Source organism: Centroberyx affinis, unplaced genomic scaffold (genome assembly GCF_046629955.1).
Source record: "Centroberyx affinis isolate AG114_WGS23_722 - 3 ecotype Tasmania unplaced genomic scaffold, CSIRO-AGI_Caff_v1 ptg000503l_1, whole genome shotgun sequence".
NCBI classification, from domain to species: Eukaryota; Metazoa; Chordata; class Actinopteri; order Beryciformes; family Berycidae; genus Centroberyx; species Centroberyx affinis.
In genome coordinates this window covers 876426-1018759 of record NW_027279155.1, presented here as the reverse complement: position 1 = coordinate 1018759, position 142334 = coordinate 876426, and the positions used below count along the sequence as shown (strand labels likewise).

The 142334-nt window shown below is 40.9% G+C and overlaps 8 protein-coding genes across 18 annotated transcripts; 4 read left to right on the top strand and 4 right to left on the bottom strand.

Annotated features, from left to right (window-relative positions):
* Positions 1-18901: 18901 nt before the first annotated feature.
* Positions 18902-34442, bottom strand: hdlbpa (high density lipoprotein binding protein a). 2 transcript variants are annotated; one of them, XM_071517575.1, is made up of 28 exons: positions 34357-34442; positions 32723-32794; positions 30592-30706; positions 30311-30477; positions 27996-28211; positions 27673-27879; positions 26929-27144; positions 26536-26742; positions 26330-26437; positions 26138-26242; positions 25653-25731; positions 25372-25511; positions 25183-25287; positions 24878-24991; positions 24669-24755; positions 24445-24576; positions 24132-24350; positions 23505-23726; positions 23182-23400; positions 22938-23076; positions 22693-22844; positions 22499-22603; positions 22273-22407; positions 21633-21776; positions 21121-21300; positions 20762-20878; positions 20480-20620; positions 18902-20384 (listed from the first exon to the last, which is right to left on the bottom strand). In XM_071517575.1, the coding sequence occupies exons 3-28, from the start codon at positions 30665-30667 to the stop codon at positions 20295-20297; spliced, it is 3822 nt and encodes a 1273-aa protein (XP_071373676.1). In that variant the 5' UTR covers positions 30668-30706; positions 32723-32794; positions 34357-34442; the 3' UTR covers positions 18902-20294. The 2 variants fall into 2 exon arrangements, with proteins under 2 accessions (XP_071373676.1, XP_071373677.1); XM_071517576.1 differs by lacking the exons at positions 26536-26742; positions 32723-32794; positions 34357-34442 and having other exon boundaries at positions 21121-21321; positions 30598-30690.
* A 4503-nt stretch (positions 34443-38945) lies between these two features.
* farp2 (FERM, RhoGEF and pleckstrin domain protein 2) lies at positions 38946-68340 on the top strand. 3 transcript variants are annotated; one of them, XM_071517560.1, is made up of 29 exons: positions 38946-39160; positions 39897-40128; positions 47264-47368; positions 48829-48871; positions 48954-49032; positions 50178-50275; positions 50947-51061; positions 53239-53386; positions 53492-53587; positions 53724-53887; positions 54029-54097; positions 54223-54280; positions 54453-54717; positions 60768-60952; positions 61212-61301; positions 61399-61532; positions 61625-61706; positions 61827-62064; positions 62233-62363; positions 62455-62523; positions 62637-62726; positions 63268-63288; positions 64021-64103; positions 64194-64312; positions 64548-64711; positions 65318-65491; positions 65800-65907; positions 66040-66191; positions 66354-68340. In XM_071517560.1, the coding sequence occupies exons 2-29, from the start codon at positions 39928-39930 to the stop codon at positions 66442-66444; spliced, it is 3372 nt and encodes a 1123-aa protein (XP_071373661.1). In that variant the 5' UTR covers positions 38946-39160; positions 39897-39927; the 3' UTR covers positions 66445-68340. The 3 variants fall into 3 exon arrangements, with proteins under 3 accessions (XP_071373661.1, XP_071373663.1, XP_071373662.1); XM_071517562.1 differs by lacking the exons at positions 63268-63288; positions 65318-65491 and having other exon boundaries at positions 60768-60904; XM_071517561.1 differs by lacking the exons at positions 63268-63288; positions 65318-65491.
* Positions 68341-71142: 2802 nt separating this feature from the next.
* boka (BCL2 family apoptosis regulator BOK a) lies at positions 71143-79169 on the top strand. The gene is made up of 5 exons (XM_071517616.1): positions 71143-71255; positions 71540-71885; positions 72989-73117; positions 76592-76755; positions 78075-79169. Exons 2-5 carry the CDS (start codon positions 71663-71665, stop codon positions 78198-78200), a joined length of 642 nt encoding a protein of 213 aa, XP_071373717.1. The 5' UTR covers positions 71143-71255; positions 71540-71662; the 3' UTR covers positions 78201-79169.
* Positions 79170-79683: 514 nt separating this feature from the next.
* atg4b (autophagy related 4B, cysteine peptidase) lies at positions 79684-86711 on the top strand. 3 transcript variants are annotated; one of them, XM_071517564.1, is made up of 13 exons: positions 79684-79722; positions 81341-81442; positions 81665-81736; positions 81846-81944; positions 82171-82272; positions 82376-82448; positions 82704-82783; positions 84381-84577; positions 85025-85103; positions 85241-85386; positions 85612-85668; positions 85785-85878; positions 85996-86711. In XM_071517564.1, the coding sequence occupies exons 1-13, from the start codon at positions 79713-79715 to the stop codon at positions 86067-86069; spliced, it is 1185 nt and encodes a 394-aa protein (XP_071373665.1). In that variant the 5' UTR covers positions 79684-79712; the 3' UTR covers positions 86070-86711. The 3 variants fall into 3 exon arrangements, with proteins under 3 accessions (XP_071373665.1, XP_071373666.1, XP_071373664.1); XM_071517565.1 differs by having other exon boundaries at positions 85612-85682; positions 85799-85878; XM_071517563.1 differs by having other exon boundaries at positions 81831-81944.
* Positions 86712-86828: 117 nt separating this feature from the next.
* On the bottom strand, positions 86829-88243 carry dtymk (deoxythymidylate kinase (thymidylate kinase)). 4 transcript variants are annotated; one of them, XM_071517566.1, is made up of 5 exons: positions 87991-88243; positions 87755-87863; positions 87358-87448; positions 87062-87259; positions 86829-86966 (listed from the first exon to the last, which is right to left on the bottom strand). In XM_071517566.1, the coding sequence occupies exons 1-5, from the start codon at positions 88118-88120 to the stop codon at positions 86856-86858; spliced, it is 639 nt and encodes a 212-aa protein (XP_071373667.1). In that variant the 5' UTR covers positions 88121-88243; the 3' UTR covers positions 86829-86855. The 4 variants fall into 4 exon arrangements, with proteins under 4 accessions (XP_071373667.1, XP_071373669.1, XP_071373671.1 ...); XM_071517569.1 differs by having other exon boundaries at positions 86856-86966; positions 87062-87187; XM_071517568.1 differs by lacking the exon at positions 87358-87448 and having other exon boundaries at positions 87062-87284.
* A 450-nt stretch (positions 88244-88693) lies between these two features.
* On the bottom strand, positions 88694-92014 carry agxta (alanine--glyoxylate and serine--pyruvate aminotransferase a). Its single transcript, XM_071517620.1, has 11 exons — positions 91856-92014; positions 91350-91542; positions 91115-91179; positions 90929-91029; positions 90749-90819; positions 90572-90656; positions 90384-90482; positions 90176-90245; positions 89291-89386; positions 88966-89094; positions 88694-88832 (listed from the first exon to the last, which is right to left on the bottom strand). The coding sequence occupies exons 1-11, from the start codon at positions 92012-92014 to the stop codon at positions 88725-88727; spliced, it is 1176 nt and encodes a 391-aa protein (XP_071373721.1). The 3' UTR covers positions 88694-88724.
* Positions 92015-93300: 1286 nt separating this feature from the next.
* LOC139642661 (allantoinase, mitochondrial) lies at positions 93301-97163 on the bottom strand. The gene is made up of 11 exons (XM_071517605.1): positions 97017-97163; positions 96670-96821; positions 96192-96306; positions 95959-96105; positions 95789-95834; positions 95492-95585; positions 95213-95399; positions 94825-94963; positions 93867-94039; positions 93576-93608; positions 93301-93447 (listed from the first exon to the last, which is right to left on the bottom strand). Exons 1-11 carry the CDS (start codon positions 97161-97163, stop codon positions 93301-93303), a joined length of 1380 nt encoding a protein of 459 aa, XP_071373706.1.
* Positions 97164-103065: 5902 nt separating this feature from the next.
* kif1aa (kinesin family member 1Aa) lies at positions 103066-141060 on the top strand. 3 transcript variants are annotated; one of them, XM_071517599.1, is made up of 48 exons: positions 103066-103171; positions 111811-111884; positions 112142-112324; positions 112441-112509; positions 112596-112774; positions 114873-114984; positions 115252-115329; positions 115510-115575; positions 115681-115698; positions 115806-115884; positions 116002-116080; positions 116390-116532; positions 119244-119377; positions 119574-119653; positions 119799-119874; positions 120606-120685; positions 121181-121287; positions 121380-121463; positions 121649-121829; positions 122199-122271; positions 123455-123545; positions 123639-123787; positions 123890-124068; positions 124531-124668; positions 125848-126144; positions 128580-128698; positions 128812-128897; positions 128988-129123; positions 129415-129577; positions 129701-129791; positions 129891-130009; positions 130123-130178; positions 131996-132104; positions 132344-132410; positions 132513-132597; positions 132713-132818; positions 135191-135217; positions 137871-137985; positions 138119-138252; positions 138339-138400; positions 138508-138653; positions 138757-138945; positions 139356-139427; positions 139585-139706; positions 140269-140412; positions 140509-140701; positions 140785-140903; positions 141018-141060. In XM_071517599.1, the coding sequence occupies exons 1-48, from the start codon at positions 103066-103068 to the stop codon at positions 141058-141060; spliced, it is 5358 nt and encodes a 1785-aa protein (XP_071373700.1). The 3 variants fall into 3 exon arrangements, with proteins under 3 accessions (XP_071373700.1, XP_071373701.1, XP_071373702.1); XM_071517600.1 differs by lacking the exons at positions 125848-126144; positions 135191-135217 and adding an exon at positions 137413-137436; XM_071517601.1 differs by lacking the exons at positions 125848-126144; positions 135191-135217.
* The last annotated feature ends 1274 nt before the right edge of the window (positions 141061-142334 follow it).

Sequence of the window (142334 nt, the reverse complement as noted above, 5' to 3'; positions counted from 1 at the left end):
GCTGATGACCTCTCTCACAGCGGTAATTAGAGAGCCTGCCTGTCCGCTCTGAGGGCGGCGGCTCGCTTCACGACTACAGCCTCGCAGTCGTCCTGCAGAGAGAGAAGGAATCCTGCACTCCTACACATTAACAGACACTGTAACCACAAATATCAAATGCCACTGTCTAAATGCATGCTTTACATAATAACAAAACAGCCTGAGAAAATTACATTCAGAATTTTTCTATTTCCTTGCTTCAACTTTTAATCTTCAAAACAAGAACAGCATCTAAATAATGATTTCATAATGATTCCAATATATTTGCTGTTTGGGTCACAAGACATCCCCTCATTGGCAAGACGTTTCCCGTAACACTCTATTGACATTTTTCCCTTGAGAACACAAGGCCGGGAAGCATAAACATTGGCTTGCTAAGCGTGCACTTGCACTGATGTTGAGATGGGACCATTCCCCTATCAGATTTCCGTCATATTTCTCTGGCTGACTAGACTAAGCACAAGTCAGAGGTATGAGCCGATAAAGGGTGTCTTTCACACAGCAACAACACGTACCAGTGTGCTTATCACCTCAATACCTAACATGCAATCACAAGGAGGACAGGAGGAAGATTGTTACATTTGGTGATTTGTTTTTGCTTTTGGGGACTGATAAAGAATGTGGAATCTGAGCAGGAAAACCCATCTCTGCAGGCACGACATGAGGCAGTGCTGAGGCAGGCCTAGATTTGTTACCCTGTGTCTTAATGTAAATAAAAGCTTTTGTTGTGTGTTAACTGACATAAACACAAAGGTGCTATCGATAGCAGATATAGCATACAAAATTATAAAAAAAATTACAATCAAAATCAGCAAAATGCATCAAAAATGGAAACTGCCTTTTATAAGAATTTGATGTTTTTGTGCTTGTGTGACTTCATTGCACTTTCTGCTGTTAATCTCTAAAGGCAGCAGGAAAAAAAGACATGTTTTCTGGTGAAACTGACAAAGAGAGGAAAGAAGAGGAAATTGTATACTGTATCATATGGGTCTTCACCCATTACCCAAGGTTAATATAACTTATTAAAAGGCTTTTATTTCCACAAAATGTCCTGTGCGCTTTAAGTCTAAAAGGCAGTCATCCACCGAGGCTGAGGCTCCCCTTTATTCCTTCAGCTGTAATGGCAGCAATTAAAAAATATAAGGTAAACTTTCAAACAGCCTTTTCTCCAGCATGAAAAACACTGTGTTGCAAAATGGTAATAATATATTCATCCCTAGGTAAACATCCCTGCCATGTCCCTTATAAACAACGGCGGTGAACAAAATGAAAGTGATAATTTCTCTCCCTTTGAGAATTCTGTTCTTTAATTCTGACAGTAAACTCATGGCTGTTACGGGGTGTTAAGTAGGATTTAAAACTTGTCAGACAAGACATGTTTGAAATTGCTTTAAATAAGTGCACTGTGTTGCTGTCAACCAGAGGCTTAGAGGAAAATATCCCTACAATTGAGGCACTCATCTGGGCTCAGAGAGCTGTGCCCCAGCAACCGCGCCAAATTCTTCCTCCTGCTCATTGACTCTTACCACTGTGACCCAGCACCCCCTGCTGGATGAAGCTCGCCCTGCCTGCAGCCTCCTCAACACAGGAATCCGCAAGAACACATGATCCCACACTCTTTTCACCTGCATGGATTAGTTTGACTAATTAACAAGACTTACAGTAAATTACAGCATTGTGATTTAAAAAAAAAAAATCATCAATAAAAACTGTGGTCATAAGTCAAATCAGGTCAAATGCATCAGAAGCGGCTGAAGGAAGAGAAGTCCAGAGCAAGAGTGGCTGTAATAGTGGAGTGTTATGTGCAAAATTCATCACTTTGCCAATGTTCAATTCCCAGAAGTTAATAAAATAAAAGGTAGGTAGATAGATAGATAGATAGATAGATAGATAGATAGATAGATAGATAGATAGATAGATGGATGGATTCTTTATAGGATTTGTTTTCTAATTAATGTTTTGTGGTTTTCTAAAAGCGTTCATTGGACAATAGCAAAAACAATAAATAGGTGGTTCTGAAATCTTTTTGCATGATGTGCGCTGAAGTTTACATTCAAAGCTATATTTACAGCTGGATCACGTTCTTTGCAGGAAGTATAGTCCACAGTCTGAGCTACCTGAGATTCAGATGCAAGGTAGTGCCTCAGTAACACCAGATTAGGTTTCCCACTAACTGCAACCCAGGGCATCTGACTAGTATTCAACATCTTTAATATAAGTGGATGGTACTGACACCTCACTAATGAAATAGTGAATCTTAAAAGGTGTTTTTAGGTTCACTATTTTCATGAGAACTCCACATTTTTTGCCTTCAGAAAACGGCAGTTTTTCCTGCCGTGAGTGTGTGTCAAGTCTATATTCAGTTTTGGGCCTACACACCTCTGTTGGCATCTGCAGCCCGCATAATAGGTACAGATTCACCGTTTTGACATCCACCACTTTCCACCCATGGGCCTTTACTGGCATTGTGCTGTATCAGAAGAAGCCATCCTCCACCTACTCCTTGCCACATTAGAGCCAACTATGGGCCTCCAGTGGCTTTTATTATATCAGTAAACATCCATGGTTCACCTTCCCCCACTATTCAGCTACCAGTGTTTTTTAAATGTCTGGATTGCTAATCATGTCATGGCTATTGCATTATAATGATAAGCAAAAAACAAGTACTGGTTATACTAAGATGATAATGAACAGCAAATGGACAGCATTTGACTCTAGATGAGGTTTCCCGTCACTTACAGATGCACACAATTTTCACTGATAGTTTCTATTGTCTAATTTTTGTGTTGAAGTAAATGTGGATTAGAAATAAGAAATGCAATTAAAGTTCATCATCAGTATTTTCACATAGGAAGGGAGCAATAATGTATTTTTATTTGAAACCCCAGGAACTGTTCAGATTCCACATATATACTGTATGAAGCAGACTTGAGTCTTCAGCATCCATCCTACAACATAAATCTCTGCTGAGAATATTGGGGGGAACTCATATTGAGTTTGCTAGTAAGAAAAACCGAAATAAAACATTTTATTTAAAGGAAAATGTTCCAAACCACTAACTTCAATCAGTGTGTGATAACTTTTCTGAGTGAATGCTTTGAGGACTTAATTGCTGATAAGTCAGTCTTCATCCTTACTGTGTATTCATTGTGATTAAGACTATAAGAGTCTAATCTGTCACGAGAAAAGAATACTTTTGTGGTATGCAATAAAATAGAAATACACTACAAAATCTAAGATTATTTGGTACAAGCAATATTTTTATGTAAAGAACTCTATTCATCATTTAATTGCCTCAGACATTAAAGGGAAATCTCAATCTAACACAATAAAAAATAGTTTTAAACTGTTTCATCTGGTTTTCTTTTCTCTGACAGAACAGTACAATTAATCATTCAAATCACAAGGGAATACCACTCAATTTAAGAAATCATATTATGTTATTCCTATGATCAAGGACAATCCAAGCAATATTTGCAAACATGAACAACTCTCTCACAATGATAGAAAAATCCCAAACTATGACTGCAATCTGTAATGTCATCAAGATGTAAAATCTGGGATTGCTCTATAGACAATGAATGGACATTGATTTGGACACTGATTTTGCAGACCCAGGGCAAATTTGTTTAAGTGTGAGTTTTAATACTCAAATTGACATCATTTCATAGTAGTGTTCGTATTTCTAAACCAGAAAATGTACCTTTCTCCAGAAATCCTCTCACTGACCTTCACCATCTCTCTCAGTTCATTCTCTATGGGGCATGAAACAGGAACAGGCCACACAGTTTCTAGGTAAAAATTGAGATCTAAAAATTACAGTGTAAATACAATAGGAAAGGGTTCCATCTGTTGTCAAGTGCATCACGCAACTTTTTGTATTAGTGCAATAACTTTAGCTGTTGGTTCTCATATTGCTAGTTTGTCTTGTGAAAAGGGGAGGGAAGAACGAGCAAGGTTCTGATTTGAGGGACTAAACCTCTGGAGCACCTTGTCCTATGATCTGGCACACTCTCCTGCCAAGACGAGTCTTTATCATACAAAGGGATTAGATTGCCCAGTGTAAGTGCCTTCAAGTTATTAGCACCTTCTTATACAAAGTATAACAGCAAACCCAAAGACATTGATTGCAGGGAACAGTTCAAATATGATTTCCTTATAGCTATTAATATGTATGCCTTAAATAGAAGCACACCGCTAAGCAGCTTATGATATTATGAAAAGAATGTTCCCTCAGGGGCATAATATGCCAGCAGTGACAGTAAGGAGAGATTCGTATTTACCCAGATTGGCTGTACTTACGTCAAGCATTCTCAGAGCTTGTGGGAGGGAAGATGGGGCAGTGGCAACAGCTCGGTTTCGATAAGCACTTACCGTGAATAAAAGACAAGCATGAAAGTGAGGTTTAGCCTCTTTAAAGATTCCCAACCAAATGTAGAGGCAGATAGGGCAGGTGCCTTTGGTTCCGGACGTGATTAGCCGTCTGTGCAGCACTGTTCCCACAGAAATGAGACATAGCAGAGACATTGTCCAAGCTTGTCCAGGTGGGGGACCTGTCATCCCAAACCAGAGCTTAGCAGTGCAGCGCTTGGAGCGAAAGATTAGGACCCAGGAATTCAGATTCTTTTTTTCAATGAATGCTTAATTCAAAAACTGTTTTTTTTTTCTGTTCCCTCTGCTTGCCTCACATCAGCCCTCATTCTGTTTCTATTTTATTCATCTTTACCTTTATGTTATATTGACAATTTCTTCCCTTGTCTCCCATGTCTCATGAGTAGACATGGGTTTATAAGCTTCTGTGTCATGCAGACATTTTTAGGTACAAATGTTCTTGGTTAGGATTTTCTCTTTGGTCCCTGACAGATACTACCATGTGCAACAGTAAAAAATATGGGCCCATGAACTCTTTATTCTGCATTGTCGAGAGATGCAAGGTAATACCACTGAACCAAGTGAATTCTAAAATTAACATAGCTCTGCATGACAATATATACATTCTTTCTTATGAGGTAATCTGAAATGTTTTAGAGAAGAAATGACACCCAGAGGTACATCAAGTGTAGATCCCAAGACTACTGACAGATATAATAAGCAGGACTGTGCACAGACATTTTGGGGTGTCCGTAGTTAACTGCATGAATGCGAAAGGGCGTTGCTGAAAAATACTCCGAAGACTTTCCCTGGATAAATAAAGGTTAAAGAAACCAGCTATATTTTTTGCTACAGTCTTTAGATCCTTAGATATTGTTGATATGAATTCTTAAAAAGCCTTAGTAAAATGTTTTAAGAAAAAATATAAAACAACTTAATAACTTTAAAACTATATTCCTCCAACAGTATTCCTTTGTGGGGCTTATTAAAGGGGCAATGAGTAAGACTTTCTGCCCCATAGTGCAAAATTACTATATCTGTTGGGGATTGATAGGGTTATTGATCAATACCAATGATTCAACGATTACTTTGCCAGGAGCTGATATTTCTGGCTTTCAAAACATACTTTCCAGCCTGTTTTGGAATAAAAGCTCCCCACCCACTGGAATTAAAGACACTCCCTATCTCCTCCACCCTTCTTATCCCCACGCATTTTCAACTACACAGCGATGGAGGATGGTGCTACGAGCGAGCGACCATCATCACAAGACATTATAAGCTACAAAGGCTAAAAAGCTTCGTTATCAAGCTAAAAAAAAACAAATAACAAAGCAGTATTATTATTACAATAATTGTGATTTAAATGTTCACTAGACATTTCTATTGGATCTCTGCTCTAATTAGGTAGCTTACTCATCTCTATTGCAAAAATGGGACTTTATCGTTTTGTGTCTGTTACAGGCCACCGTCACGTCAAGGATGGGTGAATTGTGTAGGACGAGATAAGTTCTATCGATGTTGTTTCAATTCCTACTGGTCGGCGATAGAGTTCGATAAAGGCCATAGGGATGGCCAGGGCAATTTTGTACGTTGGCAGCATCAAGTGGCAGCAAGAGGTAACTTTGAATTCTAAGACTTCAATACCCAGACGTCATGTAATGTCATGTAACCTAAATTTCTTCTTCTTAGAGGCGGAATGGACAGAGGTGAAGAAGTTCTGCCGTCGTTGTTGAGGCCACCTTTCTCTGGACAGAGTGCTCACTCACTGCTGTTTAGGAGACAGGTTTGTATTTCACTCTTAAGTTTGATTTGTCACTGCATGGAGATTTCCTGCCGGTGACCACACCCGACACCAGAATTCAATTTAACAAATAGGGAGAATCTACAGCGTTTCAATCAGGGGGGATGGGACGCTCCTCACTGTTGCAGCCAAATGTGTGATTTAGGTTGAGAAGACAGATGTATTTTTACATTAAAATATAGCCTAACAGCTTTAAGGCCATGCTGATTTGTGATGTTTTTTATTTCAATGAGCTGCACCGGATTTGATGCTACATGGAATAAGTGTCCTTTAGATGACGTCACTCAGAGGACAAATCCAAACTCAGGTATAATTGTAATCACTAAGTAAGTTTTGAAATGAAAACATTATGTTCTTATTTTAATTATTTAGATTTATAATATCACATAAACCAAGGTTTACTGTTACAATTTCTACATTACAAATATGTTAGGCGATTTAACTGCCATAGTTAAAATCAATAAGGGCCTTTTAATTTTTGCTTATGTGGCAGCAATAACGTGGCCAAGTGGAAAAACCTCACACTCCATCAGCATATCCTATATCAGCTTATATGGTTTATATAGATTTGGGACTTTATAGGGGCCCATAGGAGGGCTTTTGGGAGCCTTGTCTTTTCGAACATTAAATAATGACGGTGGTGACATCTATATTATTATGAATCAGTAAAGATTGTAATTACTCAACAATGTGTTGGCTGCTCTTATGCCAAGTTTGAGACAGATAGAAAGAAAACAACAACTTTAGTCTGCAGGTCTATTGTGGAGAGAATGGAGGTGAACAATGCACTCATAAAAAGGATATATTAACACATCTGTGTGTAGTTTGAGCCAACACACATTTGTGATATTTTTTAGCATGTATCAAAGTCTATTTTCCATATTTACATATGGTGCATAGAAAAGATTAAGTATGTTAGCCCAAACTCGACACACAGATTTGCTGAAAATGACATGATACTTTTTAAAAGTGTGTCAAAATGAAGATTTGTCCATGCAAAAATGTAAAAAGTTGAAAATAGACGAGAAAGGTATCAGGGCAACTACAGACTCAATTTTTACTCTTTTACTTTCTTTCACACAAACAATCAAACAAAAAGTATTATTCTAACACAGACCAAATTATAAAAGCTCAGAGTTGCTCACAGTGTGCTGCTGCTCAAGACACATCAGCACCCAAAAACCAACGATGGAAGCCAGCTGTGAAGTTACTTGGACTTTGGGGTGCATGATTGTGGTGCCTGATTGCAAAAGTATCATTGTTCATAGTGAGATCTGTGGTAAAAACATGGAGCAAGAACAGCAGTATACGGCCCTGAGCTTGTTGGCTAAAATTCAGAGTTCTGTAAGCAGCAAGATGTTGGCTTGGTGTCGAATAGCATGAAAAAATGACCTTGCTGTCATTCATATAGGCTGCCGGCACTATTATAATATTGACAAATAGAAACAAATGCTGAATACAACTATACTGAGCAGAACCAAAGCACGTTGAGGCAGTGGTGCCAATGGAAAGCAGTAGAAAGTCAAACAAGCAGCAACAGCAGCAACATAAAGAACAAGTTGTTTTCAGTTGGTATGTAAACAGATCAGCAGTCAGAATAGTATGATCTAATTAAAGTGAGTCGACTAACGACTGTTCACTGATTTACTACACACATGACTTTGTGTCCTGACAGGAGTGTCCTCTCAAACAGAGACCAGTTTCTGTGTCATCAAGGTCATTCAGCTGTCCATACATCTAGACAAGCACTGGTTCCAGGAATAAATACAAGAATTCAAGAGAATACTTGACTTGTGCTTACTTTTTTCTCTTTCCTGCTTATGAAGCAATTATTAGCTCCATATAGTGCTATGTTCTCTGTAATGCAATGCGCCTCAGCAATGAATACAAATCTCAACCAAACTGCAAACATAATTAGTAAAAGATTTTGGATATTATCACAGCTTTCAGGTAGATCAGCCTACACCTTTAAAGGAACTACTTGAAACAAATCAGGAAGTCTTAGCCACTGTATGAAATATTTCAGTCCCACACTAGTTTGTACAAAATGAAATTACAAATACTCCCAACCAGACAAGAAACTAAAACTGAAAGCTGGAGCATGGTGAGCATGATAAATGAAAGAGATATTTAAATTTAGTAGAGATTTTCAGTTTGTACTTAAAGTATTTGTTCATGAACATTCACCCACCAATGGAAGCTGGCCCTGGTATCTTTACTTACATGACACAGTTCTAAAATACATTTTTTCATTATTTTTATATGTTGCGTGAAAGCATGCTTCATAATGTGACAGAAGTAGCTATCAGTATATACAAATGATGCACTATAATGTATCATGTGTGCATGCCATATGATACTGAAAATCAGGATGATAACCATTTCAACTTACAGCCCTATAAACAACATGAATGTTGTTTGCAGTCTATTTCCAAAATCCTATTTCCAGAAACTTCAAAAATTGTGGAACTGCATTAGCTTGCAGGTGACTGATTTTAAGTTTGTACAGAAATAACACATCATTGCAACCTTGTGGCATTCATATAGTGTAGTGTGTATAAATATATCATCAGAGGCTCCATAAACATAATGATTTTCATGTCGGCTGATAAAGCCTTGCCTGTGACCTTGTTTGTGAAGCCAAGGTAAAACGGGGCTAGCAGTGCCACCCAGGGCAAAACATAAGCATACAGTAAGTTAGCCCTTTTCACTGGCTGCTAAGTGCCAGTGACCAACAGCTAGAGATTCAAAAAATTTAAGCTGATGTGCATATTTGTAATGAATCACATCTGTCACAGTTGCAACATTCTCTAGGGTCAGATCATGGCACACTGATATTTCATGTGGCCTATTTCCACCAACTATGCCACAAATTATTCAAATTTTCACATCATAAATGTAGTCTCCTGTAAGAGTGGTCCTACTTCTCATATTTTACATGTCAGATATCCAAAAAAACAATTACACAATAGCTGCAAGTTGCATTATAAAATGCAGCTCAGGTACACAGCAAATGCTACAGTGGCAGGCAATCACAGTGTGACCCTAAATGTTCTGTTAACTATCCACACAATCACGTTTTTGCTTGGTAGCCCTTCCTAGGTCAATTTTCACCTTTATGGCAAATAACAAAAATATGGTAATATGCGGATTGATATTAGACCAAGTACCTCTAAACAAGCTCTAACAATGATCTCACCCTGACCCTAATGTTTATCAACTCAATTATCCTTCTATCTCCACATTTAGACCTTACACTTGGACTACTTATTTGTCCTCTGTAAAAGATGAAAGCAGGTGAAAAGTGTAGCGAGGAAAAATGAGGGATGGGGAGAGAGTCAAAGAGTTTCATTTATAAGAGGAGGGAGGTATTATGAGCACATTTATCAAAAATGGGAAAATAATGAAGAAAGATTAAAGCCCTCCCAGTATTTTAGATGTTCCAAATGGACAACCAGTCCTGTAGTTGACAATGGACCACAGAGAGTTCCAGACACCATTATGTGCCACAAATGAGAGAGTGACAATGTGAAAGCCTCTTTGCAAGATAGAGGGAAAGAAACTGGAATAAGGTCTACTTGTGCACATCTTTTTATACATTTTGTGTTGTGGTCACAAGACAAGAGAAAGCACTCTGTGTCTTGAATGCGGTAAAAGTGTAAAGAGGCTTAAAATGAAACCTTTTACATCACCCATTCCTGCTGTGATTATATTCTACCTTTGCAAGTGTTGTAGCTCCAGCCATGCCTCCTCTTGCTGACCCCCTTATTCCTCTATTCCCCTGCGATATTTGCAACATTCCAACTCCCCCAAAACACACACACACACACACACACACACACACACAAATGCATGCAGGCCTATTCAGTCTTGTTTTCCGATTGTCCGTTGCTGTCTCTAACTGACTTCTTAAAAAGGAAAAACATGGTATATTTGTTATGTTTTTATTGCCATTTACTATGAGCCAACCACTGTGAACTATTGGTTAGGTTTAGGCCACTTATGAGAACCGGTACATTTGCTCACTGAACTGGTAGATTTGTTCAGTGAACACTGAACACTGCTGCGGGCGGCAGCCTAGCATCACCTAGACCTAAGCTGAGAAAATACAGACAACCAGGTCACAGAATTTTTGTCACAAGTTATTGGGCACCTAAGAGTGTGGGAAATCCTATGGTGCAATATTATGCTCTGTAAATCTCAAACTGTGAATAACAGAAGCCAAGCAATTTAAGCAGGAAGGTCATAGCAAAGTAAAGCAGGAAAATTGCCAGGAAAAATGGGCTTTCTGAGAGAGTGAAATAGATGAGAGATGAAGGGAGATGAAAAGTTGACGGGCTACCCAGGCAGGTCTACAAAAAGTAATGAATATCCCTTGGTGTGGAGCGATTTTGAGAAACTGTCATTCTGAATGAAGTGAGATAAAAATTATATTTCACCCAGATAAAAAAACCAACCAATACAAAAGCAGAAAGGACATATGTCTGCCTGATGCTGCCCTTAATCCAAGACAAGGCCTGACAGCCTCCACCATCAAATGTCAAACCAACTGAAACATCAAAACAGTATGATTATACAACATATATGACAAAAATAAAAATGGCATAGCATTCATCCGAAATAAACAGAAAAATAGAATTCATGGCCACAATGTGAAAAATAACAACCCCAATTAGCTAGGGTTAGGGCTATTAGGTTAATTTTGGTATGATAGACAAAATCAGCTATTATGACTCAAAATTACCATTCAAAGTTATGCTACAATCATCATCAACATGTGTTAATAGCCCAGCAAATGAATGTAGATGAGTGCACAGCATGCAATCTCCTCCTCATTCTGTATTCAGAATTAATGTTTTATTTTTTGAATCAAATAAAGTCATTTAAAATCATATAAACAAAGCCTGTCTCTGAAATATCCATAAATGATATGCAAGGTTATGCCCCATGTCTCAAATGTGGGTTAGCCAAAATGCCAGGACCTTTACCCTTAATGGACTGCGTAGCTAACTTTTCCATCAGCTTTCAAATTTGCATCACTAAGGTAACCAATCAAACATGAGGACTATCTATGAATTCAAACAAACAATACTTTTTTTCTCCCCTCTCTCCCTATTATTAATTCAGTTTCTTTTGTAAACACAGAATGGATTGAGCAGCCATAGATTTTGCCTTGTGTCGTAGGAAATAACGTGTCCTTCGCAAAATAATACAGTCATGCTTCTCATTCCAAAGTCTTAATGCTTTTTCCTTGAATAAATCATCCACATCTATTGAATCCCTTTCATTTTACAACACAAGCCCCATTCAAAGCAAAGAGAAAAGAGTCTGAATTACTTCAAGCTGGAGAGTTACCTCACATAGAGAGGAATTAAGGACCAGTTGCCAATATTGTGGATCAACTATGCTCAGAATAAAAGCAGCATTCTTGTGTTACCTGGCTGGGGAATATAGTCACAATGGACTTCAAACAAGGACCATCGCACAATTCATGGATTGATTTTTACTTGAGGGACCTTGGACTTTTCACAACAGACAATTTCCAGGAAAGACAAGCATAAAGCAAATGGTTTGAATAGTCGTTGTATTACCCTCATGCCCTTTGTCGGGAAGAATATACGTGCTGTTGAGTGAACGTCAATGGGTGACCTCAATCTCATACTTTATCATTGTAATGCTGGGAAGTAAAAAGCTGGCTTTGAAAACTGTTGTTTTGCATTGTTCAGAAGCTATTTGTTATGGTCGATAACTGGAAGTTTTCTAGAATATTTGTTTACTTCTTCTGTTTACTTAGACCATGCCCTTGCCTCTCGTACAGTGGGCTCTAACAGAACAATCTGAAACAATGTTGAGAATGGAATAAGTAATATCTGCACTGTCTGTAGAGCAAGAAGAAAATTAAACTCCATTTTTTTTCCTTTTCATCCGTAAAACTTCACGGGTGAAGTTGTACGGTGGTGTGAAATAAAGACCGTCTCGCAGTTCGAAATTATCATTGCCTTCACAATGTACAATAAATTTTACAAGAATATAAATATCAGTCCAAGTGAATATGCATTTCTGATGTTTGTGCTCCATGTTTCCTTGTCAGCAGTGTAAGCCGACTATCCCTGCTGCTCTTAAAGGTGCCCACACTCCCACCTGAGTGACACTCACTTGAGCTCTGCTCCAGTCTCTAGCCCCTCTAACAGCAAGATAAGACTCTTATCACCTCCAAGAGTGAAGATTTGGCCTCAATCCAAGAGAACCAACGGAGCAGGAAAACCACTGTCTAGACACTTAAGGTGAACTAAAAGCAAGAATGCTCTGTTTGACAGGAAATACTAAAGGGCTGTCGCTGAGGCACGGCACGCCGAGGAGGCTGTAGTTCAGACAATGTCATTGTGCGAAACCGCCTCACCAAATCCCCTTTCCTGCAGTCATTTTTCATCACCATCTACCATGAACCTTCTGCAGGACAGGGGAGGAGCACACACATGCTATCCCAGCAAAGTAGGCTATGCGACGGATTGCAATGCTGCTAATTGCCAGGATACTCATAGGAAGTGATTTGATGCTGCATTATGCGAGGAGAATGTGTGATGTAGCTGCCAAAATACCACTGAATTAATTCTGTATTTTCTGTAGGTTACAGGGTGAATAAAGGATGACACTGATAACATTGATAGTCTTTCCCATAACACACGTAAATTTTCTGTATGTGAATGCTCTTGAATAAAAACCCTTTTTGACCGATAACATTGATAGTGTGTTAGTTTGGTCAGCTGTTTGCTGTATGGGTTAGAAAAATGTATATAGTCATAGTCATAAATTGTTTTCCACTGTTACTTTGTTGTTATATGATACTGCAGCGGTGAATCTACAGAACTGTGCAGAACAAGAATGGACTAGCAACAACTTCAGTCTTTGTAAAAAAAAAAAATGTTTAACTGAGGACTAATTACAGTCAAGCTGCTGACTTCAGTATGAACATAAGAAACACTGACATTATCAGATAGAAATATAATAGAGAACAGAGAGAGAACAGCAATGTGATGTGTCATCTTGTCTGTGCATCAGTTTGGTATGGTACGGTACAACTTAAAAACAAGGCAGAGAAATCAGAGATAAGAATGGCCGCAGGTGGGAGCATGTAGAAACATGAGGCTATCTACGCTATCGAACACTTCTTTTGGTATGAACTCACTTGCAACCTTTTCTCCACACTTTGTTTTAGCAGTGCAGTAGAAGTGTGACTGTTGGCAGCCTGGTGACCAACACCTCAGCTCTGTTCTTTATAAGTTAGCTAGCCTACTGTATATAACTTAATATCATAATACAGGCAAATTACTCTCTGATTCTGGGTATTTTTAAAGATTACTTCATAGAATTTCTGTTTCACTTGGATGGTATAAAGTAAACAGTGAGAGGAAAAATGCTGACACTAGACAGTAGGTACCTATCTTTGGTGATAAGCGATCATTTCTCTAGTGTTTTTTGCTCTACAATTCCCAGAGGTCAGTGTGGCCAGTACTGTAGCGTCTTTTACCTTGGATTTTTTGTGGATGAAGTTTACATTTCTATAGGTATCGGTCTGTTCAGCCATGGTGGCTTTAGCAGCTCATGCTAACTACCTTGTTCTTGTTCTGTTTATTCCAAACAAACCGCTGTTACTGCTGCGGGAAGCGTACAACACATCCCTTCCTGTGCACTAGAGTTTTTTTCTGAGGGAAGATTTACCCCATTTGTCCCTCATGTCTTTCTATGAAAATATCACAGATTATTACTTTAGGTAGCACTCAGAGTTATCATGTGGTTAATGTGCCACATGTGTACCCCCACTGGCCTCTATAGGACTGAATCCCACCAGTGCTTTCTTGCCTGTATCTCCCCTGTCTGCTTCCCTTGCTTCTTTCCAATAAAAATACTAAAGGTGTGCTGACTGTCCATTCTGCTGCTAATGTTTAAAAGTTTAAATCTTAGGCTAGGCTTAGGAAGTAGCAGTCATGTGCCCCGTCAATGGATTCAAGAATGCAGTGAAATGTGGTGGGTGATCTTGAACTTGGCCCAGCAAAACCAAACCCAACCTATAGGGCAAATCATGAGGCAAGTTGGATGGGTTTTTTTGATGGTAGTCTTTAAGTTCAGCGAAATTTCAAATAACCAAGCCCTTTCTGAGGCTGTGTCGGGGAACATTGTATCCTCCTTACTGTCCATGACTCACTTCTGAATATGTTGCCTCTCATCATTTGATTGAGCTCTGCCAGTCTCGATCGCAGGGGATTCCACAGTCTGCCTCCGCCATTTACTGGCTGGGCCAAAAAAAATCCAAATTGACCTAGAGGGACACACAAATGGCTGTTTCTTGGCAAACAGGATATGAAAATTAGGGATTCAAGCAGGCACACATTTATGCAATTTCTGTATTTTTTTTTTCTGTCAAAATTACAGAAAAGTTTGGGATGAATACCATGGTCATAATATTCAACTCCTCAAGGATGTATTCCAGCACACTTGATATAGGCTATCACCCTCATAACTAATGCATGAGGTTGTTATACAACTAATTTGTTCGATAAATTTGTTGAACTGGGAATGTAGAATGTAAAACATGCCTAGAAATCACCACAAGATTAATTTCTGTATCTCAATGCTAAATTCTCTGTATAGCAATAAACAACATTCTCACATCACTGGGTACATATGCACAACATTTTAATGAATAAAGCATCTCTGATGTACAAAATCTGGTCTGTTTTCCTTTGCACAGACCTGGATCTAGCAATGGCAGTCAGAAACGGAGAGGAAACATACAGCCTATGGTCTTCCCTTTCAAACCAGCATAGGCATATGCTGGTTTGGTTGGCATAAATAGTTACACAAAATAATCAAGTGTAACTTGATTAAGGCTGTGTCATATAAAGTAATGTTCAAGAAATACATAAAATAATGCAGCTAAAAGTGCTTTTACTTTTTAACATACTAATATTTAAATGTTAGATATCAGTACAATATGAGGGATGGGGGGTACTTTTGGCTAAAATATTTTATCTATTTCTGGTCCAATTTCAGTCAATATTTTAACAAGATAGATGAGGAGACTTGAACACACTGAGCAAATTGATATTGACCGCAAAGTGTAAGACTGGTCATGGTCTAACATTTGGAAGTACTTGTTGGAAAACTGCACTTTCTTTGTGCCCAGACTCAGCCTTGAAGGGTCTGGGCTGGTCGCTGCTGCTGAGAAGAGAATATCAACTTCAAGTCTATCAATGCCATCTAGTGGATGGGAGAAATTCTCCCCTTGCACTCTTCATAACACAGACTGTGGTTCTTTGATGCTACACTACATACAATATTATAATGTTAATGAGTGCTACTAGTACAAACAGGCTAATTTATGGACTGGGATCATATACCAAGGTCACAATATTATTTGTTTTTTCAATGTTGAATTCATAATATAATGTTGCTTTGAAATAATAACTAAAATAAAACCAAAGCATGGCAGGACAAGATTACTTAATTCTTCTTTATGGACACAGTACATAATGTAAATATGAACAACTGGAAAACTTTGCAACCAAAACAGATCCATATTTTCAGTTATAATGAAGTTGACAAACTTATTGAAAGTGCATCATCTGTATTTTCACTACTCATGATAGGAGGGTGATAGTTTACTTTTTCACTGAAACCTCAGGAAATGAACTGAATATTCATATTATAATGTGCTCAGGTTTTCTAGAGGACAGTGTGTATGTGTTGAACAGACTTTAATAGGCCTCTGGGCTTTGTGTTCAAGAAAGACATCAACTCAAATCCATCTTGGCTGGCAAAAAAAGGAATTTTGTCATAAATGCACGCAACATCATGAGAATGAATAGTTCAACAAATTTAATGGGAACGAGTTTCTAATTGAGTGGTGGGGGTGAAAGACAGAGAAAAAGAAAGAGAGAGACAGCGAGAGAGAGAAAGAACGAGAGAAAGAGATAACAGGCCACTTGGCTGTGTTTAGTCACAAGATGCAAAAGTAGATGGCAGCAGAGGCAGGTAATAAGATGGCAAATGCCCAGAGACACAAACCACCACTCCAATGTTTCTTTCATTTTAAGAATCAAAACCATATTACCTTCCAGGCAACCTCAACGGGCAAAGAGATACCCGAGGCCACCTGGATCCCACTCCAAAGAGTTAGCCAAGACAATTTCCCTCAAATCACCTCTCTATCTTAATCTGACAGCCAGACTCGATTACAAGGCGTAAAAATTGCTTTTCTCCCCACCAGCATTCGTTGGGAAATTATCTTAATTGTGTCATGATTATGCCTCAAAGCTCTGGTGAGAGGTTTACGTTCCTCCTTTCAAACACACAGGAACGTTTCATGAGTCTTGAGAGTGTGCCTCTATCAGGTTTCAAGATGAGAGAAGATGAGAGAAAAATAAATTCATATCCACTCTTTTCTGTCTGTCCAAGTATTTATCGATCCATCTCACGCACACATGCACACACACATACACACATAACCCACAAACGGGGGGCATTCTAAAATGCCTAATATTGAAAGAGCTTAACAAGGCAAAAATATTTAACATTGATGACAGATTAGCCTTTAGGGAGTTTGAATAGGTTGGAAAAGTAGTTAAGTATTAAGTTTAGAGGAACAATGGCATTTTTTTTTAGTTCATCTCATGTTATTGCAATCTTAGAGCGACCTATAGTCGCTTGAAGCAAAAGAGAATGGTGAAATTCTTTGTTTGCTGAGTATGCTGCCTGCACCAGGAAAATCTGGATAGGAGGGGTACTGGATACCACTGTCGTTTCCCTTGACAAATACTGCTGGAGTGCCCTTGAGCAAGGCACTTAACACCCAATTGCTCAAGAGGGGCTGCTCAGTGGCCAACAGCAGCAGACTGTGGTTATATCAGGCAGCTTCCATGGATGAGTGTGTATAATTGTGTGTGTTTAGCAGAGTGTTGCTGAAAAGATCCCACATGCCCAGCAAACCTTCCCTGGCTAAATAGCATATCAAAGTAAATATATATATATATATATAAACATATCAAGTAAATATACACCACCATATACATCACCACACCAAATTGTCAAACTGTAAAGCTATGTGTAGATACACAACACTAGACTAACTGGAATTAAATAACTACCCCTTGTGCTCGTGCAGTTTTGTAGGGTCAGACTGGTATATCAGGCTGAAATTTCCCTTTTACTAAAAATTGGATATTGGCCAGTTAGTGCCTTCCACCTCTGTTATGATGGATATGATGCAGTTTGTTTGACTATATAGTTACTATATAACTGATCAATACTAAACTAGTTATCTAGTAAAGCCGTTAATCTGGATTGATACTAAAGTAACATTTTATTTTACATTGATGAATACCATTAATATGATAAATATGATGATGCTGATCAGAATAATTACAATAATCACACTACTACTACTGCTACCACTACTGCTACCACTACTAATAGTAATAATAATAATATTTGGGGCGTAAACTGTTGGCATGAAAATGGTCAGATTTAAAGATATTGAATATTGGCGGAAAATATCAGCTTCCAGCAGCTTCAATTCAAAAACAACAGTATTGGTATTGGCCTTCAAAAACCCACAGGCTGTCAGTTGGACCCTGCTGTTCAGGGTGAGAGACAGGGTAGAAAGCTGGCTTGGATGGAGACTATACTTGAATTGTACTTGCATGTGAATGTCTGCTGTGTGTCTCTCATACTGTGCAAGTGTCTCAGTTTATCTCATATGTAACATCTCACTATGATGGAGAGCAAAGGCAGAGGAGGGTGAGGTGACCTGTGCGGTCACTGTGGTGAAGAGAGATCGCCCCACTGTGGCTGGATTGACATTGCAAAACTGGAGACTTTTCACCAGTAGTTTCCATTAGTTTCCAGTTCATCACTTCAGTAGAAAAACAGGATGATTGTCTACCGCAGCATGTGAAAAATCAGTGCATGCATTGAGTGTTTTCTCACTTATTGTGCATGTGATTTTGTAGGCTAGTTTGTAGTTTTCATTAATTCGGTCAGGTTTTACATGGACAAGCCATGTGGTCATGCAAGTATAGGTGACCTACTGGAAAAAATAAAAAATAATCCAAATTTGCAGGTGTGACAAAAATGCTCTTGACATTTTCAGTCATGTTAAGCTTGGCTCCTCTTTGGGAGCCAGCTCAGTTAGTTAAGCATGTATGATTTGGTAATGTAATGCAGACTGTCAGCCTTGACAACAAACAGTGACTACCGTCTAGTCTTCAAAACAAAGTAAGTGCTCAGAAAGATATCCTGGACTTTTAACTCTAAGTGTGGACATGGTGTGCACTAGTTCCTGGATCAGTATCTGACCGTTGAGTATCATGTTTATGACCAGTTGCTTGTGATGAATTTTATTTCCTTGTGTTTCTTGTACAAACTCACCTTAGGCACAATTGACACGACTGCCCTCTTCCCACCTCTATCTTTCCAATGTGAAGCATGCCAAATGTTATTTAAGGTCTTGAATGCAACTGAGATACTTTGATCATCACCAAAACATAAGGCATGAGCATTTGCAATAACCCGCTACAGTTATTAGTTTTAGTCCTGCCATTTGCACATATTTACATGTTTTAATGTGAAGCAGTTAAGGTGAATATGAGTAAACTTCATCCTTTATAAAAGACACAAGTCTGCACAACCAAAAAAGGTTTTCAATTTTTATTGACTTTTTGGACAATTTCATTTCCAGTGTCATCCATAATCGTTCACTTCTATGGTATTTGCATAATCTTTCATTCAAGGCTAGAAGGATATAAACCAAGATAGGCTGATGCTAGATGTTGAAATAGCAGCTAGCAAGCTAAATCTGCACTCCTCAAGCAAAATGAGACATTCCGTGAATGAAACTAAGTGCAACAACTGGGGCAAATGTTCCAACAGCTTTCAAAGGAACAATAAACATACCTTCCAGTTCTCCATTAAAAATTTACCTTGACATCATCTCTACCTGGTTTGTATCATTCTAGCTGTAAGGCTGATAAAAAGGGCCATTGCTATTTAACAGAACAATCTGCATAGCAACTGGAAGACAAAGGGACTGGACACTGACCCAATACCAAGGATGAGTAACACAGGACATCACTAGACAGATAATTGGCACAAGGTGGTCTGCTCTTTTGCTCACAAACATGATCATATTGTTAACGTAGAGTGATACAATTTTGAATGTCAAAAAATAAAAGTGTGGAAAAAGTTCATTCAACAGTTAGTGTGAGGTTTGATACATTGGAGCTCTAGGCCTAGTGTTGTAAGAAACGGTATAGTTCTGGCATGATCTCCAAAGCATCTGGCAGTTTGAGTGTGTGCCATTCTGCAGTGGCTGAAACCTCTTCAAACAAGTTTGACCAATTCATAAGGCTACAAGGTACATGCCACTACTTGACCATATTCACAGAAGCACAGTTACAAGCAAATGGGAAAGATGTGACAGAGGACAATCACTACAATGTGCTTGAAGGCTAACAACTGACAAATTTCACTCAGCTACATGAGGAAAGCAGGAGGGGAGGGGGTTACTGAAACAGCTGGCCCCAACATTGGTCAGGCATCATGTCTGGACATGTTACCAGCAGTAATTCAATCCCTTTGCCCCACCCTGCGAAGGCAACTAAGAGAAGGGCAGCTCAGTAAATTTAAGAAACTCTGTGAAGTCGTCTGGCCACCTTTGAATTTGGTATAACAATTCAAACCACAATGAAATGTTAGGTCTAATCAACATTTAAACTTGAGTCTTTTACTGACGGTATAGACTAAACCGCAACATCTCTCACAATACCTTGATTTTTTTTTTGTTGTTTTTTTGCAGAAGACAGTATTATTGAATGCAGATACAAAGCTCACAAGTCAATTACAGTTTCCAAAAGCACTTTAGACTTCATGATGAATCTGCAAAGGCAGACCAGGATAAGTAGACAGAGAAGCATGACATTCTCAGAACTGAAGACTTTTAGGGTCAGCGGTCAGTCCAGGTCAAGAGGGGACGATGAAGGGGAAGATTGTGTCCGGTTGAGTTTGGGCCCATCTGTAGCAGCACAGCTTAGAAGCGCTTGGGTCCCCAGGGAGAGGCCTTGGTGGCCACTGGGGCTCCAAAGCTAGGGAAATCTTCAGAGCTGCTCATATCTGGAGCCTAAAGACAAAAAAACCCCAACATGATTAACTGAGGTTAACCTGACCCAATTCAAGTTTCATAAAAAGTCAAAATGTTCTGTGAAAATGCCTCACCTTCTCACTGCCAGTGGTCCAGGGGGCCTCCCTCACCACAAAGCCCTTGGATGGGCCACGGGGTTCATCCATGGCAGAAGCACTGCTCCCAGAGGGCCTCATGTAAGCCGACTTTGCCTCACTCTCAACGACATCTGCCATCTGAAAAAGTGGCACAAATGTAAAGTGCATCCGTGCTAATCAGTAAACATGTCGAAACTAGTTACAGTATCTACTGGAAGGTCAACAGCTGTGATGTATGGAAGAATGAATGTGTTGTTGTGATGTATGAAAAACGCTTACGTATTCCTCTTCCAGGTTAAGGAGATGGTCGATGGCTTCATCCACAAGCTCAGGACGACCCGTGACTGTCACAAGGTTTGGGTCTGCAGCTCCACTCTGGGGAAACCTGAGATCAACCTAAAAACAAGAGACACAACACAAAGCCATGTCAAAGACTGGATGCTCTAGCAAGCCATCACTGGACCAAACCCCCCCCCCCAAAAAAAAAAAAAATTCACATATTGTATATTTTTACAATGTATAACAGTGATCAAGTTCATTTTAAATGGGGAAAGAATTGATTTTGACAACTGCTACCTTTTCAATTCCCAGTTTTTTGCCATTCATAAGGACATTACCTGTCGTATCAAAAGCCTCACCTTAAACTCATCCATGATCTTGCGGATGCCCTTGCCACGCGCTCCGATAATGCGGGCATGGACCCTGCTGTCCAGGGTGATGTCCTCAGAGATCATCTCCTCCAGCTCATCCACAATAGCCTGGATGGCATCTCGTGCAGCTGTGGCTTTGTGCTCATACCCTGTAATGGTAATCTGATCCTGTGGAGAAACAGCAGCCAACTCAACATGACACCCTGTAGCAGTACCTTTGAATTAAATGAAGCTGAACAATGAGATGAAACATTCCATCTCGTTGTTTGATGACTGCATGAGAGCATCATGAGCAACCCATAAAAGGCAAAATTGTAAGTTGAGATGCATTTTTTCCCCCTTTTATTTAGGGAAGTGTGCCAAGCTAAATTGGTAATTCAGCACCACCTGCTGCGCTGATGCATTTCCCTTAAAGGATCAAAATATAACCTAGAGACAAAAAGTGTACCCTATACCCTCTGCATCTGTGAGGGGATATTTCAGTGAGTGAAACACTATACCTGGTTTTCGTCATTCTTCTCTGGGAACTGGATGTTAACATCATGTTCAGTGCGGATGGTGGTAATAATGGCACCTTTGCGGCCGATAATCTTGGGGTGATACTTGGGGTCCACAGTGATGGTCAACTTGAAGCTCCTGAGTGCCTGTAGTAGGTTTGATATAAATATTACTTGGGGTTCAAGCTCCAGCAAGGCTGAAACCATGTTTCTTTTCTATTATCTTATAATCTCTCCTGCTGTAAAAAAAAACAACAAAAAAACACTCTCCAGTAACACCCCCTTTTCGATAACCAGAATGACCATTACTGCCCTTGAATTTAAACCCCAACTGCTCCAATAAAGCTGAAGTATGCAAAATATCAACATGCTATAACCACTTCCAACATACCATTCAAACCAGACACAGAATTTTGTTTCATTACACATTTTACTGTACTCTCCTGATGTATAAACTAAACTGAATGCATAGTATAACATCCATTCAACATGCTTGCTTTGGTGAAGTGAGCCAAATCTGTCTACAGAACCGTACTGAATTCAGTACACCAAAAAATCCTATTGATCAGCAGGTACAACAGGGATAGCCGACTATTTGGACATAGGCTTCAAGTCCCATCTGAATACTGTACGCAACACTAACCCGATCCTCCTGCTCAGCCTGCAGCTCTTTGACGCGCTCCTGGAGGCCCTCTTTGGCGCGGTCTAGGTGATTGGCCAAGCCAGTGATGGAGATTATATCAGACTGCAGCTCAGGAGCAGGCACTTGAATATTTACCTGGGGGAAGAACAGTGAAATCTTACTAAATTATAGCTAAATGAAATCCTGTGCACACCACCAAACAAGCACACAACAGCTCAATGCAAACCTCAAATTCATCCATCATCTTGCGAATTCCACTTCCTTTCTGTCCAATGATGTAACGGTGAAGCTCAAAAGGCACTTCCACCTCAATAGTGACAGGAACCAAAGCCTTAGAAAAGAGAGAGAGTTTAAATGATGCCAAGTGAACAAAGCAAAGATTTCATGAGAAATAAATCAAGTTCTGTTATGAATGCTGACCTTCAATGCTTCCACGGCAGCCTCACACCGTTCTTTGCGGCCAGAAATCACAATCACGTCACACTTCTTAGGTGCAGCTGGATCAATGGGCTCCTTCACTTCTCCATTGGCCTCTCCATTCTCCTGTACAGGGGCCTCAGCAGGAGGAGCAGCTAAAAAGGAATCGATCAGACAAAATTTGATCAGAAAATCAAAGTCTCTGTAAGGACAGCATCCACAACCCTTCAGGCTGATCATTCCTTTACCTTGAGGGTCCTCGCGGTCTGGGAACTTAATCTGTACATTGTGATCTCTGGTGATCTGCTGGATCCTTGAGCCCTTGGGACCCATGATGGAACGGTGGAACTTCTGAGTAATGACACACTCAATGGTCACTTGAGCGTCCTGGAAATCAAAAGGGTCAAACGGAATCATTCAAATGAATCATAGATTTCGCAAAATTGCAAAATCACAAAAAGAACTAATGGAAGCAAGCCAGTGTTCACTCACCAAGTCCTCAATGATCTCCTGCATGCGCTTTTTGGCTGCCTCCACACATTCTTTGGCTCCCTTGAGGGTGACCTTCTCGCTCTGAGAACCAGTGCGAGGGAAACTCACCATCACACCACCGTACTCATCAGCAAGGTCCCTAAGGACTTGTCCGCGGCGAGCCACAAAGTAGCGATGGTGCTTGGGATCAACCATCATTAGATCCTCCACGACGTTATCCTGACCGAAAAGTAAATTTGTTCAATATTCAAGCATTATAAAATAGGGAGCCAAAGTTTGGCTGGCGCTGACCAGCCATGTTCAAAACTCATTAGGAGCCTTACCAAACTCTTGATGAGTTCCTCCAGCTCCTTCTGCGCTTCACGCACCGCCTCTTCTGTGCCAATCACAGTGATCAGCTCCTGGTCTTGGTCCTCTGCAGTGGGGAAAATGATCCTGGCACCGGTGCTGTCACGAACCTTACGGATGTTTCCGCCACCTTTCCCGATGAGGAACTTGTGGTACTCTGGCTTCGCACGCAGTTCGGCGGTGTGACTCTTCGTTTGCTGGATAAGATGTTATAACATTAATTAAACACTTAAAGTGTCTGAAAAAACAAAAAATCTACTTCAGGTCAACCTAAATATGCTTTGGTCACAACCCTGCCATATCTGATTAAGGAGGTGGGCAGACAAGAAGCTCTTATTAACTTCAAAGTTAAACAAAACCCATCATACCCAAACTCAATTCAAAACCCTCAATGTTCAACATTTTAAAGCAAGGAAATTATGGTTTTAATGGGTGATTGGTTTAATGACTTGTATTCATTGTGACGCAAGAAAACTGCAGCACCTGGGACATCCTGACATCCTGGTAGCTCAGTGGTCTAACGCGCATACCATGTTGAATCTAGCCATGTTATACACCCCCCCCCCCCGGCTTTCCCATAACATTATTTCTTAAATACAAACCTTCTCCTCTGCCAAGGCAAGCAGTTGCTGCTTGGCTTTCTCCACCTCCTCAACAGGGCCTCGGATGGTGACCTTATCAATGCCTGAGCCCTCAGTGGGGAAGTGGATGTGCACACCACCACACTCTTCCATAATTGAGCGCACAAAGCGGCCCTTTGACCCAATCAAGGAGTTGTGTAGCTTGGAGGGAATGGAAACCTCCATCTCTGTGATGTTTGCCTGAACACAATTGAGACATCAGTTAGGCACACCTAGTAGATGTATACCCATCTGTCAAAGCCTCTAGGACGCACTGAGGAGTAGGGTGGCTTACCAGCTCCTTCTGAATGGCCAAAATGCGATTTCGGGCAACCTCACAGTTTGCCTTCTTGCCGGTTATGACAATCATCTCGGAGTTGCTGTTCTCGGCAGGCAGATCAATTTTTGTGTTTGTTTCCTCACGAATCTAGAAAGCGAAAGAATGAAACTATCATTGTCAAATGAACTTTGAGAGACTGACAACTTCCTTCAACTAAGTGTATATTCTCTTAGATATACCTTCTTGATATTTGATCCTCCTTTTCCAATTATGTTCTTATGGAATTGCTTGAAGATGGGGACTGAGACAGAGAAGCTGTTCTCCACCTGGCAATGACAATCACAGAAGGAATGAACACTCAATTACACTTTGTTATGGCATTCACAACTACTGTAATATGATAAAACATGAGTAGAGAAAAACCAAAAAAAGTATCCTAAATAGATACCATTTCAGCCACAATCTTCTGCATGAACTTGGAGCATTTCTCCACCTCAGTGCGCGGGCCCCGAAGCTGAACGATGTCACTTTTCTGTGCCGGGTCGGGGAAATTGATGATGACCTTGAACAAATAATTTTTAAAATTAGGCAACTGAAATGGGTTCAGTACAGAGAAAATAATTCCAGTTATAAAAATAACTCCCCCCCCCCCCCCACACCACACACACACACACACCAGTAACAACTAAATATAAATACCACCACAGTCCAACAGACATGTGATCTGGGGAATTTCCTTCCTTAACAACTCACCTCGGGGAATTTGTCGCGCACTTCTTTTATCTTCTCCCCTTTTTGCCCGATGATGGCTCTGTGAAAACGCTGTTCAATGATCAGGTCCTTTGTACGCTCGTTCTCCTGTGAGAGATAATAAATTCAGTAACAGCCCACATAGAGATCCCATTTGTGACATCTTGACATTAAACCAGAGTTTGTACCAACCATGCGTGACGCCAGCTCAAGCAGCTCCTTCTTGGCTTCCTGCACACCCTGGGGATCCCCCTCAATGCGGATCAGGTTGCTTTTCTCATTGTCAGGGGGGATGCGGACAGTCACCTTGTGCAGCTCTTTGATGCGGTTGACTATAAATAAATAAATTAATGAATGAATAAATGGTTGTGGGAGGAGGAAGGATTTTGATGCAATTTTTGTTGCACTGTCTGCAACTCAACAGACCAGCCTCTGGCATTACAGTGCTTAAATAACAGTAACACGGTACTTACTGTTAACACCACCTTTTCCAATTAGGTGTCTGTGGAATTTGGGGTCCACACTAATCTCTGCATAATCCATACGGCTCACCTGTTAGGTGAAAGCAAACAAAAGGAAGATCTGTGACAAAAATTCTGAGTAACAGGAAATCAAATAACAGTTAGAACGTGTTAATGGTTGCTCAATTCTCAGCATTGTCTTATGTTGAGCCTGAAGTCCACATCCGAGTGAAAATTCGAAAAACACATTTTCATTTTTGACCTCCAGAACTTTTCATATAACTTCTACCTCTTGGCTAGAAGATGTACTGTTCTCTTAAATTGACATTTTGGGTATTTGTGCCAAACTTCAGTTTCGTTTTACTTAATCTACTTTTACTGAATTTAATTTCTAGCACTTGACTTTGGGATTAGAAACTTGACCTTTTTGACTGGGAACTACAGTATGTCTTTGACCAAATGACTTGTGACTCCACTAAGTGTGATTCAAGTCTTACCAGATCTGTAACAATGGCTTCAATCTGGCTCTGCACCATCTGCAAGTCTTTGGTGGGACCCTCCAGGGTGATCTTATCCTCTCCCTCAGTGAACTCAATGTGCACCTGAGAACAAAACAGGATAAAAAAAATGAATTAAATCCTATAGAGTTGTAAAATTACTACAATTAAGAAGTCCATCATTCCACAAACCTTGGGCATTTGTTGGGTAATCTTGGCCAAGTTCTGCCCCTTCTTGCCAATAATGAAACGATGAAGCCAGGAAGGAGCTGAGACCGAGGAAACAGTATAGCTGTTGGCCTGCAAATGGAAACGGGGTTTTTAAATGGTACTCCCTGTCAAAATTTCTATAATGAGGTCAATGGTACATCACAAGGTTCTTTCAAAATGTTCCATACCTTGGCATAAACTTCAGTGAGGGCCTGACCCAGCCGGTCTGGCTCCCCACGAAGGATGACAGTTTCTGAGCTGCTGTCAGAAGGTGGGATCTCAACCGAGACACCAGTTCTCTCCAAGATCTCCTGCAGGGTGTTTCCCTTGGGGCCGATCACATACTTGTGCTGAGACTTCTTAACTTCCACTGCAATCGTAGTGGCATTCTTCTTCTGCAATAGATAGAGTAGATCAGGGACTGTCTTGGTTATTTTTTTTTTTAGACAGTCAGAGAGGGCCCAAAGATGACAATATGTCTAGGGTTTTAAGTAATGTTCAACCTAAGAAAAGTAATGTAAAGATTCAGTATTGTAATCTTTATCAACACAACTTTTCCTTGTAATGGTTCATCTATATACCTTCTCTTCATAAACCTTCTTGATCATAGCCACAGCAAGGGCCACCTGCTCCTTTTCCCCAGTGATGACAATCTCCGTCTTGTTGACGCTGGGAGGGGGGACGTTGATGCGGGCACCAGTTTCCTGCATCATCTCACCTACAAGCTTATTGTAGGCCCCGGTGAGGAATGGGTGGTACACCTTATCGATGTTCACCCTCTCCACAGCACGCTTGTCCTGAAAGCGACAGTAGGATAGGGGGAGGTGGAAAAGAAAGTAATAAATCAGCCACTGTCAAGAATCAACTTCACTTAAAGGGATAATTTACTCCTTGACACTGATGCCAGTGCAACTGGGTGACTCTCAACAGACCAACCATGAGAGTGACTATTTGCATGTCATATATACATACACACACACACACCTCTCAAGTGAGAAAACCTGCCTGGTGAAGACAGGTATGCTTCAAAAACAATTTTAATTACATCGTTCATCCTTCATGATTACAAAACAGAGCTAACAAGCCATAATGTTCTCATCTCATTTGTTTGTCACAGTTAACGCCCTCTTGGGCATTACTATATTTAGGTTTAGAAATTCTATGAAATCAACACAGGCACCATCCCATTCAATATCACAGGAGTGCTCTCTTAAGTATCACAGACTTAAGCCCTTGTTTTCTGTTTGTAGCTTTGGGAGAAGAAAAAAAAAAAACCTTTAATGTAGCAGCTATAGCGATCAGGTTGTCTGAGAGTGACATGTTACCTGCTCAGCAGAGATCAACAAGATCTCATGCTTTGCCTTCTCCAGGCCCTCCTTGGTGCCAGAGATCTTAATCTGGTTGCTGGGGTCGTCAGGTCGCGGGATCTGGATTTTGGTGGCAGTCTTGAGCTCTAACTCCTGAAGCTTCTCCCCATTTTTACCGATGACAAAACGGTGGTGCTCCTTGGGGATGGCAACAGTAGCTGAAGCCTGTTATAATAAAAAAAAAAAACACTAGAGTTGGCACTGCTGTCTTCAATTCAAATTAGTTTTCAAAATAGCCATCCATTTTATAAAATTATAATTACAAAGACACATTTCTTGACCTGAGTCTGCAGTCGGGACACAATCTCCTTGCGGGCCTTCATCACGGCATCCAACTTCCCAGACACCATGATGGAGAGGCCCTGATCTTTAGCCATGGAGAGTTCCAGGTGGGCTCCGGTCTTATGCATGATGTCCACACAGACCTTCGCTTGATCTCCTTCCCCAAACTGGTTGATGTCCTTGTACTTGCGCTCTTCCAGTGGCACATGGAAAACCTAGTTCATGAGGAAAAGAAAGATTTAAAAGTCAAATCTGTTTCGAGGAAAACGTGTAATTGACCAAGTAGAAATGCCTAATACTCAATCTATAATGCAAACATAAGTAAAAATGGAGCCCAGACAGTGAAAACCAAACCATGTTTTGAGATGTGTACTAGCAATGACTGAAGTAGCTTGCTGTGTCACACCATTTTATTCATTTATATCAATAAATGAATCTAAAAGTTGGAAGTTTCTAGCTCTCAAGAGCAAATGGACAGAGAAAAGCCAAGCCTAACCAAAAACAAGGGCTGAACTAAAGTCATTAAAAATTCTTAATTATGGGCTTTCACATATTACAGAGTCAAATCTTTGTTTCTGCATACATGCAAGAAAGGGCTTACAGCCATGATAATATAGGCAGGCTACCAACGGCATTATGCAAATCCAAATTAAGTACTCATAAAAACCAGTAGGACAAGTTTAAAAATGCTGTTGAAATGCAGTGTCAAAAGTAAACCTTCATACTTGAGATTGTTGTGTTGATTGTTGAGTCTGTGCAATAATTTAAGAACATTTGTGCCACACCATGGAATAAACCATGGGGCCACCAACATAGTAGTTCACATTAATAAAAAATGTTCTATATGCAGTGATAGACACATACTGAGAAGTGGAGTTAAGCAGGGAAAAACACAACAGCAGGATACACACTTCACTTGTATTTCAGTTAGGCTTGTCATTATTTGAACCGATTGGTCTGTTTTCACTGTTGGCAGACTGAAATTCATAACTTTTGTAAGATAAGAGACTCATAGCAAAGTTTGCCAGTGGGCCCTTTCATTTCCCCAAGATAGGTCATGTGCCTCTACAACCACCTGTGAATACAAATATTGTGAGCTTCCAACAGACAGAAGAGGACTTGTGATATCAAATTAAAATCCAAAATACATACAATCTACATTTCTAGTCTGTGGCAAGGTAAAGAAAAATAACTGAAAAAATGGCAAATTTAAGGCATTCCTTTAAATGACAGTTTAGTGTAATTTAATTGGGCTAAAAAGTAAGAAAACCTCCACAAAATATTGGGCTACACTATAAATTGTGCTACGCAGCAGATTAGACAAATGGGCACAATGAGAAAATTCATGAATTTTAGAATTACCGTCTCACAGTGAATATGGTCTCAACCCAGCTTCACCACAAAGTCGTTAGTCACATCACATTGTTTGTACAGGCTAATAAGTGTTCTTCCAAAAAGGACACAGTGTTTCTGTTCAGATCAAACTATCTGTGCTTACAAACTTGTCTTTCAGGTTCTTTTCAGTATAAAAAAAACCCCCAAAAAAACAAAAGAAAAACCCACCCTAACAGTGTTTAAAAAAAACAAAAACAAAAAAACAGTTACTTGCATTTCTGGGACTATTTGTCTATTTTTTCTTATTGGTTAACTTGCCAATTTTAGATGACATGATGTCGAGATTATATTTTCAGCACAGTTACAATGGGGTTTAATAGGATAATATATTTTGCATTATCATAAACATTAAAGTCAGGTTTTGGAGTCAGTCCCTCAGAGTAAAAGAGCCAGAGCTTCTCTCTAGACTCAGCACTTTGCACCGACATTCAGCAATCATACTGGGAGAGATCCATTGTAGAAGAAGAAATACTAATTTCTTCACTAACAGTAGCCTCAGTTGACTATAATGCACTGCAGCCACAAGACACATTGCATTTTACAAAAATAAGCGACTCTCGCTTTTTGTCAACTAAAAAACAAAAAACAAAAAACAAAACCCCATCTTGCTTGCAATTACCAGCCCTCTCCACCTACACACATACCGAATGTAAAGGGTTTAGACACATTCTCTGGGGGTTGTCAAAAGGCATTCTGGGAAATGTAGGACACCACTAACTGAAGTAGAAGTCGGTGCACCAAAAAAGTAAATTACAAAACTTTATCACAAAACAACTCTTGGAACGCATGGAACATCACAGACTGATGATTTATAACAGCGTAAGAGCATCCCAGGGTGGAATTTTTCTTATCCCTTCACTTGACTGTTTTGTTGAACACTGTGCCAGAATTGCTGCAGCCCCTCCTAAAAATGTTATACCTGGGTGATTACAGAAGACTTCAGAGGACGAATCTTAGATGTCCAGGCGTTGGCCGTTTCCTGGGTCCCCTCAGGTGAGGCTGCCTTCTCGGGCAGAGGGGGGAAGGCATCCTTGTACGTAGGAAGGGATTCTTCATCCCCCGCACCACTGGGTCCTGCCACAGCAGCTGAACACACAGACGGGAAAAGATATAGACAAGTCCATTTAAGAGCTCTGTGTTTGTATTTTAAATCAAATGTGGCCCTAAAATCCAGTTATCCACCCCAGAGCAAATACTCACCACCACTCTGCTCTGGCAAGAGCCCACTGCGGTGCTCATTAAAGCTTTCCTGCGTAAGTACAGCGACTGAGCTCATGGTCAAAATCCCACGTTAACACAGAGTCCGAGTGTGCCACTGGAAGGAAAGTTAAGTTATTGATGTTAAAAGAGGGAAATACTCCACAACAAAAACTTTAACAAAATTCACAAGATCCAAGTACTTAATTAGTGCTTACCAATACAGAGTATTTTATACAGAGTATTTGTCCTTAATATAGGCCATTTTGGCCTGCTGTTTAATTGGACCAAGAAATTAAAAATTTGGGGGGTAAGAATGCTTGGTGTCAATCTAACCAATATGGCATCATCACATGTGCTAATCTATACACATCAAATATTGCTGTACTTCTGCTCTGTTCTTGGCATTTCTGGGCTGCGAACAACAATTTAGCATGCCTCTTGAAAGATACACAGGTTTAGCATGATAAACAAGCTTATCAATGGGTGGACTTTGAGATCGTCGCCATTATCTAATCTACCTTTATCAAAAGAATCCATGCTTCTCAAAGAATAATCTCAGTTCTCGTCATTTATCATATCAGCACTGTGTGAATCTACGTTCAGATTGACAAAAGTAAAACAGATTATGCCTCAGTATCAGGAAGAAAACAACAGTTGTGTGGGGAGTGCCATGAGTACAATTTGCCTTTGAAGAAGAAACCAGTAAGTCTTCTGTTCAACTGTCCATGTCCAGTGCTATTCTAAGTATTGCAGCTAGGTGAGCAGGCTTCAAAGTTAAGAGGATTTCCCCACTGACCCCTCAGTATGTCCACATAGGATGGGATTAAAGCAAAAATCCACCTTAACAAAGAATTCATGAATGCTGTGTCTGTGATCTGTGTGAACATGAATAATTCTCTCCAAAGCAAGAAACCAAGACAACCAAGCCTCTAGTCTAGTCAAGAAAGAACTTGAAGCCACTTTGATAGCTGAATTGGAGACAGATTTTGTGGATGGCCTTTACCTCCAATTCACCTCGCACCCCACTGTAGCCCTAACATGTAAAACGAAAACATTTACTTAACCTACACAGCAAATTCCAGGTATTAATAATAGGTGATGATTGGGATAATCAACATTTTATGTTTTTAATACTTTCACAGTTACATTAATACTGACAATTTTGCTCTGTAGAGGGGAGACTGCTCGCCCGCCCGACTGCTCTGTCTAAAGCTTGTTTACAGTTCACCATCAATGATGAAGCTCTAGACGATATCATCAAGAGTCATAGCTTTCTTGTTTCTGGCTGGTGGAGCGACTTAAATTCTAACCAACAAAAGAGCAGAGGTATGTGAATTATTTTAGGGTGGATTTTGCCCCCAGGCATGCCTGCAATTCATTTGCAAAACAGAAAGATAACTCCCAGATGTCATGGAGAACTGGTCGACATTTACAGTTTTTCCACAGAACAGGCAATTGAGGGAACTTCACTACAAGCTTGAACATGGAGGTAGCCAGTTTAGCAGTTGGGAATTCTTGGAGTAGGCTGTTTCCCCCCTACACAAACTTCAGAACACCCTTTCTGTGGCCTCTTCCTTGTCAGGCTTCGTAAACTTAAGGCTGCTCTGCCCAGCTCTAACTAGTGTTTGCAGACCCTGTTGCCAGTGTATGTCTGCAACAACCCTGCAGTTAAAATGGTATGATCAAGCATCTGAAATTGGGACAATATATTTATCCAAATATGACATCCAGCACAGAATAATTCAGTATCTGGAGTTGTGGGGGGTACCGTTGTTTCTGAGACTCAGGTCCTCTCCTTGCCCCAGTTGCAGTACCTCTTTTGGTAGGTGTTGCCGTTTTAGAAGATAGCACTTTATTGATCCCCTAGATAGAATGGTTCTTATTTGGATATTTACATCATGATATATGGACAATTGTGCTGCAATTGTAATTGTTGATTTGGGGGGCTGACTGAGCAATGAGGCCAGAAGATGAATTTTCCCCACTATATTTATATTTTTGTAATTATAGGAACACATTTCTAGCTGTAGGAGCCCACCACAGTTATATGAAGGTAAACAAAACAATATGTTGTTAAATGCATATGATTTAGTGTCAAGTCCTTACAGAGCTCATAGTAATAAGATCTTACCAGCTAAATGGTCAGTTACCAGATAATCCGTCCTGTAAAGCTGCCAGTTCGCGTCAGCCTGCCAGCTTTTGCCTGAAGACCACAAAGACAAAAATACTTTGTGAAGACAAGAAATTCTTATGTAGTGCAACTTGAAGATGGGTGTTTGCTTTCACAAGCACGGGCTCGGGTAACCAGTACAGTATCTTACATTCGTGGAAAACCAAAGCAATGGATATAAATAATAGTCGAGATCAGATGTAACAGCTTACTAGCTTCCTTTTGAGTATTTGGTGTAACAGTGTTAGTACAGACAAAAATAGTTGCCCTGTTTGTTATAGCTTTCTATAACATTAGTTAAGCAACTACTAACAGACTGCCCCCTTTGACACCACCAGCAATTACTGTGGTCAGTTTATAGATACAAATTACACTTATGTCTACAAAATACAAATGCACGAGGAACTTGATATACATGTGATATGTTCAACTGAAAATAAAGTCACAAAATTACAACATATTAAGATGCCAAGTGTTTTTGCTCAGACAAGCTTGTCATGGGCGTTGTGGTGGGTCAAGACTAGGAGCTAGTAAATCAGTCACGACATCCAACCTCAACAACACCACAAAGCTATATCCCAACTAAGTTAGCTAAGAGTTAATTCGTGTTAAGCAACTCGGATCATTAAGGTTTCTCGATGCTGCTAACAAGTTAACGTTAACGTTAGCGTTAGCCAGCTCGCCAAGACTTCAATTAATTTAGCTACAGCGGGGCCGAAAAGTAGTTTACTAGTCCCAGCCATAGAGTATCTGTCTATACCCAAATCCCGGATTAAGGATTTAAGTAGCTGGTTAGCTACAGCGCTAACGTTAGCAAGTTAGCTAGCTACCAACGACATGGTAGAGTCAACGCTAGCTGGCGTCATGTTGGCTAGCGTTGATCAACCATCAACATTTTATTAAGATCAAGAAAAAACTAACGTTATCTTAACTGTCGTCGGCAGTAAAATAACCTCAGACACCTAGCAAATACGTGTGCCTCATAGCATTATTAGGATATCCAATTATAAAATCACAGTGGCTTGGGATTACTAGCTCCACAGCCCAAGCTAGTTAGCCAACTTGCTAAAAACTTTGACCGTGGCGTGTGTGGCTGTGACACGTAGCTCGGCAGATAGCTATACGCTAACGTTAGGTAGCTTGGCTTACTCAAACCGACCAACACAAACTTCAAGCTGTACCTTAGCTAACGTTAGAACATTAAGATATCGTTGACTGAAAACAGAAATATAAAAAATAACTTTCTAATACTCGTAGATTCAAAGCATGTCATTGCATTTTACAATAAATTAGCCAACGCTATCTGGCAGCATGCTCGTTACGTTAAAAGTATCAGTTGAACTGTAGCATTGGCGAGCTAATGTTAGCTAACATTACAGTTTGTACTACTAGCTCGCTAAGTCCACGTAGGCATAAGGAATACAGCTGAGCAGGGGAGAAATGACACGGAGTCAGGCCAGAGCATACTGTAGCTAGCTACACCAAGAAGCTGTTTTCCCAATAACCAGTACCACTTTGTCGGGTATATGGAAGGCAGAAGTCACATGCAATGTGAACATAATCATGTTCAATAAGAAACAGTGTAAGATACTTACTTATTTTATGTTCTCGTCTGCCCTAAAGGTGCAGAAGCTGTGATGAAATTCCACTGGCGAGAAGGTGGGATCGAAGCCTGACCGATATATAGCAGTGCCGCCCACCAATCATGTCCTCCAACGTCATGTCAAAGAGTCCGATTACAAATAACTTGTTTAATGGAGTGAAAAAGACCCTTGTATAACTTCAGAATATTTATTAAATTGAAAGCATCGAAAACCATATAATGAAAATGTTCTTTTTCTCTGCACTTCACTGTTGAGAAACCTACCCTAAAATATGTTAACTGCTTACCTCTACCTCTATTACCTCTCTAGAGGACCAAATTTCATTCACGAAGAGGCCATTTGGGTTGGCAAAGTTCAATTTTAATTGATCAATTTATTTTTATTTTGTCAAATATCAGTGGATCATATTTGGTATGTCATGTTGGTGGTAAGACATGATGTTATATTGCCAAAGCAATCATGAATTAAATCCTTGATACCATTTATATTCTCTAATCAATCACAGAATTTGATATAAAAAATAATGACAATTCGGTAGGGGGTCATATGTCATTGCTGAATGCACTTTCAGAGCCTTCTTTAGCACTTAAGCGTAATAGATGAGACATCCATTAGTGATGACCTCATGCCAATCCTCTTCATTGCCATCAGGTTTCAAGTTAGGAATCTTTCAAGCTCAGGCCCATTTTTTAATCAATAGATGCTCTCAAACTGAGACAGACTGAAAAGCATTGCATTTGATAGGACAATGCTAGGCACGTGTTAAACAATCATGCACTTTACTTTCTGGATAACATGGGCATGTAAACACTCTGAAACAACTTCAGCATGGCTACATTACAGTGGACATTTCAAAGTCCTATAGTTCACTGGGACCCAGCAGAAAAGAACCTGACACCTTCAAATCACCTTCAAAACACTTTGGCAGGGATCAAAGTCAGCCAGAAACTCACTTAAATTAAATAATTCTTTTTGAGTTACTCTTTAGAGTGATTTGATTTCATTCACAAATTATTCATATGTCTCTCCAGGAACTGGTCCCCACTAACTCACAAATTCTCTAAGTTTTTAATGCTTGAATATTGAAAGTACTCCAACCTGCAAGGAGACTTCCCTGTGAATTATGGCTGTCTGAACAAATCAATCAGTGAGTGAATGAGTTAGCATTTATTTCACATGCTTCACTTGGTGCGACATTGTTTCTTTGTATATCTGCCCATACATGCTGAATCCCTTGCAGTGAAAGGTCCAAATATACTGCAATGTATCGTTGTCTTTGACAAAGACAACAATATTGAAATGTGTCAGCTTGTTATAGTCTTCAACAATGAAGTGAGCATTATGTATTAAAGAAGAATATTGTTGCAGTCCATTCTTGGGAATTGTCTTCCTACAGCGTGGAATTCTTCAGTCAAATACTGTGTGTCTGGTAACTGTCTGAATGAGGTTCACATATACTGTCTCATGATAATTTGCATGGCCACTGTCAAGTAGAACATGAATCTAATGAAAAAATCCCAAAGACTGTTGCACCTACGAGCCATTTTATGGTGTTTGGGAGGTGCGCTGATGAAATAAAAACAATCCCTTCATCAAGTTTTTATAGTTTGTAAATATGAAGATCCGCCTACTACTGCAAAGAGAAATAAGGATGTTCAACTGCTCCGTATTGACACAATGCAGGCTTATTGGTTTGTGTGTATATGGGTGGGGCGTAGTGGGATTCTTCATTCATTATGTTGGAGAAGAAGAGTGGTTGGTGGTAGCATATACTATTATTGGCTATGAAATTCTCATCCCTGTGTAGGTGAAATGAATAAAACAGATAGATGAATGGATTGACTGACAGCCAAATTATTTTATTTTGTTAAAAGAATCGTGCTTTGCATCTCTTTATTCAATCAAGATTTTCTCCCTGCCCTACAAAGGCTTCTGCACAGTTACCTATTGCCTACTGGAATGTACCTCAAGTATTTTAAGCTGCTTCTCTTGTCTCCTTCACTACTGAGACAGCAGGTGTCCCATTTCTGAGTCGTGGAGGAAAGCAGGAGATAGCAGAGGAAAGGTATGAACATTTTTTTTAAACAAAGGTTACAGGGGTCAACAGTGCTGTGAAGCAGGAGGGGAGATATAATACGAACAGCGATATTTCAACTGCAATTCACATCTACTAAACAAATTTCATCACACGTGGGCATTGCCATAGGAATTCTAGGCCTTTTGAAAAGAATGAACACAGGGCACAAGACAGTGGGATACAGAAGACTATGAATCCAGACTTTTGCTCCTTCTCTCCAGTTAGGGACCTGAATCATCATCGTTGTCGTCTTTCTCCTGTTGTGAGTGTGTGTGTGTGTGTGTGTCTGTGTTCTACCAATCATCAGAAATACAGAGCTTGTTTACATCAATCAGCTCATCTGTAAGTGTTCCAATTTAGAGTTTGGGTTAGAATATTTGCTTCAATCCCTGGCAGAGCCTAAAACTGTAGATTGTGGACCAGTGTGGCTGAACCAAGGCCTAGGGACTTGCATAAAGATGTGAGGGCTTTCATTATCTGTGACAGGGTCTATCAGCTGCCCTGTGTTGGACTGGCGACATGTCCAGGGTGTCTCACCGCCTTCCACCCAGTGCATGCTGGGATAAGCTCCAGTAGGGCTGGGCGATAATTCAATATTATCGTTTATCGTCTTTCAGTGGAATCATATCGTGATGATATGAAAATATTTTGATATCGTGACACACATTTCTGCTGTCTGAATTGATGATGACAAGCAAATATTACTTAAAAACTCATAAAATGAGGTATGGTAGGAATATTATTTGAATATTTCTGTTTTGTTTGACATCACACCTAACATTACCATTCGGTTCAATGAGATGAACATTAATTTGATTATTTAACGTGATTTTGCATACATGAACCATATCGTGATATATATTGATATCGAGAAATATCCTTATGATTATCATGATATTGATTTCAACCATATCGCCCAGCCCTAAGCTCCAGTACCCCGGACTCTGAAAGGAATAAGCAGGTAAAGACAGTGAATGAATGAATGAATGAATGAATGAATGAATGAGAATCTATAAGCTGGAATACTCAATAATGATCCCCATTCTAGAACCCCTAAGAAAGATTCCTTTGACTCTACCTCAAACATCTTTTGTTGTGTTGTATTATTGCATTGTATTATATTATTACATTGTATCATATCAGAGGTCAGCACAGGTCAAATGAACTCTTGTGATGATTGGTGCCTTTGGCATCACTATATTGTTCAGTAATGACAAAAAATGAAAACACTGACCTCTCTACTGATTATTATTATTATTATTATCATTATTATCATTGTTGTTGTTATTATCATTATTATTATTATTATTACTACTACTACTACTACTACTACTATTATTATCATTATTATTATTATTATTAGTAGTAGTAGTAGTAGTAGTAGTATTAATAGTAATAGAAGTAGCATAGGAGTAGTAGTAGTAGTAGGCCTAGTAGTAGAAAAAGTAGTAGTAGTAGTAGTAGTAGTAGTAGTAGTAGTAATAGAAGTAGTAGTAGTAGTAGTAGTAGTAGTAGTAATAGAAGTAGTAGTAGTAGTAGTAGTAGTGGAAGTAGTATAGAAGTAGTAGTTGTATAGAGTAATATTCATATTAATATTATAAAATCTCAGTCCTTAGTTCTCTCAGTCAATTCTCACAATTCTCACAGAGCCATGAGCTCAATATATAAACAATGGGAACTGTAAACGCTATTCTTTACCAGTAAGAATTAACTGAATATAGAATATAGAAAGAACACAGAGGGAATAAAGAATATTTTCTGAAGATGTTGTTATTGTATCAGTTTTACCTTAATGTTCAGTTCGCCATCTTGCATGGACTATTGAACAATTCTTAACTCTGTTCTGTATTTTAAATGAAAAACAAAGTTTCCAGCAGGGGGAGCTCCTTTACAATGCCAATAGAAGTTACTATTTTTCCTTGCATTAGGCAATAAGCATGTTAGTTCAACCTGACCCCTACTCGACCATTCAACTGCTGCTGCAAAACAGCGGACATAGGTGCAACATAAGTAAACAAACTCATCATATTTGATGTAATCAAGTGGCTTTCAGAACACATAGGCACAGTAGGAAGGATATCTCTTCCACAGGATCCTCTCTCAAAAGACTTTTGGTAAACATGTTACACACACGCATTATTGTTTTTTCCTGTGCTCAAAGAATGTGTGTGATTTTGTCTAAGAGTGAATTTACAGCCTATGCATATCATTTGGAGGGGTTTAGAGAGACTAAAAAAAACGTATAAATGGGTTTCACATGATCTACGGGTGAGACTCTCATTAGCCCAAACTTGAATGAATTCTTAGTTCGCTTTGTGACTCAGATCAGATTTAAAAAATCTGATGAAAGAGTAATTTTATTTCCTATGGGTGTTGACAACCATCGGCCTATAGGTTGATAACGCGTCGGCTGGATGCCATAAATTGTAAAACTTTTCACGAGGCCTAATTAAATAGCCACAACGTATCATTTTTCAGGCGGACAAGTTTATTTTCCATCCATCAAAGCTATATTAAGCGAAGGAAGGTAAATCTTCGCTCCTAGTATTATGTAGCCTACAATCTCATGAACCAATGGCAGGACGAAGGAGCTGCTTTACCCAATGACTAACTAGTCTGTGTGCGCACTCCTTTGGACGACGACGACCATGGACTGGAGTTGTGTCCTTTTCGATGATACGAACTTTTAGTTTTTCTTTTCGAAGACCATCAATAGCGGTAAGTTTTGAGCTCCTTTGTGAAAATGTTACAACATTTAAGTGTCCTGATGTTCATTATGTTTCCAAGAAGTAAACTCGGTTAAGAATATCAATACTTTGGTTCGCTCCTCGTCGGTAGCCTGGTGCCCAAATGATCTTTTTCTAGAAAGAAAAAGCCTGATCTATTAAACATTTGTCCTCGTTTTGTGCATTTTATTAACGTCGTTTTTGGATGCTTTTCCTGGTTTTTAAAGGTTTTAAGTAACCGCTGCAATGAAATCTTACTGACCCAGTTTTACAGTTAGGCCCACATGTAAATCGGAACTTAATGCAGTCACTTATTTTCGTGTTTTTACGTCGCCAGGTCGATTAGACTTTGCTCTAACCAACTCTACCATTGCCATGGTTGTATCTAGACTTCTAAAAGTTCCCCCACATGTACCGTGAAGATTGGCTATCAGAGTTGTAAAGTTTGTGTCCTTGAATAAACTTCGTAGGTAAATTTGAATGAGCCTCGCATGCCCAGAGACAGGCTTCAAACAGGCTCCTTATTAGACTGAAACGTGCAAAAAAAAAAATCTGTGTCAAACGAGTTGTTTCATCACCTGAAGTCAACCCAGAAAACCAGTTTTGCCAAAGCTTCATGGCAGCTTTGATCAGCATAGACAAAATCGGACTTAATTTTGGTAATTGAAATTTGATCATGTTTTGCTACATCAGATGACTTGACGGTGTTATTCTCCCTGTGTCTGCAGGAGTGAGGCAGGTGAGCTGCTTGGGGCAGTAATGGGGGAGATCGAGGGGTCCTACCGGGTCCTGCAGACCCCCGGCACCCGGCTGGGAGCCCAGTTCAATGCTGGTATCAGTACGTTGGAGCCGGGTCAGAGCCTCAATGTCAACATGGCCAGTGGGGGCAGAAGCCATGGGAGGGGAGTACAAATCCGTGTGCTGGGGCTGGATGACTCCCAAGAGTTTTATGATATGGAGGTAAGTTGCTTCTCACTGATGTGTGATTGCCCGGAGAAAGCCTCACTGTGGTTCCCATGTTTTCTGTTACTGTATCTGCAGTATCTGACACAGAAGAGTACATCTCACTTTAGTGCTGAGCAGCCCTTGCATGCGTGTGGCGTTTGTGACAGATGCCTCATGGCTTTGGCGCTGAAATCCCTTCCTCCTTAAGGCTTCTTATTCGGGCAACTTAGTGTAACTCACCGGGGCACTTTTTTTGTTTCTTGGCTGTGATCTGTGCTCGAGGCCCAAGTTGTAATTCTCTGCCCTGTTCTTAAGGTTTGACCAACCGCAGAACTAGATAATATACTGCCACCCAGGACTAAACATTTAACATATTTACATATATTACTTGATAAACTGGTGCTTTCACAGTGGTTTCAAATCTGTGGTGCCTAGTGTTGCTTAGACTGTAGTCTTTCATTGCTGTAACTCACTGTGAACTGAAGTTATTTAGATTGAAACATCAAACTGTGTATTCTTCAGTGCATTGTCCTAAACTGAAGATGCTGGAATGGGGGAAATTGCATTAGGCCTCTTTATTTGAAGCGAGATGCACTGAATATAAGTGACAAATGACTGAAGATCTAGGATAGCACTGACAGAAATTGCTTTTTAATTGTCAACATCAGGCTTTACATTACATAGCCTCTTTTGAAATCTGGTATGATTTTATTTCTTTAGTGTATGTAACTTTAATGGCGATATAACTGGCAGACTGCCATCACAGCAACCAAAGGCACAACGTCCACACTGGTCTCCTACTCAGAAATTCAACTCCTCTGACCAAATGGAAACATGTTGATGAATCTGTTACATAAATATCTCTTTGTGCAATAACGGCATGCGACGCAAGATTATAACAAGCGTAAATAATGTCTGAAAAAGAGCAATATTGAGCTGTATTTTGACATACATGAATTTACAGCCAAGAATGTTTGCTTATGTTTTTTCACTGTAATTACTTTAAAAAACAAGTGATCCATTTTAGATAATTTGCAGGTGCATTTGAAGGGCATGAAAATAATTAGGCAGTGCTGGAATTCTTTGCTCTTGGTTTAAATAAACTTTTAGATCCACATCAGTGAAGTGCCTGTCCGTGTTTACTTCTCTAGCTGCTGCAGGAGTCATTCACTAGGCAAATAGGAAGTAATGAGGAAGCCACTATATCAGATCAGGCTTCCTGCCTTTTCTGGGGGGAGAAAATAAAGTGTAGTCTCCACAATGAATAAACAACCAAAGGAGTCAATGACCAATGGGTCTAGGAGTTTTAGTTTGCGTTGTAATATAATCAGACTTGTTGGTTACTGCTCTGTTGGAATAGTTTAGTGTAGTTATAAGAAGTACTCTGGCCTAAATCCTTGTGTAGCCACAACAACAACGGTTCTGACAGCTGTAGTTTGGGGGCACTGCTGAGGCAGACATTTCATAATCTTATGCACCATATGTTGTCTCAAAGTCTCAAGCTAATAGAATTTGACAGACGCAAGTTTAATTTGTATGGAAGTTGATCCATGCAGTGTGCAACCTAGGGAATTGGTAAACTTTGAAGAAATGTGATGTTGGTTTTTTTTTGGAGAATAATAAACCACTTGTTGAAAGGAAGTTGAACTTGGCCTGTAGGGTTCAAAGTAAGCTTTGGACATGCTGTTGATAGGAGGTGGCAGACAGAAATAAATGGCTGCTAGAGGGGAATGACACCAATCCTGTTGTCAAGCAGACTGCAGTTTGGCAAGAACAAGATGGTCTCTGAGAGGCTCTGTTGTTCACCACTGGCCATCCTTCTGCTCAATATTTCTGTTCATTCAGTCTGAGGAGTTGTGGCTCGGTGGAAGAAAAGCATTTATCTGTCTGTACACAACGGCTGCAGAGTTGAATACATCGACTACATCTAAAGGGAAAAGTCTTGCCTGAAATTTTGTTATATTCACACTTTAAAAGAAGCTTGCCAGTTTCACTTGTACTAAAACATTATTCCCTTTATGTCTCTCTAGCTAAGCACAATCACTTATAAAAAAACAAAACAAATGTAACACTGTAACGTCTTTTTCCTGGCTTGTAATTTTATCTTGGTTTTTCCCATGCATACAGTATGCAAAAATAGATACAAAATTGCAGTGTTGAATGTTTCAAATGGTTGTGGCCTTCAAGGAACTGCCTTTCCCCCTTGTGGCGTCCTGGTGGCTGAGAGGCACATACGTTGTACACTGGCTCTCAACCTTTGTCGCCTGCTATTACCTGCCATTCTCACTGCTTACTGTCTAATGGACCAGAAATACCATAAAAACAATCTTTAAAAGAAATTGTCCCCTCTCATACACATGCAGTGCACTCTTGCTTCTGTCTTTATCTTGCTGCTTTCCTTTGCTACCTTATGGATTCATCTTCTGTGATAATGATGCATCTTACATACGTATGGCGTAATTGGATAGACTACAAGTCAGAATACGTGGTTTCGCGGCCTTATAATTACTTTAAACTGCTATAGACAAATCAAATCAGAGCGTGTGCTTTGATCTGTTGGCCCTCATCTGCTGCAGGTAACTGGCATGGTCATCGTCAGCAGACATTTGCCTGTATGGCTCTTGTCCACAGGCCCCTCCTACACCCAGCACAGGAGAAAGCTCAGCCTTGTGGTTTCTGGACAGGGAGGCAGGGCAGGGAAACACAGGCCTCTTTTATCCAGCACAGCCAGCCCCTCCGCTGGCCTTCACTTCCAGCTCAAACTCGCAAAGGCTGAGGGTGGGATGTGGAACCTAGCTGTGTGAGAATGCGGTACAGTTGGGGACTGGTGGGAGGGAGTCTGGGCAGGCTTTGCTCAGCGTTAGCAAACAAGCACATAAATAGCAAGGTTGACAACCAAGTGGAGTGGAGGGGAGGGGGGGGGGGCACAGAGGGGCAAGCTTCTGGTGTTAAAAGAGCAGTTCAGAGGGAGCAGTTTGAGCCGCGGCGGTGGGGGAAGGGACACACTCAGGAGTGAAGCCCTGCAGGAAGTTTGGTCAAGGAATTTCAACTACTGGCTTTTTACAGAAATGGCATTATCATTTCATCGGTAGTGGAAGAGGACTGTTATGTCAGTTAATGATATCAGTTTCATTGTGCTGTATTACTCCTCTATTTTTTTTAAAATGATGTTATACAGATGGACATTGAGTTAAGTGTAACAGTGTGAAAAGCAAGGTTTCAAAGTCTTTCTTTCACGTTATTTTGAGCATCTTGTAAGACTTGGAGACAGTTATTAGACTCGTAATTAGTAATTTCAATTTCCTTTGTATAAAAAAATTCAGCATTATAAAGTAATTATCAGTGTGTCTAAGTAATATTATCACTCACTAATATGCAACTACTTTAAGCACATTTCAATCATAACAAAGATTGATTGTGAGAAGTGATGGAGGTCATCACAAATGTAGATCCAGGAATGAACTGGAATTAGGATTCTGTTGCTTGTGCATGTCAAACATGCTATAATCATGAAAGAGATTCCCACAGTATCAGCAGTCCAGTAGTGTGCTCATGCTCCAAATTGCAGCCACTAAAGCTGAGCGCTCAGCTGTCATCTCTGCATCATACTCCCACCAAGTTATCCCACTGTATATTGAAGTAGTTTAACAGTTTCATGACCTCGTGCCTAGGACTAGTGTAAGATCTCATAAACAATCACTCACTCTAATTAACCTTTAGTAACGTTGCTAATCTCTCTTGCTCTTGCAGTTCTATTATTTTTAGCCATTGCTAATCGTTGGATGCTCCTGAAAGAGGTCTTACCTGTGTAAGAGGCCAGGCTGATGTTGGATAGTATCAGGGTGACACAGCAGACCTGAGCAGAAGGCGTGCTAAAACACCTGATCCTGATTACCACTAGACAGTGTTTTTTCTGCCAACAAACTCTCTGGCCAGCTGTCCACTGGTGCATCTCGTAAATAGGTAGCGCAAAGCAATCTGACCATATAGAACGGAAGTTGCCATCAAACAAAGACCCTTTTGAACTTTGAAATCTCTCCTCATAGACTTGTGAAAGTGGCCACTGGGCTGCAGAGCTTTAAAATGTATGTCAAGGGGAAATCTCCTGGTGCCAAGAGCAAAACCTTGTGCCAAATACAAGCCCCAACACAGCCCTGCTGCCAGGAGGAGGTTCTGCTGGAGCCGCCTGCTGCTCACGGGCTGGGGAATCAACTGCTATTTGGTAAACTGTGCCTAACCTGTCATGCAAGATGCAGCCTAGCCCTAAATATAAATAAGGCGGAATGATATTTGGGTTACACCTGTGTTTTTATCTTTTTATTTTTTCTTCTTTAGTCTCGAAGCATGGGCTGGGTAGCCCTATAGCTGGGTGCTTTTCAAACCGGGTGCTTCTAGGCGGTAGCCCCCCTTCTCTAAGGGAAGATTTGTCTCCCAGGGAAACATCTGCTTGTCATAATCCCTGCTGCTTTCTGGGCTTGATTGGGTGACCCACTGACCTGCCTTAATGTTAGAGCTCAGAGATGAGACTGAGCGATTCTTTCTCTGGTCCACAACCACAAGTTGGGTGAGAACATATGTGATCTCGCCGCCGCGTCGCAGATGTGCATGAATTTGAAGCATGAGAAGCGCTTCTAGGTAGCAACCCACTGATTTGTGTGACAAACTTGGTTTCACAGCAAAATGGATTCAGATACTTTTGGTTGACCAAGGCCAACAACATTATTCATCCATTCTTATGATTTTGTGCTGTGAGCTACAATTGTGGCTTTTCTCTGGCTTAAGGCTTTTTTTGGTGGCACCTTAACTCAAAGTAGTGGCCACACTGCTCTGCATTAAGTTTTGAAAATGTCTGTTTACTCCTATTTTAACATTGTAACAGGCCAGGCGCTCAAGCTCAGCAGCTCTCAAGTTTGTGTTGTTCTAAATTAAAGTTTGCCTCACTGCCTTTGTCACATGGCATTACCTTTTTGTTACTGTCCTTTAATGCAGAAATGGCAACCATAATTAAAATATGGCGGTATGGCTGCAGTGATATCTGCCATGCCAACAATAACTGATTGCACACACAGATAACCCAAGCTCAGCCACAGTAAGAGGAAGTTATTTGGAGGGAAATTATCTGCACAGTCCTGCATTGTGGTGACATTCCATGTAGACATTATGCTGGATATGAAATGAGGTAGGCCTAGCGCATAGTAATCCGTCTACAGCCACAACATTGCATACTTTTGTATATTCATGCGGAGGGAGGCGAGGGGTGAATTTGAATGTAACAGTAGTGTACCTTGTCCTTTTTCCCAGCTGTCTGGGAGCAATTAGATCACTGTGAAAATGTCATCCCTCCCTCTCAGATTGTGGAGGATAATGCTGAATATCCCAGGGGAGGAGGCTCGAGGGATTTGTATTCCCCCTCAAGACTAGAGCTCTGTGAATGGAGTTACATTCCTGTTGAAGGTTAATAAGTAACACAAGGGAGGGGCTTCTGAAAACACACCAGTCAACACCTAGCAGTTGGTTCAAGACTAATAAAGAGGGAGAAATCAGTCAACAGTTTATTCTAATCTGCCATGGGCTGCTGGTTTTCTCATCAAACCCATCGCCCAAAACAAAACAAAACAGTGTAAACTGCTGTCTAGCAGTAGTGTATTGTTATTTGAAGAGGTAGGTATATTTGTAAATCCCATATTTGAATAGTAATTACGCTGATTATACTAGGCTGATTATGCTTTAAATCCCCAGAAAAAAAAGTTGGAACATACTCTGTTTACCCTGACTTACAACACAACTCGAATGGCCAGGTAGCAGGATTACAACAATGACACAACAAATACAGTTTTCCATCCACATAGGCCTTCCTTCATATTGCACTTTGAGGGAATGAAGGGAAAGTTGTGAAACTTTAAGGGAAATTTAAAAAATGTAAGGGTTATTTTGTGGAAATGTTGTCTTATTCACAGTATCAGCCAAGATTTGGTTTTAGAGGCCTTACCACAGCCCTTACAACTCTGTTTAGATATTTCAAAAGCGCCTCAGATATTGGCTGCGTCTGCTCAGAGCTTGGTGATTGATGACATTTCTTTTTTTATGTTGAATTGGCACTTATTGACCCCCAGCAAAGGAGGCAAACCAAGGCAGAATACCTCAAAATGCTTCTGACTGTTGGCCACTGATGCATTTTGACCACTTATTGGTGTGGTGTGGATAGTGTGTTTTGGCCTGTATTCAAAGACAACCCAGACAAACTATTTTAACCCTCCAGTGTTTCATCTATGGTTGAGATCAGACTTAAACCAAACACTGTGCATGCTCAGAAAGGCAGAAAAAATACATTTTACAATGGATTTGTGGATGTTGTATCATTAAGTTTCACCTGCAGTTTATAGATTTTCTGAATTCTGAGCAGGTTTGATTGTATCAACCTAATAAAAAAAAAAGATCAACTACAGTAAATCTCCTGGTACTCTTTGAGTTGTAATGCTTTACTTTTGCCAATGCAAAGCAGTTCTTTTTATAAGGCTTTTAAAAATACTATTTTACATTACAACCAGATGTTTCAGGCTATAATTTTCTCAAAAAGTCACAGGCTAGGATTCCAAACCTCAACTGCAGTGTGTTCTTGGTACATAGTAATTAGTCCTTCGTTTAGTGAAAACAAACCCCAGAGCGTTGTGAAGGTAAACTTCGGCAGATTTCCTCCTTGTGATTCTGCTGCAGTCTGTTAGGGCCTGGTGGACTTTGTAAATGTGCAGCATGCCACATTTTTTTTCACTCAAATCAAGGAAACTAGTCACCTTGACAGCAGTGACATACACTGCCATAAGACAGACAATGAAGTGGATCATTTACAGATAGCACAAACTTTTCCACACCACACAGACAGACAGTGTTCAGTCTGTTCTCAGTCTGAACACATGGTTGGCTTTCCTTACCCCAGCCCAAGCATATCAGTTTTTCACATTTCTCTCTTGTCTAAACTCTATGTATCTATAATCTAGCAGCCAGTTTCAAAGTATGAAGCAACTCTTTAAATCCTTCTTCAGTCAAATTAACGCCATTCTTCCTACCACTGACATTTTGAATTGTATCGTTGTAGTTTGTTTTGACATTCAGAAAGTAGTAATGCCCTCCTTTCTGTTCTTCTTTCCGTCAGTCGAAAGCTGTTGGACAGACCCTTCTCTCTGAGGTTTTCCAAAGAGGCAACCTCATGGAGAGTGATTACTTTGGCCTTGAGTTCCAGAACATGCAGATGAACTGGGTACGTATACCAGCAACTGTTTCCTGCGTTTCCCTGTTTGAATTGGAGACATGGAGTATTCTGGTTAAGGATTCCTTACTGCTATACAAAGGCAAACGGCATTAACTACGTTTTGTGTGTTGTAAAGGTCAAAGGTCGTAACTAGGGTTTAGATTTAATATAAACCAAAAATATATGCATCAGTGCTACTTGATAATATAAAGTCCACTTCTGTAACAGCAGTACTTTAATCTGGGCAGCAGATAAACCTTTAAGTCATTTCTCTCAGTTGCTGCTCTTTGGCTTTACACAGCAGTATAGAGCAGTAAGTTAGTATTGTTTTAACTGGACTTGAGCAGTATATAATTCAGTAGGAATATTTTTTAAAGTGCCCAAATATAAATTGTAAGACTTTCCATTGTTCTGATGGTCTAGAAACAGAACTAGATTTGAAGACCACCTGGATGTTTATGTAAAGCAATAGAGGACAGATGTGAAACATTTACGATGGCGTCTTCAAAGAGGATGGAGCCGGTGACTATTTCAAGCCAAAAAGACCTCAGATGCCTGTTACTTTTTACAAGACCCAATGGCTTTTCAGCTGATATTTTGAACTTCAGTCAGTTTTCATTTAAGGGCATCCGGTAACTGTATTGTATTGTTTCCAAGAACTAATTTACATGAAGCTAATATGTACAGTACATGTGTTCTGCTGTTTTGTTTCCAAGAATAGTTTAAACCTGACACGGAAAAAAACAAATGATGTGATGTTGTGGAGATACTTGCTAAGGCCTGACCAATACAGGATGTTTGGATCCAGTACTGATATCAGTTATTTAGGGAGCAAATTTGCTGATTTATCTGATGATACCTAACCCTGCTTTACGTCACTCAGTCAGCTTTAACTTTTAAAGAAAAATGGCAATGACACACTGATGGCAGATTTTTTCCCCTTTAAACAAACATTATTGTTTCTTTATCAGTTACATCAAAATGTATACTTTTTCATGAATTTATTATAACCTACAAACGTAGTTTTATTTGTAAACATGAGCCGAATGCCAATATTGAACAGATAGAAATATTCAGGCAAATATCAGCTGATGATATCAATTTCCCAGTATATCTGTCTGGCCCTAGTGCATTCCTCACTCAATCAGGCCCAGATGTAATGGGGCAAGCAGGCTCCCACAGCGAGGCTTTGAAGCCAAACTTTGTCCACAACATTGCCACATCCCTCTACTATCATAAACACACACGCACACACTCACTCACTCACTCACTCTCACACACACACACACACACACACACACACACACACACACACACATACTGTACACATAAACTGTAGCAAAGGAGTCTGTGTTGGTTTTTGTTCTTTTTTTGTCATTACCAAATCAGTTTTAGGCAGAACAGTCATCAGTCAGATTTTGTGCATGTTCTCATGACATTGTGAAAAACATACAATTCTGTCTTTTCAGGTTTGGTTGGAACCCACAAAACCCATTGTGAAACAAGTGAGAAGTAAGTGTGCTCAAATATCAACTCAAATGCCACCAAATGAAAGCGTGAAAGTGGGCTGATTATCTGTCTTCATGTCTTTCAGGACCTACAAATACACTGTTTAGACTGTCAGTGAAGTTCTTCCCTCCGGACCCCGGTCAGCTACAGGAGGAGTACACAAGGTCAGTGACTGTCATTTCCTATTGGATATTACACTTATCTCATGTCTGTGTGGTGGGGCTTTAGAAACTAACCTGATTTATTTCAAGAGCTCACAATTATGGTTTTCAGGGCAATGTGTTCAGCAGTATCCGTACTCAACAAAATATGTTTAAATGCTTCTAATGCTTAGCCACAGTCAATATATATAATAATATTACGTTTCAGCATTGGTTATCATTGTGTTTATTTTTGATTCTTGCCATTCAAAAGCATTTAAACTTTTTTTGTGAGTGCATGTAATCCTTTAGCTTTAATAACAAACCCAGTGCCTCATATTACAAATGAAACACAAGGTTACTGCTATGGTAGTTAAAGGAAAAATCCACCCTTGGATAGTTATTCTGTGATTTTTTTTTTTGTAGTTTTAATTTAATTTTTTGGTGTATCCACTTTCCCTCAAACTCTCTTATCTACTTGTACTTCAGTTGTTGATTTCCTACATTTCCCAGATTGCCTTTTGACAACTCCAGAGAACGTGCCTGAACTTGTTGCACTCAGTATGTGTAGGTGGAGAGAGCGAGAGAGATAGTGATAGTATAGTAAAAGCAAGTTTTTCCAGTTGAGTAAATTGAGAGACGCACCCCTTACTTAAAACACTCTTCAACAATGGAAATCTCCCTGTATGATTGTTGAATGTCTGTGCAAAATATGGGCTCTAGAAAGAAGCTCTTGCTGTTTGATTCTGGGGGGCTGATACCAAAACCTGACGTTAACCGTTGATGTTTTAGATAGCTGAAACATTTTCTTCTATTAAAATTTCATTGTAGCTGCGTTGCAGATATCTAGATGTGACGTCAATCGTCTATGTTGGCAAATAATCCACGAGAATAAGAAAAATACACCAACAAACCACAAAATGGGCTCAGAAATGCAAGGTTACATCATCAGTAACTATTTTTTTTTATGTTTTAGGGTGTATTTTTCATTTTTAAGTCTGTGGGCAACTTGATGTAAAAGTTATATTACAATTATGATATGATAACCCTTTCGTTTTATGTAATTTTCATAAAAATAACTCAAATAATCCCCGATAGGCTTGTCTTGTGCTTAATTATTCCTCATGAATAGGAACAGATGGACACTAAGCCTCTGTGCTTTTTCACAGGTACTTGTTCTCCCTGCAGATGAAAAGAGACCTGATGGACGGCAGGTTGACCTGCACAGAAAATACTGGAGCGCTGCTTGCTTCTCATCTCGTCCAGTGTATGTCGAGGCCCGTCTTTTCACCACAGTAGTTAATTGTCTAATAATGGCTGGTGAAGGTTTGCATTGTGTTATTTAAAAGGGCATTAAGTAATTTCTGACTCGCACAACATCGACAGGACTCTGGCACAGCTTATGGTAGCCTATAATGGACATAAATATTAAAGTCACGTTTTCACAATGGAAGGAGTAAGCTAGCCAATTATAGCAGAGATCCAACAAAAACATCTAGTTAAGAGGTAATGTATCACCATGCAAATTAATACTGCTTTGCCATTTGCTTTTTTGGCTTGAGAACAAAATGTGTTGAGACTTGTGTCCTCCATCTTTGAGCAGTTGAAAATGTGAGGGGGGCGGTTGTTTCCAAAACAGAGTAGGTGCTGGAAAGTTAGTTTAATGAATGCCAGAAATGACGGTGTCTGGTGAAGTAATTGTTGAGTCATTGGTATTGATCAACAATCCTACCAAATCCCTGTAGATATATTATGGTCATTTTGTGCTATGGGACAGTAAACACCTTACTTAATTCCCCTTTATCCCCTGTTATTCACTCATTGTGTTGTTGTTGATATACACACAGAAGTCAAAATGAAGGGAATTAGTGCCTCTTAATACCAGTTTACCTTGTTGTACAAAGAATAACAAATGTTTCCCTCTTCCTCAAACCACAGCGGAGATTGGAGACTATGATGATGTAGCAGACAGGGACTTCCTGAAGGCGAACAAGCTGTTGCCCTACCAAGACAAGGTGCAGGAGCGGATCCTGGACCTCCACCGCCGGCACCTGTAAGTTTCTGCCTCTCCTCTTAGTCTGTATGAAAGGAAGTTTCATGCTGAGCTAGGATGTGTGTGATGTTCTGTTATTCACATGTTAAGTAACACTCTGCATCGGTGTATCAATCTGTCTTTCCTTTACCTGTAGAAGTAGGTGAAAAATAATACAAATGCACACCTCCCTGGAAGATCACACACACACACACACACACCCCAGCTCAGCATATGTTGAGTACAAATATACCCATATTGACTGACTATGTTCTTTTCACATGTAGATTTATGCAAGGTATCAGTTCCCGCTCTTAAAGGCATGCATACCTCTTCACCTGTTGAGACTTGATAGTTGTTGTTGTCTTTTCTGAGACCTTTATAAAGGGAACACACCAAGATCCTCAGCTTCAACTATCTGTCTGTGGTTTGCATTTTTGGAGAGAAAAGTATGATTTAATGCCACTGTTTGCCAGAATTTTCTGCTGAATGTCGGATGAACCATGAATTTGGTATCTTTACTCCACATTGCTGCTTTTAACTTTTTGGACCATTTCAAAAAAATTAAATGATATCACACAAAGGGCAAAACATAAAACAGCAGACTTTTAGAATTTTTAAGCAGTTGCGGTTGTGTTTGCCCTTTTCCTGCACCTTTTTATATGGTTTTTAACACAAATGTTTACTGTTAACTTTAAAAGGTAACTGATGTTCTTGCTGAACAACCACACTGAGGGGGTTTGCACCTTTTCAGAGTCCTGCTTTTAATGGTAATCTGTGGTTCACACAAAACCGCTCACAGCACTTTCCCACAACCAGCTTCCCTGTTCACACAGCACTGTCCTATGGCCAGTAGTTTATCTCTCAACCTGGTTATGCGGCTATAAGATTGGGAACTCGGTTAATCTCTTCCCTTGGTTGTCAGTGTGGAAGCACAGTGCGGCAAGTACCCAGTCCTAATCCCTTTCTCTGGCCAGTCTATTAGCCATAAGGCTAGTAGGGCAGGGGAGGGCCCTAAGGAGATTTCACTGCTTAACGGATGAACAAAATTAGAATGTGGTGATGATTGGATGGATATGCCCCTCCTAACATATTGTTTGGTTGTAATCACATGGTTTGAAATAATGCCTGTCAAATCCTCGAAGTTTCAAGGGATTTAAGGTCACAGTGTCGGATGAATGAAACTACTCTGTATAAAGCCATGATATGATCTTCCTGTGTTTAAATTTTATGTGGGAATTCAAAGGGAAAGACTGTAAAACGGTCACTAGGCTACACACCCACACTATATGTTCCACAAGCCCACACCCTGTCCAAAACTTGCCATGGCTAATTCAAGACCTTGATGATAACCTTAAATTTCAAAGTCACCATGTACAGTACAAGCCCCTTAGCTGCTCAAGAATAAAAGCAATTTACTCAGCAATTTGTAATTCACATGACCTGTGTTCTCTGTCACCTTTCCACCATCTTTGAATACGACTTCTCCAGCCGCTGGTAGATTGTCATTCTCTTGCACTGCCATAAAATGGCTAAAATAATAATCAAGACAATAATTATTATTATTTTGCAAAATTTTGTGATCACCATTATTGATCATTATTAAACTAAATGATTTGACGAGCAAAATTATTTTACTGCACTTTTGGCATCTTATATCAACATCTCAAGTGTTTTAAGCTACAGCAGAGATTTTGAATTAAACAAAATGTTTCAATATTGCTGATATGCCAATTTTCCATGATGATTAATTGTGGAAACTCAAATTGTGATTAAATACATGATTAGTTGGAGCCCAACTGGTGTCTTGTACAAAGCACATAATGGACACTTATTCCCTGGAAACGTAAAGGCTTGGACTTGTGTTTTGCATTTCATGAACAAATCAGTTGATACAAAACAGTGAGCTGTATTACTGTAAATGGGGAACTATTTGCAGATTTCCATGCCAAAGACATGAAAATCTAGATGAGATATTATGCATATGAAAGTGTTACATGAACACATGGTTCATGTAGGAGCATTTTTATTTTCATTAATTATGAGCCAGCATTAGAAACAACTTCCAAATTGTACTCTGGTTTCACAAATCCCACATCAATTTCTTGCACACTTGTCAAGAACAGTTTGATGTTTAACAGAGTTATTCCGGAGAACATTAAGGAGTGTACATGTGTTCGGCACATTGTCTTTCCCAGGGGACAGACTCCAGCTGAGTCAGATTTCCAAGTCCTGGAGATCGCCCGTAAACTGGAGATGTACGGAGTCCGCTTCCACCCAGCAGCTGACCGGGAAGGCACCAAGATCAATCTGGCTGTCGCTCACATGGGCCTTCAGGTTTTTCAGGTGATTGTCACTCTCACACCTGTCGTCTGCTGTGAACATAAACCTCAGTCCCTAAAAGTTTGCTAAACGTTGCTACTTTCTTTTTAACATGTCTTTTTCTCACAGGGCAACACAAAAATAAATACCTTCAATTGGTCCAAGATTCGCAAACTGAGCTTCAAGAGAAAACGGTTCCTGATCAAGCTCCACCCAGAGGTTCATGTATGTATTAATGAAGAGATTCATTCCCTTGTTCAAAACAAAAAGGACATATTCCACATATTCCACATCCACTTTGATGGAGACCAATTTACTGTGTGATTTCATTCTCTTTTGCTTTATGATCTTTGTGTTTTAGGGCCCCCATCAGGATACTCTTGAGTTCATGATGGCCAGTAGAGACCAATGTAAAATCTTTTGGAAGAACTGTGTGGAACACCACTCTTTCTTCCGGCTGTTTGACCAACCCCAACCCAAATCCAAAGCTATTCTCTTCACTAGAGGCTCCTCCTTCAGATACAGGTATTAAATATTGCATGCAACGATACAAAGGCATGTTTGGCTTAACATACATTGCATGTCATCTTTAATGCACAGTCTGAAATCTCTTGTTCAAAGACTATTTTGTGATTCAGTGTTTTGACTCTAAACTCTGTCTGTCAGTGGGAGGACCCAGAAGCAACTAGTGGAGTATGTCAGGGACAGTGGAGCTAAGAGGACACCATACCAGAGGTGTGTATTTCTGTGTTGGCTGTATGAGAGAGAGAGAGAAGTTGTTTGCCTTTCAAATTCTTACCAACTAGGAAATATTTTCCACAAGGCCTTCATCTTGTCTGACATAATTCTTTCTTATTCAGGAGGAACAGTAAAATTCGAATGTCTGCTCGCTCCCTGGCCACAGATGTGCCAAAACAGGTCAGTAGAGCTATCAGGTTGATGCATTTCTGTGACAAACGAAGCTGCAGCATTCCACAAATTTTATTATAATGGAAAACTGATGTAATTGTCCTCTCTCCTATTACTTTCCACCTTCTTCTTCCTCCCTCACTCCCCATTTTTCTGTCCTGTCTTTTTTGCATTGTTTCAGTGCTTGTCATTCAATGACAGTCTCAGGGCCCCAGGGTCCCCTTCCTCTGCTACTGTGTCCTTCCACCCAGCGCACATCTCTAGCGCTCTCCCACGAACGGAACTGCAACCTCAGCCCCAGCCCTTGTCCACACTGAGCCAATCTCCAGCGCCTCCCCAGCAGCAGCAGCAGCAGCTTCAGTCCCCTCCGCAAGCCACCAGGCCCCCCAGCCCTCCGAAGGAAGAACCTGTCAAGGCCGCTCCCCCGTCTCACTACGCTTTTCAAGGTGCCCCTAGCAATCAGGCAGCAGGAGACTGCAGCCCCTTGTTTGTGTGTGTAGAGAGTAGCACTTCCCAATCACAGCCCTCCCAAAATGGCAATGAGGATAGTGAGCATGGTGGGAGAAGGGGAACCGGGTGCTCTATGGGAGGGGTGGGAGGGAAGAGGAAGGGGGTTCTTACACCTGAGGCTTTCGAGGCGGAGCTCTTGCGTGCAAAACAGAATCCCATGTTCTCAATGGTCAGTCCACAGCTGCATGTCACTGAGGAGTTCATAGATGATGATCCAACTGAAATCTCCTTTTACGGTGGGGGGGCGGAGGCCTACTCTTTTGGGCTCGACGATAAAGTAGATCAGTTCGATTATGTTGAGGAATCTGACCTCGGCAAAAACAGGATCTTCGGCCTGGGCCTCGAGGACCTGAATGGGAATACCAATCCCTTCTCTGATAGCGCCGTCGGTCGTTCAGAGACCAGCTCCTTGATTAATAACCGCTCCGAGTGCAGTTCCCTGGACAACCTGGGGCTCAGCTCTGCGGGTGAGTCCCTGTCGGCAGGCTATGGAGGCCCTGACTCCTCCTCCCTGCGCCTGCCAGGCTCTGACAACCCGTCAGAGGCCAGCTCCATGGTCAACTTCCCAGCGTACTCTGTGCGCTCCGAGTCCAGCTCTGCTGTGCAGTTCAGCGACCTGGTGGAGCAGCTGGAGCAGCTCAGCTACCCGCCCACAGCCACCGAGGGCTCCGCTAATGGCACCTCGGACTCCGACTCCGACTGGGGCTCCGACAGCGGCCTTCCCCCTGAGCAGAACCTGTTTTACAGTAATCCCCTGACAGGGGGCAGTGGGATAGAGAGCTTCCTCCTTCAGTGCCACAACCTACAGGCCCTGACCCTCGCGGACCCTTCTGGATCCCCTCATATTAAAATGTAAAGCCCCTGTCCTTAGCGCACTTGAAGCCCCAGTCTGGATTTTTATAGCGTCCCGATCACAGCTATATCGGAGTATAATTTTGAAGGGTAGGAGTTGCACATGGAAAACAAGCTTTTTACAATTTCAACATTCCATTGTAACTCAAAATACTTGTAGTTCAGTAATCACACATAATTAACATATAAACTCGCTTTTAACAACACTTAACATTTAAAATTCACGTTTTAGCCATGACATGGCAGGTTAATAATGAAAGTTGGTCGTGCGCTATCAAACTGGTTGTTAGGTTGATAAATTTACTGCTGGTGTCCAACCACCTATTTGTATTTAGTGTTCATTTCCACCAGCCTGCACTCCAGCAGTGTGCTTCCTTGCGCAGTTGCTGCAATTCCGTAAATCAAGAAGTCTGTTTACTGAAGAGTGGAAAAAATGTGTCACAAAGGTGTTTTGGTTTTCTGTAGCAGGGCAGAAGTTAAGATTAATGAGCTGACCTGTTACTCCAGCCATGGTCAGGTTGTGATGCTTTCCTATCACTCCCGTCTTCTTATGATCCTCGGCTCATTAAGTTTTTGCCTTAGCTTTTATGAGATTCTTGAATGACAAAGTACCTTTCTTTGTCTTGTCAATTGCCTTATCTCCAGCCGTCAGCCTATGTAGAGCACATAAGTTTATGATTGATATGGGTTTGGGATAGAGTTGCTATCATCCCTCAAGGATTTGCAGAAAAAATATAAAACACATTTTTTGTGTTCTTCAAAACACTAATATACACTTTGATTCCCTCTGAGACAACGCTGTCTCATTTTAGTGCCTTTGCATCTAGAATATTCATGTCTTTCTGAAGGATATAACTTAAGTGTTGCCTATCTGGTATTTTGAAGAATATAATGTTTTAGGGATGTCTAGTTAGATTTTCTACCCATTCTTATCTGAATAAGCAGTTACCCGTAGTTCAACATGGGAATGTCAGGAGAATATTATGCTGCATCCACTTTCTTTTCATTTGACTCCCTGACATAATAGTTTTAGTGAAACTCAAAAAATATGGATGAGAAAAGGAATTTGTGAGCAAATGTAGGCTTGTTAGGTTTTCTTTGAGGATGATTTCATCCCTTATATTCACTATAATTTGACACCAAGCTAGTAAGAAGGCCTAAAGGAATGTGATATCCACTTTTAAACAGCACTTAACAAACACTTACTAATAATAATAATAATAATTTAGCTCTTAAATCTCATTTCTTAAGCATTATGTCTTATGCAGTTTAGACTTTGACTATATCTAGTAATTATCGATCTGTGAAATTTGTGAGATTGTTGTGAATTAGTTGATTATTCTAACTCCACTCTAATCTCAGGGTAAACATGAAATTGATACTTGTTTAGTGTTCCCTAAGGGCCTTATGTACATGCAATTTACAGTCAAGAAATGCCCATGGAGCCACTATCCATTTGCAGTTTGTGCCTCAGTGACATCTGCTGGTTGCAGTACTTGTCAGCGTTCTGCACATAAAACTAGTGCACAGTACATGATAGGTGTCAAAGGTTAACTTGCATTTTATAATTATGTTAGGTTTATGATGTTTTAAGCAGGAAAAAAATATTTTTCACCAAAATAGACTCAAGTCATATTTTTATTCAGTGTGGAGTTGAGTTGAAAAATGTAAGCAGTGTACTGCTGAGCCAATAAGTATACTGTTCACACCACTTTCAACAAAATGAATGTATCATGCAAAACATTTACGAAGTCTTTCTGCTTCTGTAGAAAATCAGCTAATGTTAGTAAACCGTGTATGATAGTGTGTGTTAGTATGACTGCTTCAATATTAAAATTTAGAATGCGGAGCATCTAGAAGTAGCGCTATTCAACATTTGAAACGTTCAATGTTTGGAGCTTCCAGGAACCCCTTTGGGAATAGATAAAGCTTTTATTGCACCAGCTACACATGGATTTAGATTGATGTTGCTTTGTCTCTATTCTGGCATGTTACTCTTTATTATAAACATGTTTGGGCTTTGGCATTAGCTATCAGGATGTCAAGAAGATGGTATTCTGTTTTATTGGAAGGCAGCAGGGGTCTTTTGCACATTAGTTCTGACTTTCTTGCCACTTTTATCTTAGCTGGAATTTTTGAAACTGTTTATAGTCTTGATAAATGAAAATGGATTGCAGTCATAGATATGGTCAATCAGTAACATGTTACCGTGCATAACTTCTTTTTTAGTCTGACCTCCAGGCCTCAGATTTATCTTTGGTGTCTGCATCGGTTCTTATGTGGGAACATCAAGTCTGTCTTGGAAGGATTTTACTATGTGCCATAGAACATGAAAAGCTAATATTGTGCTTGAATAAAAATAATCAGTAGTATTTCTTTACTGCACTGATGTCATTTCCTCCTCAAAACAATCTTGACTTGCCAAGTCCCAATTTAATTTCCTTTCATTTGAACCCACTTTAATCTGCCTGAAGGCAGATTTCGCTTGGCTTTCTGCAAAGTTTTCTTTCGCTCTCTGTACACGTTACAGAATCTTCTTATTTGTCTACATCGCAGAGTCAGCACTTGTACAGCAGTGTCTTAAAGCACTTACTCTTACTCCTTTCATTCAATATGCTTTTAATGCATATCTCAGGTGTGTGTTCCTATTTACTTTTCGATTAGCTTTCTTATTTTTCCTCTCAACATCTATGTGGGGAAGGGGCTGTCTGGATTAAGATTTTTCTCTCCAGAAATCAATAGAACTTTACTGATAAAAGTTCTGTTCTCATTGTCATTTTGAAGGACGGCAGATCGCCATTTTCCCTCATGAAAATCCTCAAAAGAACCAGGAAAAACATTCTCAAAAGTGTGTTTTTGAAGCCTCTCTACAATCACAAGTGTGGACAATTGCTCCTGTGTCACCTTGGGCAGTGTGGAAGCTTATTTTGTGTCAATCAGTACTCCGTGAAGAGTATAGATCTCTTGATGGCTTTTGTTTTGATCAACCTTGATTCCTTTTCTGCATTTTAATACATCCCACATCTCCTCTAAACATTTAATGCCAGGCTGAAAAATATAACCAGCTAAGATAACTGCACTTAGGCATCAAGTAATAAACACTTACTCCTGATGAACATGTATAATTACTAATAATAAACAAATTGTACTTATGTTTGTATGTTTTACTCTCAAGAATAAAGTAATCACTTTTGGGTACCTTGAATGTCAGACTTAAAATTCTTTTGAGATGACAGACTGAAATCAAACAAGCAATGGTGTGCAAATGATCTCAACGGTAGAAAACCCTGTGGTGGTGGACATTTGTAAATTTACCGATCTATTCTTTTCCTATGGGCCAAGAATGAAATTGTATTACAGGTAGCATTTGCATGGCACAGATCTAGAATGACAAGTTTGTTTAAATTTACTTACACCTCTGTCTTTCTATCCAAACCCCAGAGCAATGCTGGAGACATTTTGAATGTGAGAGAAGAGAGAATCCCTCAAGGTTTAGCGTTGTACTCACATGTTACCAAACTGCAAACATCAAGTGGCTCGCTCTTAACATGTTATCGGTGTGCTGCTTTAACCCCCATCATTTTTCTAATTACTAATGAAAAAAAACTAGAACTAAATGAATCTCAATGGGACTGACTTGTAATCCCTTTCCCCCCATGTAAAATGCTTTGAAAAATAATGTTGTCTTTCAGATGGGACACATGTAGGAGCAGCATACTTTCATTTGTATCCGAATCGTCCTCTTTTCCCAGTTTCCTTACTTTGGACAATACTTTCATCTGCTGAACAACAGCGTATCTCATATCCTTCTACAGCTCTGAAGTTGATTATCCGTTTAAATTCAGTGCGCTACGATGAAGGGCTTGTCAGTGTAACAAAATTAGAAAAATAAGCCTAGACAGTAAATAAATAGATGCAGTCGTTCCCTCTTATTCCAGGCAGCAGGTCTGACTGTTATACTGGTGGGGGTTGGGTAGTGCTCCTCGCACACGAGATTCCTCAACCTCATTCCAGCTGAGTGTGTGTGTGCTCCCTGTTTGGATAGGCCGTGTGCCAAGTCATTCCACTGCAACCCCCGTTCCCCCACTGTGGAGACTGACGTCCATCCTCTCCTCACTCGTGTCATCCCCCATGGGGCACTTCAGATAAACTGTAAACGACTGTGTGCCTCCCAGACGGACCACATTCCTGATAAGTCTCTACGTGGGCAATTATTTCCGGGTCGAGTAGTGACTTTTTTTTTTCTCTCAGTCTTCTCCCCCCACCTCCTTTTTTCCAGAATTTTTTTTTCTTGAGAGAAATAGAAGAACAGCTGTGGTGACCCATGGCTCGGTAAAGAGTACAGCCGAGCATTTCATCTGCTGTACTTCTCCTCATTTGGTTGGGTAGCAAAGCTCACAGGCAGAACAAAAGCACCCAAGTCGGTTCACTGTAATGTAATCAGGCTCATATAAGAGTTGGCAATAAATCATTTGGCCTCCATTGTAGAGGGCTATCGCTCTGAAAACAATGGCAGGGAAAAATGTGGGAACCATTACGTGCCTCGGTCGGCGCTGCCGTCTCCCCTTTTATGTCTGGCCAACGTGTGTGAGGGCATGAAAAATGTGTTTGATGAACCATTACACTTGTTTCTGTTAAAATACACAGGGTGTTGGCTAAGCAAGCCTTTTCTGTAAGGGGAAATAAGATATGAACTGTGGAAAACGTTTTAGGTGAAGATGAGCATCGTTTAACAGAGTTGGGACAAATGCAAATGCATACATGATACTGTAGCATTGTGATAAATAGACTTTTGTATTAGTTTCCCTTAATGGGTACATACCTCCTTGCTCCCTTTTGACATGCTATCGTGTATAGGGCATTGTTGTTGACTGTATGCTCCACCCATTTCAAAAGAGCAAGTTTTGCCTGTTTTAGTAGGGTAATTCCCGGTGATTCAGTGCAAATGTAGAAAACAATTCTTTGTTTTTTTCACTTTCCCTTATACTATAATTAACAATAATAATAATAATTCCATTTAAGGGGGGTGATTTATTTGAACTGAATGATTAACACGCTTACTACTGGTCAAATTTCTCTTCTGTGTTTCATTTCTATTGTTCCTCTGGGTATAATGCTGTTATCTCTTCCACAGGTTCAGTCACGGACAGCCCCCAGCTCTCACCGCTCAACTCCAAGAGTCCACTCTGCCTCTCGCCCTCCTTCCAGATGTCCACCCTCAGCCTTCCAGGCCAAGCCTCTTCGCCCCTGCAAAGCCCCATCCTGAGCGAGGTGGGCAGCAATGCCAGGCTAGAGGAGGAGGAGGAGGGCAGGAGGAAGGTACACTGCTTATATGCCACCCTTCCACCCCCTGCCTCACAACCCTTTTTAAGAGTCTAGACCCATCAGAATCACTGAGCCCAAGGGACTACTGCTATGATTCACTATGGCTGCTGGGTTTACAACATTATGATGAAAAATAGAGGGGAAATTCATTTCCCATTTTTGTCACTGTAGTGTAAAAAGATTGGAATTCCCTCATCATAGCTGTGCTCTGCAACTCACAAGCTTTGACACTAATAGCCCTCTTCTCCCTCAGAGATATCCCACTGACAAGGCCTACTTCATTGCCAAAGAGATTCTGACCACAGAGCGAACATACCTGAAAGACCTCGAGGTCATCACTGTGGTGAGCCGTCCTTTCCGTCCATAATCGGGTATGCTTTGTAGTGCATTTGTCGGGAGAATAAACATCAATATTCTGTTTGTTCCTCTGCTGCTCCCAGTGGTTCCGCAGTGCTGTGATCAAAGAAAACGCCATGCCCGAAGGCCTGATGACCCTGCTCTTCTCCAACATCGACCCCATCTACGAGTTCCACCGAGGCTTCCTCAAGGAGATAGACCAGAGGCTGGCTCTCTGGTAGGCGCTCCTTCACTATTTTTTGTGTGACAAAGCTGCTGATGAGATGGCATTAAAGACTACATCTGCAAAAAATGTCTCTGTTTCCGCAGGGAGGGGCGCTCTAACGCTCACGTCAAAGGGGACTACCAAAGGATCGGTGATGTGATGCTGAGGAACATGACTGCTCTGAAGGTGAGACTAATGCGTGGATCTGATCAATATCACCTCTTCATTACATATTTGGCTATACAGACAGGATGTAAAGTAGACAAGTTAAAGACTTGAATTGTATGCTATGCTTGTTTTCCTCAGGAATTCACCAGCTACCTACAGAAGCATGATGAGGTGTTGACAGAGTTGGAGAAAGCCACCAAGAGGCTGAAGAAGCTGGAGACGGTCTACAAAGAGTTTGAGCTGCAGAAGGTCTGCTACTTGCCCCTTAATACATTCCTGCTCAAGCCCATCCAGCGCCTCATGCACTACAAGCTCATCCTGGAGAGACTGTGCAAGCATTATTCTCCTGCCCACCGTGATCATGACGACTGCAAGGGTGAGACTCTTCATATGATTTGCCTGTAGAGTAGTTAAGTCTCTAACGTAATGATAACCATGATAATCTAACACCACCTCCATTTTTAATTGGCTGTTTCGCTGTAGCCATGCGGTCATAACACATAGATGTAACTTGTAACTGAATGTAATTTCTGTTTCCATACAGAGGCCCTGAAGGAAGTGGCTGAGATAGCCACTCAGCTCCAGAGCAGTCTTATCCGGCTGGAGAATTTCCAGAAGCTGACAGAGCTGCAGAGAGACCTGATCGGTATAGAGAACTTAACAACACCAGGCAGGGTGAGTGCAATGACATGGAGCAGAGGGTAGGGGGCGCTGAGAAATAGGCTAAAAAAAAATGCAACATATCTAATCAACATTCTGTTTTTAGGAGTTCATACGAGAGGGCTGTCTGTACAAGCTCACCAAAAAGGGGCTACAGCAAAGGATGTTTTTCCTGGTGAGTAGAAAAGTCTTCTTCATGCTCAAACTGTAGTAAAAGAGGGATCAATTTCAATTCATTTGAATAATTCTGCGTCTTAATATCTCTGCTAACAAATATTTTCTTTTCAGTTCTCAGACATGCTCCTCTACACAAGCAAAGGTGTTACAGCGACCAATCAATTCAAAGTCCACGGCCAGCTGCCGCTTCATGGCATGATAGTGAGTACAAGCTCCAGTTCACCTCCTCTAACCTTTTGTCTCTCAGGGTAATCTGCGTCAGTACTGTGAAGAGCCCTCTGTGGTTCTGGGTACACTATCAAGAGGATCAAGTGTTGCACCCAATATCCCACAGACACCTGTACTTGGCGTTGAATTTCATTACCTCTAAATGTGGCTTAGAACACTGAGGATTGAATCCAAATCTGTTTATACCACAAAAATTGTTTTTTATGACAGTTTTCATTCAGGGAAATGATTCTTTACCCAGTGTAAATAGAGCTTAAAATTCCCTCATTCCCCACTGCTGTGTGGTTGAACTACTGATGATTAATGTTACTTTTTTTTTGCACTCAAAGCTTGTTTTGACAAACTGTTAGTCAGGGAGAGGCAAGGCAAAGCGAACTACATGGTCTGCATGATGAGGCGGGGGGTAGGTCAGGATGTTCAAACATAACTGTAACTGAACAGTGTGTCGGTACGTTGAGAAGGGAGGACCTGGGTCTCCTAACCTTGCATGTCTCTGCTTTACTCCTGGCTGCAGCTCATAGTGCTGGATGCACCGGTAAGTACTGAGCTCTGCCAGCTTGGATGCCCAAACCCTACCCTTCGTCTCCCATGCTTGTGTAGACAAAACACCAAAAAGCACACCTAGCAGATTGCACAAGACGAGGAGTGACTTCCTTTCCAGTCACAATGATTTACGGGTGTAGATCAAGTCAAACAATCCAGGTGCATTCTCATGAACTACATTAAAATGATGAAACTTAAGGGAGGCATAAGGGGAAGATATGTAAAGTCATGTTTGAAAATGTCATTAACTGGTTAGCTCTGCCAAAACTTTGCTGACTGCCAGTGCTGATTCATCGTGTAAGCCTGTAGCCACTGTGGCTGCCAATGCAAACCAAATGAGGCAGACTGCCTCAAACTGACCCTGACCATTGGCCAACAATGCATTTCAACCTTGTATTGATGGCATTCTGGTGGGTGTGTTTTGGCCTTAAAATGCGGGTACTAATAGGAGGTGTGAGTGTAAGATTGTGAATGCAAGGAAATGAACCCAGCTTGATTTACTGTCAGATATAGATGCTCCAATAGAGGCTCTTCAGCAGGTCTTTCTGTGACTTGAATCAGACTGTCTGACCTCTTGTTTCCCTTTTGTTCTTATTCAATCCATAACCTTAAACTATTCCTAGAGGTTTAGGTATGATAAGAGGGGCTGCTTGTGTTATTTTGATAACCATTACAATGTTGCAACTTTGTCCTCTGACTGTATTTCTCTGCAATTTGTCTGTAGGTTGAGGAAAGTGAAAATGAGTGGTCAGTCCCCCACTGCTTCACCATCTACTCTGCTCAAAGGACCATTGTAGTGGCTGCCAGGTGAGCACCGATAGATACACACAGAACTTCTCACCGTTAATTCGGTGCACTATTGGACCGTTTAATTTTAATGTTCATTTGTGATTGCAGCTCTAAAGTGGAGATGGGCAAGTGGATTGAAGATTTGAACATGGCTATTGAAATGGCCAAGAAGTCTCAAGAGAAATCCAACATCTTCCTTGACACTGGGCTAGGCGATCGCTCCAACCGTAAGAGCTTATATTGACCTCAGTATTGTTTGAGATGTAACTACCTGTTTACTCTGCATACTGTGTGTCAAAGAACATGTTTTCTACATTATTATCTAGCCATGTTATACTTTCCTCAGTCTTACAAGAAACTGCTTGAACAAACTGTTTCCTCGGGACATACCATCCACCCAGATCCGCAGTTTATCCCTTTCCTCCATGCAACTTCTTTCCCTCCTCCTCCCTACTTCCTCAGGCTCGTCTGATGAGGTTTCTCTGGAGCAGGAGTCGGAAGATGACATGCACTCGTCCCGTACTTCACTGGATAAGCAGACGCACCACCGTGCCAACACAACTATGCATGTGTGCTGGCACCGCAACACCAGTGTGTCTATGTCTGATCACAGCCTGGCTGTGGAGGTACTCCTCCTCTGCCCGCATTAAGACACAGTACACACCCTCATATACACCCACACACGTTGAACATGTATGCAAACGCACACAGACCATGAGAAATTTGCTAGTTATATACACATCTTCGTGTAAACACATGTAAACGCTGTTGGTCATCCGCAACTACTGTATCAGCGGTGATGGAAAAGAAAGAAAAAGAAAAGAAAAGATGTCTCTAGGGTCCATGGTGGAGTTTCATTTCCTTACCCTCACCCCCTTCATTTTACTTTAACCTCTCTTCCCTCATCTGTCCCTAATGTCTGATAATGTTTTGTCTCTACTGTTTAACTAAAGACTTTTCTATACGGTTCTAATGCTCCTTTCCTCTTTGGTTCCTCTTCTTTTGTTCTTGAAAATTTATGTTATCAAAAGCATGTTAATGATGTCCATGCAAGAACCGCTCTCTGACACTAACCCTCTCACTCCACAGACCTGGAGCACTTTCTAACCGGTCTTTCCTTCCCCACTCTGCCACTGAACTTTCTTTCCCCCTTCTGCCACTGAATGCTAACAAGCTAACACATCGTTTTCCTCCTTCTCTCTCTCTCTCTCGCTCTCTCTCTCTCTCTCTCCACCCTTTCCATCTCTTGTCTCTTCACCCTCTCAGTCTTCTGCTCTCCAGCTGTTTCACCGGAGCTTCCTCCTCGCTATCTCCTCGGTCAGGGCCAAAGACCCAACACCATCACACATGTTTGCTGGTACCGAAACCAGAACCTCTCTCTCACTGATTACCTGCGCATGAACCAGGTACCAGAGCCATGGGATGGATAGATAGATAGATAGATAGATAGATTACAAGGAGAGGTCCGACAATTGCACTCTCTCCCTGCAGCCTCAGTAAAAAACTTGTGGGTTGGCATCTACAGATAATGGACTTATTAGATGGATAGAAAAACGAATCATCCCGCAAGAAACACACAACAAACCTAAGTAATTAATGAAGAATATCACAACCAGTCACGTACACACAGCCACAAATCACTGTTAAATTTCATTATAATTTCTAAACATTTAATTTTTTTTTCTAAACTTTCTGCTCCATCCTTTTCCTCTAGAACCAGCTCTCAGGATACCTCCTTAGGAAGTTCAAGAACAGTAACGGCTGGCAGAAGCTCTGGGTTGTTTTCACCAACTTCTGCTTGTTCTTCTACAAGACTCACCAGGTAGCCACCTGATCCTGAGACCCCCAGCCTGATCCCTTGTGTTTATCATTTCTTTTAGAGCAAAAAATCTATATCTATTCAGAATGTGTATTCAGAAGTGACTTTGTTAAGTCCTCCCATCTGTCTTTCCAGGATGACTTCCCGTTGGCCAGCCTCCCACTGCTCGGCTACACAGTGAGCACACCAGAGGAGTCTGACAGCATTCACAAGGAGTACGTCTTCAAGCTGCAATTCAAGTCCCATGTTTACTTTTTCCGGGCAGAGAGCGAGTACACCTTTGAAAGGTACGTAAAACAACACACTGCTTATCTATAGTGTTCCAACCATTTCCACAGCGTTCTTCCACGCTTCTTTTCCCAGGTCAGACTGGAGGTTGTGTAGTAATGGTGCAGTGTTTTAAACCTGTGACTGTCTATCTGACACCGCATGCTGTCCCCTCTTTGCAGATGGATGGAGGTGATCAAGAGTGCAGCCAGCACTGCGGGCCGGATGAGCCTGCTCATACCCAAAGGCCCCGTGGAGCTCAACGGAAACTGAACTAAACATCTCGGTCTAGAGGCTGGGCCTCGCAGACGTCAGAAAGACACTCAGCTATCTCTCTTCCTCGGTGTCGTCATTTTTTTTTTAAGTGAATCTGGGATTTGGACAATGATAACAACCGGAGATACTGCCAGTTTTCAAGTGTTAACATTTCGTGTATTTTCTCCGCCTGAGGATTCTATTGTAATGGTCTGTGCATTTTTATTTTTATTGATCAATGGTGTAAATGATAACATTTGTTCCAGTATACAAGATGTAATGAAAGGGAGGCATGTATATTGTGATTACAAGCAGTTTTTACTATTGTAGTACTCAATCAGGCTGCTTATAACAATTTACATAGACTGATATTGGGGAACTACTGTAATACGGGACCAATTCCAAAACAAAGGTTAGACTAGGGCTTGGTGATCACTCTCTATACGTTTGGTGAACAACTGGCATATTCCTTAACTATTCTCCTTAACACACGATGACTGGAGCATTAGTGGGTATACTTTAAGGCATTAGTGTACTATGGTTGGAATGAGAATACAGATGATATACAGCATGTGGAAAATGAAGGTACTCATAGGATGGTAAGGATGGGTACAACAGCTACCTTCATCCTGCTTCGAAAGAGACAGAAGTGTGAGAGACGGAAAAACGGATGAGAGCAGAAAGCTAATGGAATGTTGAAATGGGTTTGGGAGTAAAAGTAATCCAATTTTTGGAGAGATATGGAATGTTTTTTTGGGTATTGAGGAATTCATGTCTGTTTTTAGGACAATGACACAAAGTATTAAGAGTTGACTGAAAGTCTGCTGTTTGTTTTGGTTACTTCTGGCAGACAAACGCATGTTTCTGAGGGTTTCAAGAATAGACCTGTAAGAACTGTAGTATAAGCAGTGTTTAATTCTCAAACAAATTTTTCAGTTTAATCTGAGGCCAGTTCAGTTTTGGGGGTATTTGCCTAAAAAGATGGTACAGTAGAAAAGGGAGTCCACAAAGTAGGACTGTTGAATAGAACAGCTCACTATGGAAAAATCGCTACTCATGATTAATTGCTAAGCTACCTTTATATTAATAACAATGTCTTTTTACTCAAAATTTCAAAGATAGGTTAAAATGGCTAAAAGGGAGCTGTTGTGCTTATTAGTCCTGATTTGTGAGGCAGCACTAAGGTCTGCTTGGTGCTACATTCACTCTTTAATGTCCTTGTGTGGCATCCTTGGCTTCTTTTTAAAATCATTTATCCTGTTTTTGTTATTTTGCATAGGGATGATGACTTGGCAAAAAAATACTATGCAGTGTTTATTCTAGTGTCTGTCTAAAAGTTGCAGATTTTCTTTCTAATAACACAAAACTGAAGAACATAATATTTGAAAAGGAGTTGTGTTATAATTGTACTCGGTGATAATGTCTTGCTGTGTGTAGGACTATATTAGACCATGGGAGCTGGCTTATGAGAGATCAAGCTAGGAGACCGGACTAGATCTGAGCTAACAGTCACCAAATGACACCTCTTTCTCCGTTATTTAGTGCACTACATGGAACCATGGTATTATTTGGTATATTTTTTATGAAGACTGGAATCTTTACCCTCTGTGTGTATGTGCGTGTGTGTATGTGTGTATGCGTGTGTATGTGTGTGTGTGTGTGTAGAGGAGCCAACAGTGTAGTCCTACCTACACCTCCACTGCCTCTGGAACAGTAACAGAACCTGATGATAAAGGGCATCTCTACACCATCTTAAATTCTCTCTGTGTGAGAGACGTGCACCACTGGCTCTGTTGCACAGTTAAGACATATGTTACTCCTATTTATTGTGTAGCATGTTGTCAGGGCCAAGCTCCTGAATGCCCTCATGTAGTCTCATGTTATTGCATTGAAAACCTAACAAATAAAATGATCGTTCGGGTCGTAGTTTCTGTGGCTTTGTGCTGATTCATAAATTATATTGCGCTGTGTATTGCAGACTTAGCAGATTGAGAAAAACATTTAGTCAGCAAAAGCAGTGACATCTGCAGTGCTAGCCCAGGGGTAGACATTTACAATAACAGGTTCCTTTACAGAATCACTTCCAATGATTTCCAACTGTAGAAAAGGTTCAATTCCTAGATCACTAAAAATGCAAGTGACCTGTAATAAGGAGAGCAATGGTTACAGCCTTGGTGCACTTAAAATATTCCTGTGACCATATAACAATCATATAAGAAAGGAATTAAGAGCTAAGGAGAGAGAGAGAGAAATGTTTTTTAGAGCCATTCAAATGTGTGCTACATGACTGAGCTGGAAAATGGTTTTAAGGCAATCCATTCATCAGGGGGAGGGACGTACCAGGAAAAAAATCAACAAAATGTCGATTGCTCAATTCAAAGCAGGACAAAACCAGCCTATCACCTCATTATTAACTCTACTGCTTCTACAGTCTTGAGTAGAAGAGTCTTCTTAAGACTAGCGTGGGAATTAAGTGTTTTTTGTTTTGTTTTTTCCTGTTGTCTTTTTTTACATCCTTTTCTAGGTAGAGTCTACCCCCCATTACCCCCAAGCTAACATTACACTCTCTAAATATGAATAGACTTTCAGGCTTTTAAGGCAACAGGGAGTGGGTGAATTAGGTCATTTGACAACAATACTTTAGATAGATGATACATGGGAAATCTAATTTTGTCTAGAAACTGATGTGTTTTGCTTGAGTATAGAGGTTTTTGTGCTGGAAAGTTGAACAATTCAGTTCAGATAGTATGAGACGATGGTAATGCTCTCTAATAGCAACGAAAATAATCTATAACAGATGATCAAAATGAACTATAATGAAATTTGTCATCAAGTGGCAGTTTCAAGAGATACTTACCTGTCTATTGTCAAGAACCTGCAGATCTGTGAGCAGTAATACACAAAGAAGGGCATTCCTCAGGCATGTCCAAACAACAGCATGAAGAGTGGGAGGGATGATTCCCAAGAACTGCCAATATTGTGTCTACCAAGGTTTTTTCTGTTAGGGAGTGGAGAAGGTGTGTACTCATGTTCTGCTGTCACTATGTTATGTTTAAAAACAACATGGTTCCACAGAGCCTCAACATTAACTGGCTTTGTAACCAAGGTTGCCAGTAATTATGACAACCATCTTTTATTGAGAATATAGCTTACACAACAGAAAGAAACAATGAGCAAGTGTTTCTGCTTGGTTTTTCTGAGTAGTTACCTCTTAATAAAATAATGAAATGAAAATGAAACAATGGTGCCATTTCTGAAAGGTATTGTTGTTTCTGTTAACTTGGGCATCAGTGGCTCCAGCTGCACAGTGCCATGAAAACTGAAATAAGATTATACTCTAAAGGCAGCAGAAAGCCCATCCGTGTCATTTTCATAGCTTTCTTCTCATCCTCTGTCAGTTGTGGACGGACAAAGTCTCACTTTTTCAGTGCTCAGGGAAAATATACATGTCATCTTATAGAATTTTTATGAGCATCAAGATATCCTATGCTAAATACCCAGAATATTATTGAATTAATCAATTGTAAAGATATAGCAAAAATAGCTTACTCGGGTTGTGCATCAAAGGGTTAACGTCTCCTCCTGCCACTGGCATAGTCTTTAAAAAAAAAGTAATTGATGAAGGCTTTCAAGAATTTACATGATTATACTAGCCTGGGAAACTCAAAGTTCACATATGTAAATGTGATAGTTGTTATTCCAGTCTATTTCATCTGGCACTGTGATGTGATCACATAACAGGCCACTACTGACAGGGCACTTTACTTTATCTACAATCTTTTATGCCATAATTATGCCAAACTATAGGCAACTGTATATGATAAAGCATTTGAACCTGAATGTGTAACTGCTGACTGTTGCTCTGCTGAAGAAAACCTTGAAATCTACTCCATCTGCTGTAGAAATAACACCTCAAACTGGCAGTGCTGCCAAATTTTCAGTTCAAAATGTCCAAACCATTAGTTCACTGCATGGGTTTATGTTCCTTTGCTGCATCTTTGAAATCATTCTAGCCTATTTCAGAATTTAATATTCAAAGTATTCTTTAAATAACCTCTTCTGATGTTCATAAATGTTTATTTTTACCTGTTAAACTTGGGCTTAAAATAGTTTGACCAAGTTTATGTAATAGGTGGAAATTGATAGTAATCTTTGATCCTTACTGTTTCCATTGAGAACTACGTATATTCACTGTGGGCGAGATTTCCCTGCAGTCTCACAACTCTGCCAGACAGGAAACTCTGCTTCACACACCTGATACACGCAGGCTTCATTTCAGAAAAAAATATCAGGAAAGATTTTGTTTTGTGACAGATAATGTTACATAACATTTAGACAGCCAGGATGATTTAAAGAAAAATAAATCTGTTTGTTTCCACTAGCTAGATATGGGTGTATTGTTGACAACAGAATAGAATAGCTTGAGTGAAGATTTACTGATTTTTTTTGTATGACTTTTTGTATAGGAACACCCATAATAAATCCAGTTATTGATTAACAGCTGGGATAGGCGATAGTTACTGGACGTGTGTGCTTGTGCGTGTGTGTGTGTGTGCGCGTGTGTGTGTGTGTGTGTGTGTGTGCGCGCGCACCACAGAGTTAAGCCCGGGGAGGTGGGGCTTGTGTGGATCTGCTTATCTCCGCCTTTGGACTCCACAATAAGTGTCCTTAGAAGGAAACACTAGCTTAGAATGGCAGCAAATCCTTTAGCTCATACAATTCAATGATCAAAACGACTTTTCTTGGTCAATGACAAGTGAAAAAAACAGCCTTCAAACGCTTATATAAGATTATTATAGGTCGGGCATATTGAACATATAAATTCCCGGGTAAGTGCCACTTAATTGTAATACATTGTAAGGGAATGTAACCTGCACTAATTGTAACGTTATGATGTTATGCTGTCGATATGTCATTGCCAGCCAGGATCGGCCGATAGACTATAATGAATTCACAAATTAGCCTACTTTGCTCGACTATAGCTATTATTCAACTTTCTCTCGCCTAAATTTCACTTTCTATGTAACCTGAAGGTGGATTTGGATGCGCCACACAGTTCATCTAGGCTATTAAGGGGCGTCCAAAATCTGGGTCTAATCCGTGTGCGTTACAGCCGACAGGGTTATCTTCCAAAGCCTTCCTGTGCCAAGGGGAGGGAGGTGTTACAGTTGGAGCAGGACCGCTGTTGGAGCTGGAGGCGGGGTGGCCAATATAGTCCGCTGCGGATGAGAGGGGCATGGAGATGTTGCGCCGCTCCTCTGTATTTGCGGCTGAAGTGATGGAAGTGTTTGACCGCTCGCCCACCGACAAGGAGCTGGTGTCGCAGGCCAAGGCCTTATGCAGGGACTACATCCACTCCAGACTGAACCGCGCCGGGATAGGCTGGTCCAAACCCGAGCACGGACTGGCAGCATCAGGTGGCACACTCGGAGAGATTTCGTCGGTGATCATTTGGCTGGGTAGGTCATTAAGTAGATATAGCTAGTGAGTTTACTTTACGGTAGACCCACACCATTATATTCCTATAGGGGCTTATAGTGTGTCTGTGACACTCAAAAGTGAGTTTGCGACTTTTGATGAGCACTTCATGGTGTTTTTGTCTGCTATGGTATCTCTATAATATTCCTATAGTATATGATATGGAGTTTATAGTTTTGCTCTAGCATTAATATGGTATCCTTCTGAAATGTATTGGGTGGGATTACTGTCGTTCTTTTTCGCAAGGATAGTGCATTGGATCGTAAAAGTGGGGTCCGGGGACCACCAGACGTCCTTGAGGGGGTTCCAGGGAATCCCCAGAAAAATAAGGAATAGCTTTTCAAAGGATGGCTTTGGTTATCACCCCATCTACCTTAAGGCAGAAAATAATTCAGTACAAAGTCAGATCTAACAGCAATGGACAAAATCTTAACAAATGGGGGTTCCTGTAGGTCTTGTGAAAAGGTTTGGGAACCCTTGGTCTTGTGTACGCACAGGAAGGGGCAGAGTCTCTAAAATGAGTTCACACTGTGATCAAAACAGAGGGTAGTTTATAACCCCTGAGGCTTGAGAGGGTTACTTTGAAAATTTATTAGATAGATTAACTGCTTAAATATTAATTAATAGCTAATTTAATCTATTGTATTACTCCTGTGCAGTAAAGAAGGCTTATTTACTGCTTACGTACTTTTGGACCTTGTTGCTCAATCAGATAATGTTTGTGTCAAAAATCTCAAAAAAGGCCACTTTTCTACATTTAGACATGTTTCTGAATTATCTAATTACCTGGGCATTTTTTTCACAATAACTCTAAAACAGTATAATTTTTTTTAAAAGATCTCATCACTGTAATCTGTTACTCTCCGAACCTGCCTGTCCATACCTGAGAAAGTTTACTTAAGGGATTTGAGAAGCAAAGCTAATAGTTTTGGTGAGATTGTTACTCAGACTACACATTGACATGTAATGATCACGCTGTGGGTGTTTACCAGAAGCAAAAGCAGAGGTAGCCGATGGAATATTCAAGTTCAAGTTTAAGTTTGAATTAAGTTTAGTTTTTCAACTATTCTTTTGTTTTGGCCAGGCGATGAGTTGGAGTACCTTCGTCCCAACATTTACCGTAACGTGGCTCGACAGCTCAACATCACAGTGGCGTCTGAGAGCGTGGTGTCTGATGCCTTCCTGGCTGTGGCTGCAGATATATTCTCCACAGGTAGGTCCGCATCAAAAACTGGTTTTCTAAATCAGCCATGCATGCAGGCCAAAGCGTTTTGTCATCACGTCCCATTCTGATCTACACAGACTTGGGATGTGAAACTTTAGGAAGCACCGAGAGAGCTTGTCCTTTAGGGAATATCGTCCCTTTGTTTTCATCAGGAAGGAGGAACTACAGAGCTTGAGATAAATACAATAAAGATACTGAAAGTTAGGGGAGGCATCGGCTTTAGAAATAAGTCAGCTGAGACTGTTAGTGCCTTGTGTTACTGCTTTTATGACTGTCTTTACGTTGATTTAGTAGGGAGAGTAATGATGCTTTCATGCAGAGGAACAAAATAAACCCTTTTCAAACATTTGTACACAGTTCGACTGAGATAGGGGGAGAGAAGCAGACACATGCTCAGAAAAACACTACGCCAATCATTCCCACCTACTTTTTCCATGCTCACGCCACTAATACAGAAAGACCATTGGCATTCTTGAGTTGGTTAGAGAGAAGTTGTTTCTGTTATTATCCCCTTACAGGAAAGGAGCTTGTGTAGGGAAAACGTTCAGCCCATATTAGGTTAAAATGTTCCTCAACTGAGTGATTATTGCAGACAGTTGGGACCCCACCCTGGGAGTTCACTCAGAACCTCAGCAGACTTTTCCTCAGGGAATAACAAAGCATTCTGCTCCAAAGGTAATTAAGGGGCGATTGAAAAACTAACAAAACCAGTCTTATCCACAATGTGTACAAGATTACATAAACAACTTTCTTGTACACAATTATATTTTCTATTAGTTTCATTGACTAATTTGAAATGGAAAAAGATTATTTACTTTAATCCCAATGCACTCTTATGATTATGATTACTTAATTTAAGTTTGCACTGTACGACACATAATGCCAGAGGGTAGACTGTAGTTTGACTTCAGTTTCAGTTTCAGTCATTGAAAATTCACCCCCCCAATGATTATAAATTTGGACATGAAGCTGACAGCCCAGACCCGTCAGTGTCTGAAGAGGAAGTCATGGGCCGCAGTAGATTATAACCACAGTGCATAAGAGCTCAGTCACACGACATAAATGGACTAAAACTAAAAAATATACAAAAACAAAACAAAACACTTCCCTCCTGCACTTTCTCACCAGGCAAGGATAAAGGTGTGCCTTATTTAATCCCATCCTACACATAACACCATCAATATTCATGTAATTTAAACAATTTTGAGACCCAATTGCCGCTTGGCTGTAATGAGTCTCTAATTCAAGAATTGTATTGCCACCGCGAGGGAGCTGGAGGATTGTATGCATGCAGTCTATTTTTAAACACATATTTGATGTCAACTCATATATATAAAAAAAATAATATGCCTGTAATAAGCACAGTGAAGTAACCACAGGGGAAATGGGTCTGAATTTGGTTCTAAATGATTCACAAGATGTGGACAGACTTAACCCCTATTATTTCATTACACTTTATTGTGACTTCAATAAAATAAAATTAAAGTAAAATGTTCAGGATACTTGTACTCTAGTCTGGGAAACTTGTTTTAGTACCACCCTTCCTAAGAAGTTAATATGCCAAATTTTGGATTCTGATTCATTGTAGATTACATGAGTGAACTTGAATTGTGCACTTTGACTTTTTCAAGTGATACTCAGCATGCTCATAAAAACTTGGATAAAGATCTATAAATTAGTCAGACGCCAGTGATACACATCTGAATTGGAATTCACGGTTTTGGGATATTCTTTTAAATTACAGTAAGCCCAAAGAAGATACAGTTAAAGTGGATTAAAGCTAGGTGGCAGGAAGAGGGAGGTCACTTCCATGAATGACCTCCTTTATGGACCGATGTGTGCATTTGACAGAACGGACAGAAGGTGGAGATTTTGGGGGGGAAAAATCAGATGCAAGAGCTGCATACATGTCCAATTTAATAGCTGTTAACAAGAGCAATCCTAGGTTTTAGTTTAATACCAGTGATCGACTTGGTAACTATGTGCCTCATGCTGCCACTGCCTCCTCAGTTGAAGACTGTGAAAAAATTTCTATCCTTCTTTGCCAACAAAGATAACTTTCATCAGAGCCTTGCTCCCCCACTAAGCTCTCGTCTGTTTCTCCTATTCTGCTAAAACAATTTGTCCCAATAACTCTACAAGATCTAGTAAACACTGTGACTCATAAGCGATTGTCCTCTAGCCCTGTGGATATAATCCCTTCTAAATTCCTCAGAGAGGTCCCACATGCTCACTATTACGAACAAATCCCTCACCTCTGGCTGCATCCTGAGCTATTTTAAGATTGCCTCTGTCCAGCTCCTCCTAAAGAAACCTGACCTTGATCCACCCATACCTCAAAACTACACACCAATCTCCAAATTAACTTTAATTTCAAGATTATTGAAAAAGTTGTTACTAGGTAATGATATCTTTGATAAATTTCAATCTGGTTTCCGTCAGCAGCACAGCACAGAAACAGCCCTCTTAATAGTTTCAACTGACATTTTTATGGTTGCTGATGAGGGTGAAGGTGCCATCTTAGTGTTATTAGATTGAAATAGTGGCTTTGACAGGACTGATCATGCCATCATGATTGATAGACTTAAACACTGTGTTGTCATGCCAGGTTGGGCCCTAGTCTGGTTATCCTCATATTTAGACTAACTCAAAATACAGACCCGTTTCACTCCAGTGGTTACTAGCATTACAACTGCACACAAATCTTTCACATCCTCAAAATACATGTTCAGGCCTCACCTGCTGGCAGTGTTTGAATCAAAAGTGAGTTTGAGAGTTTAAAAAATGTCTACAATTGAATGAATCGCTATGTAAACAAGGCCAGTTGGAGCATGACACTGTTTACAGGGGTTACCGTACCGCAAATTCCAGATTTTGGCCTTTAAACAAAGAGAAACGTGACTACCATTTATGAGAATTTGGGTACTAAACAGATGACAGTTCTAGAAGATGGATGGAAGTGAGGCTCAATTTGTATGTGTTGGACATATAAACACTTTTAAAAATAGTCTGAGGCTCTGACTTTAAATGGTGTGGTAGATAAAAGCCTTACTAAGTTTGAAAAATGATCTGCTGACTAATCTAATAAGGAATAGTGTATGACTGTTGCATCAAGTCTTGTGTCTGGGCTTTCTTCTTTGTGTGCCTGGCTGCTGCCGGGGTTTTATAACTCTTTCACCCGTCTTCAAAGAGAGCTGCTGACAGAGACGCTCGCGCCCTGAAGCACACTCCAACTCCACAAAAACAGTAGAATCGCTCTGCCACGCTTTGCCTTTTTCACAGAGCCATCAAATCAACAAATAATAATTTTGTACGATTGCGAACCATTTTGAATTTGTGATGATTTTACAAGATGTTTTCATATATCTGATAGTATGGTGCAAGCGGGGCAGTGGATAAAGTTTTGAGTAAGTTGTTGTTTTATTCACTTAACAGTCCTATAATGTGTGTGTCTCTTGTCAGGTGTGACGTGGGGGAAGGTGGTTTCTTTATATGCGGTGGCAGGAGCCTTGGCAGTGGACTGCGTGCGGCACGGCCATCCAGCCATGGTCCATACCATTGTTGACTGCATGGGGGAGTTTGTTCGCAAGAGTCTGACCTCCTGGCTGAAAAGGAGAGGGGGCTGGGTAAGGGAAACTCCATTGTTGCCTATTCACTTAATGCAAATGCTCAACGCAAAAGTATGTTTTTCTGTACGCCTTTGTTTTGGAAAAGCAATGATAAATATATGCAAAATTCTGCAGTTAATATCCTTTGTTTGTTTGACACCCTAGATGTCAGATTCAGCTTGAACACACAAACATCTGCATCACACATTGAGGAGCCCATGTATCTCAAGTGTCAGTGATTAGTTTGTGTTGTTTGCTTGTACATATTTTCAATAGTTGCTCTCACACTCAATTACAGTTCAACTAGTTTATCCCTTTGTACCCTCATATAGCCTAATAGGTGTACAAGTGACAGCACAACAAGGCCATCAATTCAAAGAGACAATACATGAGACAGGACAGCGCCAGAACAGCTGACCCTCATTAATGCTATTTGAATTAACTATTAACTTGATTTACAAAAAAAAACAACAGCCAGGCATAAAATTGAGTCACTGCTTCAGCCACAAGAGAACATCTCTCTTCTGTATAATCTTCTGAAAGGGAACATCTGATAAAACTCTGCAGAAATAATTGTGCTCAAGTGGAGCTCAGGCAGAAAAAGGAACAAGGTCTGGCAAAGTGCCTCTGTCTATGTTCTGCTCTGCTGGCAAGGCAAAGAAAGTGAACAAAGGCCCTTCTACTAAGACTGCAGTGGCACATTTGAAGTGAACACACAAAAATAATTAAAGATAACCATGTGCCCTGATCCAGTCCCTCTGCTCTGTCGCTGCTGAAGCTAGAATTCCCAGGTCAGGTTCGTTTTGCAGATAAGTGGGGTGTCACGCAATGGAAATGCATTGTATAACCAACCTCAAAAGCATAAATGAGGGACCAGTTTTCTAGCTACAATTACAGTCTCATCTGTGCATGTACTTTTTCTACATGGAGAGCTGATGTCAGCATGTAGCACACCTAAATAACATTATATGATATGAAGGATTCTAGGCCACAGGGATCTAAAGAGGGCTGAGGATTGGCATTTCACTGTGCTTTCTGTGTTATTTTATGGCCTACGAAAATCTTTTGCTAGTTATAGAAGTCGTTTGTTGAAGCATGCATTGTTGAGATTACAAGGTTGGCTTTGGCTTTGAAATAACATATTTGTGGGCCAGTTGCACATCTTCTCACTGTACTTTCCCAGGATGTTGTCAAAGCAAGAACACACATTTTTATTTGAAATGTGACAAATGTATATATATATATATATATATATATTTTTGTCCTGTTAGTTTCAGAATCAGAGCTGTGATGCATGCATGACTCACTGTGTCTCTGTGTCCCTTTTACTCTCACAGGTGGATGTAACAAAATGTGTGGTGAACACTGATCCCAGCTTCCGTTCTCATTGGCTGGTGTCTGCTGTCTGTGCCTGTGGACACTATCTGAAGGCGGTGGTGTTTTACCTCCTCCGAGAAAAGTGAAAAGGCATAGTCATGCACTGGACTGTGAACAGTTGCTCTCACTCTCACCAGCATAGCACAACCACAACACCACGCCACGAAAGCATCCACTGCTTTGGATATGTTTACACTCGCGGACGTTTGCACTGAGCCTCCACTGATGAACACCCATCCCCTTCACAGACATGGATCTGCCTTGCCTCCTCTGCTTCACATGCTAGACTGTCTATTTATTGTAAATGATTGTATTATGACACACTTGAGATGTTGTTCAAATGCGAGCTCATCAGATCACCTACTGTACATTTTTATGCTGAATTGTAGCTCACATGTATTGTCCACATAATATCATATTGGAGTTTTCATTAATCCTGGACAAAAGTCTGTTTGAAAACACCATTTTTTTTTATCTTGTGCAATTCTCAAATGAGATTGATTATGTTCCTCCAAACAACAGAAATGTCTGTTTGGCAGTGGCCTCTAGTGGTTGAGAATGCCAATTATCCTGATATCTGAGTTGAGAATTATCTCTGTAAGAGTTGGGATTTGTTTGCAAACATCTGGTCCTCTCAACTAGCCGGCACATCTGGTCCAACAGACTAGTGTCTGTTAGATTATTGCAAAATACAAAATAATTTACTGATGTGTTGTGAGTATGTTTGATGAAATGAAAGAATAAAAATACTATCGGGCTGATAGAATTCTAGAATGAATCCAACGAAAAGGAGACCAAATCATGTATGACGCTATAAGTGTGTGCACTATACCTTTAATGCATTCGTGTGTGTGTGTGTGTGTATGTGTGTGTGTGTGTCCATTTTTCACTGTGAGGCAGTATGTGCTGTCTGGACTGTTTCTTAATATTCACTGTAATTAGTCTGTTTTTGTCTGTTAAAGCACTTTGATACCATTTCATTTTACGAGTAGAATTTATTCTGTGAATAATTTCACTTTTATATGGCATGCAGCACTGAGTGTCCTAGGAAATAAACCGTTTTCATGTCATAAACCGTGTAGACTCGTTGATGTACATACTTTGTTGTTCCATAGATGGCAGACACTGATTTCACAGTCAAATTTGTCGACAGCAGTCACTCTCAGTAACTCATCTTGTCACAAACAAGGCTCCGTCAAAGTACATATCCTGGTAGCTATACTACTATTAAAACATCGCATAACTACCCCATTGCAGCAGGAGGTAAACACGCAGTCACGAGACATATGACACGTTTAAAGGCTTTGTTTACAGATTGGGAGGCAGTCGGTAATAGTCGAATCCTGCCATAGCGCACAGATCTCTATAGTATGTACGCAGCACGGCCCAATGCGAGGATTGTCACACTGTAATTACAAATCTGTAAACGTATCATTCTTGGAGCTAAAATGATCCCTCCGCCCAAAACAGAAGATCCCATTGGATGCCGTTAGAAAGACCCGCCTCTTTTCGAATTCCGCAGCAGAGATTCCCTTCCCATTGGTCAGGTGGTTTGCAGTGCAGGACACAACAAACAAGATAGGGTGAAGACCGTCGGGATGGATGCAGGTAGGCAAGATTTTTGAGCAAATAACTGGGGTTTTCTCCCCTTTAGCTAGCTAACCTGGCCACGGAATATTCACAGTATCGGTATTTTATACTTGGCAACAGATCTCCGACTCTGTCATGAAAAGATAGCCAACTCCAATTGTCAATCCAAGACACAGACCCCCTATTGCTTTCTTTAGCCTCGTTAACGTTAGCCTGCTAACGTGATGACTAGCTAACTGCTAGCTGACGTTAGCTAACTGTTATTGGTATATCTTGTGGATTCCTCGTATTGACAGCTGGTTGTACAACTTCATAACCCAATGTATGGTATCCAGACGTCATCCACGATTGTTTCACGGGATGCTATTTCGCTATCAGTAACTTGCCGCCTGTCCTTGGTTTGACTGTTTATGCTAACGTTACGCCCAAGATGAGACATCCCTATCGATGCACTGTCACCATAAGAGTCATTAGGCAACTATTAGCTATCCAATGCTATCTAAGGTCTCGACTTGAGAGACTACTTCGGCTATACCAACACAATTTTGCTACTTGACTGATTTAGGTTACAATACTCATAGAAACTGAGCAGCCTTTCTCTTTCGTAACTATACAACTGATAGATCCAATTAAACAATTTTTAGCTATGTCTTTATCCGTGAGCCTGTAAAGCACACAACTGCTGTTTATATCTAGTGAAGTGTCCAAGCTAACTATTGGTAATCAAACAGGTAGCTAGTCAACCATCTCTTGCTTTCTCTTGTTATTCCTTTTTTGTGAATGTAACGTAGACTACATTGTAGAAAGCTTTAATCAATATTAAAATCATAGATACATTTCGCAACGTAACATAACAGGCATCGGTGGGCCTAACGGATTTTTTCAAAAGCAGGGAGCTCTCTACCCTTAACTGGTGTCCACAAACCACTGTGCCAAATTTTAGACCTGGCTATGAGCCCAGTAATCATCCTAATTGCAATGAAAAAGTCTACACTTACAGTCCATAATTGTGATTGCGTTTTTCCATTACAAAAAAAACAAAAACACTTTTTTGAGGTTGCCTTTGAATGCTGCCTTAGTGCTTTAGTACTTAAGTGCCACATAACTAATGACAAGGGAAGTAAACTTTTTGTGGGTAGTATGAATATTGGAAAAACTTATGATTAAGTATATATATTTTTAAATATAATAACAGATTGCACAAGGGAGACTTTTTAATGATGTCATTGTTGATGTCAATGGTGATTTATTGATCCCCATAAGGAAGTTCTCTGCTCCCTTGCATAGGAAGTCAAAGGTCTTGACGACAACTACAGCTACAGAACAGCAGCAAGACACTAAAATCCCTATCAGCAGAGCTGATAGGGATTTTAGTGTCTTGCTGAATGAAACTTAAGCTTGGTGAATACCCTCTGGCGCCAATACTTTAATCCAGGCTACTTCAATTGAAGAGAGGCCTCCGTACTATGCGGGTCTCAAGTCTGTCAGGGCAGCTTGTGGACACTTCATCCTTCATCCTCACAGTCATCAGCTGCAGAAAGTGGCCAGTGCTTAGCAAAATGATAATGAGGACACTCTTCCTTTGTCAGGTGCTTCCTACAGATTCACAGCTGACTCATGTCTTCTTGTTTTTCAGCTACATTGACATACGACACACTTCGTTTTGGAGAGTTTGAAGATTTTCCTGAGACCTCAGACCCTGTGTGGATCTTAGGGAAAGAATTCAATGCACTCACAGGTAGGACTGTAGAAGATGTAGGCTAGTTGTCATAGTGGTGTGTGTGAGTGTGAGAGAGAGTGAGAGTGTCACTGATTAAGTAAGTGATGGAGAAAGACAGAGCAAGAGAGAGCGATACCAGTCATTTATGGGCTAGTGGATGAAGTCATAGAAGCACAGCAGCCAAACACTTGTGTGGATGTGGATGTATTGTCATATGCTGATTTCTGATTTTTCATTTAGAGAAAGATGAGATTTTATCAGATGTCACTTCACGACTGTGGTTCACATACAGAAAAAACTTCCAGCCAATTGGTAAGTTAAGACAGCCAATGTCGCCCCTCAACAGCACTTTTTGAGTAATCTGGGTTTGTTCATGTACTTTCAAAATGTATCTCATGCTTGACAGTTGATTGTGTTACAGGGGGGACAGGACCAACATCGGATACAGGTTGGGGATGTATGTTACGGTGTGGCCAGATGATCCTTGGCGAGGCTTTGGTCTGTAGACATTTAGGCAGAGGTATGACTCCTTTGAAAATACAAAAAAATCTTTCCTTGACACAGTCAGTCCCCATCATTTGAGATCTTGACAGAAACAAGTCTAGCTCATCTCTTACTTTAGGCATAACCTTTTAATCAAGTGATTTTCAGCACTGTCTGGCACCGACTGCTATTCTCGAGTGAGTAGACTATACCATGAAGAGCTTGTTTTAAGCAGCCTTGATAACTGGCTAATTGTTCAGCAGACTGGAGATGGGTAAGAGGCCAGAAACAAAGAGAAGAATACATCAGTATTCTCAATGCCTTCATTGACAAGAAAGACAGCTACTATTCCATCCATCAGATCGGTAAGCACTGACTGTCAAACCTATCCATTTATGACAAAGAGCCTGCTTAGATAATCCCGAAATAATTTCCATAAAATTTTTTGTTTTTTCCAAAATGCTGCAGCCCAGATGGGAGTTGGAGAGGGAAAGTCCATAGGCCAGTGGTATGGACCAAACACAGTGGCCCAGGTTTTAAAGTAAGTGCTGTTCTGAAGCAGCTGAATGCTACAGATAACCACTACACACACTGAGATGCAGTGAGTCACATGACAGTTGCATCATATTTTACTGTCTTGTCTCTTTTTTTACTCTTTCCATATACCAATGCCCCACTGTCTGATAATTAAAAAAAGAGATTAGAAACTATAGTGAGAGGAAGTTAAAAAGCATCTGAAGACGTATCCTTCAAACTTGGGAAAAAAATGTGGCTCAGTGTGCTGTCTTTCTCTCAGGAAACTGGCAATGTTTGACTCGTGGAGCCGATTAGTTGTACATGTGGCAATGGACAACACTGTGGTCATCGAGGAGATCAGTGAGTGGAGTTGTTACTTTTTTTCCCTCCTGTTATCATTCATTAGCATAAACAGTTTAAATGTCACTCCTCTACTTGTACTCTAGGTTAAAATGTGGTCTGTGTAGAGATTGGTAGTGTCAACATAATATTTACACAGTTATAAGTAGCATAATTTCAACAAAATCTTACAGGACCAAGTTACAATTACAGGAAAAAACATCCAGAAATGTATCTGAGTTGGGGTACAAAAAAAAAGACCAAATTAGTCCAAAGATAGCATTTTGGGACTTTTTCATGTGCAATTGTTTAAAGAAGACATGGAATGCTATTTAGGTGGAAAGCTTCCATCAGATGATTGTTTTGGCAAATTAGTATGTTTATAATTTCACTACAGTGTAAAGTAGCTGTATGGCTAATATCAGTATTTTACACCTGAATAGGCCTACTCAGAACTATGCATAGACAACCTCTCTATCGGTCTACTGCATCACCTAATGCTAAACTGGCTACGGCAGTGAGGGTTTTGTTAACATAAGCTACAAATTTGGTCATAAAATGTATTTTGCCAATAGATAAATAGAGACTTAAAAGCTTGATTCGTTTTTGTAGCACAGAGCGCCTACATAGTTTTGAGAAGAGATTCTTTGTTGCTGATGATACAATTACATTAACTTCAGACTTTATTGACCCACGAGGGAAATTTGCTTTGCAGACAGGGTTTACAGCTAAAACACACAATAAAATAAGAAAACAACACACTAAAAATACATAACAAAAAAGAAGAAAATCACAGAAGTTACTACAACATATACCATATGTGCCAACATCAGTTAATAAGACCAGACAAGGAGTCAATAGCTCAATAGAGTGCAATAAATAGTTTTTTATACAGGCATAAGATGCTACATCATTGCTAGTGCAAATTAACCAATCACATTGCAGGGAGGGATAAATGAGTCCTGGTACTTGTGTTGTGGCACCCAGAGGACATCAGCTCAAACTGCCATTTAAGGAGGTGACTCCTTCGGGAGGGATCAGTTGAGAATGGCACTGGCTATCGCATGCCTCTCAAAGATTTAGTTGTCCAATTCAATTTCCTTTCCTTTTATTACAGAGGGTTTGGGAATGGGTTGTAACTCTCCAAAATCTATTGCCATGTCCTTATATAGTTGCAATTGCGAACACCACTTACAGGTATAAGCTACAAGATTGTTTCTCAGAGCAAGGTTGTATAAGACAGTGGATCTTTTTTGGCCTGTTCAAACTGAAAGTACTATAAAGGAAGTCAGAGTCAGCAACCTCAGACAAAATGCACCTCTCTGTAGACAAAAAGAGAAATATGGAAATATATAAAAGTATTGTAACCACAAGCTCAAAAATTGAATGAAATGGTTATCATTAGAACTTTTTAATAGTTAGAGGGGACAGCAGTGACAGTCTAGGTAAATTATTGAACACTAAAAGTTATGTTTTTAGATGAAATGTACTTGATTAACAGTTATTAACCGCTATTCACTTGAATAGGTATGTCATTACAAGGTCTTCAAGCCCATCTCTGTGTCTACACTATTCTTTTTACAAAGGTTAATGCTTTGTGGTTATTTTTTCACTGCAGAACGTCTTTGTATGCCTTGGCTGGACTTTGGAGGAGCCTGTGCTGAGCCGGAGGGAGCGGGGGAGCTGAACGGCTGCCTGGAGGGAGCCTGCGCTCTGGCTGAGGAAGAGACGGCCCTCTGGAAACCTCTGGTCCTCCTCATCCCGCTCAGGCTGGGCCTGAGTGATATAAATGAGGCCTACATCGAAACCCTGAAGGTGAGGTACTTCAAGGTATATATTTACACTGTAGAGCTATTATATTAACTAGAATATTTTATATTTTAATCTCATAGGTTTTCTATGGGGGGAAATTGCCACAGGAATGCATGTTTTTTTTGGAGTGTTTTTTTTTTTTCAAACATGGGCAATGTCATCAGAAACTTGATTTGCAAAATCAGAAATTGCATTTCTCTAGTTTCCTTTGTGACATGTGTTTAGACATCTGTATGGGGTATCCACCTGCCTGTAGCCCTTGTGTAAAACACCTCCTCCTCTCCACAGTTGGGTAGGAGAAAAACAAATCTGCATGGGTGGCAAAAAAACCCTCTGCCTCAGAACAGGCTGAAGAAGCCCCCTTGAGACACAACCACTACTTGAGTTAAATTGAGGCAAATTCAGTCATAGCTGGGGTCAGATAAACCCTCTTATTGTCTCTGTTCACAGCAATGCTTCATGCTGCCTCAGTCCCTGGGCGTTATTGGGGGAAAGCCCAACAGTGCCCATTACTTCATTGGTTATGTCGGTATGTTCAGTCTCTGTGTTAGTGAAATTAACACTCAACTGTGCACTGCAAGCAACTCATGCTCGCCACTTGATTTTTTACTGTCAGCAGGAGAACAAGCTGGTTCTCAACACGCTCGTCTCTCTTTCAACATTCAGGAGAGGAACTCATCTATTTAGACCCACACACCACACAGCCTGCAGTGGAGCCATGTGAAGACGGCCAGGTCCCCGATGAGACGTACCATAGTCAGCACCCACCCTGCCGCATGCACATCTGTGAACTGGACCCATCCATCGCAGCGGTAGGAATCCCTGGGAGGGTCATATAGGGCAGAGCTTGGTTTCTCAAACTAACACATCACAAATGACATCAAACATACTTTTCCCAGTGATGGCAAGAGTTATGCCCAGCTGTATCTGAAGAAACTGCCTATTGTTAAATGTGAATGTGAGCAGGCTGAAATATCTTTACAGTAACTAGATGTTCCACAGCTGTTCAACAGATATTGTTTTCTGGTGTTTGCCAGGGTTTCTTCTGCAAAACGGAGGATGAGTTTGATGACTGGTGTATGCGCATTCGAAGGGTAAGTCTCTGTGGGCACTTGTTGCTCTTCTGACTTGTATAATAGTTGTTAAATATAGGATCAGTAGCCTACTGGAGGAGCATTTACGTCATGAAATGATGTGTTCTGTTTTGTAGCTGTCCTGCAACAGAGGCGGCTTGCCCATGTTTGAACTAGTAGACAGTCAGCCCTCTCACATGGTCAGTGTGGACGTCCTTAACCTCACTCCTGGTAAATACACTGCATTTTTACAAACCTTCTTTTGGGGGAAATATCTATACATTCTTGAGAAATGTATTTTAATGGCACTTTTTTTTTTTCAACCTCCTGACCCCCTCTTCTATGCAGATTTCTCAGACTCCGACAGGTTGGAGCGGTTCTTTGATTCGGAGGATGAAGAGTTTGAGATCCTGTCCCTGTGAGGAACATATGAACAATGAGTTACTGTTCTCGACAGTAGGCAAAAGATTCTCTGTCTCTTCTCTGCATCAGAAGGGAAGCCAAAGGGGATGAAGATTACTGGTGACCTCTCGAGCCAGTCCAGCACCAATGGTGTAGTCATGTGTGTCACACAGCGTTCTTCTTAACAGCCTCTGAATGCTCTCTGTATCCAACATGGAGACTGCCTGGTGGGAGGCAGTAGCAGGAGCTCAGGATAAATTCTGTATGCACATCTTCACATAAATGTGTTTCCATTTGAGTCTTAACACTTTAAATGTTTATTTTGAAGTGATATGGTGCCTTTCCCTGACTCCATAAGCAGAATTGCCATAACAGTTTATGTTGTTTAGACACACAATGGTTCATGACACCCATGGCTTACGCAGTTTGTCACTAATATCTGAAGTCTGTAACAGCCTGTAATGAAACCAAATTTAGATCAGATTTGCAGACCAAGTTGTATTAATTGTTCATGCAAAGTATCCTTGTCAAGTCTAAAATCTGTACACTAGTTGATTTGAAGATTATTTATTTACTCAACACAATATGTAGACAGGTGAAAGAACATTAGACATGTAATGGAAAAGAGGATTAAAAAGTTCAAATAAAATACAGCTCTTTGACATTTGGCAATGGCATATTTCTGCTCTATCCCAAGAAAATATGAAAGCACGTCCGAGTCAGAATCAGTCTGTTTCTTCCCCCTGTTTTTTTTAGTGCCGATATGGACTTCCTTGGCTTAAAACAGTGTAGCCCAGATTGCAGGTTCACTTCCACAGCTGTCCAAGTGGCTGATTCTCAGCTGTGTTGATAGCATTTAAGGTACGGGTCTTGATGTCCGTGTGCACATCCTCGACACTTTGAGAAGCATCAATTACCTAGAAGAGACAACATAGACATTTATATTGGAAGATCGAGTTTTTGCAGATTTAAGTATCCATAAGTCAAATCTTCACAGCACCCTGCCTCATACCTGCCAGTTGACTGAGGGATCCTTCATCAGTTGTTCAAATTTCTGTTGGACGGCTCTTTGGAAAACACTGGTCTCATATCTCTCCTCTCCAAACTGACCTCTGAGAGCGGCCTCAGAGGGATTCAGCTGCAGGAACATCACCAGGTCTGGCTTTGGCAGCCCCACGTCAGGCTTCATGCACCAGTCCAGACAGAAGCCCTGTATGTAGAGCAGAAGTGTCAAGCTTGGCTCCTGACAAACACACACAGTCTGATAAGCTGGATGCATGCAGGTTGAGAGGTTGCAAAAAGACTCACTGGCTTGGCACTGGTGAAAGCAGCTCCAGAGAAGGCATACCTATCTATAACCAGAGTGGTACCCTGATCCAGCTTCTTCTTCATTAAAGGCCTGCGGATCACAGAGTAACTTTGATCATGATGTTGCACAAAGAACACAGGCTCTTACCTAATACAGGCTGAACATAGGCAACCTATCAAAGCTGATGACTGAAACAATATGCGTTATGCAGTTTAGAGTCTGTATCCTTCATAATATTCATAGTATTCCCATGATGTCACATGCATTTCCTCCCAATATGGTGTTTTACCGTGGCAGTCATTTGATTATAATCACCTGTTATTTTACTACCAAGGTGGCCGTGTGCCTATGTAGCAGAACACTAAGAACAGACTTATGTTATTAACTGCTCCTTACACAAGTTCCCAGCGGTTTGCAGAGAACAGTAAGTGGACGGTGTGGTCCTCCAAGTCGCTTTTCTTTTCAAGATAGGCGCTGATCAGCTGCCCGATCGTTGTAGTTCTGTCTGTCACAGAAACCCAGACGATGACAAGTTGAACAGATAGTAATGTGCAATGCAAAGTCTGGGTGGAGTAACGTTATTTCAAAAATATCTCTAGACATTAACTATATGCAAAGAAAACAAATCTCACCGGGGAATCGCATCATCTCAGCTGGTCGACCACTTTGTTGCAACACCTGCACTAGCTTGTTGCACTGGGTCGTTTTCCCGGCCTTGTCCACTCCCTCCAGCACAATGAGTGCTCCTCTTTTACATGCCATGGCTCCAAAGAGTGTGTTAGTGTTGTTGTCGTCTGTTTTACAGATAGAGACTAACGAATAAGCCTCTGTAAATCGCAGCCTAGGCCGTCACTGTGACCATTTGCGCGCCTTTTACTGAGGCAAACTGTCAATAAGGAAGTACGAATTGACACTTCCAGTTTCTTCTTTCCGGTTTCTCCTTTTTTTTTTTTTTTTTTTTGTCATGTATTATTGTACAGAAAATGTCCAATTATCCGTCGCTCTATATGTTCATTGTGTTATACTAAAAATGTAAATATAAAATAATATTGAAATAATAGTGTTCACAATGAAGCATACGTAGGCAGAGATGGAAAAAGTCTGACGTCAGCGCTTCAACTACAGACCGCCACCTGCCGTTGACAAACGGTTACTTCAATGTTTTTGAGGACAGATGGGACAGATCCACTCTGTCTATTCAAATACTGAGACAAGCAGCTAAATTATTCTCTGTTGTTTTAAATAGGTTTGAAAAAAAAAAACAGCAAAAGACAACTAGTGAGAATATGGTTTCTTTATTAGACATCTTCCTTAGCAACAGTTGCATTGATTCAGGATCTTCTACCCAGCATGCAACAGCAGTATGTTACACTCTGCTCTTGTGGCAGTGTTTAAGAGCATCTTTTAATGCTCCCAGCACCATGTCAACATTGGCCTTGCTGCTGTTACATCCCATAAGTCCCACACGCAGCACCTGAGAAGAACAAAAACATCTGGGGCTTAGACAGGATTTTGGAGACTTCTTGGTAGATCAGCATAGTCTACACAGGTAGGCTACAAAATAATTTATAACCTACATAAGCATAATAGCCATATCTTTCTCTTACCAAGCCAACTGATGGCCCAAGCCCTCCAGAGATCTCTAAATTGTGTGTTTTCATGATGTAGGTTGTGATTTCTTTCCAGTCATATCCAGGAGGAGCAACAATAGTCGTAACTGTGGGCAACCTTGCATTCTGTAACAATCATCAAAGTGAGACATAACATAAACTAAAACTTAGGTAATACTAACATTATTATCGTTTTTCCCTTTATTATAGTTTTATATTATGATTATTGTTATAAAAAGTATTTGCAGGTACATGTGGATAGACAGATACACAGGTTCAACATGGTTAGACATGTGCTGTGCAGTGAATACTTGAAACTCACTTTTTCTTTGACAAAAAGTTTCAGCCCCATGCTCTCTAGGCCACTGTGGAAGTACTGTGCCACTTTTCCATGCCTTTCCCATGAATTTTCCAGACCCTTACAGGAAGGACAAAATAATGTAAACACAGAGACACGGTCAAAGCCTACACGAGTTGCATGTTCATTCATAATCCATTTGTGTATCTTGTGCTTTGCATCTGAGATATTATACAAAAATATTTAAATCTCTACATAATAAATTTCTATTTAAATATGTAAATAGACAGCATTTTCAACATTTTGAAATGCGCAAATGCTTTCTCACAGATATCTAAGAAACAGCACAGTTAAAAATTGTAATTCCAGAAATGATTTACCCATGATACTTAATCGCTTAAGTCCCAGAGCAGTTATATATTACACAGCTGTTAAGCAAGCTGCCAAAGGAGAAACTAGTAACTAGTCTACACAGTTACCACATTATTCATAATATACATAAATTGGCTACACTTCTTCTGTGGGAGCAATTACTGCCATACAACGCAAAAGAGCAAGGCATCTCCTATCCTGAAAAAATATTGCAGGTACAGAGGTGGAATGTATATCATGTGATTGCATTTAACGGTGTATTTTTTGATTATATGAATTCTAAAACCTTTTACCTTTAAAACACACACAAAAGTAGCTATTGCTGTTTGCCTTTGTAGGACAAAACAGCCTGAAGGTTAGAGAAGCGAGCTTGTGTCTGGAAAATTGCCGGTTCAAACTGGACGAGCAGGAAAACTCAGAGTGACGGAGGTGAAGAGGGAAGTTTTGTTCTCTCCTCCCATTGTCAATGAAATACCTGCTCAGTGGCTAACAGTACAGATGCATTATCAAAATGTTCAGGTCTAACACATTTCCCACCTCTTCAGCAAGGATACACAGACTCTCCCTCAGAGAGTAAAAAGCAGAAACTGGTCCTGTGTGATGATATCTACAAAGAGGAATAACAGCTCAAATACAGTATTGTCAGGTAAAGCAACACAATTTTGCAAGTATGGGTAAAGATGAGACCAATGTTTGAAATGTGATCGGTTCATACTGTCTGCAGCATTACAGAAAGATGTCTTACAGTCTTGATGGCTTGCCATCACATCCCCAGTAGTTTGCCAGCCAACTCAGATCCAAGAAGAATGACACAGGTTTCGTCTTCCGGTTGAATACTTTATGGCTATAGATACAAAGTCAGGTTTTAATACACATGCTAGCATATATTTTAAATTGTTACTTATAGGCGTGCAGAGTAAATACATTTCTCACCAAGCTCTCTCACTGAAGGAGATGGGTGCTGTACCAGGAGGTGCGTTCAGAACCTTTTGGGAGCCGGTGTATAGGATGTCTATCCCTGAAAACCCAAAGATCCAAAATCCTCATTTACATAATCAAAACTAATAATATACCACAAAACAGACATATTGGCCTGATGGAATACTAAACCTTGCTTGTCCATGTACAGAGGCGCCCCTCCCATTGAAGCCACAGAGTCAACGAGGAACAAGCAATTATACCTAACAAGAAAAACCATGGCACAAATCATAACACAGCTATTATCTCTTTGTTATTTGTTACAGTTGTGATGATGATGATGATGATGGAGGCAGGAGCACAGCATCTTACTTATGGCACAGGTCTCCGATGCCATCTAAAGGATGCAGGACCCCCGTAGAAGATTCTCCATGTGTAAGGAAGAACAGGACTGGCCTGTGTTTTGACAAGGCCTACGGTGAAATAACATGATCACTCAGACTCTGAGTTACATCCAAATAACACAAGACTGAAGGATGGAGTGTTATGAAATATTACCTGCTCAATTTCTTCATTAGAGAAGCAGCCACCAGGAGGTGCAACAATGGTATTTACTCTAGCACCTGTTGGATTTACAGGTATGTTAAACTACTATTAGTATATTACTAATATTAGGCTAGTATATGCTTATTCGTCTACCAGTGTTACCAATGATATTCTGTTTCTGAATCAGCTCAAAGGGATTTGTATTCCATCACTTATGCAAGCATAGCAAATGCTGTGTCAAAAGCACCTATCCTCTCGGCCATCTCCGCTGCTCGCTCCCCCCATATGCCGTTGACCGCAGTCAGGACACACTCTCCTGGCTCCACTGCGTTGAAGATGGCACACTCCATGGCAGTGTGGCCAGTGCCGCTCACAGCTAAGGTCATGTTGTTGTGAGTCTGGAAAATGTACTGGATTCCACTCTTGATGTCACTCATGATCTGTTAAGTGAGCAAATGTTGGGGTATGAAGACAATTAAGATATACGTGTATTTATCACCATCATCTTCACCAGATATGCAGATAAAATCACTCAGAATTTGCTTTCCAGTAAGGTGTCAGGCACTGCAGTACCCTACTGCATTCGTTCAACAAGTATTTCAATGCGGAATATAAAGAGGGTCTCTTCTTTAATTGGTAAAGAATTATGGGTCAAAGTCTGTGCGTAAAAGTCAACTTTCATTTGCCGTTTTATTGCGATGTGTTGTGGCAATCGCTCCATGATTAGTAATTGAGCAAACCCCACCAATTTACCTGAAATATTTCTGGATGCATATGTCCAATGACGGGATTTGCTCCGGCCTCCAAGATGCGAGGAGGTACATTGGAAGGTCCTGGTCCAAACATGTGGCGATGAGGCACCACGAATGGTTTCTGCAGGCATTTCGGTGGCGGCACAGAGGCGGACGACATACTTACTGCAGGACGATAGATAAAGTAAAAACGCAAAAAGTTTTGGAACCAGGTAAAGTAGGCAGCTGCACGGTTCAGTTGAGCACACCCCTCTGTCTGACCAGTGAGCTCCTCATGTCATGACTTTGTATCTCTGCGTCTTGTCACAACATTGCTTTTCCCCCTCCTCCTCCCTCTGTCAACACTGTCATGGTTTTCTATGCGTAATGCGCAATGTAGTCTGATACCTTTCACATTTTAAAATGTAAGCAGCATGAGCGTCATTTAGCACACATTCAAATGTTAATTATTGACCACTGACTCCTGACTGGCCATACATATTACACTTCTATGGTTTAAGCCTACATTTCACTGTGTTCAGGTGAATACGTTGAATGCAAATTGGGAAAGTAATTAAGTATGTTCAGCAAAAGTCAAGTTCATGTACAGTAAATACGACATTCTGTACAGTTATCTTGATTTTGGGTTGTTATTGAAAAGCTGAGGACAGCTACATAACAGTTCAACTGAGCCTCTCAGGAGACTCACATCAGGGTCTTTGGAAAGTCTTAAATGTAATTTGAAAATTTCAAGGCCTTGAACAACCTTAAGTGTCTTAATTACAGTAATCCAAGGTCTTATTTCACCATGATATGCAGTTTTATTTTCAACAGTAAACTTAATTTTGATGCAACTATAAATCTAGACATTGGTATTGGCAGGTTCTTCCCATTCGGTGATATGTAGTTGAGTTGGAAAGGCAAATGTCTTGAATTTTGTAGTTTCACCAAAAGACATGAATGGGACCAGCAGTTTTATTTTTTTATGTGATATTACATTTCTTGCACTGCCAGTACATCACACTTAGTTTAACCCACATGCATATCCACTGGTATATTGATACAGGACTGTGTTAATACAATAACCAAAATATGATTTGTTTTCATCACCTCTGCTTCATAAGCACAGCTGGACATCATGTCCCGAAACATTTAATTTCTTGGTGTTCTTTTTCTTATACTGCTCAATTATAGTTTTAGAACGTTAATTAGCTATATGTGTTCAACTGGAAATAGGCTTGTTTGCCAGCTTTTTGTTTTATTTTGATTGTTAAACTGGTCTTAAATCCAATTCCCTTGTTCCTTGCAGCTTGTTGTTGGAGACACAATACACGAGTTCTACAGATTAAATTTTTTTGGTCTTTTCAGTCAGTGGGTGTTAGAGAAAATAAATAAACAACCTTGTGCACTCTTATCAGAAGAAGCAACCAGCAAAATGACACAGACAAACAGATGTCTTGAGGTTTATTACACCTTGATATTATGCCTTACAGGGATGAGGAGATGCTTCCCCAGAGGCTCAGGATAGAAAGAGCCGTCTCTGTACACCAACCTCCCCCTGAGGACAGTGGCACACACCACTCCTTGCAATGTAAGGCCAAGGTAAGGAGTCAGCTGCACACAGAGAGAGGGATAGGGCATCTTTAACAATATTCCTTTCATCAGACAAGTCATTAGTAAAAAAAAACATCTGTGCTCTGTCCATCATAGCATTTGTTCATGACATTCATATGTTTGTTCACCTTGTTTTTATGATGTATGCTTCCTTGTTTGACCTGGACAAAAAATGAAATAAAGCTGTTATGGTGTTGTGAGCCATTGTATTGGTCATCTTACAGCAATGCTACTTTGGTTGTAGGTTATCTGCAAAATGCAATACAGCTAAGATGCATTACATTTAATAACACAATGTGTATAAATACAAATGTCAATTTACATAGATTTTGTGTTGTATTTAATCATAGCTGTCAAAAAAGTCTAAAGTTGCCAGCAGATTCAGTGTTTGATGTTTGTTATGAATTCCTTATACGAACCTCAAATTCTCTCTCTGGGTCCCATATGACCAAGTCGGCATCGTAACCAGGGGCAAGGCTGCCCTTCTGGTTGTCTAGACTACAAAGCTTCGCTGTTTTCTGGCTGAGGAGCCTCACAACATCAAGCAGCTTAAAGCCCCTCTTACTGGCTGAACTCCAGAAGAGAGGCAAACCTAAAAAATGATTTAAAATGGTGATCAGTGATTAACTGTCATGAACAGAATTTCTGCTGAAAGAGAAAATTAATATTGTTCTCACTTTTATTAGTTCACACAAAGTCAAATATGAAAATCATTATTCAGTCTTATGTCTCATGTCTGGCTTGGCCAAATAACCTTTTTATAAGAATACAATTGCATCAAGAATTCACATTATTCTCCCATAGTCTGCTGTGCCTGGCATTGTCAAAAGGTTTGATAGTCCCAGTTTTCCCTGGTGTCAGACTTTGACCCCCCCTCTTACTGTGTCTGAACAGTAAATGATTAGGCTGGCCTCTAAACCAGCACTAAACTCCTGTTTACCTCCTTGTGAACTTTGCCCAGTGGAGGTGATTGTCAAAGGCATGATGGGGGGAGGGGATAATAGCTAACAGCTGCTTTAGAAATCATTAGAAAACAGAAATATCTGCTGCACACCTAGGTTCAGGTTTCTCTCAACGGGAGAAAATTGGATTAATATAATCAAATAAAAGAAGAGCATCATTCAACAACTGCATTGTAATAGTGCACTGCAGACCTGATGCTAAGGTTTGCATGATCTGATTACAGTCTAACAACCTAAACCTTAGTGTAAATGTGTGGTAAATGTGTGGCATATTATTGCAATGCAGTCAGAGTTTTGCTTCAGAAATCACACTAGGACTCAAATCTTGATCTGTGCCCACTAGAGAAGAAACAGGGTACAGATACTGTAATACTGTACTGAATCTCATATATGTTTGTCACTGGTCAGTAGTTACCAAACTGCAGAGAGGAGATTCCTCCCCAAGCCTCAGTGAAGTCTCCACTATCCAGTTTCTTCAGATCAGGGGTGCAGGGGGAGTGATCAGACACCACCATGTCAATCTGGCCAGCCTTCAGTGCTGACCACAACTGCTCCTGGTGGGGTACAATAAGTCAAGTCAAGTCAAGTCAAGTCAAGTCAAGTTTATTTATATAGCCCTTTGTCACAAGCATGTCTCACAGAGGACTTTACAGAGAGTAAGACAATCACAATAGATGATCTGTTACTAGCAATCCAGAAATTCTAAAGCTGATTTATTCCTATTTTATTTGGGGACTCAAAATGAAAACAGTTTATTTCCTGCCTACGAGCGCAGAATCTTGCCTAGATCCCTTTCACTTTACCCGGTTAGCATGTCCTCTGATGGGCGGGCAGCACTTGAACTGCGTTGCCCCTGCAGGTATGTTCTCTGCAGCGAGGCTGAGGTAGTGGTGGGTCGTCTCCACCGTCAAGGGGGCTCCGGCCTGCCGCGCCTCCTCGATCAGTTTCAGCGGCTTTGCAGAGGACAAGTGAACTATATGGCACCGCACCCTGGAGCAGGGAGAGGTGGGTGACTGGTTGAAGTCAGTAAAACCAAATTCTATCCATGGATATGCTACTGGTTAACAGGCTGCTGTTCTCACTTGTACTGGAGGCAGAGATCTGTGACGATGCGGATTGCCTCTATCTCCATGACATCTGGCCTGGACTGCAGGAAGGTGGAGTACTGACTGGGATCTAAGATTAGAGGAGGATAGGCAGAGGTTTGGCACATTGCAGTGTTCATTATTCAACAAATTCAGCGTAAATTATTTATCCCTGCATCACAATTTTCATGGCAGGCACAGAAACCTAAAAACTCTGTCGTAACAGTGACTGCAATAGACATAAGATATACCAATGATAGATTATATCTACTAATAGTATTTAATTATCCTTACCCCCTGTCTCTTTTGTTGTCTGCTGAACATCCCTCTCTGCATGAAACTGAAGGGGGCAAAGGGGAGAGTATTTCAATCTCATCTGTTTTATTCCTAGCATATGGGTTTAATATTGAAAAAGTATGCAAAATGTGACTAATGTTGTAGAAGATGATGCAGTTTTGAGTCACCAGAAGGACGCTCCCTGTGCCTTGCAGCTGCTTCATGGCAGTGTGCAGATCACAGTCAGTGACGTGGGGGAACTCCTCCACCCCGCTGTGGATGAGAAAACACTTGAACCCAGCCACTCCGGCCTGGATCATGGGCCGAAGTTCTAACTGTAGGGAGACAGTCGTGGTTTGTGTTTACTATATGGTCCTTATTCAGCATGATCTGAGCTGAGATTACATCTATTCTGCTGTACCTGGTTGCCGGGGATCACACCTCCCCAGAAGGCCGTGTCTACAAAACACTTCCCTGCCGCCTCCCGCATCTTCTCATGAAAATTATCGAGCGTGGTGGTTGGAGGGATGCTGTTGCTATGGAAATATGAGTAAGCACATGAGTTGACTCTTTCCTTTTTTAAATAAAAGGGATAAATGTTATTTCTTCTCTCCTTTTAATCAGTTTTTATCATTTCTATGCCCAAATATACCAAACCTAAACCCAAATCTTCTCAGATCTACGCACAACTGCATTGTGTACTGTTTCTGAATCAAACCTTATCCGTCAATCCTAATGGTTAACCTTGTTGTCCATGTTGAAAATGTAATCTTTACCTGAGGGGAACTTAAAACAGTTTTTTGTGCAATCTGTTTACCCTGCTACCTTTATCTGCCACCATTGACCTCGCTTTGTGGATGGTGGGTATTGATTCTGGGAGAGGGGAGACTCAGACTTACAGGGGCATGTCCACAATCGTCGTCACCCCTCCGGCAGCGGCGGCCCGGGTGGCGGTCCAGAAGCCCTCCCATGTGGTGCGGCCTGGCTCGTTCACGTGAACATGGCAATCCACAATGCCCGGCATCACCACACTGTCGCCCACATCCAACACCTGCCATCACAGCCGAGTTACATCACTCAAAATATGTTGTGTAATAGTTATTATATAATAACTGTGTAATAATGATTATTCACCTGTTATGTCAAACGTTTGACTGCCAATAGATTACTAGGAGTGACAAATCAGTTCATTTTCTTTCCAACAGGGGGAGCGTGCTGAACATGAGATTGGTGTGAGCCAGCCTACCTCATACGCAGCATCCCCAGAAAAGTTGCAGTCTGACAGAATGCTGTGGATTCTCCCATCCTCGATTACGATGACAGCAGGACGGACCTCGCTGCCAACCAGCACCCTCGTACTCCTCACAGCACGGACAGTTGATCCAAGCTCCATGGCTTTAATTTGCTGAGTGTTTAAGAAAACAATGGCCTCCTAACTCTGCTTCTAAACCTCAGATATGTTCAGATTTTAGCAGCTCAGCGCACTGGAGTTGAGGCACCGCCCCCCCTCCTGAGTGCTTCAAAGGATAAGGGTTTGTTCACCTCTCCGCTCTGTGTGACAAGCTGCATTCTGAAGTCCAATCATGCACGGCAGTTTAGTTTTTGAACTATGATTCAGAAAACTATGGATGAAAAAACAAAAAGGATGAGGCATGAATTAAGTCATTCCATTACGATTGTATTTTTATATTTCAAAGCACAGACCATAATGCAAGATGTGGTTTCTTAGACTGTGATTTCTTTGAAGCAGAAATCCATCCTAAAACAGAATTCACTTTGTTATTCTTACGATCTTAGCTTAGCTTCTCTGTTGACCGTGAAATGGAGAATGACTTTGCGGGCAAAAAATGTTTGTTCAACTTTTACATCCAAGTGAGCTCACAGGTATGAGCCAAAACATTTGCCTATAGCTCCCCCAAATGGCCCAAGTCTCCCATTCATTGGAGCATGATGATAATATTATATTATTACAAGAACCTTGCCTCTCGTTTCAATCTTTCAGACAGATTTGTTATTGTCAACAAAACAAGACTAATCTGTTTATTATTATCAGACTAAAGCATCATATGTGAAGTGTGTTCAGGGTGAATGTTTGCGTTAAGTATTCAAGGAGACGCAGGGAGGGTGCGTCTCTTTAAGAAAACACGTCTGACACACTAGGCTTCAGGCAACAGCTCACTCTATCAATAAATTATTCAGGCCCCAGTGCCACTGAATTTAGACATGGCAGAGGAGAGCTGGAAGGTTGGGCAGACCAATGCCATGGCTCCTCCTCCATCTTCCTGTAGTGGACACTTGTGTTCCTAAATAATCAAAAGACATTCCCTTCAACACACTTACAACATTGAGTCTCCAGCTACTTCATATTTAAACAGGAAGGCCAAGTGTACATCAGAGGCACCTCATCCACGTACTGTAAGATGATTCATGGGTATGACATCATCCTGTTTTATTTGTTGTGATTTAATAGTCTTACTTCATTTTGACATGTTGTGTGTGTGATGTCGATACACTACGGCTGTACTTTAAGCATTACATTTGCAGCATACTTATGCCCTACATAGATCGGACCTTGAAATCTTAATGCTGATGAATTAAATAAAGAAATTGCATCAGATAGAAATGGAGGAGACAGAGTGGGCCAGGGAGAGATGTCACACAGCCAGCAAATGAGAGAGAGAGAGAGAGAGAGAGAGAGAAAGAGAGAGAGAGGCCTAGTGATATAGGGAGAGAGAGCGCCTAACAGTAGCACGTCTGGATAGAAGCTGTACAAAGAGCAAGGTCACAAAACACAATTGCATTGTGTTTCACTTGGGCTGAAACCTGAGCAGCTCCGACCTGTCCTCCCACCAGATGCAGAGTTCCTCTTCACTACCCTCTACTTGCCACTGAGCCTCATGTGCAGTGGACTCAGATTGTGTTTTATCTCAATCTAAACTTGCCAGCATATCATTATATGCCCATTCACATTTCAGAAGTGCCAGCTGATTTCAACCAAAGACCAATCAAAGAGGCATACACTGTGTGAAGTTTGCTATGGAAGATATTGTAATGTACACTGAATGTACAAAATATTAAGAACTTGTTTCATGACGTACAATGTAATGTGCAGAATCCAGGTAAAAGGCATTTTCCCTTATTGATTTCCCTTATTAAATCTATACCAATGACAAAGGAGGAGATGTCGATGAAGACAAACAGACAGGATTTTTAAGCTTTGAGATAGTTGAGATGTGGATTGTGCATCACAAGTTGATCTAACTCATCTTTTAAGAAAATATGTTTAAAAACTCCATAGGATTAAAGAAGATCTTCAATGTTTAAAATGCTTGTGAATTGTCCACATTATTATAACTTCCTTATACTTAAATTTCATATTGGATTTACTTTTTTCTAAGTGTAATACAAAGTCAAAACCTCTTGCATGAGAAATACTGTAGCCTTTAAAATCACTCAGCATTTCAATTTTCTCAAATTCCACTCAGTCAAATGATATGCCGGCGTTTTCTCCATTGATACATGAAAGCAAAGTACACCACAATATATTTCTCTTTATTTGACAATATAGACACAATACGATATGAAAATACTTTATCTGATGTTTCAGAAATTTGGTTGCATCATCAGCAGTTCTATTCCACATAATTTGGGCAACATTAAGATATAATAACAACAAATTGCACCACTTATTTGTTTTCCTAAATATCTCCATTTTAAAAAGACCCTTATTCAGCCCACTGGATTAAGCCCCAGTTGACTCAGTACGGAGGTGTACATTATTCATGTCACACAGCAATCCCCTTTGAGAGTGCATTATATGGTCTGACTTGCAATAGGATTTGCTGGAGAAAGAGAAAGAGCGTAGGGAGGTTTTCTCCCACATTTTGAGAACTGGATATATAACCCTTCAACTCCTAAGCAGACAATCCACAGCAGATGAGAAAAGCAGCACCATTATTTCTGAAACAGGCTTATACAGTCAGACGCTACATATGCAACACAAACAACATGCCTAATATCTTGTGTTTGTGATGACCATTCTTCCATAATGCCGTTTCTGTGGTCAGACCCTGTTCTTATTGTGAACCCCAACCCAGTTTGTCTAGATGCTGCTTGTCTGTGCTTCACTAAATAACTTCATAGGCAGTTTCCATGGTACAGAGACCTGCTTTGTGCCAATTGTCTCCTCTCAGCTTGATGTCCAAGGCTTGACCTACTAAGCCTTAATTCACCACAAATGTGTTTTTATGCTTCTATTGTCCAATAAATAAAAAAAATCATGTGAAACTAGGCTACCTTAGCCTATTGGAAAATATCTGTATCTGCTGTTTTTTTGTTTGTTTTTTTGTTTTTTTTAGTTAAATTCAAGGCATAGGTATGTCTTTACACAGCAGAGGCTTTTGTTTGAGTTATTCCGAGAGGGGATACTAATCTCTCTCTCTCTCTCTCTCTCTCTCTCTCTCTCTCTCTCTCTCTCTCTCTCTCTCTCTCTCTCTCTCTCTCTCTCTCTCTCTCTCTCTCTCTCTCTCTCTCCCCCCTCCCCTACGCTCTTCCTCCCTCTCTCTCTTCCCACTACTGCATTGATGCCGTTACCTCCCTCGGTGGTGATGTCACCGGCTCGGTGGAGCTCAGCATCCTTTGCCACAGACAGGGAGACAACAGAGCCATTTTGACTGCTGGAGTGTGGCGGAGGCAAACACCCACCTCTCTGGGTCCCCACTCCCAGGCAAAAGCAGGGTACAGGGTGGGTTATAAGACACAGGCACTTCAACCTCGATCAGGTCTTCCCCCCGCTTTCATGGACAGGAGAGGAGGGAGGAGAGGCAGCTAGCAGACCTGGAGGAGGAGGAGGACACTGTGGAGACCAGACGAGCTGGAAGTAAGGAGCTGGGAAAACCACAAGAGCACAACAAAATCGGCTTCAAAATAGGAGCGAGGCGTTGTTGACATAGCAGAGGTAGGATTCCCTGTGCGTGTGTTTTTTTTCCATTGTTCTGCCTATAATGCAGTTTTAATGAGACAGTATTTATTTACTTAGTGTTGAATCTCCTGGGATGGGGTTGGCATAGGGTGCGGCCATTGAAGAGGCTGTCAACAGACCCTCCGACAGGGTTTGAGGAATAGAAAAGAGGGAGAATGAAATGTCAGTAAAGCTGCTTGGCTCGAAAGGGCATTAATTATTATATTATGTTTATATTTTACGGAAAAATGGTGTTTTGATTATGTGAGCTCAAGCAGGATGACATGAACAAACGCCGTGTCATTGAGCGGAAGGTAAACTGCGAGGCATGTAGCTAAGCTAAATGAAAAAAGCATATTTTCCTCATAAATTTCGAAAATTAGCTTGTGTAATATTGTGTCTTTCCGTGTGTAGCTAATTATCTCAGCATTGTATGATATTATGGTGCTGTCTGTTGTTTTCGGCTTTGCCATTAGGGCTAGACACTCACTAATAAACTAATTTCATATATTTTTCTAAATGAATAATAAGGTAAAACTGTATCAAACATTGGTCACGCTACACAACACATCAGCATTTTTTTTTTTTTTTCACATTAGCCTTTGTCACCGGCAAAATGGTGGCCGCCCAGCTGCATCCTCATCAGCTGATTGGTCTGAGCATCCGTATGTGCAGATTCACTGGTTATCGGCCATGGATGGACGGATGGATGTTGTAATAAAGCAGATTTTATTTTATTTTTACAAGCTTATTCTGTTACAAACAGGCTGGACATAATCAAGATGGGCACACTGGGCATGTAAAATGTGTCATGACGCTGTACATGTCGATACAGAAGTCTGAATATGCGTGACAGCAGAGCAATCAGGACTGCATGGTGTGTGCGTGGATTGGGCAGAGGAGGGCAGGTTTTAACCCCCCATCACACCACACAATCATAATTAAATATGGCAACTGGGTAACGAAATTCACAGATCAATTTCATGCCATTTAAACCCCCACATTAAGGAACAACGCCTAGCCTATTATTCAATTATGGTCTATATTCTAATTTGAACTTCATTTCAGATATTGAGACAATATTGTATTGGATGTTGAATCTTTTATTTTGTTCCATCTGTTTAGTTTCTTGAATCTAATTTCACCTAAGCATACTGTTTCACCTTGAAATGCTATTTACAAAATTTTCCCTATACTGACATACTGTTATTAACAAGCTTTCGTCTCATACAGGAGTGAATCTGATCAATGTGCCAACAGTAGAGGATGTACCAGGAAGCAGTGTGACACAGCAGTTTTACAACACCTTATGACGATAAACCCTAGAATCATAAACCCCTAACAAGATATATTGGATATTGATACAAATCTAACACTTTTCATATCTTATAGGCTACAGTTAAATAAATACAACTTTCTCCTTGTAATATCCTAACATTATGCAACAGACATTGAACGTTCATTGAATCCAAGTCAGATTCCAGTCAGAAATATAGGCTCATTGCTTGCTGTTGAGATTGTTGAACAGAATGAAAAATTACAGTAATTTTATCGTCACAGATGATGAGTCATGGTTGCACTCGATGCCCTCACTATGCCTCCACTATAATCATATAGTGATTATATGGTCATGATATAGTATTTAGTGTTTTATTGGCGATTGTATGGCATTTATCCTATACTGTGTATCACCAGCCCTTCCTGTACTCACACTCCTGGATCTGCTCAGAGCCAAACCCTGGTTTTGTGGCTGGTTTCTGTGTTATGAGGCCATTGTAATCCAGGGAAATAGTCTGACATTTAGCTGTTGCTGCACTTCTTTTGTTGCTGCTAGGCTTGTTATCCATCTCCCCTGACTGTAGCTGACCATGCATGGTCTTTTCACGTTACAGCCACATAGCCCTGCCCTGTGCTATTGTGCTGATTGCATCAACCACAAGGTGCAATGTTCTGCTTTTACTTTTTTTTTTTTATACAAATGATGTATCTTATAGAAGGTTAAGGCTTCTGTTTTGCAACTGAGGGTGTGTCTAGCAATCTTTTCCTAAACCAAATCAATGTTACAATTAATGTACAATGGCTCCCTCAACCAATATCCTTCATAACACAACATAACATAACATAACATAACATAACATATACCAAACAACAGCATAACTTATGCCAAAAAAGTGGCATAAGTCAATTATGCTATATTAATTGGAAGTCTACATTCTACATTTAAGAATAGTATCATTTAGGATTTACTATCTTTTCCCTTCTACAGATTTCCAACCCGCAAGCCCTGTACCTGGGCATTAAAGAGGGCACCCCAAGGTGCTAGGAAGGCGGCACCATGGCAGCGGCCTCTGTGAAGGTGGCGGTGCGTGTCCGCCCCTTCAATTCAAGGGAGATTGGAAAAGAGAGCAAATGTATCATTCAGATGTCTGGGAACACCACCAGTAAGTACTCTAACCAGAGCCTTAATATCTATCAAATTGTCACCTGCATCAAGTTCTCTGTTCAAATTCATCAGGCCTATGTGGGTTAAGGTTCTCTCTGATACAAATACGTTTTTGTTATTAGTTTCAGTTCAGCATTAAATATGGATTGCAGGAAAAGTACAGAAATAGGTTGGCAGCCAGGTTTAAGATTTATAGGGAGGCCGTCCTTCAAGCCCATCCTGACAGTAAGCATCCAGGGTGCTGAAGTGTCCTAGAACAAGGCACCAATCCTTACAAGCTCCAGGGTGCTGCTCTGTATCCGACCTTGACCTCTGACCTCCCTGTGCAGGGGGTACGTGGAAAGAGAATTTCCCTAAGGTGATCGATACTAACTAGTTTTGAAGAATTGCCTTGATCGACACTTGCCCATGTTAAAGTAATTACTGATAGATACCTTACAATACGTGATAAGCTTAAGCTGTTATAATGCAGTGAAATGTACCTGACCTATTTACAAGCGGCCCGGAAAGATAAAAATATGTGGATGTCTTCCCAATAGAAGCTCTATCAAAACTTTCAACTCATATTGAGAGGTTTGGACGATCAGAATGATTACTCTTCCACTCCTGAGGCTGAAGAAAGCAAGGCCTATTCCAAGACATGTGAAATGAGCTGGAAAGTTATTCGGCATCAGCTATAAATTCAGATGCAGCTTGTCGATATAGGCCCTAATTTCAACAAAACGTAACCACATTAAAATTTATGCCTTAACTCATGCATTATTTACCTTTTGTCTAATTCCCAGGGAAGAAACATTCATGCTGTGCAGTGGGACTATGGCAATTACAGAAGGGCCCAGTTTTAGCATGAGATTGCTTATATCTGAATGAAAATGACACCATGTTCAGCTTCTCTGCAAAATTGACAGCTGTCTAATTACTCTGTGTAGGATCATGATTTTCAATTACAACAGTAAGTATAAGTCCACTATAGAGCAAATATCAGATGAAATCTTAATCAATAAATAAGCAATCTCTAGAAGTTGACTAAATAATAATCATACCATCAGAGGAGTGGACATTATCTCTCACAAATTTGACTGGATATTAATTTAGGGTTAGACTAGTTATTTATTAATGTGGCAGTCCAGAGTAAGCCAGATTTTACAATGGCTTCTATAGAATTCTATGATTAATTGTTAAATTAAAATCTCTGTGAATAGAAAATTGTCAGTGTCATGCATACAATTATACAACAATTACAATACTGGAATAGACACCACCTAATAGACACTCAATATTACAGTACAATTTGGAAGAAATTATTGATTGAAAAATGATTTTGTCCCTGTGAAATTGAAATAATACATACAAAGATTTGATAGTGTTAGGTATTTGTGGACTTGTATCTTGCTAGAAAAAGCGACAGTTTGAATTTGTGTGTAAAGCCTGCTGTATTTCCTTTTGTGGCAATATGTTGTTCAGTTTGTAAGCGTTCACCGGAGACTCGGTAGTTTAGACGGCCCTGCATTCCTTGGAATACAGCGAACAGAGAGAGGACCCTAGTCGAAAGGAGACTGGAAAGATACTTGATATCTAGTCTGCTTAGCAAGGTAAAGCCATTTGTCAATAATGGATGAGGCTTCCTGAAATATTTACAGTTTGGCCTAATTTAGCCATCTCCCCCTCCTTCCTCATGTCATGGGTGACTAGAGACAACAAGCTGGTCGGCTTTTTTGGGCCGTCATTTTTTAACTATGCCTTCTGGTGTAGGTCCCTTGCTGCGCTGTCTCTGCCTATCTAGGGGAAGAGTATGTTATCTAGCAACAGACAAAGTCCCTCTTAATTGGACTTAAGAAAAATCACAATCTTGAATAGAAATTAAATGATCATTTTGTAAATCAGTCCCTCAAGGATTTCGCAGCATCTGTGATTGCGACCAAAATTTGTTCACACCTACAGTAAGAGCGGCGCCACTGCCTTGGCAGAGAGCTCCTTCCTTGGTATTTTAGACAGTCAGTATTACTGTCAGCATTGTCTCCTTTAGCAATGTACACTCAGATCAAAGACAGTCCCCTGGGAGTGTATTGACAGTGTGGATACCATTGGGATGCTGTTGGTGGTATCTCTGAGTGTAATTTCTGAACACACAAAGCCAATTTCACAGTTTTAATCAAGCATGTTATTTGAGTGAATCTAACTTGAAAATGCGGGTGAATTCTAGTGGCGTGCTATACCATGATAGCAGGTATGGTGTTTGTTTATGCTGTGTTTTCCTTGCCATGCTGATTTGTTCATTTACTGTTCATTCACTGCATTATTCCTGATTTTTAGACAACAGTTTTTTGTTTGGAGACCTCCTCAGAGAAGTCGGCATCGTAATGTTGCAATAGTAGCTGTACTGTTGCTCATTCAACAGTATGCATTATGCTACAATCAGGCTGTCAAAACACTGTATTACATACTGATTACTCTACCATAGAAAAGATGAGGACCCAATGAGGCACAAACAATTTTCAGCACAAGATTAACCGCAAGAACATTCTATTTTTTGCACTGGGGCCATGTCAGAGCTTTTGTTTTTTGTTTTTTTTTAAAGACGTAGGTTTTTCTTTTTTATATATTACTGTGAAATCGGACATAGTTATGCATTCTAATCTGAGCAACATCAAAAAAGTGACTGTAGCCCTAATTATCTCCTCACACCTGCATTTGGTTAAATATGGGAGATCTTGGGCTCGATTCCCCACAAAATAAATCAAGACAAAAGTGACAATATTTGAACAGGTTTTAGCTCTACCTAAGCCACAATTCTGCTTAATAAATCAGAATTAGATTTCACAGATTAAATTGAGTTTACCATCATATCAGCGGTATTAGAAAACCTCATGTCTAACGTGCGACTCCAGCCTTGGTCAGCACACACACAGACACACAAAGACGCTCTCAGTGGGGACAGCAGTGCTTTTCAGCAGAGCAGATTGTTCTCTTCCATACAGAGTCAATGGCTCTGGATGTGGACTCTAGGATGTGAGCAGACTGATGTCATGAAAAAGCCCAGTGGTAGCAGTGTCTGGAGGGGGTATAGAGGCAGGGTATAAATGGCCCCTTGTTTTTTTTTGTAGTCTGGGCCAAGGGAAGGAAGAAGAAAAAGTTTGGGGGTTTTTGTGTGTCTCGCTCTCTGCTTTTGTGCTCTCTGACACCCATACATGGGTCAATAGCCCAGTTCCCACAAAGCAGGAGAATGGCAGGGATCTTGCTGGTGACAGGCTTGGCTTAGAGATCTTCCCCGCCACCCCACGCCAAACTTAATTAAGATGCAGGAGGCAGACACTGAGGGAATCATGGGCCTCTGTTTAGGGGGCAATTGGATAAAAATACTTGGTGAATAAATAGTTATATATTTAATCTGCAGTAGAGGAATGAGTGAATTCAGGACACATGGATACAACAGATTTCACTGCTGGACTTACTCAAAAGTCAAAATCTCTTGATATACTTTACCATCAGGTGTCTTGACCTTGTTACAACAAGCTATTAATGTCTGTCCAATGTAAGGGTAAATACTTTTGTCCCTCCCGTTTTGTTGTCATGGTAGCGTCTGTCTGTGTAGACACATTCTTGTGAACACAATAACTCAAGAAAAACACATAGCAGAAACTTCATACTTACACTACAGGTTCTTTCTATACATGATCTGAGTAGATTTTTGAACACGTTGCTGCATAAATTTGCACATTGATGAAAAACTGATCAATTGAAACTACCATAACTCATTAATACTTTAAGATACAGAGTTCATAATACAACCTATGTGTTATGTGAAGACAAGTGTGTTGACATAGAAATATTTGCGAATTAATGAATTATTAGCTTAATTAATGCCTTTATCAGCATAACTGGTTATGTTTTATATATCATGGTTGTTATGGCAGCTCAAGTGCCTCATGTTAAGATTTGTGGTAACAGGCAAGCTTGATACAGTTATATTCAAATCCACACCACCTGAGCCCAGTCCTGCTGCTGAGTATAGCATCCATGTTAGAAGCCAGGCTCTCCTCCAGTCTGTCAGTGGGTTGGCATCCCCTCTGCCAGACCTGCTGACGCAGCCACATTTCCTCTCCTATTGACCGGGGCAGGTCACCCGTGACAGTCTGACCAGCATCACTCAATCACAATTATGGAGTCCACAGCAGAGTAGACTGTATCGTAACATGAAGCTGAAATAGTATAATGACAAAAACGAAACAGCAGATAATTGTAATTATACAATAAATGATGTGTGGTGTGTGTACGGCTGGCACCGTAGATAGTGATGACGAGGTAAGGGCGCACACACTGAAAGTACACCTGCTGTCTCGGCACAGACGAGCCACTATTGTAACCTGTCTAATTAAGTTTGCCCTCCGTGACATGACATCCAGACCCGGCATCATCCATAAACTCAACACCTCGCATTTAACGAGCGTTTCCGTCATAAAAGGAGCAGACAGACAGAAAAGGGAGCATGATGAAGATTGGAAACGTGCTCTGTGTGCTGAAAACACTGTTCAAGCTAGCCCCAGGTGGAAAGTAATCTTACACGTAGGCAGTGAGCGCTACAATGTGATTTAAATACCCAGCCCTGCTCTGTCTCTCACCGCTTCTACTCTGCAAATCACTGCTTCTCTAAAGTAATTACTTTAGAGTCTTGTCTTTCCGGGCCGCTTGTATGAATCATAGCACAATCGGAGATGAGTAAGCAAAAAGATGTCATGCTGTGGAGACAATGGGTCTGGGTAAGAGTGAGATATCTTAATATCCGTTTGCGTGTGAGAGGTTTGTAATCAATTTTCTTTGTTTTGGTTTAACTGACGGCTTTCTACTGTGTGATAGAATAAGTCCAGATTTTCAGTAGAGTTTGGAAGCAGAGGCAACCTTTGCAGTGATAAAATACTCAAGCGATGTCACAGGTACTCGCCCAGATCAGCTGCTCTTTAACTGCCCAGAAAACCGACCCATCCCATCCTTGTTTCCACTACGATGCAACTTGAGACCCTCTGGGCCCTTTATTCATCCCTAGACTGAATTATATACGTCTATTAGGTAACCCGATTATTTAACCTATTATTTAAAGGGGCAATAAGAAATTCTTTTACTGGGCAAGTGTTGAAGCAATTACGAAGCTCACTGCAAAACCTATTATCATCCTGTATGAGCAGTGTGGCTTTCTAATGACCATCATATGTGCCAAGACTAGAGATTGTAAAAGATGACAAGGGTGAGCTGTCACTGCTACGAAAACATAATAAGTGGAGGGACTCTGATAATTAATAACTATAAATTGATGATTGATGTTTCCCCTCAATACTGAGTAGATATATAGATCTAACTGGGTTATCTAATACACTGATTTATTGAGTGATGTCATTTTACAGTAGAAAGGTAATTTCTGGTAAGAGACAATGGTGGGAAATGAGCTGATTTGCTGTTTAAAAAAAGGCGAGGTATAGATAGATTGACAGACAGAGCAACAACAAATCCAACACATCAGACTTTATATACATACAACAGATAAAAGATACAATTCAGATAAAATTCATTATAAATAGATAAATACAATAAAAAGTAGAAAATAGAAATGCAACTTATGAAGAGCATTATTTATGGAAAAAGTCTGTTGCTGATTTGTAAAACTCAGTAGCTGTTGTGGTTATAGACATTGGATACCGTGATGACATGCCTCCCCACTGTTAAAATAACACTACACAGTATAAAGATGAAAGAGAGTACTGTTTGAAAGCTATAGTGCATTTGTGTCCATATTTGGCTGCCTTCCAGTGATAGAGTGCGTGGATACAACATGCCTGGTAAAGGAAGTCTCATCTCTTTGTCATGGGTGAGGCATGGGCCTGAAACCCTAAACCCCAGTCAGCCACACTGGCCTATATTCCACAATTGGAAACACAGCAGCAGCGTAGAGGGGAAATAACAGAGTGTACACTCGCTTTAGAGTGTACTTAGCCCAGGGCTTCTTCTTGTACTATCGACCGCATCTCTGCATTAGGAGAGAAAATGGTGTCTGGAGCTCTGGGAGGGGGGAAGAGGCTTTTTCACAGTTGGCATCAGGATACACAAGATGTTTAGCTGTTGGGAGCACAGACCGCCAGATGCTGCAGTAATCGCACAAATACACCTTGGTGTTATTAATTAAAATCACCACACCTTGCAGTTCAAACTCTGAAGGGCATATCAATATTTAGGTGTGCGTAAATCCTGTACATGAGGGCTGTACGGCTTTGAAAACAGGCACAGGAAATGCGGCTCATTATTACATGCCCTCAGGGAAATAAGAGTCACTTGAATTCAAGTATCTGAGATTGCTCCTTTAACTACCCAGTGATAGCGTAAAATAGAATTGTGAAATGGCTCTTAAAAATATGAGAATGAAGTGGTTTTCTGCAAAAGCCTGATTACTGTTGCTATATGTTGATTTTCTATGGATATAGTTTCTATATATTTTTAGAAATAGGTATATTTCCTGTATATTTCTGTACATTTTCTATGGCATTTTGTGTTCACCTCTCTGCTTGTTTCACCTTTATCTATGCTTACATCCATCCAGTCCACAGGGTCCGGAAGTGGGCTTTTCTGATGGAAGGCCCATTAAATATTTAGTGCAAGTTCATTTCACACATTCTATCAAATTGGGGGCTTTTATCTTTTTATCTTTTATTTTATCTTTGTGGAATTGGTTTACTGGTGAATACAATGTTGTTGCATTTGAAGGATCTACATTTTTGCTGCCAGTTGCTCTATGTGGGAGGTGAGAATGAAAGTCACCTATGAAATCGCATAAAAGGAGATTTTAATGTATAAGAAATTCTGCTTGGCAGTGATGTAGATTAGTGACAATGGATTTGAAAGAAAGAGATTAGATTGTTCAACTTTTAGGGTGTGACTCAGACCTTCTCTGTAGCCCAGCAGCTATTTAAGCCTATGTTATATTTGATTTTCTTTTTTTATTAATTAGAATACATGCGCCACTCACCCCATAGCAGTTGTGCTAATGTCAACAGGGTTTCCATCCTTCATCCAGGTGGGAACACACACTGACTCAAACCCAACAACAACCTGTGGACGTTCCTTAAATCCTTTTTTCTGGTTTGAATTAAAACATCATAATGTCATGAAGTGAACCAGCTCATTTACAGCAATACAAAAACAAACATTCAGATTTCTGTTTGCTCTTACAGGTTTATTGTGTATACTGTGTGCCTGTGCTGTCAGAGTACAGTCGCAAAAGCAGTGATATCACAGTAGGAAAATGATTTGATCAGGAAACAATTTGAGTATGTAGGTTTGTCGTCGTGATACCTGTTTTGTTGGTTAGACTGGGAGCCTCTCTGAGATAAATAAATCAATCCCAGTTTGTCCTTTCAGTCTCCCAATGTCGATCGGCGTAAATCAATAAGAAAGCCTCATTTTGTAGGTCAAACCTCATTTTAATCTTATTAGTGTAGTGTGTAATGTGGAGAGTCTGTTCCTGTGTTTCCTGGTTAATGGTTGATGCTGAATTTAAGTCACAGTGGTTGTGTGCTAAAAGGACAGTGGCAATTTATGTCCCAGTTGTTCCACAATAAACAGGGACATAAGAAAGATTTACTTGTAGAACATTATGTATTTGCGTCCTCTGCTGGCACCATAGATGGATGGATGAATTGTCTCTGCATATACTGTGGTTTTACTCACTCTGCTTTTTTAGAAGCACAGTTGATTTTTACTGAAGCATCTTTTCCCCTTTAAAAAATGAAGCCCTTCTCCTAGTTGTTGTTGTAGAAACTCCTTTTAATGCCTTTAAATGCATTTTGACAACAAATCAGACAGCCATGTTTCATATTTTGATTGTTTGCCCTTCAAATCAGGGGTTCAGTTTAGCACACTGTGTCTTACTGTGTTTCAAACTGATCAATAATTCTCCTCACTCTCTCTGATAGCTGCAGTTTCAATCTTGCAGTGAAGTGATGAAGTGAGGGTAAATGTTTAGGCGATGCCCATAGTATGTCAGTGTGATTTGCCACCCAGAGTTTGATCCAGAGTATGTCTCCAACAAAGTTGAAATGAAACCTGTGCTCTTGACTGGCACGAATAGCAAGAACAAAAGGGCAGTTCAGATAGTCAGTTATTCAACAATCAAAAATCAAAACTGTTTTTCTAGTGGTTGTACAGCGCTGTGGATTCACTTTCAAGCTGTCTTCAATAATTTCAAAAATAAAATTGGTGTACTGTAGGCAAAGAGACTCTGAGCTGTGCTTAAGTTTGAATCAATTTTACATTTTGTACACTAGCATCTCAATATTCATAAGAACAAGCAACTGATGGCGTCAGATATATTATTACTATATGGATGATGTAGTGGGAAAAATGTCATCATCTTCCTCAAAATTCTAATGAGTTTCTAGTCCCAGTTTGTCTGTTGTTCTTCATTGACAGTCACCATTTATTGTGCTCTAGTGCAGAGACCCAAAAGCTAAGCATCTCTAATAGTGCAGAAAGAAGAGGTGACTAAGGCCCTCCTAGCTCTATTAGCACAACATGATACTGACCCAGCTCAGATCCAGTTTCCCATGGGCAGCTCTCACCCTGGCTCTGACCCTTGTTCCTTGTCCTATCTTTCAGCCATCATCAACCCCAAGCAGCCCAAAGAGAACAAGAGCTTCAACTTTGATTACTCCTACTGGTCACATACCTCAGTAAGTCTTTCTGCACTCCCGCAGCTTAAATGCTGCTGCTTTCCAGCAAACACTGACACTCCAATGAACACACACACACACACACACACACATACTGTACATGCACAAACAGTATAAATGTTTCATAAAAAGGACAGTACCGATTATTTAACATATCTGTGGACTGGAAGACAGCTGAACAATCAATACTTTCTGTTGTGTTTATCAGTTTCATTGTAAATTTGAAGATTTACATTGCTCATGGTCTCTGTTTACAGCCTGAGGACATCAACTATGCCTCTCAGATGCTGGTGTACAAAGACATCGGAGAGGAAATGTTGTTGCACGCCTTCGAGGGCTACAACGTCTGCATCTTTGCTTATGGTCAGACGGGTGCTGGCAAGTCCTACACCATGATGGGGAAACAGGATGTCAAGGATCAACAAGGAATCATTCCCCTGGTAGACTATACCTCTTTATGTTTGCTTGACCAAAGGTGCAAACTAAGAAACAATGTAACTGAGCCAAAGGAGAACTGAATCTGAAAATAATGCTCAATGTATTTTTCTCCTACCAGCTGTGTGAAGATCTTTTCACTAAGATCAACGACAGCAACAATGACAACAGCATGTCCTACTCTGTGGAGGTAAGCTTGGAGGCTTTCTGTTATTGCCTCTCCCTGAACCGGTTGTCTGTTTTGAATGATCAAGCTAACATTATGAATCTGATCAGGTAAGCTACATGGAAATCTACTGTGAGCGCGTGCGGGACTTGCTGAACCCTAAAAACAAAGGGCACCTGCGCGTGCGAGAACATCCTCTGATGGGACCCTATGTGGAGGACCTGTCCAAGCTGGCTGTCACCTCCTACAACGACATCCAGGACCTGATGGACTCTGGAAACAAGGCCAGGTGACGGAGCCACTCATTCATTTCAATCGTCTCACTCTGCTTGTTTGAGAGGGTCTGTTGAGATACAGATGGCATACAGTAGCACGCATGCATGGCTGTGAATGGATTAATTAATGACCCATTTTTTGTTCTTGCCAGGGAATTTACTGCATGAGAAAACTCAAAAAGAAGGACAAAAATAGATGGCATTTGTTTTGCGTTCAAATAATATCGAAAACATACATCAAACTTCTCAAATACATCAAAGACATTTTTTGGTGCAGAATAAAAGTAGGACACCCTGAATTGAAGAAGTCATAGCTGTGCGAATACACAAAAGCCAGAGACTGAAATACAAGCTCTACATTCTGTAGGTTCATCTGATTTAATTATTTATGTTCTACCTATTCACACTTTGAATTGTGCTCCTTGAATGTGTTTCTCAGACCTACAATAGAGATAGCAAGTCATGCTGCACTGACAGGATAAGTAACATTTCCTCATTGTAGTGCTCCTTTTTTGCTACTCACTTTTGCACAAACTGGTCGTCACTAGAAATTATTACGTTCCATTCTGTTTTATTAGTTTTAAATAATCCAAGCAACAGTCACTTACAATCAACCAACCAACCTAAACTGACTAGGGGAAAGAGTCTTTGCTCTGTCTCCTGCTATATCATCATAATTAATTGTACTTAGTAAATTATGTATGGAATGTGTGTATGTATAAATGTATGTAATGTAGGTTTGTATGCATGTGATTATGCAGTACACTGGTTTTTATGGGACTGTTCCCCAGTGCTGAAGTACTTAAGATCGGTCTCGAGACCACAGTTTAAGGGTCTTGGTCTCCTATCGTAATTTATGGTATTTTTACTCGGTCTTGAGCAAACAAAAGCAAAGACTTATTTCAAAGTCAAGTACACAGCTGTAGTGGCAGCCTCATTTCCATCATCTGAGACTAATTTGTTTTTCCTTTAAACTGTGATTGGGTCCAACAAAACCCTCTGTTAAAATGACAACAAATGATTAGTATCTCATATAAGTATTTCTTCAACATAATCACTACATTGCCTAGTGCTTCAGCTTATTAATTCAATTCAATTCGGTTTGATTCAATTCTAAGGGAATTTAACTAAGAATTGAACTAAACTAAGGGAAATTTTGTCTGCAGCCAGGAGTTTAAAAAACACCAAGTAACAAAGCCACAGTAAAACCACAATAAAAACAATACAATGAAACACTAAAGCCACAACAAATAGTCACGATACATAAAAAACATTCACAATGTCAATTGAGAAGTTTAATGTGCAAATGTACTGGGACAAATGAGTTCCTCATCCTCTTGTTTCTCAAGTTAGGCGCTCTGAAACAGCATCCTGAAGGCAGGAATTCAAAGTCAGCTTTAGTGGGTGACCAGGAGAGTCAAGAATGGCGATAGCTTTCTTGACTACCTGCTTGCTGTAGATCTGATCAAGATGATCCTGGTTCACCCCAACAGTCCTGCTGGCCACATTTATGATACAGCCTAGTCTGTTTTTATTAGTCACATTCAAATTTCCAAACCAGGCTGCCATACAAAAGGTTCAAACTGATTCAATAAAACTTATACAAAACAAGGTCATCATCCTACAGTTGACTTGAAAAGAACACAAATACTCTTGCATACAGGTTATCATACTGTATCTTACTATATCATAATTTCCTCGTCCATGGCTGATGTGACAATTTAGTAAAGAAATAATCCTAAATTAGAAGCAATAAAGTGTTTGACACGGTTTTGCTTAATTCTATGATTTCCTTCTATCATGCAGTAATCTCCATCATATGTCCAATTGTATTTTACTAAAATGCCTAAATAAGTTTGTTTTTTGTTTTGAAATATTAGAAAGGACGAGAAACGGATGTAAATTTTGAGCCCTCACTATGATGGCAGTCCAACATAATTACAGTCATGGTCATGAATTGGACTCGCATTGTTCTGGTCTCGGTCTTGACTTGCTCTCACCTTAGGTGGTCTGAAGTACAGCTTTGCTCATTCCCCTTTAGCAGCTCCGGTGGGTATATTTCAGTGGTGTTACATCATGCATTGTTGAAATGATGATTCATTCTCTCTGCAGGACTGTGGCTGCCACCAACATGAACGAGACAAGCAGTCGCTCGCACGCTGTCTTTAACATCATCTTCACCCAGAAACGCCATGACGCTGAGACCGATAACACCTCCGAGAAGGTAGTGGGGATCGTCTGAACAACCTGAGCGAACTCATTTCACATTACACTTTTGCTACTGCTTATCTGTGAGATGACAGTGATTGATCACAGTGATTTGAATCTTATCGTAAATAGGAAATCATTGATCCCTTGAAGGTCACAATGATAATGTGACATTGTGATGTTTTTTAATGAACACTGATGTTGGAGTTAAGATAAATGGCTTTCGCTTAGTTTGTTGTCAGCTCATGCATCACAGCTGTATTTATTGGATGTTCTGTCGCAGGTCAGCAAAATAAGTCTAGTGGATTTGGCTGGGAGTGAGAGAGCAGATTCTACAGGAGCCAAAGGGACCAGGCTTAAGGTGAAAATGTTTCCCTCCACTGCATTTTGGACATTTATAAACAGATTGCACTGAAAACAGATTTGCTTGCCTATAGGGGAAATAATTACTATGACTTTATCCATATTGAAGCAATTTAGAAGCATTTAGATACTGTATTTTCAATGCAAATATCCTCCTCTGCCTCTCGCCCGGTCACAGGAAGGAGCAAATATCAACAAATCTCTGACTACATTGGGAAAAGTAATCTCTGCTTTGGCAGAAGTGGTATGGAGATTTTTTTTATCAGTATATTTGCATACTGTTTCATAAAAGATGCAATAGATTTTATATAGGATAAACATGTTAATATTGTTGTCTACTTCATTTTAGGATTCTGGACCAAATAAGGTAATTTGTTCAAATTCAAATATTTTTTATTTTATTATTTCTCTTATCCATAATGCAGATAAATGCACAGATTTTTGTTATAATTTGTGTTTGTATTTTACACACAGAATAAAAAGAAGAAGAAAGTGGAGAGCTTCATCCCCTACAGAGATTCAGTCTTGACCTGGCTACTGAGAGAAAACCTGGGTATGAACGCAGTATTTATCTTATATGTGGCAGGCTGATGGAGCCCTAATGTTCCATTAGTTCTCCACAAAATGAATCCAAAGTGTTTCAATTAACTTCTTATCTGCATCGTCTCAGGTGGGAATTCCCGCACTGCTATGGTGGCTGCCCTGAGTCCCGCGGACATCAACTACGATGAGACCCTCAGCACACTCAGGTAGAGGACTGAGAGCAGGCTAACACACTTTCTGCTGCGTCTTTTTCCTCCCACACAGCTGATGAAAGTGGCACTGAAGGACATTAAAGCCACTGAGACCTCGGTCTTGCGTAACACACAATTATGGTTTCCTCAACGGCTTACATCAGTTTCACTCTTCAAACACCCTTCAAAAGTTGCAGCTGCAGTGTTTAGAATTGTGTAACAAAGTACAGGGACAGGTAGGTGTGTGTGTGTGTGTGTGTGTGTGTGTGTGTGTTGCTCTCTCCGCCCTCGCATGTGTCAAGATGCTCAAATATTCCTCTACAGGTATGCAGATCGCGCCAAACAGATCCGCTGCAACGCCGTCATCAATGAGGATCCCAACAACCGATTGGTGCGCGAGCTGAAGGAGGAGGTGTCCCGTCTGAAGGACCTGCTGTACGCCCAGGGCCTGGGTGACATCATTGAGAGTAAGGGATCATCTGTTGGGTTTATCTGGCTATTAGGGCTATCTCTAGTTTCCATTTCAAAAAGTCTTTAATTAGGGAGGGGATGATATATCGAAATGAAATATATCGCAGTACAAAAATGTGACAATACGTATTGTGGGGCAGAAAAGTGAATAGTGATATTAGCTACATTTTATTCTGCTGTAGTAATCACATATGAGACGGCTTGGCCATCACAATTTCACAATCTCTCCATCCAAATTATGTTATATACACTTTGTAATGACATTTTTAAATTGTTGTTTATATTGTAGCAAGCCAATGCTAGAAAGATTTGTGGCTCACAAATAAACATAATTCTGCAGTTATGCTTCGTTGTCACTGAACTTTTATTTATCACATTGTATGGCGGTTGTATCGAATAATGAACCCCATATCACGTATTGAATCATATCGTGAGATAAGAATATCGTCCCATCCCTATCTTTTTTGGTTTTGACACCACTTTTCGAACAGACTATTCACATTGATATACACAACCCCTCACTCTCTCTCCAGCCCACACATCACTTCCCACAGGCACTGCACTTTTATTCTCTGTATTCTCACGAACAACAATGTGTGTTAAAGTTATCACAAGAATGTTATCTTTCTCATACCTGTTGTTCTGGCTGGACCTGAGTGATTCAGTGGCAACACTGGTCAAAGAGAGATATGATTAGAAATGAAAACACATGGCTATGATTTATGCAGCTAGAGCATCAGAACTCAGTCGATCAAACGAATAATGCCCTTGCCCTTATGTTGACTACAATGCTCAGGTGTTCAGCAGACAACAAGTGAATGACTGGATCTAAAGGTGTTACCTTGTCTCTTTTTTTTCTTCCTCTCTGTCTCTCTGCCTCTCTATCATTCTTTATCTTCTCTTCTCCTAGCATATCGGGGGTCTGGCGCTGAGATAGCCGGTTTGAAATGTGTGTTTTATGGCTCTTGCTTTTGCTCTTGTTGCAGCTTAGCATCACCAGCGCTTACTGTTGCAGTACATAGTAGCTTTTCTGTGTTCTCTGCAGCACCGCAATATCATGATATCTTTGAATTGACCAGATTGGTTTAGATGATCAGCAATGATGTCTACTGAAATGGAAGTAGCTAATGTTTATGCAGTATAGATGACATCCGGGGCCTGGTTTTAAGGTGATTTATAGGCTTTATCATGTTGGCTCTGATCTTGATATTTCATGGCTGTACGTGCCATGCCTTGGTGCTGTAGAGATAGATTGTATGGCTTCATAGCTTTGGCTTTGGTGGGGCAAACTTAGGCATTGACACAATACAATACGCACAATTCTGCACCTTAATGAGATATTTTATGCCCCGATTAGCTCATCAGTTCTTCCATTTCCCAGTTGACTGTGTGAGGGAGAGACTGTAGCCCAACAGCTCCCATTCCTCTGGCAGGGTCGGTCTGTGACGACAAGCTCTATCGCCTCCTGTTGGCTGCTAGCAAGAGAAAAAAAAACATAGGATGATGATGCAGCCTTCAGTGAGCACAGTGGTAGAATGTAGGAGCTTGAAGGTAGTCATCTCCAGTGAGTTTATACTATAAATTGTTATAGTCTTTCCATAATACATGACGTTATTAACTGTACCACGAAGGAGATATTATGTGATCCATCTTGGCACATATCAGAGTGTCCAGACGGATGGGTGTGATACACTGTCCTGCTTTATTGCTCTGTGTTGCCATAGCAGCAGCTGCAGGGCTGATATTCTTTATCTTGTAGAACGTAACGGAGGCCTTAGCAGTGCTGAGTGACAAAATCTTAAACAGAAAATAAGGAGTGTGGTATAAAATCAGATTGTTTGCCAGAATCTCTGTTTTAATAAACAGTACACTAATGACTATCAAATAATTTCCACCTCTAATGGTTAATGGTCATATGGTTATCCATGCAAACCTTCCACTCTGCCAGAGAAGTGGATTTCCTCCTACAGTGATTTAGTTGGTAGTGATTATTTTTGAGGAACTCACTGAACGTTAAATGAATCTTGCCAGCTTTTAGATGTAATCTGAATTGCAAGTCCTGGCTCCTAGTGTTCTCTACAGGAAATGGAGAGAACAAATTAGTACAACTGAGTCACTGTGTGCTTGCACATAGCGCATGTATTTTTGGAAATTTGATGATTAATTCATTTTTATTCTAAAAGATGCTTTGATCAACAAAACCACTTGACTGACAATAGCAATCAATCCTAATCCCCTGCTAGTTTCCCTCTGAAATGGCAGATGCACAGTTTTGTGCGGCCATGTTTTTGTGATCTTGAATTGAATGTTCCTACATATAGCACTTTGCTTGAAGTTTCTATATCATAGCTGCATTTCTTTCAGTCCCCTTGTGGCTTGATGCCCCATTGTTGCATCTTTTAATTTGGTCTTCTTTGCGTGTGGCTTTCAGCTGGTGCTGCTCTACCTTTGTGTACTCGCAGTGAAAGTTTCTCTCTGTAAATTAGATTTGTTTCAAGCTACATATCTTCTTTCTCCTTCTTTTCTATTTTCCCTTCTCTTCCTTATCTGTCTGCTTCTTTCCGTTTCTTGCCTCCCTATCCCCGGCTACCCCACCCCATTTCCTGTACACACTCCGCACCCCCTCCCGCCCCGACAGACCTATCCGATTACAAGAACAATAACAATAAACGCCAAGCTGTGAATCAAAGGGATGATCTCTCCACAGTGACCAATGCCATGACGGGGATGAGTCCCTCCCCGTCTCTCTCGGCCCTGTCCAGCCGTGCCGGATCCATTGCCAGCCTGCACGACCGCATCATGTTCAGCCCGGGCAGTGAGGAGGCCATCGAGAGGCTGAAGGTGAAAGCACACCTCTTTATACACACACAGCTATGACACACTGCAGTCTGATTACATTAACGTATTGGATATTCCCCATCAGTTGCATATTGTCAGATCACATGGAAAATAATTGTTCAGTGCTACTTTTACCTGTAGCTCTTACAACAGCTGAATGAGTGTTTACTGTAACAATCACTCTCATTTGAAATATCAGGAAACAGAGAAAATCATTGCTGAGCTCAATGAGACTTGGGAGGAGAAGCTTCGCCGAACAGAAGCCATTAGAATGGAAAGGTGAGATATGCCTCTTTATCAGCCAGGAGGGGCGTTTGATCACATCAGTGGAGTAAACTGGGAGGATGAGAGAAAGAGCCATATACCCTCAGTGCAAATGAGTTTGGTTGGCGGTGTTGTCACAGCATTGTATTGTTATCTACAGAGAGGCCTTGCTGGCAGAAATGGGTGTGGCAATGCGAGAAGATGGTGGAACTGTTGGTGTTTTCTCCCCTAAGAAGGTAAGAAGATATAACCACCCCAGATCTCTTGAAAGACTCTGTGCTGTAATCCACGAAGTTGAAATTAAATATTCTTAGAGAGAAAGCATGCAAAAAAAGATTAAAAACAGAATTACTCATTAAAAATGTTTGTTCATTTGCTCCGAAGCCTTCAGATAGCCACAGAAAGCCCGAGCCTGTGTTTATTGACACAGTAGGGCTGTTCTCCCCCAATGAGGTTTGTAGATCTGGAGTGTCTAGTGTTGTATCCTTCTCTGAGTGCTCCTCTAAACACAACAGCGGCCTTGCCAAGGAAGATCAGTCGAGGGTTTCTCTCTTTCATTAAGTGCTATCTTAAATCTACTTCATTATTCACTGCAAACACACCCTCGCTGTGCTGAAGGCAGCAATGGGTGTAAACATGGGAAAAAAAAGATACTAGTACTGCCCCCATTTCAGTAATTTATGGCTGTTTGCCTACAGGCCAATGGTGTCTGACAAAGAATACATTAAACACATTGACTCATGCTGTGGAGCTGTGGGGAGTGAATTTGTCTGCATGGTTTTAACTATCGTTGATGATCCTGCTGAATGACTTTCTCTCACTGAAAGAGATTGCTTTTGAGAACTATGATGTGCAGTGTATGCATATGTTATATTGTAAATAACATATGGAAATTAAATTATCTATGATCTATGCATTTTACTAACCAAGTTGCTACAAACAGTAAATCATTCCGTGTCTGTGTTAGACTCCTCATCTGGTGAACCTCAATGAAGATCCTCTGATGTCCGAGTGCCTGTTGTACTATATTAAAGATGGAATCACCAGGTTAGAGATTTTCAGATATTTTACCATGAAACCCTATTTAGTGATTACAGTAAGGCGCCCCCTGTTGAAAGACTGGTGCAACAGCACGAGCTGTTGATTTAGAGACATTTTTCTCTCTCAAATCTATTGACATAAATGTTGCTACATGGACTTACAGAATGAAAGCAAAGTATTGCTTTCATTCTGTCAGTCCAGAATGCATTTTGAGGCTGTGAACAATTTTGTAATTTTTGTTCAGAGTGACCTAAAATAGACTCGAATTTTGAGATATGATGGTGAAAGGAGGTTGAAAAAAGCTTGGCCTCTGAATTGGAGTTTGGAGTGGCTTTGTCCATGCTTATCTTGGTCGTTGTGTTATTACAAAAAGGTGAATGCAACAATAAATTACTTTTTTTATATCAAAACAAAGCTTGATTGTTGACATAATGGCATAATGGCAAATGGCATCAGTTTGTTGTTGTTTACCATGACATCATATTGTCTCTTTATTTACAGGGTGGGTCGTGTGGATGCCAGCAGTCGTCAGGACATCGTCCTCAGTGGCCACTTCATAAAGGATGAGCACTGCACCTTCACCAGTACTACTGGTCCCATGGGAGAAGGTGAGCTGTCCTCCCCTGTAGGACTGACTGTGCATCACAGGTTAATGTTGTTGGATACGAAGAGAAGTCTCATTATCTGCTCTGTTCCTAAGCAGCCGTCATCCTCGAGCCCTGTGAAGGAGCTGAGACTTATGTCAACGGAAAGAGAGTGACAGAGCCCACCATCCTCAAATCAGGTGAACTACATCTCTTGCTCTCTATCTTTCTAAATTCCAGTCTCTTTTCCTTTTGCGTAGTATGGAGCAGTTATTCTTGTAACCTCTCAAGGTGTGGCATATGTGTATATATTGCTTATATCTTTGTATTTGTTATCTGAATACATTCTGATTTTTGATACCTGTTTCTGGACCTGCTCTTGTAGGAAACCGCATCATCCTGGGGAAGAGCCATGTGTTCCGGTTCAACCACCCTGAGCAGGCCAGGGCAGAGAGGGAGAGGACGCCCTGCGCTGAAACCCCTGCTGAGCCTGTGGACTGGGCCTTCGCCCAGAGAGAGCTGCTGGAGAAACAAGGCATTGACATGAAGCAGGAAATGGACCAGAGGTACTGTGGGGAAAGGACACCAGCAAGCTTTATTCATTCAAGAACCGGAATAAGAAAGGCAATGTAGATAGAGGAGAGGGCTTTGCCACCAACATATTGTAGAAGAGAATGACAAAGATATAGAAGGTGGGAAGGGGAGGAGGGTAATACTAGTCTAGCCACAATCTGAGGCTCAACAGCTGCTGTCACATCATACAGACCCACAGCACCATGACTAGTAACCCCTTTAAAATCGATGGCATGGTAAATGGTATCCTGCTCCAGAAACTTCAAGGCACTGGAGTGAATTAAAGCCAAAATAGTGTTTAGTTTGAGGTGATCTGTCACACATCTTAAGCCTATCTTGTTCATCTGTGTTTATGTCTTCAGGCTGCAGGAGTTAGAGGACCAGTATCGCAAAGAAAGAGAGGAGGCCAACAACCTTCTGGAGCAGCAAAGACTGGTAGGTTAATGGGTGGATTTTCAAGTCTCATCGCCCAAAGACTGTAGGCTGGAGTGTTGTTTACAATCACCGTTAAAGACAGTAGAGATTGTGTACTTTCAGGTGATGTAGAACATACGGTTCTTCTCACTGTTAACGTCTTTATTGAGTGTGAGTGGTAGGTGATGGTTGTGGCAGTCGGCATGGGTCCCAAACACAGAGGGGCCCAAAAGCTAGGAGGGGGCCGAAAATATCCTGATTAACTGTGGCACATAAACCTCCATTAATTTGATATTGGGACACTTAATGAATCTGATATGCTTGTATTTGATAAATATTGATTTTTCTAGATGTCTGACACATGAATGCAGAAGTCCTCCCCCATATACCTCACATATGTTTTCCTATTCATGCCCCACCCATATGTTCTTTCTGGGTTTCCTGTGCTGTCTGGTAACGGTGTAAGAGGGTCATCTACTCACGTGTTAGGGTTATGTTGTTAGGTTTTAAAATATTTGAAAACACTGTTCACTGTTTTTTCCATTTTTCTCCATTTCTCAATTTTTTGCACTCACAAATCAGACAGTAGGCCTACAGACTTGAGTCCAAGCTGCCTAAACAAATGCTATTCAATGACAGTCAAAGTCTATATAACAGACTTTGTATAATTTCTTATAACTTCTTGTCTCTGTTGGGTGAAACCTTTTAACTCCAATTTTGGTGATTTTCATTTTTTTTAAATTTCAACTGAAGTATTGCATTCTCCTCTATGGGTTGAACACTGGGATTTCTGAAACCTTTTCAAAACCAAGTTGATAAACTCAAAAATGCATGGTCATCAAGCTAAAAATAACATGTTTTTCTTAGTTCTAAAGTTGACATTTTGGAGATTTGGAGTTTTTTTCCAGATCTTGAGAATGTTTTGCTACCAAATGTATACTTGGACTCATTAATTGCTTATTTGCACCCAGTTGTATTTATTTTCACCTCTCGTACATGGAATTATTTTAAATGAAAATTAGCCATTTGTTTTTCCAAGCTTCACATATATATTATATATTTTGAATGAGCTTTGACCCACTATTTCAGTTTATATCAATCATCCAGACAATTCACTCATCCCAATCACTTCTACTCCTGAAGGGTTTGGTGGTGTGCTATGCCAACACTTTCTCACATGGGTCAAAATTAATCAATTGTGTAGGATTATGAGAGCAAGCTGGAGGCTCTTCAGAAGCAGGTGGACCGCTATTACCCAGAAGCCCCTGAGGAAGAGGAGGAGCCAGAAGAGGAAGGTAAAGTAAATTATGGACACATTTACACAATTTGATGTTGTTAGTAAGCAAATCTTTGGTATATGATCATCTTGTATCCTCTTTGACCCACAGTGCAATGGACAGAGAGGGAAACGGAGCTGGCTGTGTGGAGCTTCCGTAAGTGGAGGTGCTACCAGTTCACCTCTCTGCGTGACCTGCTGTGGGGCAATGCTATCTTCCTCAAGGAGGCCAACGCCATTAGTGTGGAACTGAAAAAGAAGGTTCCAGAAATTATTGTCCTCTAAACTTCATTATATCCACAGAACCGTGACTGTTTTAATATGGAGCTCTGACTGCACCGTGTGCTTCTTGTTGCCCTGCAGGTCCAGTTCCAGTTTGTGCTGCTGACAGACACTCTCTACTCCCCGCTGCCTCAAGACCTGTTGCCCCCAGAGGCGGCCAAGGACAGAGAGAAACGACACTTCCCACGCACTATTGTGGCTGTGGAGGTGCAGGACCAGAAGAATGGAGCCACCCACTACTGGACATTAGAGAAACTAAGGTACAGTGTTCTTAAGCATCAAGGCCAAGACCCAACCTTGGGCCGCTTAAAGATTAAAATGGGACCCCAAATCATTTGTGCAAATCGTGTTTTCAACAGCTGAACATTTTTAATTTGGTATAAAGCTTGACAGTATATGCTAATACGTATATTACCATAGCCTTCCCAAATTATTTCAATGTAGGATAGCCTGAATAAAATACTGCAAGATTTAGCTGAAAAACAGTATAATAAGGCTACACTTGATTCTCTTAAATATTTGTATCCCTAGAGAAAGATGAAAGCCTCAGATATACAGTAGAAACAAATCAAGCATTATTTTGAATGTCTGTGTTATGTCTGTTATGAATGATAATTTTCACAAAAAAGTAGTGTTCACTGTGAGAACATTTCCCATTGACTTAATGATATGCATCTTTTTTCCCAGTGGTTTGATGTGATAATTGTTGCTGCTCCCTGCAGGCAGAGGCTTGATCTCATGAGAGAGATGTATGACCGTGCTGCTGAAGTGCCCAGCAGTGCCACTGAGGACTGTGAAAATGTCATGACCGGAGGCGACCCCTTCTATGACCGCTTCCCCTGGTTCCGTCTGGTTGGCAGGTAAATGCAGACCAGGAAGACCAGTGGCTCTATGCATGGCCAGGGTCAGGTGGAGATGAATGTCCTGCCCATTCACTATAAACACCAAATCAAAGGTCCATAGCAGTGAGCAAACATCAGCCAAACTGACCTGCATTGTTCAATCCATTGTAACTGGTGTATTATATAACTTGCTATAATGTAAAACACAGCAACTTTTGAATTTGAACTTACTTATATGACCCATATGAAGGAAAACCTATGGGTGATAATGGGAGGTTATGGAGTGGTACCCAAACTGCTGATTATTGTGTTGGAGGAAAACTGATGGACTATAATGACTTTGACACCAGCAGGATGTAGGTTGCATATGCATTCTCCTGACTTGATTCTGTTGTTCCCAGTCTATGCTGTGAGTCTATGCACATCACCATCATACTACCTCACTATTTTCTGCTCATTTGAAAAGCCTTGACATTTGAATTGAACGGCTCTTTGGGCATCATTTATCAACCAACATAGGTGATCACATTCTTGTCTTCAAATAAGACCTGTGCCATATCTTAACAACATGTGACATGTATTTTTTGTAACTGATGAGTTTTAACTTAGTATTGTGTCAACCTTTAACATTTTACACATTCTCTATAGATTAATATATTGATAAATGAGGCCCCTTATTCTTGTTCTTGCTTGTTATTTAGAATTCTTTGACTCTTTTTCTGAAAGCCAATGTGTATTTCTGGTGAACATGGACTTGCAGCATTAACACAACCAAAGCAAACCATACCTGGCTCCTGTGGTAGCTGGAGGTAATTGACTTCTCTGGAAGCGTGTCTGTTTGCCACAGGGAGCCCCGACTATATCGTAGGTCTATCAGCCTGACTGATTGGCATCCTGGTGGGTTGGCAGACTAAGGCGTATACCATGCACTTGCAGCATGGGGGGTGGAATCCTACTCATGATCTTCGTAGCTTGTCTTGCACTCTCCCATCTGTCCTGTCTGTCTCCAGAAATGCTATCTACTGAAACAGAAATGTCATAAAGATAATTTAGAAAAACAGCCCATTTTGGCTCAGAGGGAGCCAGGTTTTCTCCAGTGGCCCAGAAAATCTGGTCTTCTACCCCCCTCTTGGTTGAACAAGTGTGTGCTTCTATCTAATTGTACTAACCTAGTTCCCATGTCTCTGGCTGCACCAGCAACCCCATTTTCAACACATGCATGAGCGAGCGCATGAGTGACCCTACCCCGTCCCCGACCCTCTCCAACTCTGAAATTACTGAGCTGGCTGACTCGCGGCGGGAGGGGCGAGGGGAGGAGGAGGAGTTGGAGGAGTTGGAGGACCTGGAGGATGATATCTTTTTGGACGACCCGTGCTCGGAGCTCGGGGGAGAGGATGATGATGATGATGATGATGAGGGAGAGCTCTGCCGAGGCTCCAGCGAAGGCCAGGATCCCTTTTACGACCGCTCACCATTATTCAGTGTAGTGGGAAGGTTGGTGAGGTTTCAGGAGCATGCTGGTGGAGGAAACTAGCTCTTTCACGCTGAGACACAGGGTCTGCTTCCCTTGAGGTCAGCACGTATAAAATGACATACAAGCAGATACAGTGCACATCACAGATACAAGATGTTCTCACTAACTTCTCACTTCTCTGCACAGAGATGGACATGGGAGTGTGTTGTGGACTGTGTCTGCATGGGTGGGGACAGCACACAGAACATGCACATGAACTTCATGTTACTGTAACACATCAGTACCGGACTGTCTTTTGTTTACTGATGTGGCAACCACACTTCTTAGGTCCACGTTAGCTTGGTTTTGGTTTTACAAATGTACATTTTTCTTGGGATTGTCTTGTTGGGGCGAGTAAACTATTGCTGTAACTGCAACATGGAGTTATTGGGGACAACATCATGTCAGCTGGATAGCTTCAATGGAGAGATGAGAGACAAACATTCCCTGCATCTGATTATGAGCTATTCATTTTGTTCACAACTTAGACACTCCCTGCCTTTAAATTCTTGCTGAGCCCTCCAACTTAAGCTAGCCACTCCAGTTACGATTCCCTGCCTCAGCTCTCACTGTCACAGTCTCTCAAATTTTTCAAGGAAGGATGTTATTACCAACAACTAGTCATGCCATCCTGTCAAACCCCTACACTGAATTTTTCATAATGCCTCTAAATGCAACACTGAGTGGACACTGGTAGACATTTCTGGGCTTCTAGGTTTATCTTTATCTTTTCTGCACTCTATATTTAATCTCATCAAATAAGACTCTTGGCTGTTTTTATGTTTTGCTTACTGTTTTATACACAATGTTAGGCTAAATGCTTATCCAATTGTATTTTTTACACAAGTTCTTTGAATCAGCCAGGGGTGGGTCAGTTCATACGATTTGCTTCGATAGAAATCCAAGCAATGTTGATGCTCAACGGCTGCTTGAGGTGTGTGTCTCACTTTTGTGTGTGTCTAAATGCAAAATAGTGGCTTTTAAAGGATATCATTCGTTAGCCAAAGCACTGACATGTCTCATGGAGTATATTCAGATCTGATTTGCGTAACACAGGAACCCACAGCTAAATGTTCTCGTCATGCTGTGAAACCTGAATAAGTATGAAAGAGTCTGGAAATTATTCATATGAAATGGCAAACCGGTGTTCAAGGAAGACTCAAAATCTCAAGATGAAAGAGCTGGTTTCTACTGCAGCTGTCTCTTTTAGGCATGCCAGAGCACAAGTCTTTTAATTTTGACCTTTTTTGTCAATTTTTACTTGAATACGTCTGATGATGAACTAGTGCCCCTCTTTTGCACAAATTAGCACTCCGACCCGGGAGGTGGGCTTTGATTTCTGATGTCATTCTTTGGTTTTTGGTGTAGCATACAGTATGTCAAGCTGTTGGCAGTGTTTATTCAAGCTGAGCCATGTTCCGTATGATTATTTCTGTTCCATTTGCTTTTGATTCCTTTGAGTCAAGAAGCTGAAAGCATTTTTGTTCACCTTTTTGTCCTGAGCATGCCTTCTTTGCACCTCACCAATCTTGTCATAAGCCTTTCCCTTTTAACACTCTTCACCCTTAAATGTCTACCCCCATTGGCACATGGAAAATGTGGTCCTTGACTGCAAGTTCAAATATCGTAGCTAAGCACTACAGTTTTTACAAACCAACAAAGAGAAACAATTCTAATGAAGATGTTCCCACATTTATCTGCTTGAGCAGTAGGGAAATGTCAAGCCTATGTCACTCCCACTGATAGGCCATTTGCAAAGTGTTTTCAAATATGCAAGTGCAAACTATTTACAAGAGTAAGATGCCCTACCTCTAGTGCTCAGTGTGGCACTGTTTATTGGATATGTAGTGTAGCTACTTTGTAGTGCTGCTCACATTGAGGCACTGTCATGTTGTGAAAGCTAATCAGAGTACAAACATTACCAAGGAACACCAGGGAACATCATTTTCAGGGATGGAATGCCATGTTCAAATGGAAAATATCAGTCAAATAAATGAAATCTTCAAGCATCTGTTCTCCAGCTTAGTACTGAGCTGGTGTCGAATGTTTTGTGATCACCTGAAGCATCGGTAGTTTCACCTTACACACATGCTCCTTAGCCTCACCAAGCTTTCATCAGCAAGACACGAAGGTTAATAAATACTGCATGTGACCCATAATTGTCCTAAAGATATCATCATCAATAGATGTTGAGGACAAGCCCCCTATGAAGCGATAGTAAAGGGCAGCCATGGCCATCGCGAGAGCAGTCCCAGCTTCTGTTTGGTTGCTTTGCAGCTCTGTGTTCTGTTCATCCAGTGATATTTTATCAAGTGTGAGCCTTCTCCTCAGCTCTGTGTTGTCTTTAATCCTTTCCCATTTCTCTCTCTCCTTCCTCTCTGTCTCCCTCAAACTATCTTTTAATCTATCTATCAAGGGCTTTTGTTTATCTGAGTAACCTGCTGTACCCAGTTCCCCTTGTCCACCGAGTGGCCATCGTCAGTGAGAAGGGAGAAGTGAAGGGCTTCCTAAGGGTGGCGGTGCAGGCCATATCAGGTAAGGCCTGGATCACACTCTTGATGAGGCAAAGGACAGTGAGGGATTGGAAGGACAGGCTGTGTGTGACTTCTTGAGGAAGTGAAGTGAAGGTGCTTTGTGTTTCCCTCCAGCTGATGAGGAAGCTCCCGACTATGGCTCTGGAGTCAGGCAGTCCGGCACTGCCAAAATCTCATTCGAGGATCAGCAGTATGAAAAGGTAGGCCTAAAGAAAATCAATACAGGATTCAAACCACTTCCCCCACCTCTATTTACTAACCGCAGTGTGTGTTGCACCTTGCCGTTTCAGTTCCAGTCAGAGACCTGCTCTGTTGGACTGTCCCGTACGGGGGTTTCCCAGGAGGAGCTTCGTATTGTGGAGGGGGAGGGCCAGAATGCAGAAATGGGACCCTCAGCTGATGAGGTCAACAACAACACATGTGCGGGTAATTGTATTTTGTGTGTGTGTGTGTGTGTGTGTGTGAGAGAGAGAGAGAGAGTGTGTTGTATCTGATTGTAGCTGATTTTTAGATGTGAAGCAACTCATGGACCTGTAAATATAACTCACTCACTCACTCACGGTTAGCCTATCTGACCCCTAGTGGCCGTTAGGGGTCTACAGACGACACACTGAACCAGGATCATTCACTCGCCTCCTTTCCGTAACACTAATGAACTGTATAGGCTGCTTGGCATCAATGACACTGTGCGTCCTTGTTATTTTCCATTCCTCACAGCTGGTTCAGAGGAGCTGGAGAACCCGCTGAAGGCTGGTGTGGACGGCCCTCTGGACGGAGCTCTGGAGCACCTCAGGATTGGTAATGTTTTTACCTTCAGAGTGACTGTCCTGCAGGCTTCCAGCATCTCTGCAGAATATGCTGACATCTTCTGCCAGTTCAAGTAAGTATGTTTCTTCACAGCATTCCCATTGTATACCATTGCTACTGTGATTGCCAATACTTTCTTGGTATTTCTTTTGCAATTTAATTTCTAAAGTACTGTTTTTTATACTGATAATTTCAGTTTCATCCACCGCCATGATGAGGCCTTCTCCACCGAACCCCTGAAAAACACAGGCCGCGGCCCACCTCTCGGCTTCTACCATGTGCAGAATGTAAGAAGCATCAGCGGAGATCCTGTGCAACAATGTCATGGTTTGACAAGTTTCGGCGAGTCTTCAAGTACTTAAACCATCCCTTTACTGGTTTTACAGATTGCTGTAGAAGTCACCAAATCCTTCGTTGAGTACATCAAGACCCAGCCGATTGTGTTTGAGGTGTTTGGGCACTACCAGAAACAGCCCTTCCCTCCGCTCTGTAAAGACGTCATCAGGTACTGAGGCAGCTCTGAAGGCTACTGATACAGCTGATATACAGACAAGGATTGTATATTGTTAAATCTTCATAAAATGACCCATCATTATGTATTAATCTTTCCACAACCAGTCCGCTGCGTCCCTGCAGAAGACAGTTCCCAAGAGTGATGCCCCTGTCCAAACCAGGTAAATAAATTCACAGTTTTATAAGCAGAATGAACAAAATATTGTTAACTTCAGAATGTTGCAATATTCTTATACTTTGGTGGCTCTCCTTGGCTGAGTTACCTTGCTTGAATTCCACCATGTATTTTTGTTGCATAGTCTTTGTACTGGTCTACCTGTAAGTCATGTCACCTTAGCTTCATGTTGTTGGGTGGGAAGCAGCGGACTCTGACACCTCGCCGGACCGGGACAAAGCTCTGGACCTGATCCGATACCTGGTCCCAGATGTGTTCAATGGGTCACTGGTGGACTCGCTGTCAGGCCACGCTCTGTCTGCTGCTGGCATGGCTGCTTCCTTCCTACTGGAAGGGGATGAGCAAGCTCAGTTGCTAGCTCCACCTATCTCTATCTGCTCAGTTATTAAAGCTCAGAGGCCGGGTTGGTTAATGATGTTAGATCCAAGAGAATCCCTGTAACTGAAAGCCTTTTTTATATCAGGTGTTGAACTCTGTGTGGTATAAGAAATACTTTGCAAAGCAAAATGCCTGTTATGCCACACTGCATAGGACATATTTACTCATGAACTAGTATAGCAAAGAATACAGTGTGTTTTAACCCCAAAAAATGCAAATTTCAGTCATTAAGGGGTAAAAATCTAACTAGTTTGAAAAACAAAATTAACTGATATAAAAAGGAAAGTTTTTGGTTTCTGGATTCTACAGTTGGATTGGCTCTCTTGTGTACTGTGTGTCCACTGTCTACTTGCGTGGTTGATTTTCCTTGCAGTTCCTCCTTGAACTGGATCTTTGGGCTTTTCTGCTACAGTAGTGGTCATGAAAAATATTCTCTGGGACGGGAAGGTTACCTAAAATTAAAATACACTATATACTGTATGGATTATATATTACACTAAAATACACTATATACTGTATGTGTTATGTTATATTGCTGCTTGAGCTTGAGTCAAACTCCAACTCTGCATGTGAATATGTTTCTTTCATTCACACTCTGACTCTTAACTCCTTTTGGGGGAACTGGAGAAAGAATTGGAGAAATGCAGTTAGTCCATATTGTTTTAAGGATATATTGTTTATAGTCTTTGATCGTTACTGTTTATAGATAATAAGGAAACACTGATACTGTTAAAGGAGAATACCATTGTGTTTAAGTTTGTGCATATGCTTTTCCTCTTGCCTGGGACAGTTCAATCAATATTTGTGAACACAAGCAGATTGGTTTCAAAGCTAGAAACCACAGAACCAAAACTGATATCTGTGATGTAAAGCCTGACAGTATAATGATTATTTGAGCTTTTCTGCTTAAGTTCATTGTATGGGCAGTGATAATGAATCTGAGCCATACAATATGACCCTATTCCCAGAATATACTTGGGACCTCTCACAGTCACATTTTCCATTCTCTCCAGTATATTGTCAGTGCTGCTGTACATCAGCATGATACATCACAGATTCAGTGGCATTGCTCTGTCATTTCTGACTGTTGGGGGCAGTGGTGCATTTTTACTAATACAAAAGTGAACTGTCAAAGGTTCTAAGGAAAAAAAATACTGATTTGAGTATGGAAATTTAGTGGTATTCCCCTTTAAGGGAGGACTGCAGAGTCATTGATAGAAATGCTGATAGAGAGGTCCTCCTTCCACAGGACTGAGTGGTTCCTCTTTCTCCCTGCATCACTCTGATTTCCTTTCCTCTTCCCTTTCTCTTTTCCTTGTAGGGTTGGAGCTGTTCTCAGCTCCCCCCTGCTACCCAGCAGTCTGCTGTCAACTTACCCTCACTCTTTCATCCTGTCTACCCTTCTCTATCTCCTTTTCACCACAGTACCTGCCACCAAGCTGACAGCCTTGACCCGCCCCATGGCAGGGCCCTGCCACTGCAAATATGATCTTATGGTTTTCTTCGAGATCTGTGAGCTGGAGGCCAATGGAGAGTGAGTATCTTATGTCACCCCTAGCCAAGTCATCTCTGCATCCAGTGTTCAGTTCAGTTTCACTAAGCAGATGCTTGGGATCAATTGGCTGAGCTTTCCATGAAATTGAATATTTTAGAAACAAATATCATGATCCTGCTACATGTTGGGCCAGAGCAATCTCACCATAACCATTCCTAAATTTACTGGCACATGGCCTGTTCAATGAAGGCTGAGTTTTTGTCTGTGTGTCTTCTCAGCTACATCCCTGCGGTGGTGGACCACAGAGGAGGGATGCCTTGCCATGGCACATTCCTACTGCACCAGGTATGTCAGTCACTCTGTGAGCCAACCGGTCGACCAGAAGGACAAATGTTAAATATTTGGTAATGCTCTGAGCATAACCACATCATCTCTTCACCCCTACAGGGCCTCCAGAGAAGAGTCACTGTTACTATCGTACATGAGTCAGGAGGTGACATTGAATGGAAGGAAGTCCGTGAGCTTGTTGTGGGTAAGTTTGGTTCTGAGGCTTTCACAACTTGAAAACCAAACATCGAAGCCAAGAAGGCACGATGGCATTTCACCCTCCATGAGCCTTCCTCACTGAGGTCTTTGTGCTTTCCCAGGACGGCTCCGCAGCACTCCAGAGGCTGATGAGACCATCATTGACCCCAATATTCTCTCTCTCAACATCTTGTCTGCTGGGTATGTCAGGCCCCTGCAAGATGACAGGTATGTACTGGTGTAAACATCTGATGGAAACCCATCGCTTTGTAACAGCGAGATCTGTACAAAAGAAGAACACCACCAGGCCAGTGCATCTTTTGAACGTGTTCAACTTGCTTTTGAATTCATATGGTTGCCGGGAATTCAAATCAGAAATGTATAGTGCCCATGGATATGCTTTTTTACTCTAAGCTCTCAGCAGTTTGGCTGAATATGGAAACCACTCTATAGTTATGGTTTTGTTTTAACAACAGTGTCGTCTGAGGACCCCCACTCCAGAATCCTACTGCTACTGTTGTTAAAGTGACAGCTCCTGCACTGGAACATGGCACACAGGCAAATGCATGGCACAAGAGGCACAACTTGAATGTTATAACAAACCACAGCAATTTCTTTTGTGTTATTATTTTGGTTTAGGATTTTAACCCCCAAAATTATGAACTTCCACTCCTTTGTCCCTGCAACGTTTGCACGAATCTAGTGTCATCAGTGAAGATGCAGGAGGTCACATATACAAGAAATCCAGAGTGACCGTCAACAAAACCAATGTGAATTAGAATTCACATTATAACTTTTTTTACTTAAAGTTATCACGTCAATAGTTAAATTGCTGGCTGTGCGACCCTCCGTGGTGTTAATCTGTGCTTTGGATGTTTGATTGTCCTCATCGCACCTCCATGTTGCATCTCACCCTGTGAATCACCTCACCTCTTACCTGTCACCTTCTCTCAGACATGATTAGATCTACTAACCCCAGGAATGACCTGCTGATAGATTTCAAGAACCATGCCACTAACTTTTACCAAGCACCCTCATTTTACTGTATCTCACTCACCTACAGTATATACAGACCTTCACCTGCACATCAAGAATTGTTAGCACCTCATTATAAAATGAAACATGCATGTCTCTAACTTATACAATGGCTGGTATAAATGCTACTAGTATGACTAACAAACCTTAAAGTATTCATATTTCTGGTCACTACAATGTCGTACATTGGACATACAACATTACGTCATCTCTCTATTGAGGCCCTTGATTAACCACTAAAAAGTCACAATGTATATCAGTGATGACTATGACTGTTTCACTAGCTCTGCCTCGCAGTTTAACAGTCTCTAGATATATTAGAACCATTACACTGTAGAAAATAATGGACAAAATGACTGTGACATTACACATCACCTGGAAGTGGGGTTTCTGGGCGCGTTGTATTTTTGGAGTTTCCAGAGTAGAGTAAAAGCATGGAGCAGGTGGAGCCAGGGTGACGCTCACAACTGACCCAAGGAAATGGCAGCTCATATTGCCTTCTATGGTCATAAAGCAGAGCCATTTTCATTGCTAAGAACAGGATTATGCACACACACACCCTTACACGCCTTAATATTCAAACAAATATCTTCCTACTGACACAATTGTTTAAAAAAAAAAGAAAAAAAAAGCTATTGTGACTATAACTTCTTGTAGGAAAAAAAAATATTTCTACATAGATGGTCCCACTGACTTATATTGAGGTGGGCAGAGTTTTAAGTTGTTCTGCAGTCAGCCAGTAGAGGGCAATAGAAGAACCGTTTGTCCCAGGACGTCTGCGCTGGCCTCAAAAGCCAATGGCCCCTTAACCAGAACTCCTCTCTTGGCTACTGTCATGTTAAATAGTTAGGTGTCCTTGCATGGGATATACAGTATCCTGTCATTTCAAAACCACTATTCACTGTGCATTGGTATGTCCCTTAACACCTAACCTCACTCGCCATTAACATCACCAATATACAGTGGCACCATAACTATAGAATATTAGCATAATATCAGATGTTTTTACAGTATATTTACACTGAATTAGTTCATTAATGTATAACAGTGTTGCTCTCCTGTTGCTATCAAATGACCAAAATAATTATGTTTCCCAATTATTATGTGGAAGGCTATTATATGTCAACTGTAATGTCCAGCTGTTTCTCAAAATTTTGCTTATTTACATTATTATTATTTTGTGACCTTCCCCCATGGCTCATTGCTTGATCACGCTGCTTTCCTGATACCCTGCCCCTCTCCAAAAGCCCTAACAATCCCATTCCCTGGATTTACTTACATTTCTAAAGGACCCAAAGGCTGCAGGCAGCACTGTCCAGTGGCCTTGCTGGACCGGCCTTTCTTTGACCATGGTGCTGCACTCTTAGGGCTCCCAACCCTTAAATGCTCGTCCTGTTATGACCTCAGTGGCTCAGGGTGGGTTGTTTAGGGCGCAGCACCAGGTCAGGGTGTGGTCCAGTGTGGCCTCTGGTCAGTCTTGCAGAGGCTAACATCAAGGTATATATGGATGCTAACATTTTTCTCCCTCCAGTCCACTAACAGAATGTTGTTTTTTGTTTTTGCAGACAGTTTCTTGATTCGGACATGCCTAGGTATATTATTTTGCCTCTCCTCTCATGCTCTTGAGTTACATAAACGCCTCATCATTTAAAGTTTTTCTATACTCTGTCATTCCTAGTCAACCTCTAGTCACCTAGTGAGTTAGTTCCTTTTCTCCCATTGTGCCATTATTGTCTGTCATCTCATCTCTGCCTCTGTGTTTTCTCTCCCTCATGAAAAGTGGGGGATATGGTTCTGCATGTCCCTTGTTCTCTTGCTGCGCTGGGTGTGTGTTTGAGCTGTTGTCGGGCTGAGGTTGGTGGTGGACAGGGACTGCATGGCTCGCTTTGCTTCATATGGGCTGCCTTTGGCTGTGTCTCTGCTGGAGGTGTCGTGGGGCCAGTATCTCACTTTCTGTTTCCACTTCAGCAATTGCTGCAGGAACTAGCCATAAGGCAGACTCCAGAAACTGTAGAATCAATCTTTGGTCACTCTTGCATTCCTCTTTACCATGCTATACTATCAGCCAGTACCAGAAAATTTGGGAAATGTTGCCACCATAACAAATAAATGATGTGCCTTTCTCATCTGTCCATCTCTCCTAGTAAATCTTTGATAATGATGAAAATGATTTACTCACAGATACATGGTTCATTGTAAAAGGCAGCAAAGTCATATGATACATCATTTTACATGAGTCAGAGGGTTGGAACTGAATGCACCAAGTATGAATTGAGGCATGAGTGCTACTTACCATGAGAGGGCAGTAGTGATTCATTATTACAGCACATGTAGTTCATTTAGAACAGCGGGCAGAGATGCACCTTGTTTGTAGCAAAAGCATTCATAAACCCCTGAAATCTAAATGAAATGAAACTATCAATTCCAGGTTGCAGGTTGTCCTTTTTCCACCTTCCTCTGTCCACTCTATTTGATATTTTCATAGTGTTGGCCTATGCAAGAAACACTGATACTCCCTTCTGATTTCTGTGTCATTGATTTGTATTCTTGGATACAGTTCAGTCAGTGACCTTTCCTCCCAAGAGACAGTCCTTCCCATCACAGCTCCAGAACATTTCTGAGCAACAGGAACACTAGTCATCCACCATTACTCAAGTGCTGTTTGTACGGAACACATCATTTACAGTACCTTCTTTGGCAAGGTGTTTAAGTCCAGCCATTAAAATGTAATCCATGGAACCATTACCTCACCAGTAGCACTTTCCCCAGAATCACTGCAATGTTGTGAATATTTTTAAATCTTACTTATACCTTAATGATACCCAGCCAAACGGCAGAAACAAACGGTTCCTCACATGTTATGCCAGCAGCATGACTTCAATCCTGGCTTCTATATTTTTAAGGGGGTAGTAAAAAGAAAAGAGAAGCACATGTAAGTGCAGTTCAAAGAGGAAATTGCTTCCTTGTAGTGTGAGCGAACAGGCTTCTACTACTGAGAGAGTAGTGTGTGCGTGTGTACTCATACACGCGCGTGTGTGTGTGTTGCGTATGTGTTTGACATATGTGTGTGCAAGTATGCTTTGTAAAGCAATTTGTTGAAAGGGAGACGCCATCTCCCTGCTGAAGTATCTCCTTTACTGACACAGAGCACCGCTGGGCTCCCATTACTTTAGAGTCAACTCAGTACATTGCTGTTTGCTTCCTTCTGGGTGACACGTTGTTCACTTTCCCACAAGGTCACTTCAGTCCAAGGCCAATGGGCCCAACATCTGAACCTCATGAAGAGCCCATTCAGCCTGTTTTTATGACTTACAGAAACATTAGTTTCCTTTTACAATTCTTGCTTGGATTATCTTTTTCTTTTTTTTTTTAGATTTAAGGCCATACTGGGCTGTGGGCCAGAAGAATAACTGGTTTCAATGTGTGATTATTCACTCAGGGGAAATGGGAAAATCTCGTATGTTAACGTATGGGGTAAATCATAGAGCAGCAACAGATAGCAGCATTGAGGAATGGTCATGTGCTGCTATTTGACCTTTTCAATGGTAGAGGAGAATGAGAGATAGCATTGAGTGGATTAGGATCTTCTACAGGATTGCTCAACTGTTTTTTATGGGCAAGATATACTGTCCATGATAGTGTTTACATAAGACATACTGCAGAAAAGTTTACATTATGAAATAGCAGTTTAAAAGAAAACAAGCCATCCCAGCCACACAGCTCACAACCACAACATTCTTCCTGACTCTCACTTTTTATTGTTTTGCTGATTTCTTCTTTCTCACAGCATTTCCTTGGGAGTTGATCATAGGTATTTCACAGCCCTGTCCCTCATTTTGTCTGTCAGTCTCTCATCCCCCTCCTTCTGTTCAGTACTAATAGTCATCTCCGCTCTTCTTGCTTTTCTGTGGTGTTTTATATAAAGCAGAACATCAACTCAAGCGTCCTGTTGCATGCAAATAATTTCATTATCACTTTTGTCGTTTTGACAACTTCAGGAATACCCACCACAAGGTGCACATACTGTACTGTACATTTCCTACAGTAAATTGATTATAAAAACTTATTTCCAAATCATGGCATTATGTTCTCAGTGTATATAATCAAACTATATTTCTGTATGTTAAGTATTGGCCGGATTTACACTGAGTTTTATGTAACCATTTTGGTTAGATTGAGGGTCTTTAGCATGAGGTTTCATGGCTAATTTATTTTCTTGGCCTCCTCTTCCATTGACCACTTCAGGATCTTCTACCGCTTTGAGGCAGCCTGGGACAGCTCCATGCACAACTCCCTGCTGCTAAACCGAGTCACCCCATATGGGGAGAAGATCTACATGACGCTCTCAGCCTACTTGGAGGTACAGTGCCTGCGTTCGTGGGAAGCTGAGCTGAGCCCCTTAGGCCTTAAATAGCTCTTGCGGTATCAGAGGTGATGTGTGAAGCACTGTGGAGGGATGATGTTGAAAATCCCTCCTGCTTTATCAATTGCAGATGGAGAACTGCACCCAGCCCACAGTCATAACCAAAGATATCTGCATGGTATTTTACTCCCGGGACACCAAGCTCCCTGCCTCCCGCTCTATCCGCAACCTTTTTGGCACGGGAAGCTTGAGAGCAGCCGAGGGGTGAGTTAAAAATTGCAAACTAGGGAAACATTATCATAAAACACATGAATCCTCTCTATTGTTATGGGGCTCTGTTCTCTTTCTAGAAACCGTGTCACTGGAGTGTATGAGGTCAGCCTGTGTCACCTGGCAGATGCAGGAAGCCCAGGTAAGAGTTAGAACAGAGTCACCACTTTGCATTTCTAGCATTTAGGTACGCACCTCTTGCTCTCTGTTGCTCTCTGAGATACTGATCCTCCGCCTGTTCCACCCCAGGTATGCAGAGGAGACGCAGGCGGGTGCTGGACACCTCAGTGGCCTACGTCCGTGGGGAGGAGAACCTGGCTGGGTGGAGGCCCCGTAGTGACAGCCTCATTCTGGACCACCAGTGGGAGCTGGAGAAACTCAGCCTTCTTCAAGACGTAGGGGACATAAGTTCTTTCACAGCACCACATACAGTAACACTCATAGCCTGATGCTGTTGTCTATTGGTGATGGTTGTGATATTTTCTCCGATTCTCTCAGGTGGAGAAGACCAGACATTACCTCCTGTTGAGGGAGAAACTGGAGTCCACCCTGCTTATCGGCCAGGAGTCGCTGCTGTCCTGTGTGACTGAGGAGCTGAGTGACTCCCCTCAGCCCTCTGAGGTCAACCCCGACCCCAGTCCCAGCTCTGACATCCCCACTGAGAGGCAGAGGGAGTTAGCTGCCAAGGTCAGCCGCCACTACTTACTGAATAATGAGTTTCAGTTTTGAAATATGTTACTCTAATGCACTCACTAGTGTATTTTATAGCCAGAAACAAGAGAGATGAGTTTGTTCTGCCCTCTGATCTGTGATGTCACATCAAGTGAATGTTGTACTTTGCACACATTCAGAAAGTCTCCTATTCATAGTACTCCCATGATGTCACATGTATTTCCTACTAATATGGTACCATATACACAGGTCATTATGTTTACCTGTTATTTTCCTACCAAGATGACCGTGTGATGATTAATTATATTTGGAGCAGCTCAAATCTACACATTGTTCTGATATCACAGATCAGATTGTAGTTCCCTGATTTATTGATGATATGATTCTCTGATCTAAAGCTCTGCCTGTCCTTTTTACACTCACAGTGTTTGCGGCTGCTCACTCATTCCTTCAACAGAGAGTACAACCATGTGTGTGTCAGCGCCAGTGAGAGCAAGGTAGTGCTTGACATGCTTAAATTTACATATGAAGAAACTGCGATAAGTGTCTGCTGATTGCTTTCCCTAGCTTTTACACACAGTCTGAGCCTGTGTGTGTGTGTGTGTGTGTGTGTGTGTGTGTGTGTGTGTGTGTGTGTGTGTGTGTGTGTTACAGCTCTCAGAGATGTCTGTCACAATGCTGAGGGACTCCACCTCAACCTCTGCCCTCAACACAATGACACCCTCCTCAACATGCCCTTCCTTGGTTGAGGGTTACTATGGCAATGCTGATCTCAGGTCAGTCCTGAGACATACCTGTACGTTTGATGTCATGTAATAATTGCCATAATTTTTATGTCCCTCCACCTACATGGTATGCAGGTGTGCAGTGTGTGTAGACACATTCTTGTGAACACAATAACTCAAGATTAACACATGATAGAAACTTCATACTTACACCGCAGGTTCCTTCTACACAGTAGATGATCGAACTAGATTCTCTAGTTCTTGAAACTAGTATAACTCTTTAATGCTTAAGGATACAGAGTTCATATTAATAGTAACCATGTGTTATGTGATGACAAGTATGTTGACATAGAAAATTGCTAATGAATGCATTAATTAGCTTCATTAATGACCTAATTAGCGTAACTGGTTATGTTTAATACATTATTTTGATTATGGCAAGACATTTGGCACCTCAAGTGCTTGTTGCTACAATATACTGTATAATAGCCTTTATTATGTGAAGTATCAGGATTAGCCAAATGATGACTAAAACAGACTGCATGTTTGTTACTTTAAATAATTAAGTAGTGAGATGACATCAAACAAAACCTTTTTTCTTTTTGTACCGCAGACCCCCTACGCCTCGCTCTCGTGCTATCAGCCCTAATCCTGACTCCCAGCAGGATGGAGAGGCCAAGAAGTCACCCAATGGAGCCCCAGAACCCAAGCCCCGGGTCCGCAAATTTGTTCCCGACATCCAGGAGATCCGAGTCAGGTGAGCACCTCTGCACATGAAAAAAGACCTGTAAAATGTGGTGACATGTTTTTTCTTGGTCTCATCTGTGGTGATATTCCACCTCTGTTTTGGCAGCCCCATTGTGTCAAAGAAGGGCTACTTGCATTTCTTGGAGCCACACACTAACGGATGGGTGAAGCGCTATGTGGTGGTGCGTCGGCCATACGTCTACATCTACAACACAGAGAGAGACACTGTGGAGCGGGCTATCCTCAACCTCTCCTCGGCCCAGGTGGAGTACAGTGAGGACCAGCAGGCCATGCTGAAGGTTAGTGATTTAAAATGCTCTTCTTATCGGTCAAAACGTCTGGTATCCCATAATAAGCTTCCAATTTCTGGCTTTCTCAATAGACCCCGAACACATTTGCTGTGTGCACAGAACATCGTGGCATATTGCTTCAGGCCAACAGTGACAAAGAGATGCATGATTGGCTGTATGCTTTTAACCCTCTCCTTGCTGGAACTATCAGGTAAAATACCAACTTCTCCATGACACAATACATCTTCCTTAGGTAAAAATAAGGAACTCATAACGGGAAAATGTTTTGTTGTTGCATGAATGATTTTCCTTTTCTGTCTCTCAGGTCAAAGCTGTCTAGAAGAAGAGCTGGGCAGATGAGGATGTGAAACAAGACTCTGAACAAATCTCATGAGAGAAAGTTGAACACAAAGACTAACCTGTATATAGATCCCTGTCCTTATATCTTCCCCTGTGCTGAGCCCCCTCCCCACCACCACTGTCACCACCGACCATCCTTTCCCTGTACATTCTCAGTTTATCACTAGTGTTCTCAAGACCCAAAGTCCCCATTTTGTGTCAGGCCTTTGCTGCGGTGTGAGTCTCATAGTCTGAAGAACCTCTTCAAAAGTTGTCACTGTACTGTTCTGGAATTTACGCATAGCTGGGGGAATGAAGAAAATGGAAGAAGTAGCAACAGTTTCTTATTTCAGATTACATTATGTATGGTAACGTAGTTGTTGTCAGTGACACATTGAGCCTTACACATTTACTCCTTAAAAATGCAGTGACGGTTATCATTAACTAAAGCTGCCATGTCAGTGAGGATCACATTATTACATTTGCATCTCAGCTGTCAAGTAAATATACAAAAGTGCAGATTCTTCTCTATTAACTCTACAACTATATACAATGTTTAAACTGGTTTGCATACAAAGTAAATCTAGAATATACATAGTTGCTGAAATAAAAAAATAATGGCAGTTGAGTGTATCTCTTTAGAACATTTCTCTTTTTCCTTGTGGTTCAGCCATGGAGCTGAATAGTTCTTCATGAATTCTGACACTGTATAATCTGCCTTTTATCCCTAAAACTTCTCAGAAATTTTAGCACACACAGCCTGGCAAGAGAAAGGGAATAGCACTCATAAAAAAAATACATGTTCCTCTGGTGTTTTGATAAGTCCATGTTGTTTTAGCTACTTGTAGGAGCTTTGAGGGTATCTATGGTCACACATTTAATAATCAAATATCATCACATTAATCCCAAATTTAATCTCATTCTCTACCTGAATTTTATTTGTATTAAAATGTGAAATATTTAGATATTTAACAGCTTTATTATTTATTTCTGCATGTATTTATTTACAAAGACATTTATATTTCTAAAGTAGTAGTACAGTGCAATTTCTGCACACTGCACTTTCTAATATGAGTTCCTTAAATGTTTTGATAACATAACCTTGTCCCCATGCAGTTATTGCTATTTAAACAATTTAATAACATGATATCCATTGGCCAGTTTCTTTGTGCTGAAGATTACTTGAATTATACTATCCCTTTTAAGATTAGGATAGTCATACCTGACCTTCGACCCAACTCCCCTACATTATATCTGACAAGGTAAATAAATTGTTAGGTAGAGAATATTGGTTAAGGTGGTC

Coding starts and splice junctions, on each gene's coding strand:
- hdlbpa (XM_071517575.1), bottom strand. CDS start 30,667: ATGAGCTCAGTCGCTGTACTTACGCAGGAAAGCTTTAATGAGCACCGC. Junction 25,512..25,652: donor TGGAAAAGGTGGTGTTAACA/GTAAGTACCGTG, acceptor ATTTATTTATAG/TCAACCGCATCAAAGAGCTG. Junction 22,845..22,937: donor AGACCGCGAGGACCCTCAAG/GTAAAGGAATGA, acceptor ATTCCTTTTTAG/CTGCTCCTCCTGCTGAGGCC.
- farp2 (XM_071517560.1), top strand. CDS start 39,928: ATGGGGGAGATCGAGGGGTCCTACCGGGTCCTGCAGACCCCCGGCACC. Junction 54,281..54,452: donor CCACAGATGTGCCAAAACAG/GTCAGTAGAGCT, acceptor GCATTGTTTCAG/TGCTTGTCATTCAATGACAG. Junction 62,524..62,636: donor AGCAAAGGATGTTTTTCCTG/GTGAGTAGAAAA, acceptor TTTTCTTTTCAG/TTCTCAGACATGCTCCTCTA.
- boka (XM_071517616.1), top strand. CDS start 71,663: ATGGAGATGTTGCGCCGCTCCTCTGTATTTGCGGCTGAAGTGATGGAA. Junction 71,886..72,988: donor GTCGGTGATCATTTGGCTGG/GTAGGTCATTAA, acceptor TGTTTTGGCCAG/GCGATGAGTTGGAGTACCTT. Junction 73,118..76,591: donor TGCAGATATATTCTCCACAG/GTAGGTCCGCAT, acceptor GTCTCTTGTCAG/GTGTGACGTGGGGGAAGGTG.
- atg4b (XM_071517563.1), top strand. Junction 85,104..85,240: donor TTACTTCATTGGTTATGTCG/GTATGTTCAGTC, acceptor TTCAACATTCAG/GAGAGGAACTCATCTATTTA. Junction 85,879..85,995: donor CGTCCTTAACCTCACTCCTG/GTAAATACACTG, acceptor TCTTCTATGCAG/ATTTCTCAGACTCCGACAGG.
- dtymk (XM_071517566.1), bottom strand. CDS start 88,120: ATGGCATGTAAAAGAGGAGCACTCATTGTGCTGGAGGGAGTGGACAAG. Junction 87,864..87,990: donor TGAGATGATGCGATTCCCCG/GTGAGATTTGTT, acceptor TTTCTGTGACAG/ACAGAACTACAACGATCGGG. Junction 86,967..87,061: donor ATCCCTCAGTCAACTGGCAG/GTATGAGGCAGG, acceptor TGTCTCTTCTAG/GTAATTGATGCTTCTCAAAG.
- agxta (XM_071517620.1), bottom strand. CDS start 92,014: ATGTCGTCCGCCTCTGTGCCGCCACCGAAATGCCTGCAGAAACCATTC. Junction 91,543..91,855: donor TGCATCCAGAAATATTTCAG/GTAAATTGGTGG, acceptor CTCACTTAACAG/ATCATGAGTGACATCAAGAG. Junction 88,833..88,965: donor TTGGGCCATCAGTTGGCTTG/GTAAGAGAAAGA, acceptor TGTTCTTCTCAG/GTGCTGCGTGTGGGACTTAT.
- LOC139642661 (XM_071517605.1), bottom strand. CDS start 97,163: ATGGAGCTTGGATCAACTGTCCGTGCTGTGAGGAGTACGAGGGTGCTG. Junction 95,586..95,788: donor GACAACAAAAGAGACAGGGG/GTAAGGATAATT, acceptor CTCTAATCTTAG/ATCCCAGTCAGTACTCCACC. Junction 95,400..95,491: donor GATCTCTGCCTCCAGTACAA/GTGAGAACAGCA, acceptor TCCCTGCTCCAG/GGTGCGGTGCCATATAGTTC.
- kif1aa (XM_071517599.1), top strand. CDS start 103,066: ATGGCAGCGGCCTCTGTGAAGGTGGCGGTGCGTGTCCGCCCCTTCAAT. Junction 112,325..112,440: donor AACAAGGAATCATTCCCCTG/GTAGACTATACC, acceptor TTCTCCTACCAG/CTGTGTGAAGATCTTTTCAC. Junction 130,010..130,122: donor CTCTGTAAAGACGTCATCAG/GTACTGAGGCAG, acceptor TTCCACAACCAG/TCCGCTGCGTCCCTGCAGAA.